Source organism: Liolophura sinensis, chromosome 1, assembly GCF_032854445.1.
Source record: "Liolophura sinensis isolate JHLJ2023 chromosome 1, CUHK_Ljap_v2, whole genome shotgun sequence".
In the NCBI taxonomy this organism is placed as follows: Eukaryota; Metazoa; Mollusca; class Polyplacophora; order Chitonida; family Chitonidae; genus Liolophura; species Liolophura sinensis.
This window is the reverse complement of record NC_088295.1, coordinates 89,858,961-90,003,139: the sequence shown is the minus strand read 5'-3', so window position 1 is coordinate 90,003,139 and position 144,179 is coordinate 89,858,961. Positions and strand designations below refer to the sequence as shown.

Sequence of the window (144,179 nt, the reverse complement as noted above, 5' to 3'; positions counted from 1 at the left end):
GCGCACGCGCCCATCACTGTGCGCGCTTTACCTCGAGTACGGCTGGAAGCACACCGACAAACACGCTCTGGAGGGAAGTCTTAACAGCAGGCAACAGAATTGGGAAACGCGAAAACTTAACTTCTCATTTTCATTTCGTCGAAGGTGCTCAAAAGTGCGGCGTAAATACTTAAAACTTCTCACTTTAAGATTTTTTATTTTCTACTTTCGAGATTTCCTCCACGCATTTGCAAGGTCGAAACTCAGAAAAGGTGAGCTACCGCATCCGGTTATTATAATGATCAGCAGTTACCAACCGTAAGGCCCTCACACTGTCAACAACACGTCCATGTAAACAGTAATTTTCAAGAGGTCCACAAGTATGCGATGATCAGTGGGCCTACTTACCCACATAAAGTCATGCACCGGGTAATCACTACTTACCAACAAGAAATCTGAGCAATCTGTTTTAGCAGCTTGATCCAAAAGAGAACGCGATAAAAAGTACCGAAGCGATCGCATTGGACAGAGCGACATATTTCCCAAACCACAAGATTGAGTTGGCTATTACAGACGGTAGCAAGGACATCTGACAGAAGGGTGAGCTGGCTATTACAGACGATAGCAAGGGCATTTGACAGAAGGGTGAGCTGGCTATTACCAGAGAATAGCAAGGGCATCTGACAGAAGGGTGAGCTGGCTATTACAGACGATAGCAAGGGCATTTGACAGAAGGGTGAGCTGGCTATTACAGAGGATAGCAAGGGCATCTGACAGAAGGGTGAGCTGGCTATTACAGACGATAGCAAGGGCATTTGACAGAAGGGTGAGCTGGCTATTACAGACGATGGCAAGGGCATTTGACAGAAGAATGAGCTGGCTATTACAAAGGATAGCAAGGGCATTTGACAGAAGGGTGATCTGGCTTATTACAGAGGATAGCAAGGCATCTGACAGAAGGGTTAGCTGGCTTTTACAGAGGATAGCAAGGGCATCTGACAGAAGAATGAGCTGGCTATTACAGACGATAGCAAGGGCATCAAGACTGAAATGGTTTATTACTAGACGATGGCTAGGCATCTCACAGAAGGGCGAACTGGTTATTGCAGACGAGCATATGGAAGAAAAGGGAGATGGCTATTACACACTATACCATGGGCATCTAACAAGAGAGTGAGCTGGCTATTACAGGACGATAGCAAGGGCATGTTGGCGGAAGAGTGAGTTGGTTATTACAGACGATAGCAAGGGCATGTTGACGGGAGAGTGAGTGGTAATTATAGCAAGGGCATCTGACAGAAAGGAGAGCTGCTTATTACAGACGATAGCTAAGGAGTCTAGTAGAAGGAAAGCTGGTTTTACAGACGATAGCAAGGGCATATGGCCGAGGAGTGGTTGGTTATTACAGACATAGCAAGGGCATCTGACTTAAGAGTGGACGGGCTATCACAGACGATAGCAAGGGCATCTGACAGAATCGAGAGCTGGTTATTACAGACAATTGCAAGGGCATTTGACTTAAGAGTGAACGGGTTATTACAGACAATAGCAAGAGCATCTGACTTAAGAGTGAACGGGTTATTACAGACAACAGCAAGGGCATCTGGCAGACGGATGAGTTGGCTTATTACAGACGATAGCAAGGGCATCTGACAGAATGGAGAGCTTGTTATTACAGACAATAGCAAGGGCATCTGACTTAAGAGTGAACGGGTTATTACAGACAACAGCAAGGGCATCTGGCAGACGGATGAGTTGGGCTATTACAGACGATAGCAAGGGCATCTGACAGGAGATAGAGCTGGTTGATTCACAGGATAGAATGAGTATGTAACATGCAGGGTAATGGTTTGGTCCTTGAGTATCTGGCATGGAGCAGAATGGCTTGGTTTTACACAAGATGAAATGATTATCTGATATGCAGTAAAATGGCCTCGGTTGTGACATATCATAATATCGACATCTGACAGAGAAATTTCAGGTTATTAGAGACAAAAACATATGTAGCTGAGAAGGCTACCGGTAGGGAGTTTACTAGTGACAAAAGTGCCGAATATATTATTTACAGAGAAAGAATCATAAGCACAGAAGTTATACCTATAATAATGTATTTCTTTCCAGAGGATTAGCAGGTATTCGGAGGGTTACAAGAGCTACACATTAAGTTATGAGTTATGAGTTAGACGTATCATAGTTACCTATTACGTATATACTTACTAAAGCCTAATGGACAGTCGGAACTTGGCATTGTGAGGTTTCTGAAAACATAAAGAGTGGAACTGTAGATAAGCACGCCCCTGTATAAAGTCGGGGTTATAATTCATCTCAAGGTATACAATCTCCACTTGGAACGGTATATATTACTATATTACATCAAATTTGTTTAATAATTTTGCAATTATCAATTGCGTAATTATCAATTATCACTCCGAGCCTATGGAGAGGAACTAATGGATATTACATCACGAGTTTACATTACCACTGAAATCCATTCATTTATCGAACCCCTTGACGCTAGAAATTTAAACCTAAAGCTAGGCCAAATCTCTATTGCAACTGACTTCATGGTGTGAAGAACGGTAATTTAAAAAACGAACGAAAATCAAACGACGGTTAAAAGAGCTGTGATGGATACAGTAATTATGCATTGACTGGTTGCTAAAGGACTAGTACACACACGTCTGTATGTCCATGTCATTGCTAAAGCAGTGGTACACAAATGTCTTCAAGGCCAAATGTCGCGGATAGACGTGACTTTTATAGGATTGGTACAAAAACGTCTTTAAGATTCCATGTCACAAACGCATGTGATTGCTAAAGCAATGGTACACAAATGTCTTCAAGGCAATGGCATACAAAGGATCTATGTCAGAAACGAAAGTGGTGGCAAACGCAATGGAACACAGCCGTTTGCGCGATTTCGTATAATATACGAATGTAATAATTAAAGAAATGGTACACAAACAGGAATTTAGGTCAGAGGGATTTGTTGTTGAAAACAAAAGTTCTTACACGGCTATGAGAGTTTATGTCCTAAGCTCATCCGATGACTGAAGAAAAGGCATTTCAGAGTTTCAGTCTCAAACGGCTGTGCGGGGAAAACATTGGTACACAGAGGGTTTTGGAGTTTATAGATACGAGGAATGACAACGAAAAAACGAGGAAATATATGAGAGGGTATGGAAATGTCAAGGTTGATGTGAGAACATATAAGCCATGAATGACATAGAAATGCAAGAAATGCTAACGGCAAGGGGATATTTAACACTTGGGGTAAACTGGATTTATATGGACCCTCGGGTAATTTGGACACCCTGGCTATTTCAGCCTAAAATGTTTGTCAGTCCTGCCATCTTTATTGTGGTGATGTAGTTATACCTTCAACACCTTCAACGCATTGTAACCATCTTACCATAAAGTCTAATCTCCGCACGACTTGTCCCCAGAGCATTTGATCCCTCACAATAGTACACGCCGTAATCATTCGCTTGGACGTTGAGGATTTTCAGTGAGTACCAAACATCATTGAGTTGCAATGATGTGCCGTGGGTGAGCAGCTGATTGATATCATGCTTGGCATCGTCTATCAGGGAAACAGGACCTGTGTCTGTGACCATGAACCACCTCAGGTTCGGCTCTGGCATCCCTAAAAGACAACAATGCAATTTAACATCTCAGCATTCACTATCATCTTTCAAACCAAGGACCGGTCAGGTATCTGTCATCTTGAAAGAGAAGCCCTGTGATCATCTTTTGGTAGAAGAGCAGAAACAGCCCTAAACGGCACAGCCATATATTTTTATTTATTTATTTGATTGATTGATGTTTTACGCTGTACTGAAGAATAATTTACTTATACGGCAGCGGCCAGCATTATGGTGAAAGGAAACCGCGCAGAGCCCGGAGGAAACCCACAACCATCCGCAGGCTGCTGGAAGACCTTCCCACGTACGGCCGGAGAGGAAGTCTGCATATCTGACGAGCTTGGTAACCCTACAAATCATCGTTGAATCTGGAATTCTTAAGAGACCACGAGATAATTCATGTTTGAGAACCGGAAACATGAGGTCGTCAATTGTACCCCATGCATGCACAAATGAACAATTTTGAGCAAGCGAGATTTGGTGTGAAGTGAGCGGAAACAGCTGAATTCTCGGGTTATGGAAATAACCAACGCCTGATTGGTTAAAATTTCTAGCATGGTAGTGCTTTCGACTTTCCCAGAGTGCTTGCTTTCTCGGTTATGAAACATCACGAGAACACAAAGGGTGTGCTTTTGTAAACTATATGTGGGTTAAATTACCAATGCATATACACAGTTGGCGAAGCTTTTCTTCCATATTCGAAATTGGTAATTTTCATTTGCATGACCTTTAGATGACCTCAGAAACATGGAATTATGGTGACTTAATGTACCTTTTATTTTACATTCTAAAAGAGCATGGAACCGTCTATTCTGGGCCTGTCCCACTGTGTCCTGCACAGCTTCGGCCTCTGGCTTGAAGTTTACTACCAGCTTAGCGTCATGGTGGGCGGGTGGTATCACGTTGTTGTCTGCCAGGCATCTGTAAATCCCTCGATCATCATTCCTGATATTTGTGATGTGTAGAAAATGACCCTAAAATTAAAGGAGGAATGTATACTTATATAATATCATGTGCACTCAAAATATTGTCATTAACTGGATGTGTTCGTGCAATGTCTTTTTCTATAGACTATCGAAAACAAATTTGTACAAAGTCTTCAATTTTGGGTTATTAAAGCTTCTCCTTGCAAAGTTGCTTTAAACAAACTTAATGGATTTTCAACACTACAAATATTTAATTAGTCCCACAATACAGTCTCACTACATTTGTTTAATTTGCACCATTTACACACAGTTCGAAGAGAGATGTATTTCACTGAGTCATATAAAAGATGTTGAAATAACCAAACTGGACAATCAGTCATGGTTTGGGTTACATCCTTAGCTCAAAGAGTAGCCTAGATATGCCAGTGGAAGAGGAATAACGTTAGGGCACGTGTCAGTGGGGCTGCCTTCATTATTGCTGAAACCTTCTAGTTACCTCAAGTCATTACTTACCCTGTGACTGAGCCTGCCATCTGGTAGAGGCTTGCCGTCTGCTCTGATCCAGGTGATGTTGGGGTTTGGATTACCTGTAGCGTTGCACCTGAGAGTAACATCAGATGCCTGATTTCGCTGGACTGTGTTTGAGGTCTGCGACACTTTAATTGTTGGTGGAACTAAAGTTGAAAAATGAAACGAAAGACAGGAGACAATTAACAAGGATGAAAAGGAGAAAATCAGTGGATGACAGGTACTTCATCACTTTACAAATAGTGTTTATACATTGATTGTAGACATCGTCTATATGCTACTTACATACATGCAAAAGAAAATAAGTAAACCTTGTCAATTGACTACAGCGTTTTTGTTCAACTGCAGTTTCGAACTGTCCACCTTCTCTTTAATGACACCAAATGCTAACAGTGTGAAAACATAATCATATACAGTTACAGCGGCGACAATTCATTACAGTTTCTGCTCAGTCTTTTATTTGAAAGTCTGTCTTGATAGAAAATCATCAACACTGTTGAATGAGCATCTTCTAATGTGGGCCAACAATATTTTTAATTTCATATATCGATGAAGCCATGCACAGTGCCGACCTTTGGCACCTCACTGGGTAAGTTTCCCACGTGCGAGGCTGGACCGGTCTCTGCGGACTTCATGTAAGGACCCAGTCACTCCTACACCCACGACTATCTACTGCCAAAAAATCGCCAGCATTCTTCGTTAATTTTGGATAGATTGACAGAGGCATTACTTATGGATAACAATTAATGGATTTATCCATAAGTAATGCCTCTGTCAATCTATACCATCCCAATTCCTAAATGCCTCTGAAAGAAATCTTGGATTGGTCGTATGACAAATGGGTGGGGTCTTGGCAACTTTGGAGAATCTGAAGATATCGCCAGCGAATGCGAGACAGTTCAGGTGATGACAGGTGTTTTCCGCAGGCACAAAACCAGCTGCCTTGAAAGGTTATCAATGATTATCGTACATCAATTTAGATTATAGGCTATCAGCTTAGGTCTGGCCTTGTTGGTAGATTTTCATACGCGCATCGCAAACGATAAGGTATATTTAAACGAGTTGTGTATCAACATCTCAAACGATCTTCAATAATACAAAGCATATTTTGTCACAGAAAGCCTGTGATGTCTTGCGACCACGCTGATAAATAAGAGTGGAAGTCGAGGAATCACTTTGGGTGTGACTGCAGGCAATTCCTTGGGTTTTAATCAGGGTGAATGGCAGCAACTGACAACCATTAAAAGATTGTGGTGAATTGCAAATGTTGTAGGTACTGTGGTCGTAACTACAGTGTGTCTGGGGCCTCTTGCACAAAGCGACCGTAGACTAAGTTGATTGTAACTACCATGGCGACACATGTTAAAAGCATATGTTACCATGGCAGTTACAGTCAACATATCCTACGATCGCTTTGTGCAAGAGGCCCCTATGCTATAGGATTACACGACACGACTAAGTGTCGTCGACCGCTACTTGCCACAAAGACCCTCCATGGCAATAACAGGAAAACTTTCTGTCAAAATATATGAGCTGACCTCTAAAAGGTAGGCACCAGTGGCTACGTCTTGGCTGAGGCAAGTCCCAGAATGAATATCTACTCATACATGAAAAGACAAGACATTTAATTTGGAATAATGGTGTTCAATCATTACCTTGTACGGTCATATTCCCGTACTTGTACGGCCATTCCCTCTGGTTTTTTCCAACAAGAAATACCGTACATTTGTATCTACCGCTATCTTCTTCACGCAGTCGGTTTACCACCAGAGTGTAGGTGATTTTATCATTTCCACGTACATGGCGGATAACTTCATACTTCTGTTTTCCATTGACCACTTCGTTTTTAGCCAAAATTTCCGTGTCGCTGGAAATCCAGTTATCATTAACACCTCCCAATGGTTGGATCCAATTAACCTGTAATGACAATAGTAATACTATGTTAAGAAGACAGCAAAGCTCCGCCTATAACAGTCCCTTCACTGACTCATCCACCGTGCATCCATCAGTACCTTCAGTAGCAACAGTATCAGACTCATTTGCTTTGTCCTGGTCTATGGCATGAAAGCCAAAGTTAAGACGGTTGGACTTTTACAAAGCATGAGTTTCTAACCAGGAAACAGGGATTCCCCGCCATCGAAAGAGAGGCGGTCTTTCCAAATAAATGCATAACACTACTATAATGTTTCTTAGAGCCGATTTCCCTCAGACTCAGAACTTTGCATTCGCTGCCTCTGATGGAAGACTGCGTCAGTCAATAAAATGGTAGAAAATGAGGAATGGGGGTAGATTGTCCTGGAACCCATTTCACTTGTACGAGAGCGGCCGTGTTTATGGATGAACAACACCCTGCAAGATACCTTAAGAACCATCAGGAGCTGAAGCAAAGGTCAAAGAATACAAAACAGAACCTTACTGGCTGAGAAGTCTCCATTACTTTGCCAGTTAGTGCCTTTGTTAGTCACAATTGGATTCGTCGTTACATAATGCATAGTATCACGTCATTACACGACAAGTTTTACGGAAACTGCCGAAGATTTTGTTTTTGAGGACTTTTCACTTGAAGGTGTTAAATACTAATAATCATCGTAAATCATATTTGAGCAGTGGCATTAGCTCTGTTCCATATAAGGTATCCTTCACATCATTTTATTATTTCCACTTGATTTCTCCGGGACTGAAGAAGCAAGTTTTTTATATTGGTATTTGCTTCACTTTAACACAGTACTTCAGCCTAAACAATATGGATAATAGTATCAACAGATAATCATAATCTAGCGCTGTAACATTTAAATAAGGGATGGTAATCTTAGACTGTAACTTGCAGATAAGTGATGATAATCTAGTACTGTAACATGCAGATAAGTGATGATAATCTAGGACTGTAACACACAGATAAGTGATGATATCTAGTACTGTAGCACTCACTCACTCACCAGTAATGTAATGTGCACAGTGCGGCGTATTAATTGTGCTTCACGTCCATATTTATTCAAAAATTTTCAATTTTGTCAATTTTTATCTATTTACATAGTCTTCAATTTCATTTTGAATATCCTGTTGGATCAATTTATGTAGCTTACATGTACTTTTAAGTTTACTGACAGCACAGGTCAGATAACTTAAAGTATTATCCTGTTGTCTGCTGACTGTACAATTCAGGTACCCTATTCTGTTGTCTACTTACTGTACAGTTGAGGTAGCTTACCTTATTATTCTGCTGTCTGCACAATTCGAGTAGCTTACCTTATTATTCTGTAGATTGCTTCCTGATGACTGTACAGTTCAGGTGGCATACTTTATTATTCTGCTGACTGCACAGTTCAGGTAGGTTACCTCATTATTCTGCCTTCTGCAGACTGTACAGTTCAGGTGGGATACTTTATTCACTTGTTGTATGCTGACTGTACAAGTGGTTTACCTTATTATACTGCTGTCCACTGACTGTATAGTTCCAGTAGCCTACCTTATTGTTCTGTTGCCTGCTGACAGTACAGTTCAGGTAGCCTGTGTCACCTTTCCTCTTCACTTCAGGGAAAATGTCTTCCACAATCTGGGGGTTCTGACAACTCACTGAAACACAGTAAACAAATTTTGTATCAGCCAATTGAATGTATATGATCCCAGCCATAAGATTTGTGGTATCTTACTTTAGTAAAACGGCAAGCAATTTATTTTGTCGAATAAAATACAAAAGCCATTTTTAGCTTTATTTATTTATACATCTGGCTGTTGTTGACTGACGAAATTTTAACTTACTCGATGCTGGTCAGATGATGGTACCTACGCCAACATGGGTAATTGAAGAACTTCCTTCTGAGGAATGTTCACACCATTTTGGTTGTAAACTATCGGATATAAAAGTTTGTACACTCTACCATCCTCGACTGGTTTATTATCCATCAGACGTCAGGCGTCACCCTCAGGTGTGACTCTCAGGTCTATTTTCAATCAGTAGTCAGATGTCACTCTCTGGTGTATTGTCAATCAGAAGTCAGGCGTCACCCTCAAATGTATTGTCCATCAGTAGTCGGGGGTCCCTCTCAGGTGTATTGTTCAGCAGCAGTCTGGTGTCCCTCTTAGGTGTATTGTTCATCACTGGTGAGATGTCTCTCCCAGGTCTATCCTTATCAGTACTCAGGTGTCCCTTTTAAGTGTATTGTCCATCAGTAGTCAGATGTCACTCTAAGTTGTATTGTTCATCAGTAGTCAGGTGTCACTCTCAGGTGTATTGTCCCACTCAAGTGTCCCTCTCAGGTACATTGTTCATCAGTAGTCAGGGTAACTCTCAGATGTATTGTCCATCACTAGCCACATGTCACTCTCAGGTGTATTGCCCCTCAGTAGTCAGACGTCACTCGTATATGTATCGTTATTAGTAGTCAGGTGTCACTAGCATGTGTATCGTCATTAGTAGTCAGGTGTCACTCTCAGATGTATTGTCCCACTCAAGTGTCCCTCTCAGGTGCATTGTTCATCAGTAGTCAGGGTAACTCTCAGATGTATTGTTCATTACTAGCCACGTGTCACTCTCAGATGTATTGCTCATCACTAGCCACGTGTCACTCTCAGGTGTATTGTTCGTCAGCAGTCAGGTGTCACTCTCAGGTGTATTGTTCATCAGTAGTCAGGTGTCACTCTCAGGTGTATTGTTTTCAGTTGTCAGGTGTCAGTCGCAGGTGTATCGTCATTAGTAATCAGGTATGACTGTCAAATGTATTGTCCAACAGTAGTCTGGTGTCACTCGCAGGTGTATCGTCATTAGTAGTCAGGTGTCACTCTCAGATGTATTGTCCTACTTAAGTGTCCCTCTCAGGTGCATTGTTCATCAGCAGTCAGGATAACTTACAGATGTATTGTCCATCAGTAGTCAGGTTTCATCCCCAGTGTATTGTTAATCAGTAGTCAGGTGTCACTCACAGGGGTATTGTTCATCAGCAGTCAGGTGTCACTCTCAGGTGTATTGTTCATCAGTAGTCAGGTGTCACTCTCAGGCGTTTCGTCCATCAGTAGTCAGGTGTCACACTGAGGTGTATCGTTTTCAGTAGGCAGGGATCAGTCGCAGGTGTATCGTCATTAGTAGTCAGGTGTGACTCTCAAATGTATTGTCCATCCGTAGTCAGGTGTCACTCCCAGTGTATTGTTCATCATTAGTCAGGTATCACTCACAGATGTATTGTTCATCAGTAGTCAGGTGTCACTCTCAGGTGTATTGTCCGCAAGTATTCACGGGTCACTCTCAGGTGTATCGTCATGAGCAGTCAGGTGTTACTATCAGGTGTATCGTCATGAGTTGTCAGGTGTCACTTGCAGATGTACTGTCCATCAGTAGTCAGGTAAAAGAGTCATGTCCGACATTCGTATTCCATTCGTAGTCGGTAAAGGGCGTTCCAAGTTCGCAAGATCCCTTTCCAAAACAACGCTCCCAAAGACAAAGTATGTAAGCAATTACACAAATAGTAAATAAAGCCGGTAACTCACAAGAGAGAAGCGGTCATCTGTTTTCAATGATGTCGGGCAGAAAGTGGATATTACAGGCATGAATTCCATATCAAAGTTCAATTTCGTAGTCCATAAATGAGTTCCAGGCCAAATAACAATTAAATAAGGTATGTCAGTCGCGCTTTGATTGCAACTGTTCTTAAAGGCATCATGCAAATGTAATGAGCATGGCTGCCTTTACGGCCCCTTGCCCCAGGTTAAGCGGTGTTGGCTACCTCAGTAGTAAAAATAACGAGCGTTATAGACCTTAACCGAACAGTTTGTGATTCAAAAGTAACGGACGATTACCTCTTTCCTGTTAATATAAGAGGTGCCATCAATGATGTTACACATGACATGCTGGTCTGCATGAAAGCTAACTACTCGGCAACCAGCGACATCTATGTTGTTAAATGCCATGTACGCGATAGATATGTACATAAGGATAACAGCTGCGTCTATGTGGTTGATCACAATGCAGATCGCCAGACATTCTGAACGCTCTGTCCATACCTACCAACGAGAGTGTTATACTCATTGAAAAATTTGAAAAAACTTGATGGAGTATCCTTCACAAACTAGTTTTGGAACTAGCAACTTGTGACGCAGATTAAAGCCATCACAATTTACGCAAGATCTGACAAATGTTACAGGCGAGATAGACGCCATATGCAGGACCCATTGGTACATTGCTATCCAAATAAGGATAATTTACAACATAAAAATTGAAATTATCCCTTTTGTCGTAAAGGCTGCGTGAAAGGAGACCTTGTTCGTCTTTGTACAGATATAGATCCAAATAAGACGTACCATTAGGACTATCTGTTGTCTCTTTAAATCCAGTAAAGGCTGACAGATTTCCTTCACCGCTTCACCAATATGCGGGTTATTTAAATAGTTAGTAGTTCATCCATAGTCAATTGTCACCCCCAGGCGTTTTGTCTATCAGTAGTCAGGCGTCACTCTCAGATATATTGTCCATCAGTAGTCGTCACTCTCAGGTGTATTGTCCATTATATTGAAGGCCTCAGGTGTATCGTTATCAGCGGTCAGGCGTCACTCTCACATGTATTGTTCCTCAGTAGTCAGGTGTCACTCTCAGGTATATCGTCATCAGTTGTTAGGTGTCAACTTCAGGTGTATTGTTCTTCAGTAGTCAGGAGCCACTCCAAGGTGTTTTGTCTATCAGGTGTCACTCTCAGATGTAGTGTCCATCAGTAGTCATGCGTCACTTTCCGGTGTATTGTTTATCAGTATTCAGGTGTCACTCCCAGGTGTATTGTTCATTAGTAGTCAGGTGTTACTCTCAGGTGTATTGTCCACAAGTAATCAGATGTCCTGCTGAGGTGTGTTGTTATTAGCAGTCAGGTGTTGCTCTCATGTGTATTGTTCATCAGTAGTCAGGTGTCACTCCCAAGTCTTTTGTCTATCAGCACTCAGGCGTCACACTCAGATGTATTGTCCATCAATAGAAACGCGTCACTCTCAGATATATTGTTCATCACTAGTCAGGGTCATTTCTTGATGTATTGTCCATCAGTGGTCAGTTATCACTCTCAGGTGTCTTGTTCATCAGTAGTCAGGTGTCACTGCTAGGTGATTTGTCCAACAGTAGTCAGGCGTCATTCTCAAGTGTATTGTTCACCACTAGTCAGGTGTCACTATCAGCCTATTGTCTATCAGTAGTTAGGTGTCACTCTCAAGTGTGTTGTCCATCAGTTATCAGATGTATTGTCCATCACTAGTCAGGGTACCTTTCAGATGCATTTTTCATTAGTAGTCAGGTGTCGCTCTCAGGTGTGTTGTCCGCAAGTGATCAGGTGTATTGTCACTACCAGTCAGGTGTCACTCTCAGGTGTATGGTCTATCTGTAATCAGGCGTCACTATAAGGTGTATTGTCCATTAGCAGTCAGGCGTCATTGTCATAGGTATTGTCAATCAGAATTCAGGTGTCACTCTCAGGTGTGTTCTTTATCAGTAGTCAGGGTCACTCCCAGATTTGTTGTCCATTGGTAGGCAGGTGTCACTCACAAATGTATTGTTCATCAGTTGTCCGGTGTCACTCTCAGATGTTTTGTTTGTGAGTAGTGAGGTGTCACACTCAGATTTATTGTTCATCAGTAGTCAGGCGTCCCTTTCAGATGTATTGTCCATCAGCAGTCAGGTGTCATTTCATCAGTAGTCATGTGTCACTCCCAGGTGTATGGTTTACTATTTAGACTTCACGCTCAGGTGTATTCTCCATCAGTAGTCAGTTACTACTCTCAGGCAGTAGGCAGGTGTCACTCTCGGGTGTATTGTTAATTAGTAGTCAGGCGTCACTCTCAGGTGTCTTGTCTGCAAGTAATCATGGGTCACTCTCAGGTGTATCTGCACCAGTAGTCAGGTGTCACTCTCACGTGTATTCTTCATCAGTATTCTGATCTCACTTTGAGGTGTTTTGTCTAACAGTGGTCAAGTGTCACTCTTAGGTATATGGTTTATCGGTACTCAGACGTCGCTCTCAGCTGTATCGTTTATCAGTAGTCAGATCTGACTCTAAGGTATTTTGTCTATCAGTAGCCACGTCCCACTCTCAGGTGAATGGTCTGTCGTTACTCAGGTGTCACTCTCAGCTGTATTGTTCCTCAGTAGTCAGGTATCGCTCTCAGGTGTCATGCTCATTAATAGTCAGGTGTCACTCCCAGGTGTATTGTCTATAGGTAGTCAGGTGTCACTCTCAGATGTATTGGACATCACTAGTCAGGTGTCTTTCTCAAGTGTATCGTTATCAGTACTCAGGTATCACTCTCAGGAGTATTGTTCATAAGTTATCAGGTGTCACTCTCAGGTGTATTGATTAGCAATTGTCAGGTGTCACTCCCAGATGTATTGCCTATCAGTAGTCAGGTGTCACTCTCAGATGTATTGTTCATCAGTAGTCAGGTGTCTCTCTCAGGTGTATCGCTATCAGTATTCAAGGTCACTCTAAAGTGTATTGTTTCTCAGTAGTCAGGTATCACTCTCAGGTGTATTGATCAGCAGTAGTCATTCGTCACCCTTAGGGGTATTGTTCATTAGTAGTCAGGTGTCGCTTTCTGGTGAATTGTTCATCAGTAGTCATGCGTCAGTCTCAGGTGTATCGTCATCAGTAGGTAGGCGTCACTCTCAGGTGTATCGTTATTAGTAGTCAGGTATCACTCTCAGGTGTGATATTCATTAATAGCCTGGTGTCACTCCCAGCTGTATTGTCTATTAATAGTCAGGCGGTATTCTCAGGTAAACGTTATCAGTAGTCAGGTATCACTCTTAGGTGTCATGTTCAATAATAGTCTGGTGTCACTCCCAGGTGTATTGTCTATTAATAGTCAGGCGTCATTCTCAGATGTATTGTTCATTAGTAGTCATGCATCACTCTCAGGTGAATTTTCCATCAGTAGTCAGGTGTCACTCACGGGTGTATTTTCCATCAGTAGTCAGGTGTCAATTTCGGATGTATTGTCCGCCAACCAGTCAGTCTACGTTAGAATTTATGAAGTCCAAATACATAATGTTGTTACGCGTATCTTGCTTATGCCCAATGGTTTGTCCAGGGTGAAAAAAAGTAGGCCCTACATATCATTTTCAATATTTCAATATTTTCAATAATAAGAGAGTAATCAAGAATTCTACACTTATACTACCACGGTCGGGCTGACAAAACATGACATGCCAGTTTTTGGAATAACTGGTAAATGCATTACGACCACAACATCCATATACCTCTGACTATTGTGTTGTATTCTGCATTAAAACATGCTAGGGCTGCGTTTGAATTGCGATAAAGGATGTAAGCATGATCTAGTAGTCATGTCTAGGGGGCTACATGAAATGTGTCTTTGTTCCGGGTGACTAAGGTCAGGAAAGTTTTTATGAAAGTATTAACAGATTTTCCCCAGCCCTGTACGTGTAAACAGATTGAAGGCTATATAAATGCATGCTATGGTAGGCTGATGTTAGGCTGAGTCGATTCTGTTGTATAGAGGTTAATCTTGGGATACATGCATATTGTCAGCTAGCACGATTCAGTGATATGATAACCAGAATGTGGCACTCGATAGGCAATCAACTACTCTACAATACATGTGTAGAGGTCTCAACGTTGCGAAATCCGTCGATGAATGTCAGAGATACTGGACAACCTACTTATGTATTAAAGTGCAAACAATACTCGAATCATAACGCTAAGGAAAAAGTTTCTGACTTTCCATATAGACATTCATAGTACGGGTTTGTTTATAATGAATCATAGCAGTGTAATTAGTTAAAATGAAACGAACCGTACTCGAATTTACTCCACTGATTAGTCATATGACGGCGATGGTATTTGAAGAAAATCCCAGCCATACGCCTGCCGGCTTTGGAAAAAAAAGGCTTTAACGGAATGGGTCAGCTGGTGAATTCATGCTGAGGACCTAATTAATTACCATGATAATGTTTAGATAAATTCAAGCATGGTGGAGAATGAAAATTTTCATCCAAACAAAACAGAAAAGAAAATTTATCATTCATAGTGGACTTTCTCTCTTTTTAGAACAAAGACTGAAGGGATTAGTTACCGTTTCGATTACTATACTAGAGTAATGTACTATAGATATACTGTATACCTACTAATAGTAGATATACTGTAGACCTACTGATAGTAGATATACTGCAAACCTACTGATAGTAGATATACTGTAGACCTACTGATAGTAGATATACTGTAGACCTACTGATAGTAGATATACTGTAGACCTACTGATAGTAGATATACTGTAGACCTATGGCATGCTCCCTGTAAAACAATCCAATGTTTAGATTATTTGCTACATCTGTGGACATTGGTCAAGATAACATTACCCTATTTTTGGGAGAATCTCTTTTTTTTTCGTTAAAGCAAGATGTTCTTGACAGGATGCCCTGAAGTGTCATGTCCGAGATTCGTTCATGACCCGTAAACCATAAAGGGGTGTTACACGTCAATAACCGCCAGACGATAATCGCAAGGCCCACTTTGACTTCGACACCTCTGAGTTCCATGGACGTCTTGTCGACTCCTTAAACCCCATGTTGTAGACAGCACTGTGAACAGCTTATATTTTACTTAGTGGAATCTCTTGCAAAATGTCAAGAGAGTCACATCTTCTAAACGATACAGACCAGTTGCGCGAAGCTTTCTTAACGCTTCGTTCCCCGTGCCTGTGCGGTACAATGGCTTCGCTCACACAAACCTGGACATTGGAGAGCTTGCACAAGGCCTGGCTCCAACCTTTCGTTAAAGCCTGTTCGTTCATGGCTTTTGTTTTTAATCTACAAGAACGAATTCTCCATCCCCCACCACACCCCATAGAATAATTCAACATCCTAAAATAATTTTACCTGAGGTTATCAGGATGGAAATCAGCACGTAGGTATAGATTGGTGTCGCCATGTTGTTATGTGCCCGCGGCCAGAGTACACGTTCCCCAGTGAGCAAAGGTAAATATACCCTGCAAAGTATGTCAGGTTTTGTTGAATCCTGCCTGAAGCCTTTATAAATCCGTCGTACAATGTTTATTTGAATCTCTACACATGCACAGTAATTTAGGTCAGTCCTCTGTTAAGGGTGTGTTTTCATGTCAGGGGAAAATTTCCAAATCCAAATGAAGAGATATATATTGTAGAGCAATAGTGCGCCATAATGCTTATGGTTGTGCAATCCTGTGGTCGCCTAACCTTTACCAGTACCGGATGACCTCTGTAGGCATGACGCTCCATCCAGTCATGTTACTATATATATTGCAACCATACCAACCAGTACTACGCTTAAAAACAGGTACTGATCGCTAAGGAGATCAGAAAATTTAATCGCAGGTTCGCGGTAGGCGGTGGGCGGTTCAAAGGGATCAGTCATTACTTTGTTAACCCTATACATTCAAATATCTCTTATCCTTTGAAATATAAAATAACCAATTTACACCTCTTTCGATACTCTTTCACCTGACACCAAAGTTACTACCATCCGACTCAAGGGGGATGCTACAACCGTTATATATAATCAGTACAGTGTGCTACACAGTATACACGTGTCATGGCATTCCATGGCCAGGTAAGAATTCCAGATTATATGTTAAATGGTAGAATTAACAAGCATCCCAATGCCAGGTAAGAATTCCAGATTATATGTTAAATGGTGGAATTAACAAGCATCCCACGGCCAGGTAAGAATTCCAGCTTACATGTTAAATGGTAGAATTAAAAAGCATCCCACAGCCAGGCAAGAATTCCAGATTATATGTTAAATGGTGAAATTCCCAAACATCCCATGGCCAGGTAAGAATTCCAGATTATATGTTAACTGGTAGAATTACCAAGCATCCCACGGCCAGGTAAGAATTCCAGAATATATGTTAACTGGTAGAGTTACCAAGCATCAGACGGCCAGGTAAGAATTCCAGATTTTATATGTTAATTGGTAGAGTTACCAAGCATCCCACAGCCAGGAAAGAATTCCAGATTATATGTTAATTGGTACAGTTACCAAGCATCCCACGGCCAGGAAAAAATTCCAGATTATATGTTAATTGGTAAAATTACCAAACATCACATGGCCAGGTAAGAATTCCAGATTATATGTTAACTGGTAGAATTAACAAGCATCCCACAGCCAGGTAAGAATTCCAGGTTATATGTTTATTCATAGAATTACCAAACATCCCATGGCCAGGTAAGAATTCCAGATTATATATTAACTGGTAGAATTACCAAGCATCCCACTGCCAGATATGAATTCCAGATTATATGTTAACTGGTACAGTTACCAAGCATCCCACAGCCAGGTAAGAATTCCAGATTATATGTTAATTAGTACAGTTACCGAGCATTCAACGGCCACAAAAGAATTCAAGATTATGTGTTAATTCGTAGAATTACGCAACATCTCACGGCCAGGTAAGAATTCCATATTATATGTTAATTGGTACAGTAACCAAGCATCTCACGGCCAGGTTAGAATTCCAGATGATATGTTAATTGGTACAGTTATCAAGCATCCCACGGCCAGGTAAGAATCCCAGATTATATGTTAACTGGTAGAATTACCAAACATCCCAATGCCAGGTAAGAATTCCAGATTATATATTAACTGGTAAAATTACCAATCATCCCATGGCCAGGTAAGAATTTCAAATTATATATTAATTGGTACAGTTACCAAGCATACCACGGCCAGGTATGAATTCCAGATAATAAGGTAATTTGTACAGTTACCAAGCATCCCACGGCCAGGTATGACTTCCAGATGATATGTTAATTGGTACAGTTACCAAGCATACCACTGCCAGGTAAGAATTCCAGATTATATTTTAATTGGTACAGTTACCAAGCATCCCATGGCCAGGTAAGAACACCAGATTATATGTTAACTGGTAGAATTACCAAACATCACATGGCCAGGTAAGAATTCCAGATTATATGTTATCTGGTAGAATTAACAAGCATCCCACTGCCAGGTAAGAATTCCAGATTATATGTTTATTCATAGAATTACCAAACATCCCATGGCCATTTAAGAATTCCAGATTATATATTAACTGGTAGAATTAAGAAGCATCCCACGGCCAGGTAAGAATTCCAGATTATATGTTAATTGGTACAGTTACCAAACATCCCACAGCCATGAAAGAATTCCAGATTATATATTAACTGGTAGAATTAACAAGCATCCCACAGCCAGGTATGAATTCCAAATCATATGTTAATTGGTACAGGTAGCAAGTATCCCACGGCCAGGTAAGAATTCCAGATTATATGTTAACTGGCAGAATTGCCAAACATCCGAAGGCCAGGTAAGAATTCCAGATTATATGTTAACTGGTGGAATTACCAAACATCCCACGGCCAGGTAAGAATTCCAGATTATATGTTATCTGGTAGAATTACCAAAACATCCCTATGCCAGATAAGAATTCCAGATTATATGTTAACTGGTAGAATTACCAAACAACCCACGGCCAGGTAAGAATTCCAGATGATATGTTAACTGGTAGAATTACCAAACATCCCATGGACAGGTAAGAATTCCGGATTATATGTTAACTGGTAGAATTACCAATCATCCCAATGCCAGATAAGAATTCCAGATTATATGTTAACTGGTAGAGTTACCAAACATCCCAATGCCAGGTAGGAATTCCAGATTATATGTTAACTGGTGGAATTACCAAACATCCCACGGCCAGGTAAGAATTGCAGATCATATGTTAACTAGTAGAATTACCAAACATCCCAAGGCCAGTTAAGAATTCCGGATTATATGTTAACTGGTAGAATTACCAAACATCCCAATGCCTGGAAAGAATTCCAGATTATATGTTAACTGGTAGAATTACCAAACATCCCAATGCCAGGTAAGAATTTCAGATTATATGTTAACTGGTAGAGTTACCAAACATCCCAAGGCCAGTTAAGAATTCCGGATTATATGTTAACTGGGAAAATTACCAATCATATCATGGCCAGGTAAGAATTTCAAATTATATGTTAATTGGTACAGTTACCAAGGATCCCACGGTCAGGTATGAATTCCAGATTATAAGGTAATTTGTACAGTTACCAAACATCCCACGGCCAGGTATGACTTCCAGATGATATGTTAATTGGTGCAGTTACCAAGCATACCACTGCCAGGTAAGAATTCCATATTGTATTTTAATTGGTACAGTTACCAAGCATCCCAATGCCAGGTACGAATTACAGATTTTATGTTAACTGGCAGAATTACCAAACATCCGAAGGCCAGGTAAGAATTCCAGATTATGTGTTAACTGGTAGAGTTACAAAGCATCCCACAGCCAGGTAAGAATTCCAAATCATATGTTAATTGGTACAGGTAGCAAGTATCCCACGGCCAGGTAAGAATTCCAGATTATATGGTAACTGGCAGAATTACCAAACATCCCACGGCCAGGTAAGAATTCCAGATTATATGTTAACTGGTAGAATTACCAAAACATCCCAGAGCCAGGTAAGAATTCCAGATTATATGTTAATTGGTAGAATTACCAAACATCCCACGGCCAGGTAAGAATTCCAGATTATATGTTAACTAGTAGAATTACCAAACATCCCATGGACAGGTAAGAAATCCAGATTATATGTAAACTGGTAGAATTACCAAACATCCCACAGCCAGGTAAGAATTCCAGATTGTATGTTAACTGGTAGAATTACCAAACATCCGAATGCCAGGTAAGAATTCCAGATTATATGTTAACTGGTAGAATTACCAAACATCCCATGGTTAGGTAAGAATTGCAGATTATATGTTAACTGGTGGAATTAACAAACATCCCAATGCCAGATAAGAATTCCAGATTATATGTTAACTGGTAGAATTACCAAGCATCCCACAGCCAGGTAAGAATTCCAGGTTATTTGTTTATTCATAGAATTACCAAACACCCCACGGCCAGTGAAGAATTCCAGATTATATGATAACTGATAGAATTACCAATCATCCCAATGCCAGGTAAGAATTCCGGAGTATATGTTAACCGGTAGAGTTACCAAACATCACATGGCCAGGTAAGAATTCCAGATTATATGTTAACTGGTAGAATTACCAAACATCCGAAGGCCAGGTAAGAATTCCAGAGTATATGTTAACTGGTAGAATTACCAAACATCCCAATGCCAGGTAAGAATTCCAGATTATATGTTAACTGGTAGAGTTACAAAACATCCCACAGCCAGGTAAGAATTCCACATTATATGTTAACTGGTAGAATTACCAAACATCCCAATGCCAAGTAAGAATTCCAGATTATATGTTAACTGGTAGAATTACCAATCATCCTATTGCCAGGTAAGAATTCCAGATTATATGTTAACTGGTACAGTTACCAAACATCCCACGGCCATGTAAGAATTCCAGATTATATATTAACTGGTAGAATTACCAAACATCCCACAGCCAGTTAAGAATTCCAGATTATATGTTAATTGGTACAGTTACCAAGCATCCCACGGCCAGGTAAGAATTCCAGAATATATGTTAATTGGTAAAATTACCAAACATCCCATGGCCAGGTAAGAATTCCAGAATATACGTTAACTGGTAGAGTTACCAAGCATCCAACGGGCAGGTAAAAATTCCAGATTATATGTTAACTGATAGAATTACCAATCATCCCAATGCCAGGTAAGAATTCCAGATTATATGTTAACTAGTAGAATTACCAAACACCCCAATGCCAGGTAAGATTTCCAGATTATATTGTTACGACCCAAACTGCCTGTATTATAAAGAGATGGCTTGTTCGAAATACACGACAGTTTAACCGCACAAAAAAGTAACCAAAACCAGCAGATTTTATTTTACAACAATTTATTAGCTTAACAAGAACAGATAATAAGACTTATACAAATATTAAGGTACTTAAATTTAACAAGAAAGGATAGCAGTATCTATACAAATACTAAGGTACTTGCGGTGTCAAGTCCAAACGGACGCATATATTCCACAATATATATATACCACACAGGCATAAATGCTCAGAGGCAAATTCACAAGATGGAAAATCCACAGTATAACTGAGTGTATGACGAAATATACACAAAATTCCACAGACAGGGTCCGTGTACTAATAAGCACTGTGTACACAAGACCACAAATTAAATGTACAAGTTCAGACTGAAAAAGTGCTCGGTGGAGATAGGACATAACAAAGCCAGAGGCTATAGAGACACCAAAATTCAGCACAAAAGGCCTACTAAAATAATACACAACGAAAGCATCCAAACTCTCAATAATTCTCCTTTCTCCGATCTCTGTTCTCTCCCTCTCTCGTAGGTCTTATATAGCCTGGTGGAATTGTCCAGAATAAGAAAATTCCTGAACACTTGATGTAAACAAACAGGCACCGAACTGAGCGCATTCTGGAATATTCTAAGGTAGAGGCAGACAGCACTCCCTGGACTTAGCATATGTAAACAGTGGCAAGCTATATTTAGAAACCGACGACAGTCGTGCACATAACAATATGTTAACTGGTAGAATTACCAAACATCCCACAGCCAGGTAAGAATTCCAGAGTGTGTGTTAACTGGTAGAATTACCAAACATCCCAATGCCAGGTAAGAATTCCAGATTATATGTTAACTGATAGAATTACCAAACATCCCAATGCCAGGTAAGAATTCCAGGTTTATGTTAACTGGTAGAATTACCAAACATCCCAATGCCAGGTAAGAATTGCAGATTTCCTAAGAAATCGGAACTTTAAAGTTAGACTTGGACGAACTTCATCTAAAAGACACACTCAACAAAATGGTACACCTTAAAGGAGCGTACTAAGCCCGACTTTATTTAACATTCTGATAAACGGTTTAGCAAATACAATAGACAGTAACCATCCGATAATAGAGCAGGCACTATTTGCTGACGATGCAGCAATATGGAAAACAGGCAAATCTATAAAGAAAATAAAAAATGCTATACAGAAAACACTAAACGCCATCTCGAACTGGGCCAACCACTGGGGATTTAAATTCTCAGCCACTAAAACAACGGGTATTGTCTTCACAAACAGAAGAAAAGTGAATGTTGAACTTTTCTTAGGTAAAAAGAAAATTGAATTCAAAGACAAAGTGAAATACCTAGGTATGATTCTTGATAGCAGATTAACACGGAAAGATCATAATGATGATCTCACAATTAGATGCCAACGCGATCTCAGTGTAATGAGACGCATTTTAGGCACCAAATGGGTAGCCAACACAACCACATTCATAAAAATGTACCAGTGTCTAATTCGCTCAAAAATAGACTATGGTGCAATAGTCTATCAATCCGCGTGCAAAACTCTACTACAGCGAATTGATAGTATCCAATATTCTGCCTTAAAAGTAGCAACAGGAGCTTTCAAAGGCACTTCGCTTTGCAGTCTCCGTGTAAAAATATTTGATAAACCCCTTCACCTTGAAGAGAACAACTTACCTTCAAATGTGCAGGAAAAATAAGGTAATACACATCCATGTTACAATCTAATCCTCCCATATTCTGAATATGAATATCTGGGGAAAAATGGACAAAACACTGAGCCCCAATAGGACATGAAATCAACAGACTACTTTGCAAATATGACGTTGCCTTGCCAAAACAATAAGAAAACGCATATCAACAACAACCCCCGAGGTTACTGCAAACTCCTCAAATAGACACTGCACTCCACGACCAAATTTCAAAACTGGAAAACCCAGTATATATCAAAGCTCAAGCCTTAGAACACTTCCACAAACACTACAACAGTCATTTAAAAATATGTACTGACGGATCCAAAAATGTGCAGGGTCACACTGGATCATCATTTGCAATACCAGACCTAAACATAGTTAAAAACTATAAACTACCCAACCACCTCTCCGTCTATACTAGTGAATTAGTTGCAATTACAATGGCACTACAATGGATTCTTGAGAACAAACCAAACCGAGTAACCATACTAAGTGACTCCCTCAGCTGATTAATTTCCAGCCAAAACCCCAAATCTGAGACAGACCAGACATCCTACAAGAAATAATCTCGCTAACTAACAAAATACAGAAACAAAAAACCGAAGTGACTCTAGCATGGGTTCCAGCGCACGTTAATATTCGAGGAAATGAAATTGCAGATCAGGCAGCAAAATTGAGCCTACAGAAATATCAACAAGATATAAACGTCCCCCTGAGCCAAACTGAAATATATACATTGATCAATACCCATATTAACAAACAGTGGAAAGAGGAATGGGATAAAGAATCCCGCGGATGGTGGCATATTTTAGACGGAACGATTACAAAATTATATTCGTTCCAAGTATTGAATAGCCAAGATGATAAAAACATATCTAGCCTGAGACTAGGGAAAACAGGGCTCAAAGTACATCTAGCAACTATAATCCAAAATTCTTCACAAACTTGCCCAGCATTTCAAAAGGGTGATGAAACCATAGAGTACTGTTTGCTACAATGTATTAAAAACAGTAAAGAACGAAGACGATTGGCAGAATACCTGAAAATCTACCAATGTGAACTAGACCTTCAGACTATCCTTAACCTCAAACCACACCTGAGAGCACAAATATTCTCCTTACTAAAAGAATACATCAAATCGACGAGTTACGAAAGCCGAATCTAATAAAACACTATTGACCAACAACGGCGATACCTTGATTCTGAGGGTAGTTTCTGCTCTGGTCAACAATACATCACTTTCTCTGATTAAAAACAGCGCATTTCCCGAAATTACCAAACACATATACTAACAACGGCGATACCTTAATTGTGAGGGCCGTTTATTCCACATATACATAATTCCTTCCTACAACTTTATCCCCGACTATATCGGCGATACCTTGATCTTGCGGGCCGATAAAACGTCTATGAAACCGATCAGCAAAAACACAGCACACGAAAACAATGTAACCACAAAAGTTGATGACTGTAGTGATCAATAATTTTTCTCCATTTACTAATCTGCCCTCTTGTTTGTTGTTATGTATCTATTCTTATTAATTGATATTTATTTTCTGTTTATTTACAAATGTGTATATATTATACGAGGGCAGACCCTCTATCAATTTTTGATTGGTAGCTATACCACTAATTTGCTCCTAAGTACCTGTTTGATCAAATATCTTCTTGCTTAAGATATACATTATCTCATAAACAAAACCCCTTCGCTAATCAAAAATACAACTATCTTGTATATTTGTTCTCTCAATTTGTTTTCACAGGAACAAAAAACAAGGATGAAAATCTTAATTATCGGCAGCAGTTACGTTCATAGGCTGGAGAATAGTATCCTTCGAAATTCGATCCCAAACTCTAGAATCAACTTTAGAACAGGCCAGGACTTTCGGTTCTTTGGCATTGGGGGAGCTAGAGTTGGAACACTTAGATACTCTGGAAGATTGGAAAGTCTCCTTCAGGAGACAACCAATTGGCCACCATCTGGAGACTTAGGGGACTGATCCGACCACAAAAGCAAATTCTAACCAACGAGGGAATGCACCTAAACACTCTAGGCCAGGAACTGTTCTACCGGTCTATGAAACGTGCTGTCTGCGCCGCCATGGGAGGCCACGAATAAAATTGGAAACAGAAAAGGAAATCAAGTAAAGAAGAAGACAGGGAAAACAATAGGAAGACCCAAGGGACCAAAGAAAATTAACACCAAGGAAACGAAGACCAGAAACATGAAAGACATTACAACAACAGGACTATCTCTTGCTTCAACTAAGTGGATGAGACCTGACATCCTTGCTCCTTAATTATACTTGTCGCACCTGTTACAGGCACAGGTTTCCAGTACGCTGATTTTTCCTGGACGGCGTCCGGTGTAAGTGGCGGGAGCTCCTGAACTCCACGTCACAGAGGAGGAAGCAAGAGAACAAAACTGTTAACCAATAAATAAAAGCACTACTGTTGTTTTCTCTGTCTAATTTTCTGTATAGGCAACTCAATGTAATTCTTTAATGTAGATCTATGTATTTCTAATGTAAAGATAACGTTCATCTCTGTAAATAGCTTAATATTTATCCCCTTTCTGTTAAATGACCATGGCAGCATTTGAATCTATACAATAAGCTATACACATGCTACCACAAAAAGGTTTAATCCCACTAACTGACTCATGTACATATGTAAATAGTATAACAACGCACGGCCAATATCTATCCAAAATATTCATGTGTTAAAAAAAAATAAAACACTGATTTGATGGGCCACGATATCAGCCAGGAAATTGACCCTAAAACCAGTATTTAAACCAAAATCCAGCAACCACTAATAGAAATAGTGGTCATGCTCGGTTGATTTTTTGATAAGTACAAGCTACCTGTTGAGGTATGGTATGGTACCATGCAACAAGCTTAGTAAGCTTGCACAACGAGGTAAACTGCATTATGTTAGTGACATCCATGTGGAGATCCCGCTACTCAGGGGAGATAACTTAAAGCGTACACAGGTGAACACCACCTGTCCACACTTTTCAATTTACTTACATGTTAAAGTTTGATCTCACAGCACAGTCCTTTAATCTGCGAGCCCCGAACGTTCCGAACCTGACAATCCTATTCCCGTGAGACAATGCTAGTCAAATTTCTGACTGCGATTAAATGACGAAATTTTTCACAAAAGTGACAAACATGTGTTTGAGGTCAAACCCGCGAAGTGGGAGACCGATCAGTCAGGTCTGTTCACTACTTTTGCCTAGTGCACATCTGCCTCTATTTCCTAATGAAGACACGAATTTATATCTAGAATGAAACTATGAAGTTTATGCTAGAAAATGACACAACTCAACATGCAGGGGAAAAAAACAATGAAAGGTAGACCAAAGGAGCAAAAGAAAATACATCCAAAAATAGCAGAGGTTTACATTCGCCACCCGGATGCACTGTGGTGTGTAGGCGTTTATGAGCTTCGTCCTTTCGGACATTTGCACCAGTAACAGCTGTTATGTGACTAGTTGCTTCAGCACGTTTGCCTGTCCCTGTATAAATTGTCTCCTGTCACGATTGCGGCCCAGTTGGTTAGCACGCTAGTGCAGCGTAATGACCTAGGAGTCTCTCACCAATGTGCTCGCTGTGAGTTCAAGTCCAGCTCATGCTGGCTTCATCTCCGGCCGTACGTGGGAAGGTCTGACAGCAACCTGCGGATGGTCGTGGATTTCCCCTGGGCTTTTCGCGGTTTCCACCCACCATAGTGCTGTCCGCTGTTGTGTCTGTGAAATATTCTTGAGAACGGCGTAAAGCACCAATCAAAATAAATAAATAAATAAATAAATAATTCATGTCACTTTTGATTGAGTAATAAATTCATACAGCAGATATGTCTTCACTAACAGGTTAATGATAACGGTGCTGTCAATTAATATTTCTCTATGGCAGGTTTGATGAACATAAATATATGCCAAATAATGTACGAATGGAATACATTTCTATAATCTCTGATATGAATTATTTTTATAAACCATAAAAAAGGCATTTAGTCATACTGTTTAAAATCCTAAATCATTGCCAGTGTTCAAGTCTGCTCTTTAATATATCCGGGGGCCTCCGTGGCTCAGTTGCTTAGCGCCCTAGTGAAGCGTAATGACCCAGGAGCCTCTCACCAATAAGGTCGCTGTGAGTTCAAGTACAGCTTCTGTTGGCTTCCTCTTCGGTTGTACGTGGGAAGGTGGTTTCCCCCAGGCTCTTTTCGGTTTCATCCTACCATAATGCTGGAAATGCTCTGAAAATCTTATTCTTACGTTGAATATTACACGATCGTAAAGGTTGTTTCTTATATGAGGTTAACAGCGGGTAATTGAAAGCACAAAAAGTTACACCATGCTATCATGGATGCTTTGAAACGTCCACTCTTTACTTCCTTGGGCCCAGCTGTTCGAAAGCGTATTAGCTAATACTTCTATTAAGTATTTAATATAATGTTACACAATTTTTCTTAGCCTAAGTGCAAATTGAAGACATGGTTTCAACTTAAATTTGGTATGAAATCTGCAACCAGTTTTGAACAACCGGGCTCAGATGTTGATACTTTGTCGGCAAATCAGTTTCTCTCTCAGAAGTACAGTTGTGTATACTACTACATAAATTAGCCTATTTTGCAGATAGCCACACTAGGCTCTCCAATAATTCACAGAAATCCAACCATAACAACGGTAATTTCGGAAGTAATTAATTCTTAAAGACAAATCTCTGAGGTGTCTTTCTACGCTCATTAGAGTAGAGGAAATGCCAGCCAGAAGTTTCAAGGAAAGCTACAGATAATTCATAAACTTACATTTTGTATCAAAGATTGCAGTGAATTTTAAGGTCTACAAGGAATTTATCTTTCAATTCAACTTTAATTAAATCCTGGTTCAGAACAGCGGCCCGGTTTAAACAGACAAATAGCCTGTTGCACCAACTGTTAATGTCATAGCTAGCCACTCTCATGCAGTTCCATCACTGTCAGTTTGACAATAAAGCGTCGTTGAACATGTTGACACAATTGTCTGTATTCTTACGGCTGACAGGCTGACCCCTCGACTAAGACATTGGCGCAACTATCCTCTCACACTGTGATCAACTGTCCGGTTGTCTCGAGCATACAGGTTTGATGATTTCTAGTTTAACCTTGCCAGTAAGACGGTAATGTATACTGTAGCCGACTTTCACCAAAGTTTTCCTTTCTCCATGTGGGCCTATATATCGTGTTACATTTGTTTTTCTATGTGTGTCATAAGGCTTGAACTCACATGGTTCATAAGCCCTTTATATTTGCAAGTTGGTCTTAGACAATCTCTTTTTTTGAATCGCCTTGCGCAGTCAGGTTCGCTGTCGAAAGGCTACAGGGTTTAATATCAGACAACAAGGTGCTTCCCTCATCTCGAGGTCACCTGGCCTAAGTGTAACAAACTGTTAATTTACATATCTCTTCTGATTGGTCAGGGATTAATACCGAATATATGTTTCGGACAAACAAACCTGTGTCTTTCTTTAGATCATTTTATGCGTCAAGATTTCTGCATTTCTGCGGATTAATAACGTGATTTATTTCCTCAAAGTGGATAGTATATAAACGAGGCTCAGAGAGGTTAGAGATACCGTCAGTGATCTGTGACTTGCTCATCTACTTCTTGGCAACCTCAATTCCCGGACTGATTAAAGCCATGATGATTCTTCAAGTTATTCTGTGGATGACAATCAGTGTCATTCTTTCGTGTGAGTAGAATTTTCTTTTCAGAACTATAGCACATACCTGACCCGACCACACTCTGTAAGAGTCAACTGCGATAAAGTTTGCCTTTTGCATGATCACAGCCAGAAGGCCAGTAGCCATCCAGTTTGTGTGTTGCCAATATGGACCTTATGAAGAAAACTGCAAACAACTTCATAACTTCAGCTTCAGGTCGAATAAATTTATATCCATAAACGCTGGTCAGAGAGAGAGTCAAAATACACGATGATTTATTTGATCACAGACATGCAAGGTCGTTCTTTCTTCACTCTGAGTTTAAAGATGTCTAGTTGGGGACAAACTAGGTTAACTTGCACTCTTGTGTTAAGCTGAGAGCCAAGACAGGAATGTTTAACATTGCCGACTTTAAAACCTTAAGTAAAGCCTGCGGAATAGAGAGTAAAACCTGAGCATCGGCGATAGTGTGATAGCTGACAAATGGTTACACGTATTTTCCCAGCTGAGTTTTGAGAACGTATCACTGACTTACCAACACAACGCCCATCGCAGTGCGCTAGTTGTGGTTGTGATTTTGGTTATCCCGTAATTGTGGTTGGAGCTTTGGTTGTAAAGTAATTGTGGTTGGAATTTAAGTTTTCCGGTAGGTGTGGTTGAGATTATAATCGTTAAAGTTGGTGGGGGGTTGAAAATGTCCTTTTCTAACATCAGAGCACAATTGTCTAAAAGTGTATTAGCTAGTAGTGGTATTAAGTCATATTGTTATAAATAAAGGATTTAAGCCAAATTCAGCAGCGAATACAGTTGTCCAAAGTCAAAATATAACAGCAGCAGATTATACAGGTTGTTTACAGGTTGTTTTGGGGAAAAGTATAACATTTAGTTGTCCGTTATTCGTAAGTTGGGGTTTTAGTTGTCACTTAGTTGTGGTCAAGGTTTTAGTTGTCCGTTAGTTGCGAGTTGGGCTTTTTGTTGTCCACTACTTGTGAAATGGAGTATTAGTTTGTCCGTTAGTTGTGGGTGGGGTTTCAGTTGTCAGAATTGTTTGAAAGTGCATTGCCTAATACTGGTATTATGGTACACATTAATATACAGGTATCCAGTTGTTTTGGGGACATAACTAAAAAGGATAACATTCAGTTCTCCGTTACTCGTAAGATGGGGTTTTACTCATCCATTAGATGTGAGCATTGATACGTCACATTGATTTTAGATGTGTAATTTTAGATGTCCTTTATTCGTAAGTTGGGGTTTTAGTTGCACGTTAGTTGTGGGTTTAGGGTTTACTTGTCCGTTACTTGTGGGCTGGAGTTTTAGTAGTCCGTTAGTTGTGACAGGGATTTTAGTTATTCGTTAGTTGTGGTTTTGGGTTTTAGTTGTCTGTTAGTCGTAGGTGGGGTTTAAGTTGTCCGTTAGTTGTTGGTGTGGGTTTTAGTTGTCCATTAGTTGTGGACTGGGCTTTTAGCTGGTCCGTTAGCTGTATAATTAGTTTGGAGGTTGGGGTTTCAGTTGTCTAGTATATTGACGGGTTGATGACACGAATATAATACACTTATGAGACGATGGCAATTGTCGGTGGCAGTTTTCTAAATTACTTCATCAATCCACTACAGATTGATTTATTTATTTATTTTGTTATTTGATTGGTGTTTTACGCCGTATTCAATAATATTTCACTTCTATGCGGGCGGTCGGCATTACGGTGGGAGGAAACCGGAAAGAGCCTGGGGCAACATATAGAATGATGTGTATAAAAAGGCGTGTACATTACCTGATCATATACATACATATATATATATATATATATATATATATATATATATATATATATATATATATATATATATATATATATATATATATATATATATATATATATATATTCCACCATGTTGTGACGTGTGACGTGTTGTAGTCATGTACATGTTTAATCTCTTTCTGTTTTCTTTAGGTTCGTCAAAGCCCGTGGGGCTGAGGATGACGTCAAGAGGGTCTCGCACGGTGGGTTCAACACTGACGATTGATTGCTTGGTGAGAGCGCCCTCTACCGCTACAATAACGTTATCAAAGAACTCCAGGACTTTGCAAAACGTAAGTAGGAAATGGTATCCATCTTTGTGATTCCATTTTGGGTGTTGTGTGCGCACGATCATCTTTATGCGCGTGGTTTTCAGTTGGTATGCTAAACACTTTGGCATTCACCTTGAGATACCATCATAGAGTTTGTGCATGTGTATGAACAACAGCTCCTGATATACTCTCCATGTACACAGCCTATAGGATGACACTGTGTCAGCTTGTAAAGGCCTCTTAAAGAAGTCATCCTTGGGTATGGTCGGCCCTTATGGACTTACATATTCTAGGTACATCACCTAAAGTATAGCGTGTGCCCGTAAAGTGGTGACTAACATGGTATAATGGTATAATGTGCCTCCATGCTCTCTGTTTTAGGTTGGTAAAGTGCATGCATACCCTTTTTGCACAAATGTGGGGATGTGTTTAATTTCCTTGCACGTTCAGATTTCTACACATAGCAAAGTGTACGTGTGTCCGGAAACTTTTATCTAAGCTATACCTGATATTACTTGTGTGCGTAATTGCTTCTGTAAACAGTACACTGTATTGTACCTGCATATATCTTGTTTTCTTCTACCCATGTTGTTATCCTTGAGCGTATCTATGTACATGTGTGCGCGTGACGGGATCAAGGCAGACGGAAACTAACTGTTAATCACTTTATAGAAAAAGAAATGAATGGGTGAAGCTAGATGACTCAAAAGGAATCAACATTTTAACAGTAGCAATACATCTTGCCCAAACACTGAATTTGGGTTAACACCTGAGTGCATAGGCTTGTTCAAATTATAAAGATATTTGGCTCTTTCCAATTCAGAAAACAACAGGTTCAACAATTAAGTCCACGACAAGGAATCCGTAGGGGCCTACATTGCATCCAAACGTATTATTTATGTAAAGGGGCATTTGTATCATATAATGAAACCATAAAGATGTCAACTCTTTAAAAACACCTTCATATGTGATTTGCTATGTTAACAGACTGACCGAGTGTCGCTGACACAGATGGAAGGTACAAATGGTGGCGTTCATTATCTCATCACGATTACCTCCCTTGTCCCGTCTGACTCCGGCCTGTACACTTGTGAAGTTCGCAATGGTGGATCAGTGAGCAGATCCTCGACGGGAATCTCTATAAGAGGTAACATCTGACAGTTTGACAGAAAAGTAAAAAAAAAATAAGACGGCAAACGTTCTGATGTTTTATGTCAAGCGTCATATCGAATTAATATGTTTTTCAACCACCACAATGGCTTTTAGGGGCCTCTGTACTTAACGTGCTAGCCAACCACAATGACACGGCAGCCTCTTACCAAAGCGGTCGCTGTGAGTTGACGTTATACGAGCGCATTCATTTTCCTTACTATTTATGTAGTAATTTTGTCAACTTAAACCTCAAAAACATATATCCCCTAACTTTCGTGCGGTAGCATGGCATACCACCACATGCAGCTAGGACTTTTTTCTACAACATATGGAAAAACTAACATTGCATGACCACGATTTTTTGAACTGTGTTTTCCAAAAAAAAAAGTTTTCGATTATATATAAAACAGACAAAATTCTTAATCATTTTCACTCGGTGCAAGATAGCAGTGCAGATATTTATACTGTATTATCAACTTAAACTGTCTGTGTAGTTGTATTATACAATCAGTGGTCCTTCACTCTTCAGTTTGGAGGCAAATTTTGGACAGAGTTGCGCCAGTTCCGCATGTTTAACCTTGAAGGTCAACTTATACACCAATTCTCTCCGGTTCTATGTTGGAAGATCTTCCGGGTTTCGGGTTTATCCCCGGTTCTGTCCGGTTTCCTCTCACAGTCTAACCGCCGACGTATCAATGAAAAATTCTTCAGTACGGCGTAAAACATCTAAAAAAATCAATAAATAAATAAACAAATAAATAATACTCGTTTATTTTAGGATCTAGTAGATCTACACAAAGCGGGAAATAAAAATAAATGAATTTATTACACTGTACAACAAAAAAATTTTGACATACTTCTGGATGAACCTACTACACTGTAGAGTATACATAGTGTGACGTTCACCTAAATAAATATATTCCACCTTACAGTATACATAGTGTGGCGTATACGTACATAAAGTTGCTCCACCTTACAGTATACATAGTGTGGCGTACACGTACATAAACATGCTCCACCTTACAGCATACATAATGTAACGTTCAACTCGATAAACATACTCCACCTTACAGTATATATAGTGTGACGTTTATCTAGATGAACATACTCCACCTAATAGCATACATGGTGTGACGTATACCTGGATAAACACACTCCACCTTACAGTATAAATAGTTGTGACGATCACTAGAGCATAGATAGTGTGACGTACACCTGGACAAGCATACTCAACCTTACAGCATACATGGTGTGACGTACATCTGGATATATACACGACCTTACAGCATACATTGTGTGACGTACACCTGGATGAACATACTCCACCTTACAGCATACATAGTGTGACGTACACCTGGATGAACACACTCCACCTTAGAGCATAAATAGTGTGGCGTACACCTGGATGAACACGCTCCATCTTACAGCATACGTAGTGTGACGTACAGCTAGATTAACATACCCCACCTTAAACCATAGAAAGTGTGACGTACTCATGGGTATGCCTTCTCCACCATACAACACACATATAACGTTACACAATTTTTCTTAGCTTAATGCGATTCTCTGGCCGTGGAACTAGCCTTTGTGCTTTCAGTTTTTGTAAGGCGAGTAAATAGACCCTTAAGCCTTAAGCTTGTAATACAGGGAGGTGTACAACCGGTTGATGTACACAATCGACTAAAGGAGTTAGTGGGGAGTGGGCCTAATATCTTAAAGGAACTAATCAAAGTCTCTAGAGATGTCTGGAATGTTACAGTGGCTACGCAAACTGTGCAGGAACAGCTGTTGGCTAGCGGCTTCACATTCAAAGGGGTAGATTGTCCAATATATGATGTGGAGGAGCATCTGGTTAGATCTCGAGTGTCCGATCGAGGTGCCCGATGACACTATTCGAGGTTTGATGTCCCGGTATGGCACGGTCCATCACGTCAGCCGGGAACATTACCTTTTTGATAGGTCACTTGAGAATGGTATGCGCCGTATTTACATGAGTGTTGTGACCGAGATCATTCCACAATCATTTTCGGTTGGGAATTTAAGAATTCCTATGTGGTACAGAGGTCAGGTCCGTGCCTGTCACATCTGTGATAGCACAGAACATTTCAAGGCCGACTGTCCTTTAAAGGATAAATGCCTCAAGTGTAAACAGGCAGGCCACTTTCAAAAGGACTGCCCGTTGAGCGATGAAAATGACAATGGCGATAATGACGATAACGATTGCAATGATAATGATGATGATGATAAAGATAGTAATGATTATGAAGTTGAAGGTGACAATAAAGATGAGAATGAAGGTCGAGGAGATGATGATGGTAATTATAGTGAGGGACATGGGGATGATATGGAAATTGGGGTTTCTGGCGAGTCTGTTCCTTCCAGTCAACAAAATAAGGGGACTTTGGATAACTCTGCTGCTGACAACGAGGAAGCTGGAGAGTGGCAAGTTGTCACCAACTCCATGTCCTCCCGGAAAAAGATCCGAAACCAGTGCATTGATGCCACAAATAAGGTCAGGAAGTTAAGCGAATCGCCAGTAGTAGGTGGGCCCCTTTTGCGAGGCATCTCAGACGTCAAATAGCTCGGAGAGAGTTGTCAGTATGAGCCAAATCTCGAATACCTCCTCACCTCCTAGATCGTCAGAAATTTCGAATACTACGCCATCCTGCATTAAGGGGACGCAATCCAATGGCGTGACGCCCTCCAAAGGTGCAGTTGGTAAGAGCCCATCCTTATGAGGTAGCGCGTTCAGCCCTGACCCGTCTACAATGTCACAGTTAGACACTAGAGATATAGCAGCTTGTCTTGATCCTCAGGGAAGCTCTCAGCAATCTGATATGTCTAGGGCTGGTGGAGAATCCAACATGGAGGAATCTCTTTCGGAACTGGATGCACCCGAAGACTTGCCTGCCGATACCAATGACAGGGGTGAGGTCTTGGTACCTGTCTCAACATCCCTGGGGTCGTATTATCGCACATTGCGACGCGATTCTAAAGTTGACAAGGTTAAAAAGCAGAGGAAGTTGATAAGGTTGTCACAGGAGGATTTTGCTGAGCTTAGGGCAGCGATGTATAAAAAGTCCAGAAAAAGAAAAAGAACAAATAAATATTAATAATGGCTACTACAAAAATCTTACGGTGGAACCGTAGAGGATTGAGGTTAGCTCAAGACCTCAATCCTATATAGCTTTTAACTTGCAGGAAACTCTGATGACTGATCCTAGTTATCAATGTTGAGGTTATGTATCTCATCACGCTGTTGCCACGTCTACGAATGGAAAGGCATCAGGCGGTTCTTCTCTTTTGATTAGGCAGGGTGTAATACACAATAGACTGGCACTGAACACCGACTTGCAGGCGTTGGCGGTGTGTATCACACTGGGTATAGTATTAACAATCTGTTCTATTTATATACCACCTTCTTCCACTCTTCACCAACAAGAGCTGCAAAATTTATATGATCAATTACCTAAACCGTGTCTTCTTTTGTGTACCCACAAATACCCACAGTGTTCTCTGGGGTGACTCTGAACGTAACCAGAAGGGCTCTGCATTGGAGGATTTTATATCTAATAACTCTATATGCGTATTAAATGATAGCACACATACTTACCTTCATCCTGCAAAGGGAATTTATTCGGTCCTTAATTTGGCTCTGGCTGATGCAGGGCTACGGCCGGAATTCAGCTGGAGCGTCCATGATGATCTGTGCGGAAGCGACCACTTCCGCACCATACTTACCCTTGAGGAGCCGGTATCTTCCTCCCTTCCCCGCTTTAATTATGATAAAGCAGACTGGCCCCGCATTGCTGTTCTGTGTGGTGAAACAATTACTAGCGACCTTTTTCTTGATGCAGTTGATCCTATCCAGTTATTCTCCGCTAATCGATGTAGCCTCCAATTGTATCCCGAAATCATGTGCGGTTCCCCGTATTAAGAAACTGTGGTTCACGGAGGACTGTAAACGAGCTAGGCGTTTCAGGAAACGTGCTGAGCACGTGTACCGATGTAGACCATCTCCCAGTAATGTACACGGTGTTAGGCGTACTCGAGCTTAAGCCCGTAGGACTATCAAACAGTCCAAACGTGACTCTTGGAAACGTTATGTTTCTAAGATTTATCATCGTACTCCTATGTCAAAAGTCTGGAATATGATCCAACGCATCAAAGGCAAGGGATCCAATGTCACTGTCAATCATCTTAAAGACAGGAATAATTCTTTGACAGAAAAACTTGACATAGCCAATAGATTGGGCGCTTCTTTTGCGCACCATTCGTCTTCAGATAATTACTTGCCTCAGTTCCAGCGTAACAAGGAACGGACCGAGGTAAGTCTTCTTGATTTTACATCCTCAAATGAAGAATCCTACAATGCTACATTTTCTCTACATGAACTATCCGCATCCCTGAGCAAGGCCCATGACTCAACTCCAGGGCCAGATGATATCCACTATCAGCTTTTATGACACCTTCCAGAATCTTCCTTGAGGGTGATTCTTGGAATTTTTAATACCATTTGGATTTCCAGGAATTTTCCTGCCTCATGGCAAAACGTTATTATTATCACCATCCCAAGGCCCGGAAAGGATTCTACCGATCCAAATAACTATCGTCCTATTTCCTTAACCAGTTGTGTATCCAAGACTATGGAGAGGATGATTAACGATCGCTTAGTCTGGTTTTTGGAGACTAATGAGTTGATAAGCGACATTCAATGTGGATTTCGAAAGAATCGCAGTACTGTTGATCATCTTGTTCGTCTAGAATCCTTTATTAAGAACGGTATCGTTAATCGTGGCCATGTCGTATCTCTTTTTTTTTGATCTGGAAAAGGCATATGACACTACTTGGAAATATGGCATTATGAAAGATATGCATGGATTTGGACTTAGAGGTCGGCTTCCTGACTTTATTCGTAAATTCTTAGACCATCGTCACTTCCAAGTTTGGGTTGGGGCTACCCTATCTGACTACTTTGAACAAGATCAGAGGGTTCCTCAACGCAGCATTTTATCAGTTACTCTCTTTAGCATTAAGACTAATAGCCTTGCCAGAATTTTATTTCCTAGTATGAATGCGTCCCTTCTTGTGGACGATCTTGGTATCTCTTGTTGAGGCAAAGGTATGCACACTATTGAGAGACAGCTGCAGCTTTGCCTTAACAAAATCCATGCCTGCGCACTGGAGAACGGATTTAAGTTCTCCAAGTCGAAGACTAACTGTGTACACTTTTAACGGAAGTACTTCCCCCATGAAGACCCCAAGGTATTTTAGATGGGTCCCCCATCAAGGTTGTGCCGGAGGCAAAATTCCTCGGGGTGATCTTCAATAAGCACCTTACATTTAAATCTCACATTATTATCTTAGAGCCAAATGCCTAAAGGCGCTTGATATTTTGAAGGTTGTCTCTAGTGCTCGATGAGGAGGGGGTCATGAAACCCTACTTCAGCTCTATCGAGCACTGATTCGTTCTAAGCTAGACTATGCCTACAGTGTTTATGGAGGTGCGCCACGCTCCAAATTGAAGAAACTCAATACTGTACATCACCAGGCCCTACGGTTGTGCTTAGGTGCTTTCCGTACCTCTCCTTGGAGAGTCTCTATGTTGCGGCAAACGAACCTCCCCTGGAGCTTCGAAGAACTAAACTATCCTTACAGTATATCACCATACTTAGAGCCAATCCATCCAACCTAGCCTTTGATTGTGTCTTCCATCCGGAATTTGAAGACTTATATGCCCAGAAGCCATCCATTGTTCCTCCACTGGGTGTCCGCATCCAGGAACACGTGCAAGCAGCTGGACGGGCTGGATACTATCGCCCCCATACGCATCCAGGAAAATCCACCGTGGTTATGTCCTGAGCCTCAGGTTGATACCTCACTCTCCTCCCTGAAGAAATCTTCCACCAACCCTTTAGTATACCAACAGGAGTTTAGTAATATGTGTTCAAAGTATCCATTTTATCACTGTATATTCACTGACAGTTCCAAGAATGATGATGGCGTGGCTTCTGCCGCTGTCCATTTCAACTCGGTTTCCAAATTTCTGTTCTGTATTTACTGTGGAAGCCAAGGCAATTTTGTGCGCACTTCGGTCCATCCCACAGCTCGGAGGTAGCAGATTTCTCATCTGCTCTGACTCCCTTTCCTACCTCGAGGCAATTCGGGCTAGTTCGCCTGTAGATCCAGACATTCTGTCTATCAGGGAGATGTTTAAACGACTTAATGAAGATTTTATAATTGTTTTTTGTTGGGTGCCCGGGCATATGAGTATCCCAGGGAATACTGCTGCAGATAAAGCCGCTTAGGTGGCTCTGCATTCCGTTACTACCCAAAAATGACATTCCATATTCGGACTTGCGTTCACTTATTTGCTCCTGTATCAAGCGCTTGTTTCAGGCTCAATGGGATGACCAGACAACCAACAAACTGCATGATATTCGTCAGTTTGTTGGTCCAGCACCTTCCCTTTCTCGGCATCGTCTCCGGTCTTCCATAATGAGGTGGTTTCGTATCGGCCACACATGTGCTACGCATGAGTATTTGTTGAAAGGAGAAAGTGCACCTCATTACTTTGCTTGTGATCAACGGTTCACAGTCAAGCGCATATTGTTTGAGTGTAGCGACAGTCACGTACCTCTTGTTGAACCTACTGCACTGTACATCATGCATAGTGTAACGTACATCTGGATAAACATACTCCACCCTACAGGATACATAAGATGACGTTTACCTGGAATTACATAGTACACCTTACTGCATACAAAGTGTGACGTACACCTGAATAAACGTACTACACTGTACAGTATATATTGTGTGACGTACACCTGCATAAACATACTCCACCTTATGGCACACAGAGTCTGACGTACATCTGGATGAACATACTCCACTCTGCAACATGTAAAGTGAGACGTACATCTGGATAAGCTTAGTCCACCCTACAGCACACATGGTGTAACGTACACCTGGATGAATATACCTTACCTTACACCATACATAGTGTAACGTACACCCGTATGAACTTCCCACACTGTACAGCATACACAGTGTGACGTACTCCTGTATAAACATCCTCTACTGCACAGCATACATAGTGTGACATACACCGGGATGGACATACTCCACCTTACACCATACATAGTTTGACGTACACCTGGATGAACATACTCTAAATCAGTTCATTCATTTTGTGACGTACACCTGGATGAACATACCTTACCTTACACCATACATAGTTTGACGTACACCTGTATGATCATCCTCTACCGCACAGCATACATAGTGTAACGTACACCTGGATGAACATACTACACCCTATAGCACACATAGTGCGACGAACATCTGTATGAACATACTCCACCTTACAACATACATAGTGTGACATACACCTGGATAAAAATACTTCAAATTACAGCATACGTAGTGTGACGTATACCGGGATAAACACACTCCACCTTACAGCATGCCTAGTGTGACGTAAACCTTGATAAACACACTCCACCTTAAGGCTTACATAGTGTGACTTACACCTGGATGAACCTCCTACACTGTAATGTATACATAGTGTAACGTACACCTGTATGAACCTCCCACACTTTACAGCATACACAGTGTGACGTACACCGGTATAAACATCCTCTACTGCACAGCATACATAGTGTGACGTACACCTGGATGAACATACTCCACCTTAGAGCATACATAATGTGACGTACACACTGATCAACATACTCCACTTTACAGCATACATAGTGTGACGTACACCTGGATGAGCCTCCTACACTGCACAGCATTCATAGTGTGATGTACACCTGGATTAACATACTTCACCTTACAGCATATGTAGTGTGACGTACACCTGGATGGACATACTCCACCTTACAGCATACATAGTTTGACGTACACCTCGATAAACATACTCCACCTTACAACATAAATAGTGTGACGTACAGCTGGATGAACATACCCCACCTTACAACATACATAGTGTGACGTACATCTGGATAAAAATACTTCACCTCACAGCATACATAGTGTGACGTACAGCTAGATGAACATACTGCACCTTACAGCATGCCTAGTGTGACGTACACCTTGATAAACACACTCCACCTTAAGGCATACATAGTGTGACTTACACCTGGATCAACCTCCTAAACTGTAAAGCATACACAGTGTAACGTACACCTGTATAAACCTCCCACACTGTACAGCATACACAGTGTCATTTACTCCTGTATAAACATCCTCTACTGCACAGTATACATAGTGTGACGTACACCTGCATAAACATACACCACCTTACAGCACACATAGTGTGACGTACACCTACATGAGCCTCCTACACTGCACAGCATACATAGTGTGACGTACACCTGGATGGAAATACTCCACCTTACAGCATAAGTAGTGTGACGTACACCGGGATGGACATACTCCACCTTACTATTGACGTACACCTGGATAAACATACTCCACCTTACAGTATACAGAGTCTGTCGTACACCGGGATGGACATACTCCACCTTACTATTGACGTGCACCTGGATAAACATACTCCACCTTACAGTATACAGAGTATGTCGTACACCGGAATGGACATACTCCACCTTACAGCATACAAAGTTTGACGTACACCTGGATGGCCATACTCCAAATCACTCCATTCATTGTGTGACGTACACCTGGTTGCCATACCTTACCTTACACCATACATAGTCTGAGGTACGTTTGTATGATCATCCTCTACCGCACAGCATACATAGGATGACGTACACCTGGATAAACATACTTCACTTTACAGCATACGTAGTGTAACGTACACCTGGATAAATATACTCCACCTTACAACATAAATGGTGTGACGTACAGCTTGATGAACATACTCCACCTTACAACATAAATAGTGTGACGTACAGCTGGATGAACATACTCCACCTTACAACATAAATAGTGTGACGTACAGCTGGATGAACATACTCCACCTTACAACATACATAGTGTGACGTACAGCTTGATGAACATACTCCACCTTACAACATAAATAGCGTGACGTACAGCTTGATGAACATACTCCACCTTACAACATAAATAGTGTGACGTACAGCTGGATGAACATACTCCACCTTACAACATACATAGTGTGACGTACAACTTGATGAACATACTCCACCTTACAACATAAATAGTGTGACGTACAGCTGGATGAACATACTCCACCTTACAACATAAATAGTGTGACGTACAGCTTGATGAACATACTCCACCTTACAACATAAATAGTGTGACGTACAGCTGGATGAACATACTCCACCTTACAACATACATAGTGTGACGTAAACCGGGATGAACATACTCCACCTTAAAGCATACATAGTGTGACTTACACCTGGATGAACCTCTTACACTGTACAGCATACATAATTTGACGTACACTGGATGAACATCCTCTACTGCACAGCATACATAGTGTGACGTACACCTGGATGAACATACTACACTGTACAGTAGGTATTGTGCTACGTACACCTGGATAAACATACTCCACCTTACACCATGCATAGTGAGACGTACACCTGTATGAACATCCTACACTGCACAGCATACATAGTGTGACGTACACCTCGATGAACATACTCCACCTTACAGTATACAGAGTCTGACGTACACACGGATCAACATACTCCACCTTTCAGCATACATAGTGTGACGTACACCTCGATGAACATACTCCACCTTACAGTATACAGAGTCTGACGTACACACGGATCAACATACTCCACCTTTCAGCATACATAGTGAGACGTACACCTGTATGAACCTCCCACACTGTACAGCATACACAGTGTGACGTACACCTCGATGAACATACTCCACCTTACAGTATACAGAGTCTGACGTACACACGGATCAACATACTCCACCTTTCAGCATACATAGTGTGACGTACACCTGGATGAGCCTCCACTCTGTACAGCATACATAGTGTGACGTACACCTGGATGAGCCTCCACTCTGTACAGCATACATAGTGTGACGTACACACGGATCAACATACTCCACTTTTCAGCATACATAGTGTGACGTACACCTGGATGAACATACTGCACCGCTTTTGTACAACCGCGCCCGGAAGTTGGTACTTCGGAGGGAAATGTGTTTCCTTCTCAGAAGCACAGTTGTGTATACTACTACATAAATTAGCTTATTTTGCAGGTAGCTCTACTAGGCTCTCTAATAATTCATTTAAACCCAACCATGCCGACGATAAATTCAGAAGTATTTAATTCTTAAAGACAATTCTCTGCAATGTCTTTTCACGCGCCTTAGAGTAGAGGAAATGACATACAACAGTTTTAACAAAAGGTGCAGAGAGTTCATTAACTTTTTAAATAAACTTACCTTTTTTAACAAAGATTGCAGTGGATTTTAAAGTCTGCAAGTGTTATGTGCACGACTGCCGTCAGTTTCTAAATTTAGCTTGCCACTGTTTACATACGCTGAGTTCGGCGCCTGCTGTCTGCCTCTACCTTAGAATATTCCAGAATGCGCTCAGTTCGGTGCCTGTTTGTTTACATCAAGTGTTCAGGAATTTTCTTATTCTGGACAATTCCACCAGGCTATATAAGACCTATGAAAGCAGGTCAAAAAGGGAGAGAACAGAGAACGGAGAAAGGAGAATTATTGAGAGCTTGGATGCTTTTGCTGTGTATTACTTTAGTAGGCCATTTGTACTGAATTTTGGTGTCTCTATAGCCTCTGGCTTTGTTATATCCTATCTCGACCGAGCACTCGTTCAGTCTGAACTTGTGTGTTTAGTTTGTGCTCTTGTATACACAGTGCTTATTAGTACACAGACCCTGTCTGTGGAATTTTGTGTATATTTCGTCATACACTCAGTTATACTGTGGATTTTCCCTCTTGTGAATTTGCCTCTGAGCATTTATGCCTGTGTGGTATATATATTGTGGAATATATGCGTCCGTTTAGACTTGACACCGTAAGTACTTTAGTATTTGTATAGATACTGCTATCCTTTCTTGCTAAATTTGAGTACTTTAGTACCGGTATTTGTATAAGTCTTATTATCTGTTCTTGTTAAGCTAATAAATTGTTGTAAAATAAAATCTGCTGGTTTTGGTTACTTTTTTGTGCGGCTAAACTGTCGTGTATTTCGAACAAGCCATCTCTTTATAATACAGACAGTTTGGGTCGTAACACAAGGAATTTATCTTTCAATGTAACTTTAATTAAATCCTGGTCTAGAACAGCGGCCCGGATTAGGCAGACAAACAGCTTGTTGCACCTGTTAATTTCATAGCTAGCCACTCTCACGCAATTCCATCTCTGTCAGTTTGACAACAAAGTGTCTTTAAACATGTTGACACAATTGTCTGTATTCTTACGGCTGACAGGCTGACCCCTCGACCAAGACATTGGCGCAACTATCCTCTCACACTGTGATCAACTGTCCGGTTGTCTCGAGCATACAGGTTTGATGATTTCTAGTTTAACCTTGCCAGTAAGACGGTAATGTATACTGTAGCCGACTTTCACCAAAGTTTTCCTTTCTCCATGTGGGCCTATATATCGTGTTACATTTGTTTTTCTATGTGTGTCATAAGGCCTGAACTCACATGGTTCATAAGCCCTTTATATTTGCAGGTTTGTCTTAGACAATCTCTTTTTTTGAATCGCCTTGGGCAGTCAGGTTCGCTGTCGAAAGGCTACAGGGTTTAATATCAGACAACAAGGTGCTTCCCTCATCTCGAGGTCACCTGGCCTAAGTGTAACAAACTGTTAATTTACATATCTCTTCTGATTGGTCAGGATTAATACCGAATATGTTTCGGACAAAAAAACCTGTGTCTTTCTTTAGATCATTGTATGCGTCAAGATTTCTGCATTTCCGCGGTTTAATAACGTGATTTATTTCCTCGAAGTGAATAGTATATAAACGAGCCCCAGAGAGGTTAAAGATACCGACAGCGATCTGTGACGTGCTCATCTACTTCTTGGCAACCTCAATTCCCGGACTGATTAAAGTCATGATGATTTTTTCTTCAAGTTATTCTGTGGATGACAATCAGTGTCATTCTTTCGTGTGAGTAGAGTTTTCTTTTCAGAACTAAAACATATACTAGACCCAACCAGAAGGCCAGTGGACATCAAGTTTGAATGTTGCCAATATGCACCTTGTGAAGAAAACTGCAAACAACTTCATAACTTCAGCTTCAGGTTGAATAAATTTATATCCATAAATGCTCGTCAGAGAGAGTCAAAATACACGATGATTTATTGGGTCGCAAACATGCAAGGTCGTTCTTTCTTCACTCTGAATTTAAAGATGTCTAGTTGGGATACAAACTGGGTTAACTTGCACTCTTGTGTTAAGCTGAGAGCCAAGACAGGAATGTTTAATATTGCCGACTTTAAAACCTTACATATATAATATAATACACTCCTGAAAAAAAGAAACGCAAAATGAAATTCAAAAATGATACTTACAATTTTGTACACGTATGTCAACTCAAACAGTTTTGTAGGGTTGCACATTGTTACTGGAATGTTTCAGAAGATCATCCTTGACCAAACGCAACCAAAAATGATTTTTAACGGTTTTATCAATTACGATTGTTATGATGTGCGTTGATGTCGTGCAGCACGAAGTTCAGGCACAATGATTGTTTGTCACGTGCAAAACATGAGTACAGCATGTGACTATAAAAGACCCAGACGAATCTCACAATTTTATCCAATATCTTTGCAAGTACTGTACACGAAAATGGGACGTCTCAACACTGCCGATCGAAATCAGGCAATTGGACGATTGCAAGCTGGCGAATCAAAGACTGAGGTGGCAAGGATCTTCAACGTTCATCCCAGCACAATAACTCGGTTGTTGGATCGGTTTCGTCAAACAAATTTGACAAATGGCCGTCCAAGATCAAGAAGACCTAAAGTCACCACACCTGCCCAAGATCGGTACATCCGGGTAACCCACCTACGTGACCGCCATCGTACCGCCAGGGACACAGCACATGAACAGTTTGGAGCCCGAAGAGTGTCCGATCAGACAATCAGGAACCGTCTCCGAGAAGTAGGGATACGTGCCAAACGTCCAAAAGTTGCCCTCTCCTTGACACGACGTCGACGAGTGAGATGGTGTACCACGGTGCTGCCATGGAACCTGGCAAACTGGAGGCGAATATGGTTTAGCGATGAATCCCGTTATCTCCTCAGGCGACGTGATGGTAGAGACCGTGTCTACAGACGACGTCATGAACGTTTTGCTCCTCACTGCATCAGACAGGTGGACAGATTCGGAGGAGGGAGTGTTATGGTGTGGGGAGCGATCTCACACACCCTCAGATCGGAGCTTGTGCTTGTCCAAGGCAATCTGACGGCCAATCGATACATCGACCAGATTCTCCGCCCGGCACGTCCTTCGCCTTGTTGACCTTCAACGGCAGCTCTTCCAACAGGACAACACCAGGCCCCACACAGCACGTGCCACCGTGGACTACCTGGCCAATAACAACATCAATTCCATTCCCTGGCCCTCCAAGTCCCCGGATCTAAACCCAATCGAACACCTTTAAGATCAGATCGATAGACGGGTGCATCGACGTCGTATTCCACCACAGAATCTTCAACAGTTGTTCCACATGCTGCAGGAGGAATGGCAGAAGGATTCCACAACAAAACATCCAACGACTGATTCGATCTGTACCAAGGAGTGTCGGGCAGTGGTAGCAGGTGGAGGTGGTCATACGAGGTCCTGACTTCAACACCACCTTGTGGACAGCAGTAATGACGGTGATGACTGTCATTCTCATGAAATATGGACAACATAGCAGTGCATTGCTCCACAAAATTTCATACATGTATCTATGTTTTCCGCTGATCTACACGTCCTTGAATAACATCAAATTTACATTGATATTTGGGTTTTGCGTTTCTTTTTTTGAAGAGGGTAAAAGACTACGGAATAGAGAGTAAAACCAGAGCATCAGCGATAGTGTGATAGCTGGCAAATTGTTACAGGTACTTTCCTGTTACTGAGTTTTGAAACCGTATCACGGACAAGGCGGGCTCTCCAACACAATTGGCCACCGCAGTGAGCTAGTTGTGGTTGTGATTTTGGTTGCCCCGTAATTGTTGTTGGAGCTTTCGTTGTGAAGTAATTGTGTTGGAATTTAACTTCTCCGGTAGGTGTGGTTCAGATTTCTTACGACCCAAACTGTCTGTATTATAAAGAGATGGCAGATGGCTTGTTCGAAATACACGACAGTTTAGCTGCACAAAAAAGTAACCAAAACCAGCAGATTTTATTTTACAACAATTTATTAGGTTAACAAGAACAGATAACAAGACTTTTACAAATACTAAAGTACTTAAGTTTAGCAAGAAGGATAGCAGTATCTATACAAATACTAAAGTACTTACATGTACAACGGTGTCCAAGTCCAAACGGACGCATATACTCCACAATGCTTAAAAATTGCACAGAGGCAATACTCACAAGAGGGAAAATCCACAGTATAACTGAGTGTATGACGAAATATACACAAAATTCCACAGACAGGGTCTGTGCACTAATAAGCACTGTGTACCACAAGAGCATAAATTAAATATACAAATTCAGACTGAACAAGTGTTCGGTGGAGATAGGATATAACAAAGCCAGAGGCTATAAAGACACCAAAATTCAGCATAAAAGGCCTACTGAAGTACCACACAGCGAAAGCATCCAAAACTCTCAATAATTCTCCTTTCTCCTCCTTTGATCTGCTTTTATAGGTCTTATATAGACTGTGGAATTTTCTAGAATAAGAAAATTCTTGAACACTTGTAAACAAGCAGGCCCCGAACTGAGCGTATTCTGGAACATTCTAAGGTAGAGGCAGACAGCAGGCCCCGAACTCAGCATGTGTAAAATGTGGCAAGCTAAATTTAGAAGCTGACAGCAGTTGTTCACTATAACAGATTATAATCGTCAAAGTAGGTGGGGTTGAAAATGTCCTTTTTTGTCGTGTTGTGACGTGTTGTATGTTTTTGACCTGTTTCTGTTTTCTTTAGGTTCGTCACAGTCTGTGGGCTGAGGATGACGTCAAGAGGGCCTCGCACGGTGGGTTCAACACTGACGATTGATTGCTTGGTGAGAGCGCCCTCTACCGCTACAATAACGTTATCAAAGAACTCCAGGACTTTGCAAAACGTAAGTAGGAAATGGTATCCATCTTTGTGATTCCATTTTGGGTGTTGTGTGCGCACGGTCATCTTTATGCGCGTGGTTTTCAGTCGGTATGCTAAACACTTTGGCATTCACCTTGAGATACATCATAGAGTTTGTGCATGTGCATGAACAACAGCTCCTAAAATATACTCTCCATGTACACAGCCTATAGGATGACACTGTGTCAGCTTGTAAAGGCCTCTTAAAGAAGTCATCCTTGGGTATGGTCCGGCCTTATGGACTTACATATTCTAGATACAATCACCTAGGCTAAAGTATAGCGTGTGCCCGTAAAGTGGTGACTAACATGGTATAATGTGCGTGCATCCTCTCTGTTTTAGGTTGGTAAAGTGTATGCATACCCTTTTTGCTCAAATGTGGGGATGTGTTTAATTTCTTGCACGTTCAGATTTCTACACATAGCATAGTGTACGTGTGTCCAGAAACTTTTATCTAAGCTACACCTGATATTACTTGTGTGCGTAATTGCTTCTGTAAACAGTACAGTGTATTGTACCTGCAAGTATCTTTTTCTTCTTCTTCCCATGATTTGCAAGTTGGTCTTAGACAATCTCTTTTTGAATAGCCTTGATCGTAGCGATGTACACGTGTGCGCGTGACGGGATCAAGGCAGACGGAAACTAGCTTGTTAATCACCTTATAGAAAAAGAAATGAATGGGTGAAGCTAGATGACTCAAAAGGAAATAACATTTTAACAGTAGCAATACATCTTGCCCCAAACGCTGAATTTGGGTTAAACACCTGAGTGCATAGGCTTGTTCAAATTATAAAGATATTTTTCTCTTTTCGATTCAGAAAACAACAGGTTCAACCAATTACGTCCACGACAAGGAATTCGTAGGGACCTACAGTGCATCCAATCGTATTACTTATGTAAAGAGGCATTTGTGTCATATAATGAAATAAAATAATAAAGATGTCAACTCTTTGAAAACACCTTCATATGTGATTTGCTATGTTAACAGACTGAGCGAGTGTCGCTGACACAGATGGAAGGTACAAATGGTGGCGTCCATTATCTCATCACGATTACCTCCCTTGTCCCGTCCGACTCCGGCCTGTACACTTGTGAAGGTTCGAATGGTGGATCAGTGAGCAGATCCTCGACGGGAATCTCTATAAGAGGTAACATCTGACAGTTTGACAGAGAAGAAAAAAAAAATAAGACGGCAAACGTTCTGATGTTTTATGTCAAGCGTCATATCGAATTAATAAGTTTTTCAACCACCACAATGGCTTTTACGGGCCTCTGTAGGCTTACTTAACGTGCTAGCCAACCACAATGACACGGCAGCCTCTTACCAAAGCGGTCGCTGTGAGTTGACGTTATACGAGCGCATTCATTTTCCTTACTATTTATGTAGTAAATCTGTCAACTTCAACCTCAAAAATATAACTTTCGCGTTGTAGCATGGCATACCACCACATGCAGCTAGTACTTTTTTCCACAACATATAGAAAAACTAATATTGCGTGACCACGATTTTTTGGAACTGTGGATGCTGGAAGTGAAGTCATAACAATTTGTTACCTTGCCAACCTCCAGGGAGTTGGGTAGTAACACTGGGGGAAAAGTTTTCGATTATATATAAAACAGACAAAATTCTTAATCATTTTCACTCGGTGCAAAATAGCAGTACAGAGTGTTTATACTGTATTATCAACTTAAACTGTCTGTGTTGTTGTATTAGACAATAAGTGGTCCTTCACTCTTCAGTTTGGAGGCAAATCTTGGACAGAGTTGCGCCAGTTCCGCATGTTTAACCTTGAAGGCCAACTTATACACCAACTCTCTCCGGTTCTATGTTGGAGGATTTTCCGGGTTTCGGGTTTATCCCCGGTTCTGTCCGGTTTCCTCTCACAGTCCAACCGCCGACATATCAATGAAAAATTCTTCAGTACGGCGTAAAACACCTATATAATCAATAGAAAAATGAACAAATAAATAACACTCGTTTAGTTTAGGATCTAGTAGATCTACACAAAGCGGGAAATAAAAATAAATGAATTTATTACACAATACAACATAAAAATTTTGACATACTACTGGATGAACCTACTACACTGTACAGTATACATAGTGTGACGTTCACCTAAATAAATATATTCCACCTTACAGTATACACAGTGTGGCGTACACATGCATAAACATGCTCCACCTTACAGTATACATAGTGTGGCGTATACGTACATAAAGTTGCTCCACCTTACAGTATACATAGTGTGACGTACACGTACATAAACATGCTCCACCTTACAGCATACATGGTGTGACGTTCCCCTGAATAAACATATTTCACTTTACAGTGTGCCTAGTGTGACGTTTAACAGCATAAACATGCTCCACCTTAAAGTATACATAGTGTGAAGTATACCTGGATAAACATACTCCACCTTACAGTATACATAGTGGTGACGTACACCTGCATAAACACACTCCGCCTTACAGCATACATAGTGTGACGTTCACCTGGATGAACATACTCCACCTTGGAGCTTACAAGGTTTGACGTACACCTGCATGAACACACTCAACCTTACATTATATATTGTGTGACGTATACAGGGATGAACATACTCTACCTTACTGCATTCATAGTGGGACGTACACATGCGTAAACATGCTCCACCTTACAGCATACATAGTGTAACCTACACCTTGATAAACATACTCCGCCTTACGATATAAATACAGTGAAGTTCACGTAGACGAAAATACTCCACCTCATAGCATACATAGTGTGACGTGCACGTAAATGAACATACTTCACCTTACAGCATACATAGTGTGACGTACACCTGGATGAACATACTCCACCTTACAGCATACATCGTGTCACGTACACCTGGATGAACATACTCCACCTTACAATTTGCACAGTTTGGCGTACAGATGGATGAAAATACTCCACTTTACAGTATACATCGTGTGACGTACACCAAGATTACATACTCCACCTTAAAGCAAATATAATGTGACGTACACCTGGAAGAACTTTCTGCACCGTACAACACACATATAGTGTTACACCAAAGACGTGTTTTAAACATAAATTTGGTATGAAGTCTTCAACCAGGTTTCAACAACCTGGCCCAGGTATTGGTGCTTTGTGCGCAAATGTGTTTCCTTTTCAGAATTACAGTTGTCTATCCTATTATATAAATCAACCTGATACTCTTATAAACCTACACTGCAGATACCAACACTAGCCTCTCTTATAATTCATAGAAACTCAACCATCCGTACGTAACGTACACCTGGATAAACATACTCCACCTTACAGCACACATAGTGTGCCGTACACCTGGATGAACCTCGACAACTTTACCTCATACATAGCGTCACGTACACCTTGTTAAACCTACTACACTGTACATCATGCATAGTTTGCCGTACATCTGAATGAACATACTCCACCTTACAGCATACCTAGTGTAACGTACACCTGGATGAACATACTCCACCTTATAGCATATATAGTGTGACGTACACCTGTATAAATATACTGCACCTTACAGTTTATACAGTGTGACGTAACCCTGGATGAACACACTCCACCTTACAGTATACATAGTGTGACGTTCACCTATATGAACACACTCAACCTCACAGCATACAAAGTGTGACGTATACCTGGATGAACATATTCCACCTTACAGCATACATTGTGTGACATACAACTGGATAAACATACCCTCACCTTGCAGCGTACATGGTGTGACGTACACTTGGATAAACGTACTACACTGTACAGCGTATATTGTGCGTCGCACACCTGAATGGACATACTCCACCTTACAACATCCAGAGTGTGACGTACACCTGGATGAACATACACCACCTCGAAGCATACACAGTGTCAGGTACACCTGGATGAACATACTCCACCTTACAGCATACATAGTGTGACGTATACCTGGGTGAACACACTACGCCTTACAGAATACATATTGTGACATTCACCTGGATGAACATACTCCACCTTACAGCATACATAGTTTGACGTACACCTTCATGAACATTCTCCGCTTTACAGCATACACAGTGTGACGTACACCTGGATGAACATACTTCCCCTTACAGTACCCATAGTCTGACGTACACCTGGATGAACACGCTCCACCATACAGCATACACAGTGTGACGTACACCGGGATGAACACGCTCCACCATACAGCATACACAGTGTGACGTACACCTGGATGAACATACTTCCCCTTACAGTACCCATAGTCTGACGTACACCTGGATGAACACGCTCCACCATACAGCATACACAGTGTGACATACACCTGGATGAACATACTTCTCCTTAGAGCATCCACAGAGCGACGTACACCTGGATGAACATATTCCTCTTTGTAGCATTCATGGAGTGACGTGTGCCTAGATAATAATACTCCATTGTAGAGCATATATAGTGTGACGTACACCTTTATCAAAATACTACACTGTAAGGCATACATAGTGTTACGTTCACCTTGATGAACACACTCCATCTTGCATCATACATAGAGTGACGTACACATAGATGAAAATACTCCATTCTACAGCATAAAAAGTGTGACGTACTCCTGAATAAAAATGCTCCACTTTATACGATACATAGTGTGACGTACATCTGGATGAAGAAACTCCACACTACAGGATACATAGGATGACGTAAAACTTGATCTACATAGTACACCTTATTGCATACGCAGAGTGACGCACACCTGGATAGACATACTTCACTGTGCAGTATATATTGTGTGACGTACACCTGGATGAACATGCTCCACCTTAAAGCATACACAGTGTGACGTACACCTGGATGAACATACTTCCCCTTAAAGCATCCTTACAGCGAAGTACACCTGGATAAACATACTCCACCTTACAGCATACATGGTGTGACGTACACCTTGATGAACATACTTCACTTTGCAGCATACATGGTGTGACGTACACTTGGATAAACATGCTCCACCTTACAGGAGTCATAGTGTAACGTACCCCTCCATGAACACGCTCCACCATACAGCATACACAGTGCGACGTACATCTGGATGAACATACTCTCCTTAGAGCATCCATAGAACGACGTACGCCTGAATGAAAACACTCCACCTTGTAGCATACATAGAGTGACGTATGCCTAGATGAAAATACTCCATTGTACAACATACAAAGTGTGATTTTCACCTGGATGGAAATACTCCACCTTATACGACACAAAGTGTGACGTACATCTGGATGAACATACTCCACTCTACAGTATACATAAGTTGGGGTATACCTGGATTTACACAGTACACCTTACTTCATACACAGTGTGACGTCCACATGGTTAAGCGTACTACACTGTACAGTATATATTGTGCGACGTACACCTGGATGAACATAGTCCACCTTACAACATACACAATGTATAATACATCTGGAAGAACATTCTCCACCAGACAGCATAAATAGTGTGACGTACACCTGCATGAACCTACCACACTGTACAGTATACATAGTCTGACGTACACCTGTGTGAACCTTCTCCGCCTTACAGCATTCATAGTGTGACGTACACCTGCATGACCCTACCACACTGTACAGTATACATAATGTGACTTACATCTGGATGAACATACTCCACACTGTACAGTATACATAGTCTGACGTACACCTGTGTGAACCTTCTCCACCTTACAGCATACATAGTGTGACAGACACCTGGATGAACGTATTTCACCGTACAGCATACATAGGGTGACGTACACATGGATGAACATACTCCACTTGACGGAACACATCGTGTGTCGTACACCTGGGTGAACAGACTTCACCTTACAGCATATATAGTGTGACGCACATCTGTATGAACATCCTCCACCCTACAAAATACATAGTGTGACGTACACCTGGATGAACAAACATCACCTCACAGCATACATAGTTTGACGTACACCTGGATAAACATATTCCACCTTACAGCATTCATAATTTGACCTACAAATGGATGAACATACTCCAACTTACAGAATACATCGTGTCTCGTACAACTGGATGAATATACTCCACCTCACTTTATTCATAGTGTGAGGTACACCTGTATGAACCTCCCACACTGTACAGCATACATAATGTGACGTACACCTGTATGAACATCCTCTACTGCACAGCATACATAATGTGATGTATACCTGGATGAACATACTCCACCTTACAGCATACACAATGTGACCTATACCTGATTCAACATACTTCACCTTACACCATACATATTGTGACCTAGACCTGGATTAACCTTTTACAATGTATAGCATACATAGTGTGACGTACACCGGGATAAACAGACTACACTGGCCAGCATACATAGTGTGACGTATACCTGGATGAACATATTCCACCTTACAGCATACAGAGTCTGACGTACACCTGGATGAACATACTTCACTTTACAGCATACACAGTGTAACGTACACCTGGATGAACATACACCACCTTACAGCATACATAGTGTAACGTACACCTGGAAGAACATACACCACCTTACAGCATACATAGTGTAACGTACACCTGGATGAACATAATCTACCTTACAGAATACATCGTGTGTCGTGCACCTGCATGAATATACTCCACCTGACAGCATACATAGTACACCAGCATAGTGACGTACACCTGGATGAACAAACCTACCTTGTGGCATACATAGTTTGACCTACACCTGGATGAACCTCCTACACTATACAGCATACCTAGTGTGACGTACACCTGTATGAACATACTCCACCTTACAATATACATGGTTGACGTACACTTTGATGAACATACTCGACTTTGCAGAGTACATAGTGTGTCGTACACCTGGATAACGATACTCCACCTTAAAGCATACATAGTGTGACGTACACCTGCATCAACATACTCCACCTTGTACGATACATAGTGTAACATACACCTGTAGGAACCCACTTCACCCTTATTTTGAACAACCCGGCCTAGATGTTGGTACTTTGTCGGCAAATGTGTTTCCCTCTCAGAAGTACAGTTGTGTATACTACTACATAAATTAACCTATTTTACAGGTAGATATACTAGGCCCTCTAATAATTCATAGAAACCCAGCCATATCGACGATAAATTCAGAAGTATTTAATTCTTAAAGACAATTCTCTGAAATGTTTTTTCACGCGCCTTATATGCCATGCAACAGTTTCAAGAAGAGGTACAGACAGTTCATTAACTTTTCAATTACCTTTTTATACAACGACTGCAGTTAATTTTAAGGTCTACAAGGAATTTATCTTCCAATTCAACTTTAATTAAATCCTGGTCCAGAACAACGGCCCAGTTTAAGCAGACAAACAGCTTGTTGCACCAACAGTTAATGTCATAGCGAGCCACTCTCATGCAGTTCCATCACTGTCAGTTTGACAATAAAGTGTCGTTGAACATGTTGACACAATTGTCTGCATTCCTACATCTGACAGGCTGACCCCTCGACTAAGACATTGGCGCAACTATCCTCTCTCACTGTGATCAACTGTCCGGTTGTCTCGAGCATACAGGTTTGATGATTTCTAGTTTAACCTTGCCAGTGAGACGGTAATGTATACTGTAGCCGACTTTCACCAAAGTTCTCCTTTCTCCATGTGGGCCTATATATCGTGCTACATTTGTTTTTCTATATGTGTCATAAGGCCTGAACTCATACAATCTCTTATCGAATCCCCTCGGGCAGTCAGGCAGTCGCTATCGAAAGGATACAGGATTTGATACCAGACAACAAGGTGCTTCCCTCATCTCGAGGTCACCTGGCCTAAGTGTAACAAGCTGGGAATTTACATATCTCTTCTGATTGGTCAGGATTAATACCGAATATGTTTCGGACAAAAAAACCTGTGTCTTTCTTTAGATCATTGTATGCGTCAAGATTTCTGCATTTCCGAGGTTTTATAACGTGATTTATTTCCTCAAAGTGGATAGTATATAAACGAGCCCCAGAGAGGTTAGAGATACCGACAGTGATCTGTGATTTGCTCATCTACTTCTTGGCAACCTCAATTCCCGGACTGATTAAAGCCATGATGATTCTTCAAGTTATCCTGTGGATGACAATCAGTGTCATTCTTTCGTGTGAGTAGAGTTTTCTTTTCAGAACTAAAGCACATACCTGACCCGACCACACTCTGTAAGAGTCAACTGCGATAAAGTTTGCCTTTTGCATGATCACAGCCAGAAGGCCAGTAGCCATCCAGTTTGTGTGTTGCCAATATGCACCTTATAAAGAAAATTGCAAACAACTTCATAACTTCAGCTTCAGGTCGAATAAATTTATGTCCATAAATGCTCGTCAGAGAGAGAGTCAAAATACACGATGATTTATTTGATCACAGACATGCAAGGTCGTTCTTTCTTCACTCTGAGTTTAAAGATGTCTAGTTGGGGGACAAACTGGGTTAACTTGCACCCTTGTGTTTAGCTGAGAGCCAAGGGAGGAATGTTTTATATTGCCGACTTTAAAACCTTACATATATAATATAATAAAAGCCTACGGAATAGAGAGTAAAACCAGAGCATCAGCGATAGTGTGATAGCTGGCAAATTATTACAGGTACTTTCCTAACTGAGTTTTGAAACCTTATCACTGACTTAACAGACGGACTCTCTAACACATTGGCCACCGCAGTGCGCTAGTTGTGGTTGTGATTTTGGTTGCCCCGTAATTGTGATTGGAGCTTTGGTTGTGAAGTGATTCTGGTTGGAATTTAAGTTCTCCGGTGGGTGTGGTTATAATCGTCAAAGTAGGTGGGGGTTGAAAATGTCCTTTTCCGACATGAGGGCACAAAAGTGTATTAGCCAATAGTGGTTTAAGTCATATTGTTATAAATAAAGGATTTAAGCCAAATTCAGCAGCGAATACAGTTGTCCAAAGTCAAAATATAACAGCAGCAGATTTAATTCACATTAATATACAGGTATGCAATTGTTTTGGGGAAAAGTATAACATTTAGTCGTCCGTTATTCGTAAGTTGGGGTTTTAGTTGCACGTTAGTTGTGGGTTTGGGTTTTAGTTGCCCGTTACTTGTGGGCTGGAGTTTTAGTAGTCCGTTAGTTGTGACTGGGATTTTAGTTATTCGTTATTTGTGGTTTTGGGATTTAGTTGTCTGTTAGTCGTGGGTGAGGTTTATGTTCTCCGTTAGTTGTGGGTTTAGGTTTTAGTTGTCCATTAATTGTGGGTTTGGGTTTTAGTTGTCCATTAGATGTGGGTTGGGATTTTAGTTGTCCGTTAGTGGTGGGTTAGGGTTTTAGTTGTCCGTTAGTTGTGAGTTGGGCTTTTACTTGTCCATCAGTTGCATAATGGGGTATTAGTTTGACCGTTAGATGTGGGTGGGGTTTTAATTGCACGGTATATCAGTTTGGAGGTTGGGGTTCCAGTTGTCTAGTATAATTACGGGTTGGTGATACGAAGATAATACACTTATGAGACAATGACGATTATCGGTGGCAGTTGTATAAATTAAGGGGGCCTCCGTGGCTAAGTTGTTTAGCTGGATAGCGCAGCGTAATGACCCAGGAGCCTCTAATCAAGGTCGTCGATGTGAGTTGAAATCCAGCTCATGCTGGCTTCTTCTCCGGCTGTACGTGGGAAGGTCTGCCTGCAACCTGCGGATGGTCGTGAGTTTCCGCCGGGCTGTGCCTGGTTTCCTCCCACCATAATGCTGGCCGCCGTCCTGCAAGTCAAATGTTCTTGAGTACGGCCTAAAACACCAATCAAATAAATAAAAAAAATATATAAATTACTTCATTAGTACAATATACAACGTTTTACTTGTTTAGTTATTTGATTGGTGTTTTACACCGCCCTCAGTAATATTTTATTTCTTTTCTAGGAAACCGGACAGAGCCCAGCGGTAACACAGAATAACGTGTAAAAAAAACATGTGTACATTGCCTGATCCTACGCATATATATATATATGTATTAATGACAGAGACTATTCTCTTCAATATATGGTTTACAAACCAATTTCCACACTTTGCCGTGTGTATATTTCCAAACATACGTGTGTATGTTTTTGACCTGTTTCTGTTTTCTTTAGGTTCGTCACAGTCTGTGGGGCTGAGGATGACGTCAAGAGGCCCTCGAACGGTGGGTTCAACACTGACGATTGATTGCTTGGTGAGAGCGCCCTCTACCGCTACAATTACGTTATCAAAGAACTCCAGGACTTTGCAAAACGTAAGTAGGAAATGGTATCCATCTTTGTGATTCCATTTTGGGTGTTGTGTGCGCACGGTCATCTTTATGCGCGTGGTTTTCAGTTGGTATGCTAAACACTTTGGCATTCACCTTGAGATACCATCATAGAGTTTGTGCATGTGCATGAACAACAGCTCCTGATATACTCTCCATGTACACAGCCTATAGGATGACACTGTGTCAGCTTGTAAAGGCCTCTTAAAGAAGTCATCCTTGGGTATGGTCGGCCCTTATGGACTTACATATTCTAGATACATCACCTAGGCTAAAGTATAGCGTGTGCCCGTAAAGTGGTGACTAACATGGTATAATGTGCGTGCATCCTCTCTGTTTTAGGTTGGTAAAGTGCATGCATACCCTTTTTGCCCAAATGTGCGGATGTGTTTAATTTCCTTTCACGTTCAGATTTCTACACATAGCATAGTGTACGTGTGTCCAGAAACTTTTATCTAAGCTATACCTGATATTACTTGTGTGCGTAATTGCTTCTGTAAACAGTACAGTGTATTGTACCTGCACGTATCTTTTGTTTTCTTCTACCCATGATGTTATCCTTGAGCGTAGCCATGTACACGTGTCCGCGTGACGGGATCAAGGCAGACGGAAACTAACTGTTAATCACCTTATAGAAAAAGAAATGAATGAGTGAAGCTAGATGGCTCAAAAGGAAATAACATTTTAACAGTAGCAATACATCTTGCCCAAACACTGAATTTGTGTTAACACCTGAGTGCATAGGCTTGTTCAAATTATAAAGATATTTGGCTCTTTCCAATTCAGAAAACAACAGGTTCAACAATTAAGTCCACGACAAGGAATCCGTAGGGGCCTACAGTGCATCCAAACGTATTACTTATGTATAGAGGCATTTGTGTCATATAATGAAATAAAATAATAAAGATGTCAACTCTCTGAAAACACCTTCATATGTGGTTTGCTATGTTAACAGACTGACCGAGTGTCGCTGACACAGATGGAAGGTACAAATGGTGGCGTTCATTATCTCATCACGATTACCTCCCTTGTCCCGTCCGACTCCGGCCTGTACACTTGTGAAGTTCGAAATGGTGGATCAGTGAGCAGATCCTCGACGGGAATCTCTATAGGAGGTAACATCTGACAGTTTGACAGAAAATTCGCTGGGTAATGCTTCAAATAATAAAAACTAAGACGTCAAACGTTATGATGTTTTATGTAAAGCGTCATATCGAATAATTAAGTTTTTCAACCACCACAATGGCTTTTAGGGGCTTCTGTAATTAATCACAATGACAGGGCAGCCTCTTACCAAGGCGGTCGCTGTGAGTTGACCTTATACGAGCGCATTCATTTTTCTTACTGTTTATGTGGTAAATCTGTCAACTTCAACCTCAAAAATATAACTATCGCGTTGAAGCATGGCATACCACTACATGCATCTAGAACTAACATAATATTACCACGATTTTTCTGAGCTGTGGTTGCTGGAAGTGAAGTCATAACAATTTGTTTCCTTGCCAGCCTTCCGGGGGCTGGGTAATGACACTGGGGAAAAAGTTTTCGATTCCATCCAAAATAGAAAAAAATCCTTTACTCTTCAGGTTGCAGCCAAATCTTGGACACAGTTGCATGAGTTCCCCATGTTTAACCTTGAAGGGCAACTTATGCCCCCATTCTCTCCGGTTCTTTGTTGAAAGATCTTCCAACAACCTGTGGTTCGTAATGGGTTTCTCCCCGGTTTTGCCCCGCAGAATAACCGCCGTCTTATCAATGAAAAATTCTTCAGTACGGTGAAAAACACCAATTAAATCAATAAATAAATGAACAAATAAATAACAGTCGTTTCTTTAGTAGATCTACACAAAGAGAGACGTAAAGTTGAATGAATTTATTACACTGTACAAAACACAAACTTTGACATACTTCTGCATAAAACCTACTACACCATACAGTATACATAGTATGACGTACACCTGTATGAACTTTCTCCACCCTACAGCGTACATACTATGACGTACACCTGGATGAACATATGTCACCTTACAGCATACATAGTGTGACGTACACCTGGATAAACATACTCCACCTTACAGCATACATAGTGTGACGTACACCTGGATGAACTTCCTCCACCTTACAGCATACATAGTGTGACGTACACCTGGATGAAAATATGTCACCTTACAGCGTACATACTATGACGTACACCTGGATGAACATATGTCGCCTTACAGCATACATAGTGTGACGTACACCTGGATGAACTTCCTCCACCTCACAGCATACATAGTTTGACGTGCACGTAAATGAACATACTTCACTTTACAGCATACATAGTGTGACGTACACCTGGATGAACAAATGTCGCCTTACAGCGTACATAGTGTGACGTACACCTGGATAAACATACTCCACCTTACAGCATACATCGTGTGACGTACACCTGGATGAACATATGTCACCTTACAGCGTACATACTATGGCGTACACCTGAATGAACATATGTCACCTTACAGCGTACATAGTGTGACGTACACCTGGATAAACATACTCCACTTTACAGCATACATAGTATGACGTACACCTGGATGAAATTCCTCCACCTTACAGCATACATAGTGTGGCGCACACCTGGATGAACATATGTCACCTTACAGCGTACATACTATGACGTACACCTGGATAAACATATGTCACTTTACAGCGTACATAGTGTGGCGTACACCTGGATGAACATATGTCACCTTACAGCGTACATACTATGACGTACACCTGGATAAACATATGTCACCTTACAGCGTACATACTGTGACGTACACCTGGATAAACATACTCCACCTTACAGCATACATAGCGTGACGTACACCTGGATGAACATATGTCTCCTTACAGCGTACATGGTTTGACGTACACCTGGATAAACATATGTCACCTTACAGCGTACATACTGTGACGTACACCTGGATAAACATACTCCACCTTACAGCATACATAGCGTGACTTACACCTGGATGAACATATGTCACCTTACAGCGTACATACTATGACGTACACCTGGATGAACTTATGTCATCTTACAGCGTACATAGTGTGACGTACACCTGGATAAACATACTCCACCTTATAGCATACATAGCGTGACGTACACCTGGATGAACATATGTCACCTTACAGCGTACATAGTGTGACGTGCACCTGGATAAACATATGTCACCTTACAGCGTACATAGTGTGGCGTACACCTGGATGAACATATGTCACCTTACAGCGTACATACTATGACGTACACCTGGATAAACATATGTCACCTTACAGCGTACATAGTGTGACGTACACCTGGATAAACATACTCCACCTTACAGCATACATAGCGTGACGTACACCTGGATGAACATATGTCTCCTTACAGCGTACATAGTGTGACGTACACCTGGATAAACATTCTTCACCTTACAGCATACATAGTGTGACTTACACCTGGATGAACATATGTCACCTTACAGCGTACATACTATGACGTACACCTGGATGAACATATGTCATCTTACAGCGTACATAGTGTGACGTACACCTGGATAAACATACTCCACCTTACAGCATACATCGTGTGACGTACACCTGGATGAACATATGTCACCTTACAGCGTACATAGTGTGACGTACACCTGGATAAACATACTCCACTTTACAGCATACATAGTATGACGTACACCTGGATGAACTTCCTCCACCTTACAGCATACATAGTGTGGCGCACACCTGGATGAACATATGTCACCTTACAGCGTACATACTATGACGTACACCTGGATAAACATATGTCACTTTACAGCGTACATAGTGTGGCGTACACCTGGATGAACATATGTCACCTTACAGCGTACATACTATGACGTACACCTGGATAAACATATGTCACCTTACAGCGTACATACTGTGACGTACACCTGGATAAACATACTCCACCTTACAGCATACATAGCGTGACGTACACCTGGATGAACATATGTCTCCTTACAGCGTACATGGTTTGATGTACACCTGGATAAACATACTCCACCTTACAGCATACATAGTGTGACGTACACCTGGATGAACATATGTCACCTTACAGCGTACATAGTGTGACGTGCACCTGGATAAACATACTCCACCTTACAGCATACATAGTGTGACGTACACCTGGATGAACTTCCTCCACCTTACAGCATACATAGTGTGACGTACACCTGGATGAACTTCCTCCACCTTACAGCATACATAGTGTGACGTACACCTGGATGATCTTATTACATTGTACAGTATACAAAGTGGGAGGTACACCTGGATGAACTTACCACATTGTACAGTATACAAAGTGAGACGTATACCTGGATGAACTTACCACACTGTACAGTATACAAAGTGAGACGAACACCTGGATGAACCTACTACACTGTACAGCATGAGATGTACGACCCACACCTAGATGAAATTACAACACTGTACAGCCTACAAAGTGGGACGTACACCTGGTTTAACCTACTACATTGTACAGCATAAGATGTGGGACCCATACCTAGATGAAATTACCACACTGTACAGTATACAAAGTGGGACGTACACCTGGATGAACTTACCACATTGTACGGCATAAGATGTGGAACCCACACCTAGATAAAATTACCACACTGTACAGTATACAACGTTAAATGTACACCCAGATGAACTTACCACACTGTACAGTATACAAAGTGGGAGGTACACCTGGATGATCTTACTACATTGTACAGTATTCAAAGTGGGAGGTACACCTGGATGATCTTACTACATTGTACAGTATACAAAGTGGGAGGTACACCTGGATGATCTTACTGCATTGTACAGTATACAAAGTGGGAGGTACACCTTGATGATCTTACTACATTGTACAGTAAACAAAGTGGCACGTGCGCCTGGATGAACTTACCACACTGTACAGCATAAGAAATGGGAGACATATCTGGATGAACCTACTACACTGTACAGCATAAAAAGTGGGACGTACACCTGGATGAACTTACTACTCTGTACACATACGTAGTGGGATGTACACCTGTTCTTCAAAATTCTACAGTCCTTTATACCGGATGGCATTTTTTGATTTGCGTTACGCATTTTCATTTTATTTCTTGTGATTGGTGTTTAACGCCAATCCTAAACAAAGCTTTGTATATGATGGCGGTCCTGTTGATGGATGGAAGAAACCGAAGTTTTATAGCCTTCATACAATTATGTAGTGTACTCATATATACATATATACTTTTTTGTTAACATGCTAACCATCTCCATGTTACGTCTTCCTTCACAGGTGGCAGGGTCTTGAGTTCGTCCAGCTCGTCATGGTCTTCCTCTTTTCGGCGGAGACTGCGGGATATGCTTAGAAACAGATTCCGAGGTCTTTTCCCATAAGATATAGAGTTCTTACCGTGTTAACTGACAAAATCGATATGCATTTTATACCAAGGGTTTTATACCTCAGCGATTTACTGTAGAACAACCTCGAGATTATAATGATTAAGCCTGAATCTGCTTACAATTTAGTTTAAGGTTTTGCTGAAGCCTCTTCATGAAATTTTGGAACGAGATTTAGAGATACATTAGATTAGAACATTTTATTTTCACACATCATTCAGTAAGAGCTACAATTCCATTTCGAATCCTGCGTAGAATTGAGATAATTCTGGTCTAAGCCAATTAGCTTGACTGATTTATGCCATGCAGCAAACGAACTGTGTTGATTAGTTGATATATCATGCTCTCTATTAAAGTACACATTTTGTCAATACTTGCTTTTTGTTAGATTTACAGTCTACACAGTTAGTTTCACATCGGCAAACAAGATAAGGTTCAGGGGCCCGTTTACTAAGAGGGCAAAACTTACAACAAAGATATCTGTCACCACGATACAATCTGTGCAGGAAGCCATTGTCTTTCATTGGCTAGGACGCACGTGGTGCACTTTCAAATCTGGTCCTTGACAGAGAATTTCTACATTTCCCCGATTTACGACCTTCGTGTGGCCGTTTGCGTAGTCTTACTGCTCGTGACACCATGGTGATAATAAGCTATCTACGACGCTCGTGGGGCCGTTTGCGCAATCTTACTGCTCGTGGCACCAAGCGATCTACGACGCCCGTGTGGCCGTTTGCCCAGTCTTACTGCTCGTGCCACCATGGTGACAATAAGCGATCTACGACCCTCTTGTGACCTTTTGCCCAGTCTTACTGCTCGTGGTAATAAGCTATCTACAACGCTTGTGTGGCCGTTTACCCAGTTTTACTGCTCGTGGCACCATGGTGACAATAAGCGATCTACGACCCTCTTGTGACCTTTTGCCCAGTCTTTCTGCTCGTAGTAACAAGCGATCTACGACGGCTGTGTGGCCGTTTGCCCAGTTTTACTGCTCATGGCACCATGGTGACAATAAGCGATCTACGACGCTCTTGTGGGTGTTTGCTCAGTCTTACTGCTCCTAGCACTATGGTGACAATAAGCGATCTACGACGCTCTTGTGGCCGTTTGCGCAATCTTACTGCTCGTGGCACCAAGGTGACAAAAAGCGATCTACGTCACTCACGTGGCCGTTTGTGCAGTCTTACTGCTCGTGACACCATGGTGACAATAAGCGATCTACGAGGCTCGTGTGGCCGTTTGCCCAGTCTTACTGCTCGTGGCACCATGGTGACAATAAGCGATCTACGAGGCTCGTGTGGCCGTTCGCCCAATCTTACTGCTCGTGGCACCAAGCGATCTACGAAGCTCGTGTGGCCGTTTGCCCAGTCTTACTGCTCATGGCACCATGGTGACAATAAGCGATCTACGACCCTCGTGTGGCCGTTTGCGCAGTCTTAATGCTCGTGACTTCATGGTGACAATAAGCGATCTAACGACGCTCGTGTGGCCGTTTGCCCCGTCTTACCGCTCGTGGCACCAAGCGATCTACGACGCTCGTGTGGCCGTTTGCGCAGTCTCACGTGCGTTGAAGACCAAATGTGTTCCGCCAATATGGTTGCATATCTCTACGTCACACGTGGGAAAGTTGAGCAGTAATTTGTCAAATGCCAGTGGTTTGCGTCGGGGACGGTTTTGACCTCACATGAAACTGATCACCTTCCTTTAAGCGAACAGTTCTTGAGTATGGCCTAAATAAATAAATAAATAAACATTTTGTAGAGTTAATGTAGGTACATGTAGTTACATTTGATGCATTTGAAACCTCTTTGTGATACGGGCCACTGCATAAACTGAATTTATTTATTTGATTTGTGTTTTACGCCGTATCCTAGTAGATTTCACTTATACATAAGCGACCACCATTACGATGGGAGGAAAACTGGCAGAGCCCGAGGGAAACCCACGACCGCTGCATGGGGCAAAGTTATGTGGTTTAGTAATGATGTCTCCAATCTTCTGCAATGTGCTAACATCTAATGTTTTCGTGATAAGAAATGGCCGGGGCTGGACTACATATTCAGTGATCCCTCTCCTCGGGTGAACTTTGTGGACTTCTTCGTTATGTCATGTATTTTTTCGCCGTAATCTGTTTATGCCTTCAGATAAACTGTTTTATAGGTTCAGTTACATATAAAATTCACAAAAATTTGATTTGAGGTGAAACTGTTCGTCATACAATTATACCAAAATATGGCCGTTAAAGCCGAATATATAAGTGAGGTGATGTAGGAATCTGCTGACAACATCGTATCATTCCCTCGGCAATGTAGTGGCATTTACCTGGGCACTCTGCTTACTAGGGAGAAGTCTAGCGGTTAGAGTAGCTTGCTTTTCAATCGCTAGGAAACGTGAGGTAAGAGCTCAAACCTGCCGTTAGGCTGGGGATTTATACATACCACTGCTCTCATGGCATATATGGCCGTTTACCTAACCTAACGCTCGCTGAAGACCACTTGTCTTCCACCAACATGATATTTGATTATCAGTTTGTCAAATCTGAGATTGTTCGTTTGTAACTTGCCTTAGGCATTCTGGTTCATCCACCCGTGATACTGAAAGTCATCCTGTATTAAAGTAAAAAAAAAATCATGAGTTTAACGTTTACACAAAAACCATACATATAAGTAGATATTAGGGAGAACTTTATCAGATACTTCAAATCAGTAGTAGATCCGATGGTTTGGTGTTTAACGCTCTACTCAGAAATATTTCACATTAAGGCAGTTTAGTTTTTGAATGGAAGAAATGCGTAAACACAGTTACTAATAACCAGACACGAGGCCAACGTATTGCGTCAGTTGACCAGTGAGCATTTTAACACCTGGACTGTGAGGCCTCACTCCCAGCTCCAAACTCTTCACTCAGTGGTTATCCCAACCCTCACGCTTGGACAGTGGACAACGTTGTTCAATGTGCTGACGCTTTGTGTAATTTTTCGGTGACGGAAAGAAAATTTTTGCTTCAGGTTCATCCGGACTAAACACAGTGGGAATGTGTTGTTATGCATGGTCCACGGACCATGACAAAGCATCACTCATCCGCAGAAAGTAAATTAACGATAGTACTTCGTATTAACACTAATTTATCTGTTATGCGCTATAGATTAGACAGTTGTAAGACCTGTTATAGTCACGATGACCCCTGGACAGGACAAAAACACGCGCATGTCGGATCCACTCTTCGTCTTGTTTATATAAGATTTTTTCTGTATTTCTAGTGAGTCTGAATGATATCTCTGAGAACATCTCATCCTTTTAAAAAAAAATCCAGTATTTCCTATTTTGTGATTTTCTCAGTATTTCCTTATTGTTTCAGTGGGATTAAAAACATAAGTTCCTTTTAGCCGGGTTGGGGGGGGGGGGGGTACATGTGGAGGGCGACACACTCGGCATATGGCTGACGTGTGATTCCTGCTTCATACTGTTTTTGTGGGTGAGAGGCTGCTATTCTGTCATAGACTAGCCTTCGTGGAACACAGAAGTATCTACATAGGCTTCTGTTGACCTCGTAGGCAACTCCCTGCACAGAGATGTTCCTTCCAATCATCGCCTTGTTTGTGAGCTGTGTCATTTCATCCTGTGAGTATTACATAAACAAGCCATAAGGCTTAACCTTCTCCTAAATTCAGACCAGTAGAAGGGATACATTGTTATTAGGTAATGGTTGTCTTGCATTGTACATTTGATCTAATACTGCTAATCACTGACAGAAACAATATAATGTTGCAAGGCTGATTCTATGCAGTCTTTCTCAACTGCAGTGATTAGTTTCCTGTATGCAGTCTTGTACGAAGCCCCCGTTTTAAGCAGATGAGACACTTTCTAACAGGTTTGAATTGTTTTGATGGTTATTTCGTAAAACCTCCACGTCACAGCCAAAATATATATGCAGATTCGTAATCATGTCTGATTGTTTTAAATGGTTGTTAGCCAAGATCTACTTTTGTGATATTTTCACTGTCCAGACAAATTTGCATCAAATCAAAACCAGTCGATAGATTCAGTTGTATTAGAGAAGTATCTTTTTTACCTTGCATTAAAACCTAATATGGCCACTTAGTCACGTGACTGAATCAGCACGAAAGCTACAGGACAACACTTCCATCCCTAAAACATACAAAATCTTGGCGTCGAACCAGCGTCAATCAAAATGGATATTCCAAAGATCAGAAGGCTAATTCCAAAAACAACGTTCACCACAAACCACCTTAGAAAGTGTATAGAGCGTGAAAGTAAGATGGAGTCAAGCAAAGAAAAGCAGTCAACAGTTTTCAGTGATGTTGGAAAGATGCAGGGAGCGCTCTAGGCAAATTATTGAAATCGGTATTTAAATCATATGCTGTGCTAGATAATAAGTTGTCGATAGTCAAAACATGTATCTATGGGTGGAAACAGACATAAGTATAGGGGCCTACCAGTCGTCAAGCGGGATAAACGTTCCAGGTGAACAATCGCAAGGCAAGATCACAAAATGTCACTTGCGCTTTGATTGTAACTTTGTAACTGTTCATATATCCAACGGAGGCGGGGGGAAGGTGGAGGGTGTTAATATACGAGAATTATACAGCCTCTAACCCCCGGATTAAGCGGAATTAGACACGGTTATGAAGCAGAATGCCAGAGTTTCTGTACACTCTGTCCATATTTACGAACAAGAAAGCTATAATCATTGTAAAATTTAGGAACTTGGAGTGGAAGAGCACCCTGTGCAGTAGTAAACATGTGACGTTGGTTGAAATTGCCACAGGCCGTCATAGGTCGTCGTCAGATATTCCCAATCTAGTAAGCATTCCGAGCTTCTTAATAAGAACTAGTACAACACTCAGACTGGAAATACAGTTCAGCGTCTCTGACGGGTAAATTCTGCATAACCTGATGCAGCCCAGGGAAGCATAGAAATTACCATATTCACATGTATGAAAATAACCTTCATCGTCACTTCGGTCATATAATAACAGTGTCTCTTTGTTGGCATCTCTGTATATTACCGACATATGTCACTTATACAGCCTCACTAGACCGCCATGCTGGAGACACCACGTATTTATGGTGTCAGTCATATTTTCATGACATTGAGTCGACCAGTACCAGTCCTATCTTTCTGGGCCAATTGCCAAACCAATGAGAAACCAACATGGCCGCTTTTAAAGTCTTTTGGAAAAACTGTGCTCGGTGTTGAACCCCGAAACTCTGCCCTAAAATGCCAGCACTTTCAAAACTTCGAATTCGATTTCGGATTCGGATTCCTTTGTTGAAATATTTTGCAGATATCAATAAAAACCTAAGGCTGTTTCAGCTAAACAACTTTTTGTGCAAAAATCGCTGTTTTTGCTAGTTTTAGACACTAAACTTGTGTATACAGATTCCAGCTTGTTGAAGCTTGCATATTTAGTGACAAAAATAGATCATGTTGGAGTCATTTTCGATGTAATTGTATGCATAAATTCCACTAAAAAGTGATTTAGAGGTCGAGAAGTTTGAAGATGGAATGGTGCGTGGCGACTTGAAAAGGTAAACGACTAACAATCACTGGAACAAGAGGCACATTGCCACTAATACATCCGCAATGCCAAGCGGTCGACTGCGCTCGTGGAGCTGTGGATGCAATCATACAACCCTTGGTAGTCATTAACTTAGACGCAGTAAGCCCCCCTCCCCCCCCCCCCCACCTTTCACCATTAGAATGCTTGAAACACCCCATGGCTTTTTTTCCCATGGAAATATATTTTCGGTTTATCCATCTGGTACTGACAGGGGTTAGGCTGGCATGGTTGGTAAGGTAGAAGATTCATATGTCGGTAGGCTGATGTCTTAGCCCACGGTACACATAGTATTAACCACATCTAGGCCTATCTGGCCAGGCTAGCGCCGTAGCCCAAAAAATATACTTGTTATGCCTTGGCCGATGAATAAATAATTTCGTCATTTGTAAAGTAACTTTAAAGCCCATATTAAAAAGTTACTAAGCACGCAACACATATCTCACAGTAAGCAAATGCACCCTCGTCGATAGTCGTAAACTGTTAAGCTATGAGAAACTGTAAATAATGTGTTTATTGTGGGAGTAATTAAAAACAACTGGCCATATTTGTGAAATCATTATCTAGTTCAAGAAGAAACGATTACTATAGGAGAAATTACACGAGTGGAAATGGTGATATACATCAACAGATACATGTAATTACAGCTAAAATTTCTTGTCATTTAGCGTTAATTTATAAGACTATTTCGTCCATACAACGACGCGGACGTATTAGGTTTGACTTTGCTTTCATTGTTTATGTATTTGGCAATACCGATTTTCCTCACGATATCCACATTTAGCTACTGTACCATTTTTGACAAAAATTCCAATTTTCGGCCATGTTTTGTATTATGTAATATCATTACAGGTTCTTCACAGAGCATCAGTGTTCGTCTGAAGACACATGGTCCTCAAACACTGGGGTCCACCCTCGTGATTGACTGCCTGGTGACAGCGCCCAGTACCGCCTCCGTTAAGCTGTCCAAAGACTCCAAACCTTTTTCTGGATTAAGTGTCTTCCTAACAGTTATACTCAAGTGTACTATATGGGCACCCGGGGGTATGGTTTTGGCCTTAAAATTCGGAAAATGATCAAATAAATAAATAATACTGGATAAATTTGACAATTTTCGATAGGTTCCGCAAGACTGGACTTTATAGACTCATCACTGGTGTCTTAGGCCTACCTCAGTCAGCTACCTTACATTAATGCCTTATTTTAGGTTATTTCTAAGTTGTCAATGTGATATGAACGAGAGTTCATTCAGAACAAAATTAATACGTATACAGGAGCCCATTAAACGACGAAATAAAATCAAGAAAAGCAATAGTAATATAAATATAGTCAAGTAGCAAGAATATCTTGTTTTAAGTTGTTTTATGGAAATTCTGATAGAATGTACAGTTTGACTGATGATGACTGAAATGTTGGCCAAATTGATTTGTTTTTCCAACACTACAGGGTTTATTGACGAAGGAGAGCGACATAGCCGGAGGTGTACACTATTTCATCATAATTACCTCCCTTCACATGTCAGACTCTGGGCTGTACACGTGCGAGGTCTGTATTGGTGGATCACGCAGTCGCTCTTCTAAACGGGACTTCCCACGAGGTACATTTAATACATTGTCCAGATTACCCTTTTCGCTTAAGTCAACTTTAAGCTGAACAAGACACAAATCTGATGTTACTTCTAAACCAAGATCTGTTGCCGATATAAGATTCGTAAACTTACAACAAAGGTTGATTGATGCTGTGGAGCATGGGTTAACAAAATGTGTGGAAACGTTTTTAGGAGTTTTAAAGTTATGATCATCAGTAACGGCAGATTTTATCCCTGGGAACATTAAATTCATCTCGTCAGTATTTTACAGAGAGTTCCTCCAGCTCATCCGGATTTCCAAGCTCATCCAACTCGTCTGGAATGGAATTCCTCAATGTTTCCGAATATGAATTTTTCAACTCATCTGGTGGTTCCATAGTCCGTGTGTCCGTGTTATGTGAACAACTGCCGTCAGCTTCTAAATTTAGCTTGCCACTGTTTACATATGCTGAGTTCAGGGCCTGCTGTCTGCCGCTGCCTTAGAATGTTCCAGAATACCCTCAGTTCGGGGCCTGTTTGTTTACCACAAGTGTTCAAGAGTTTTCTTATTCTAGAAAATTCCACCAGTTTATCTATGAAATCTAAGACCTATGAAAGCAGGTCAAAAGAGGAGAAAGGAGAATTATTGAGAGTTTTGGATGCTTTCGCTGTGTGTTACATTCAGTAGGCCTTTTGTGCTGAATTTTGGTGTCTTTATAGCCTCTGGCTTTGTTATATCCTATCTCCACCGAGCACTTGTTCAATCTGAACGTGTACATTTAATTTGTGCTCTTGTGTACACAGTGCTTATTAGTACACGGACCCTGTCTGTGGAATTTTGTGTATATTTCGTCATACACTCAGTTATACTGTGGATTTTCCCTCTTATTTGTGCATTTATGCCTGTATGGATTTCAGCATTGTGGAATATATGCGTCCGATTGGACTTGACAATGTTGTACATGTAAGTACTTTAGTATTTGTATAGATATTGCTATCCTTTCTTGTTAAACTTAATTTTTTAGTATTTGTAAAAGTCTTGTTATCTGTTCTTGTTAAACCTAAAAAATTGTTGTAAAATAAAATCTGCTGGTTTTGGTTACTTTTTTGTGCGGCTAAACTGTCGTGTATTTCGACCAAGCCATCTCTTTATAATACAGACAGTTTGGGTCATAAAAGTCCGGCAATTTCAAGCCCATTGTGTCAGCATCCAGTTCTTCCAGCTCGAGCGGTTCAGGCACGTTCCGGACGGGTACATCAGCATCTGGCTCTTTTAACTCTTCCAGCATTTCCTGTTCGTCAGGCTTCTCAAAATCTTCAAGCTCCACGTCTGCTAGTAGCAACTCCATCATTACAAACATATGAAAAAAGCTGACAAATAAGTTCCTTGAGAATTTAGGCCGTTTTTTTTTTCAATAATACGTGTGTGTAGGTGAGTATTTTGGCCGTTTTCTATTAATAATCCATGTGTATATATCGATGAGGACTTTGTCCGTTTCATTTTTCAATAACACGTGTACACGTGAGAATTTTCACTGTTTTGTTTTTTCAATAATGCATGTGTGCAATTGAGAATATTGGCCGTTTTCCCCCATATACATGTGTCAAGGAAGTTCGGTGCATACACATTAGGCAAAAACAATAAATACGTAATATTAGCGCATAAATGATCAGTTCAAGTGTTACGTAATTCATGAAATTTCTGTGTCAGTGTGTAACGTCTCAGAGGTATTTTTATTGTTGGCCGTTAGTAAATGTTATATTATCAGATTTAATGCAGTCTGAAGGATATCTTTGCCGAATTTTCCTAAAATATGAAAGGAAATGTTGTCTGCATGACATTGCCATGGGAAATGTTTTTATTTCTACGTTAATCATAGTGTGAAATATCAGAAATACCGATGTAAACTTCACTTGACGCAGTCAATATAAATTACTGTTTCGTCAGATCCAAAATAAACTCAACGCAGTCACCTAAAGTTGACAACAGTTCGTCGGAAGTACATACAAATTGTATGTGTGTAATATAACTTGTCAGTGTGCAAGTCATCAATTCGTTGTTCAGCATAATTGTCGGTGTGCAATACACTGTAACCTGTACACTGTATAATGATACCTGCCAAGTGGATTGTGACACGTGCGTGTGTAAATTAAACTGTCAGTGTGTAATATGACCCATAAGTATATGATGTAAACCGGTGGTTTGTGGTACCACCGTGTGAAAAGTAACCAGTCAGTGTGCAATGCAAATGGTCAGTGTGCAATGTAACCTGTTGGTGTGTAAAGTAACCTATCTATGTGCAGTTTAACCTGTCAGTCTGCAATGTAACCTGTCAGTCTGCAATGTAACCTATATCAGTGTGTAATGTAACCTGTCAGTCTGCAATGTAACCTGTCAGTCTGCAATGTAACCTATATCAGTGTGTAATGTAACCTGTCAGTCTGCAATGTAACCTGGCCGTGTGTAATGTAACATATCAATGTATACCTCTCCGGTCGTACGTGGGAAGGTCTGTCCGCAAACAGGGGATGGTCGTGGGTTTCTCCCGGGCTGTGCCCAGTTTCCACCCACCATAATGTTGGCCACCGTCGTATAAGTGAAATATTCTTGAGTACGGCGTAAAACACCAATCAAATAAATAAATAAATAAATGTACAATGTAACCTATCTGTGTGCAATGTAACCCATCAGTGTGTAATGTGACCTATCAGTGTGCAATGTAAACGGTCAGTGCGCAGTGTAACCTGTCGGTGTGTAAAGCAACCTGTCAGTGTGCAATGTGACCTATCAGTGTGTAATGTAACCAGTCACTGTGCAGTGTAAACTGTCAGTGTGCAATGTAACCTATATCAGTGTGTAATGTAACCTGTCAGTGTGCAATGTGAAGTATCAGTGTGTAATGTGACCTGTCGGTGTGCAATGTGACATAAAAGTGTGTAATTAGATCTGTCAGTGTGTAAGTGTATGATGTAAACAGGTGGTGTGTGGTACCACCGCGTGAAAAGTAACCAGTCAGTGTGCAAAGTAACCTGTCAGTGTGCAACGTAACCTATCTGTGTGCAATGTAACCTGACAGTGTGTAATGTAACCTATCAGTGTGCAATGTAACCTATCAGTCTGCAATGTAACCTATCAGTGTGTAATGTAAGCTGGCCGTGTGTAATGTAACGTATCAGTGTCCAATGTAACCTGTTAGTGTGCAATGTGACCTGACAGTGTGCAATGTAACCTATCAGTCTGCAATGTAACCTATATCAGTGTGTAATGTAAACTATCTGTGTTCAATGTAACCTGACAGTGTGCAATGTAACCTATATGTGTGCAATGTAACCTATATGTGTGCAATGTACCTGTAAGTGTGTAATGTAACATATCAGTGTGCAATGTAATCTATATTTGTGCAATGTAACCTGACACTGTGCAGTGTAACCTGAGAATTTGTGAAGCGCAGATGTTACATCGGTTTTCCCCAGCCATAATGCTAAATCCGGGATAGACACGCTCGATCAACGACCAAGGGGACGGTTTTATGCATGTAGGAGAAGTAAGCTAGCGGGTTACTGCAGGATATGAGTATAGCAGAGAAAAACAAACACAACTGAGCACCGTATTAAGTTTTGTGTGGGATCCGTTGACATATGCAAGCATGCTCTAAACATATGATATTCGGAATGGGAGAGTGTTTTAAGCTCACGACATGCTCAGTTATCTCATCCATCTGTGAGTCTCACAGATAAAACAGGGCCAAAAGGAAACAAGCCATTCGCTATGCCTCTGTCAATGAATGTTTGAAAGACAGCGCCTCCAATGAAATGGCAGAATCATTGATTCGTTCATTCGAGAGGGCTGCTCGAATTCTGCTGGGGGCAGAGTTCAACTGGCCATATTTGGCAAATAACAGCAATCATTGCAGGCGTCATTGTCATGTGTTGATCTGTGAGGGCTAGCACGTACTAGAGACAGCACATCGGCGGGTCCCGGCAAGTCTGATATCTTGGAGAACCGAGGCTTGGTGTGAAGGAATGGATGGGGAGAAGGTGGACGCCGTGTTCCTGGCTCTTGGGAAGTGGGGTCGATGGCAAATCCTTCAGGCTATCTGGCTCGCACTTACCTACATACCCCTGGCTTTTCAGTACACAAGCATTGTGTTTGTGGGTAAGTACTACCTTCCATGTCAGTTCAGACCTACAGGGTGAATGTACCACCAGCTGAATACATACATGTGCACGCCCCAATTAATTACAGAACAGTTATAGACAGGCTTAATTTGCATCATTCTCAATGTCCTCTGAAACGTTTCCAAATATAGGTCAACTATTTAGTTTGTCCCGTTTTAATGCCGTTCTTATCATTTTCAGACGAACTAACGGCGATCGTTTTGAACGCACTGCTTCGCCTTTCTGCTACACACCTACATGGAACAAGTGAAGCATGTTTGCTCCGCCCTGTATATATGTTTATATTGCAAGCCACTTTCTAAATCCACACTTCACTATGCTGAAGCATACACTATGTTATTCAACAACGAATAACATTGCACGTCGAGCCAATTTTGAAAACAGCTGCGTGGCTTTCGAGCACAAGAGAGCTACAGGTTATATTGTATGCGCGTCTCGCTGAACAGTATTTGTAAGAGAGTATCACCGCGTTGCGTTCGTGTGAGAACCTTCATGTTGCATGTATATTCCCCTGCAATATTCGCTAGAAATTTCTCTCCATTGATATTCGCCAGAAGTCTCTCACCCCATGACAATCGCTAGAATTTTAATCCGTGTGTTATTACCTAGAAATCTCTCTCTCTCCCCCATGATATTCACGAGAAACCTTTCTCCCGTGATATTCGGTAGAGGTCTGTCCCCGCGTTATATTACTAGAAGTTTCTCTTGTGATATTCTCTAGCAGTCTCCTTGTAATATTTAATTAAAGTCTCTCTCCACGAGATATCAAGTAGAAATCTTTCTCCCGCTCGAAATCTTTTTCCCCACAGCGTTCTCGTGAAGTCTGTCCCTTCTTCATATTCACGTAACCCCCCCCCCCCCCCCCCAGCATGATTTTTGTGAAGTTTAGCTGCATGTTATTCTCGGACAGTCTGTCACATGTTGGTTTGTGTCTCGCGGCATAGTACTCGCAACCCGAGACCTCATGCATGATGGAATAACGATGTCCGATGAATACGACAGGAAAGCCTTGAAATAGCAGCTCTAACAACCCCATTCATGTTTACGTAAACACACCCTATATTATTTACCAAAATACCTTCACCCTGTGCTCGTGTGTAGCACAACCGGCTCAAACCAGTTGGGCTGTATTTCTTTTAACTGACATGTTTTGGCTTACATATTTACTTACTCGACAATCTATTTCATGCTGGTAAAGCCGCCAGTAGTTACAGATCAGCAATCCATTTCAGTACAAGTATAAAGTTACTGTAGGTAGGTATATATAATATATGTTCGGCTTACAATTTGATGCATACTGATCGCAACTCCTCTCTGAGTCAAGTAAATAAAGAAATAAAAGATCTCCACAGCTAAGCGATGACAGGGTAGTCACAATGTTGACCCTCCTACTGGGTAGTTTTCATTTCAGGAGTCCTGGGACTCAGTTTTGGAGATTACACAGTTATCTCCAAAGGCCATGTTAACTGCATAGGCTTACATTTCTATTTCTGAAGTAGGATGGTGTCATTTGTCATTTAAATATCTTAAGCCATAAAACTATGAGATCGTAGCTCAAATCCGTTGGCATGCACCAGAAACTACATGCCTTGGGCTACAATTTGGGGCAAGTCTTAGATTTGTAGCTTTCGTAGTTCTCGAGTTACAGGCCATTGGAGTGGGTGAGTGAGTGCTTGGGGTTTAACGTCGTACTCAACAATTTTTCAGTCATATGACGACGAAGGAATCCTTAGGGTGCATGTATGTGTAATGTGCCTCCTTGTTGCAGGACGGATTTCCACCGCTCTTTTATTTAGTGCTGCTTCACTGAAACGACTTACCGAAAGCAAGTAAGCCGCCCCGCCCGAGCCATTATACTGTTACAGGTCACCCAGTCGATGCACTATGCCCTTCATGTTGAACGCCAAGCGAGGAAGTTCCTCTTTTAAAGTCTTAGGTGTGACTTGATCAAGGATTGATCCTGGATCTACCGGTCCCGAAGCGGACGCTCTACCAACTGTGCTATCCGGGCCGGTACAGGGCATTGGAATTACGTGACTGAAAAATGTTTTTGACCACATCTAAGAAAGTTACAAAGATATGCGAAGTCCGAAAGCAGATTAGGAATCAGCGTTGCCAAATACACCAGAATTCGTGAAAACATTATCAAAATTGGACACTTTTGATGACGACATAAATTAGACCAATGGCGAGCTTCCAAAGGTTTCATTGCATGTTCAAGATTTTTTTCACACTTGTTCTAACTGGGATCACTCTACAAGTATATCAAATTTCCAAAGAATCCGTTCGTTTGTTCTTGAGAAGAAGATTTTTAAAGGTTTTGATCAAAATGCAAGATAGTCGCCTTGTCACGTGACCAAAGTTAACCAAAAACAGCAAAAAATTTGCCTCGTTACCTTGTTCCTAAAATCACCAAGTTTCAACAACATCGAATACAAACTTTTCTTTTTTACAGCTCTTAAAGCTTTTAGAAAGCTTTCCAAGAAGAAAAACGGAAGAAAAATTCGAACGATTTCAATAGGTATCCAGACACAAAGTCCTTGGCCACCAAATTATTCATTGTTTGATTAATACGTTGAAAGATTACATGTATCATGCCAGTTTTTCCAAATAAGTTGTAAGCTTACCATGTAGACAACCTGTATTCTTTAAATTTAAGGAATGGACAGACTCTGTTCGTTTGGGGGGGGGGGGGGCTCCGTGGCTGAGTGGTTCACGTGCTATGGGAGCACAAGGATCAAGGAGTCCCTCAACAATGCGACTTTCACGAGTCCTATTCATGCTGACTTCCTCTCCAGACGTATTTATGAAGGTATTTCAGTGACCTGTAGGTTGTTGTGGATATACCCCGTGCTCTGCCCGGCGAATGAATAGATATAAGTGAAATATTGTTCTTAAAAAAAACTATGAAATAAATAAATAAATAATAAATTATGCCAAGGTTTAAACAAATCATTCTCGCCGTGCAAAAATTACTATTATACAAAAGTGTAGGCCTGCGGAGAGGTTGTAGCTGGCAGACGCTGAAGTACCTGTATACAGAGTTGATAAATAGTATCACGGAATTTCCCCTAAGTCCTGATAAAGTATACTGACATCCAAAAGAAATGTTATCAACGACTGGTCAAAAACAAGCACATGTTGCCTATGTCAGAGGTATATATTGCAGGAGTGGTGTTTCAGCATGATGTAAAGCAAAAGACAATTCATGACAGTATAAATCTTTTCGCGAATAGTGAGTGACACGAGATATTTGTATCGTTTGACGTCAGTATATATTTTTGTGTCAGCTATGATACCACGTCTTAATCCTACAAATACCTGTACTTCTGATTGCTTTACTACCTCCTGCTTAGCTTTCCTCCCGTTATCACACGTCTGTTCACTGTACTTTGACCTCTCGCTAAGAGGGTTTTAAGATCAAAGGTTTTACGAACAAATGACAAGATTACTAGTCGTGTCAAGGCTACATTCCTCATAGTGTCTAATCGTACGTGTACATATAACAAGGTAAAGATATTACCACGAATGGCGAACAGGATGAGAGAGAAATACTGCAAAACTCAACAGCGTGTCGTTTAGGATACACGGAATAGTAAATATTAATATTTAAAACATTTGTTTAAAAAACAAACTTGCCTTCTAATCGCGAGGTCAGCCAGTTCACTGTTTTAATTCAAGCCTCGGAGAGGGAATCCTCAAGATTCGGGGATTTGGTGACAAGTGGTCGACAGGGGTCGTAATGTACGTGGCCTTAAATGGAATTCGCTGGAGGTCAATTCCCTTCCACCAATACGGCATGGGTTAAAATCTTTTTGTCAGACGTTGGAAAGTTCGTCAGGTTCTAAGGCCGGAAATTTATTTTAAAATGTCCGGTTTCTTCACTTCTCAAGCTGACTGATGTCGTGTCAGTGAGAAAAAGCTTGCATTTGGCGTGAAATAAAATAAATATCGAGGAATTTCTGTTTTTATTGTTTGGTTGAATGCAGCTGTCAGGGCTCAGGGCATTACCCTTGCACGTATTTCATGTCCTCTGACAAGACTTTGTCAGTAAATATATCTGTCCATGGCCAAGCGATCTATGGACTGTCTCGGTGCAGACCACTGCCACTGTGGTCGCGTGTTTGAATCCAGCATTGCTTGGTTGGGATGTGGCTATATGTAGGGGTAGGATTATTTACTGCGGGCTTTGTCCGGTTTAATTCATTCAAAAACCCAAGTCACACAAATAAAAATATTCTTGAGCACGGCGTCAAACATGAGTCAGTGGATCGTTTCGCTTTCGTTTGAAAAAAAAGACATTTATTTACTCAGTTATTTTGGTCTAGTTTTACACTGTACACAAAAATATTTCACTTATACGACGGCGGCCAGCACTATGGTGAGAGGAAAGCCAGCATGATCTGGACTTGAACTCATAGTAGTCGCACTGGTGATGGGTCATTGTTTTGAGGTAGCAAGTTAACCACAAGGACGCCCCCGCCCCCCCATTACCACCACCATCTGCCCTCCGTCTTTTCTCCCCATCCCCAACACCCCGAATTAAAAAAAACAGACTAAAGTGTTAAGAAAATAAAAAGATAAGCACCGTGCAGTATGTATGACTACTCCTGTTGTCTGATGACTGTAACAACCAGAGCACTAGACGCTGCAGCCTCTGGAGGGCAAATGCTCAGAAGTGTTCCACATTCCACTGAGCACTTTCCTTTCACTTATTACGTCTATGTAATTTTGCATTTTTAAACCTCTCTGCTGTGTTTGTTCTCACAAGGTTACGAACCGAGTCACAGGTGTGGGTTGACAAACAGCTCAGACGGCCTGTTCCTGTCGGGTAACAAGACCGATGGGGATGCAGTGTTTAAGCAATGTGACCACTGGGATACGAACTCCAACTCTACTACGTCCTGTCCGGGACGATATCAGTATGCGGAACCACGGTACATATCCATTGTGTCTGAGGTAAGAGAAAGTCCATGGCTCCTCAAGTACAACATTTCCATAAATTTCTGTAAAACTTAACTTTTGAAACATTTGGATATACCTGTCGCTATGTCGGTATTTTTGTTACAGAAACGATTTGTTGGTCAAGGAGCTTGGCGGAGAAAGAGTTCCTTCTCTGGCAGTTGTTCTATAAATTTATACATGACGGCGTGCTTACGGTGTTTCAGTATCCCGAGAATAAGATCGATTCAAAACCAGGCATTATCGTATGTACAGGGGTAATTCCAAGATTCCACTGCTTCGATTGTTTTGTGTTGATATGATGGGCCTAAAATAACAAATTGTAGTTGTGTACTTGAACTGTTTTTTCTTCCAGTGGGATCTGGTATGTGAGTCGTCATACTTGGTTCAAATGTCACAGACCATCCTGAGCTTCGGTTTTGTTCCGGGTAACTTGTTGCTTCCCGTGGCTGATAGGTTTGGTCGCAAGAGGGCGCTAGTTGTCTGCCACTGGATTATGCTGGTTGCCGCTACAGCTATCGCCTTTTCACCTAACATCATCGTTTTCATTGCTCTTAAGTTCACCATTGGATTCCTTTTTCCGGTAAGATTATTAAACTTAGCCAACCTTGTTTAACAGACGGCATTTTTGGGAAAATTGTAGAATTTGTATTTGTGATGTACATATTTCGCTACAGGAATATAGGCATGTACTCTTTAAAGGCATTTTGGTTCAACACATTTTAAGAAAAGCTGATTTCCTCAAGTTGGCCTAGAAAATGGAAAATTGTGTACCTTCTCAGGTTGCATGGTTTATAACAACTTGTGAAATACAGACCTGAATGTACTTAGTCCCGAAAATTGAGAGATCTTACCAGAAAATTCAGTAAAAAAGTTATTTTCCAGGGTAGAGTAAATTGTAGTCAAAAAACAGCTTTGTGCCATCTTATGGGACAGGATTTCTCAACATTACGTCATCGAGCATTAACTGAGTTCCAGTTGAAAACATCACAGGTCTATGTGGAGAATATGATAAACCAGAAAGAGAACGTTGAGGCGCTAATTAGTAAATGTTACTTGGTTAAAATTGGTTTGCTGACTTTCCAGCATTTATCAACCAGCTGATGAAATTTCAAGCGCGAGCGAGCAAAAAAAGGTCCAAAATTCTCTTCGTAAGGCTGAGGTTGAACCAACACTCCGGCTTTTCTGCCAATCTTGGTCCCGACGTTTTCCATGTCCGGTGTCCTAAAAGAACGTAAAAACGTTCTGTCTGAAATTTATTTATTTATTTGGTTGTTGTTCAACGCATTGCTCAAAAGTTCTCACTTTTCACGATGACGGTCATTTGTTTTTAATTGTATAAATGAAGGAAACTGAAATACGTGGGGAAAACCATCGGCCTTTGGCAAGTTACTGAGGAAAATTCCCACGTGTAACGTACAGATATGCATCCCATACTGGTGAAAGACAACGTCTTCAACGAAGGTTAGACAATACGCAACTGCCACACGAACGTCGACCTCTTATTATCACCATCGTCTGACAAGCAGTAAGAACTGGGGTTTCAGCTAAATGCATATCCAGCGAAAGACTGCTATATATCAAAACATGTTTTTCATTTCTGTTTTGTATCTCTTGACTCTGTCTGGTCCTCAGCTATTATTCTAAAATGAAGTGATGTGTTAAGTCTCCACATCATAACATGATGTTATGTAGCATTTCAATTTACAGACAAATGGTTATTGGGGACAGAAAACAGTATCTGCGAAATAGTTTGATACAACTGACACCAGTGGCATGAAAAAATGTCATACTGTGCGACAACCTACTTGGCACAATGGTTGACACTAAAGCATAATATATTCAGAAACCCTTCAAGCCTCAAACGAGCTAGAAGTTTACTTTAAGCAAGCTAGGTCATTTTTAAGGGCATCTTTTGAGTGTCTTACGCGTTACGTTTCACAATATTCCCTTGGATTTTTACCTATCCCTGATCAAGTTCTGACCTCGTGTTTTATGTGGCCTACAAAAGTCCCCGTGTAAACAGATTCACCTCTGGCCAAGCTGTTTTTGGTTGATCATTTCTGGGCTAATAAACTGCAGTTGGACCAGGCGGGACGAGCAGAACTTCCATCGGCTGGTAAACTATAACAACATTCAGTGTTAACACAGATCCCATGAAACCAGTCACACAATGTTGAACGGAACATACCTTGTTGCCAAAGGCTTTGCACGATTGCTCCTCTGAGATAAGACCACTGACTAAACTTAAAGAGTTTAACAATCTATAAATGCCGATGTATGCTGCTCAGATTTACATAACTTGTGACGGACACTTGATATCCCTTGGTGACTGTTTATACGCTGTATCAAACTGATAATTCTAGTGCAGTATTAAGTAAGGCTGATATGGAGATACCAATCCCATATAAAACTACGTATACATGATGTAGGTATACCATTTTTCCAGTGAAACGCTGATGTGTCTTACGGTATTTCCGTAAGACACCCCTTTCTAGTTTGGCTGCGGCGTTATAACAGGGAGATTTTCAGTTACCTGACTAGGTACACTCAAACCTCAATTCATAGACTAGCTAGCCTTCGGTATATTGCCCTTGTGGGAACTATAGTATCAAGTCAAATCTGGTGAAATAAATTTAAAGAAGCAAGCATCATGGATCGAAATGCTTCACAACGTTCGTTGTCGAACCCCTTGGATGAAAGCAAGAAATTAACATAAGGCTTCACGATTCTAGTGTTGACAAATAATATCAGTATAACACGATAACTATGCCGAATCATGCTCCAGTTAACAGTCGCATTGTTCACATCATGTTTGACGGACAGATATCACTGTATATAGCATCCTGAATGCCCTTTGGCCTTCCGATTTGATCTTTGTGCACCGCTTATTATCACCATCGTCTGACAAGCAGTAAGAACTGGGGTTTCAGCTAAATGCATATCCAGCGAAAGATTGCTATATATCAAAACATGTTTTTCATTTCTGTTTTATATCTCTTGACTCTGTCTGGTCCTCAGAATACCTGGCTCCAGAAATGGATTATGTATTCAAAAACCTTTTAAAAGTAAAAAATTCAATCTTTCTGGTGATAGATATATTTAAATAGATTTCCTTTATGTATGCACACTATCTGAATACAATCAGCTCATGAATGTAAGTTTGTCCAGTGTTTGTGGAGGATGATCGTGATGACCTTAAAGTGTTAGTACTGTACTGAATATCTTCAGCTATATTCATGTTAACATTTCAGTCCATATATATGTACAGATAGAAAAACAGGATTGGTATGATCATCTCACGGATAGAGCTAAAAATAAATACTAAGCTATTATTCTAAAAAGAAGTGATGTGTTAAGTCTCCACATCATAACATGATGTTATGTAGCATTTTAATTTACAGACAAATGGTTATTGGGGACAGAAAACAGTATCTGCGAAATAGTTTGATACAACTGACACCAATGGCATGAAAAAAATGTCATACTGTGCGACGACCTACTTGGCACAATGGTTGACACTAAAGCATAATATATTCAGAAACCCTTCAAGCCTCAAACGAGCTAGAAGTTTACATTAAGCAAGCTGGATCCATCCTATTGAGGAAATGCTAGGAAATAAACCAACGAAACCTGTGACAAAACACCACAGGGACGTTGATTGTCGGCAGAAAGCGAGAGTGCCTGGATTCCCTACGTCGAAGACTCCGCCATTTACTGATTATTGGTTTCGTGTCAGTTTTAAAACACACAAACATTCTTAAATGTTCTGTTTTTCATGAACACATAAACTGTAACAGAGGGGCCTCCATGGCTTAGTTGGTTAGCGCGATAGGGCAGCGTAATGACTAAGGAGCCTCTCACCAATGCGGTCCCGTGAGTTCAAGTCCAGCTCATGCTGGCTTCCTCTCCTGCCGAACGTACGGCGTAAAACACCAATCAAGTAAATAAATACAGAAATTGTAACAATCAGACCCGCAGCCCAGCGGCTAAATATCACTTGTGTCGTTTTAGTAAGTCCTTGGAAGATGCAATTAAAAGATACAGAAGTGAGACGTTCGTGACATTTACTTATATATGAATTTATATATTATATATGAATAGAACTAAAATGCCATTTGTTTTTAATTTCACAATAAACTGATCAAACTCCCTCGAGATGAAGGTTTTGGATATACTATCACGATATTAAGTTATTTGTGTCACTCTCCGCGAGTGGATGGATCTGATTGTATTCGGATAGTGTGCATACATAAAGGAAATCTATTTAAATATATCTATCACCGGAAAGATTGATTTTTTCCTGACGAAATGACATTCGATGAGAAAATGAGTCGGAACTTCTTTGTAACAAGAGTATACAGCAATCAGAGTAGAATAATAGTACAGGATATTGCCATTATGAATGGCTTCGGATTTGCTGTCAAGTGCTTTCATGTTTCCTTTGTCACGGATTGAATATGATCTGAGTGCTTCCCAATTTTCATTCGTTTAAACATTTAAATAAAATAAGCAAATTCTCAGGAGAATATAGGACGAATTAAAGTAACACAATTTGTATAATTCTGATGATAGAGCTGTCCATTTACATCTAACTTAATAATATGCTTAATCCACCCCTATAATACTAAATTACCGAGGATTTACACTAGCGTGGCTTCAGTACCTAGCCCTCAACCTGTGAAGTCATTTGCTTAAATCCAACCCTTTCTAGTTTGGCTGCGGCGTTATAACAGAGAGATTTTCAGTTACCTGACTAGGTACACTCAAACCTCAGTTCATAGACTAGCTAGCCTTCGGTATATTGCCCTTGTGGGAACTATAATATCAAGTCAAATCTGGTGAAATAAATTTAAAGGAGCAAGCATCATGGATCGAAATGCTTCACAACGTTCATTGTCGAACCCCTTGGATGAAAGCAAGAAATTAACATAAGGCTTCACGATTCTAGTGTTGACAAATAATATCAGTATAACACGATAACTATGCCGAATCATGCTTCAGTTAACAGTCGCATTGTTCACATCATGTTTGACGGACAGATATCCACTGCAAGCAGATCTCACTGTATATAGCATCCTGAATGCCCTTTGGCCTTCCGATTTGATCTTTGTGTACCGCTTATGATCACCATCGTCTGACAAGCAGTAAGAACTGGGGTTTCAGCTAAATGCATATCCAGCGAAAGACTGCTATATATCAAAACATGTTTTTCATTTCTGTTTTATATCTCTTGACTCTGTCTGGTCCTCAGAATACCTGGCTCCAGAAATGGATTATGTATTCAAAAAGCTTTTACAAGTAAAAAATCAATCTTTCTGGTGATAGATATATTTAAATAGATTTCCTTTATGTATGCACATTATCTGAATACAATTAGCCCAGGAATGTAAGTTTGTCCAGTGTTTGTGGAGGATGATCGTGATGACCTTAAAGTGTTAGTACTGTACTGAATATCTTCAGCTATATTCATGTTAACATTTCAGTCCATATATATGTACAGATAGAAAAACAGGATTGGTATGATCATCTCACGGATAGAGCTAAAAATAAATACTAAGCTATTATTCTAAAAAGAAGTGATGTGTTAAGTCTCCACACACCATAGCAAGATGATGTTATGTAGCATTTTAATTTACAGACAAATGGTTATTGGGGACAGAAAACAGTATCTGCGAAATAGTTTGATACAACTGACACCAATGGCATGAAAAAAATGTCATACTGTGCGACGACCTACTTGGCACAATGGTTGACACTAAGCATAATATATTCAGAAACCCTTCAAGCCTTAAACGAGCTAGAAGTTTACATTAAGCAAGCTAGGTCATTTTTAAGGGCATCTTTTGAGTATCTTACGCGTTACGTTTCACAATATTCCCTTGGATTTTTGCCTATCCCTGATCAAGTTCTGACCTCGTGTTTTATGTGGCCTACAAAAGTCCCCGTGTAAACAGATTCACCTCTGGCCAAGCTGTTTTTGGTTGATCATTTCTGGGCTAATAAACTGCAGTTGGACCAGGCGGGACGAGCAGAACTTCCATCGGCTGGTAAACTATAACTACATTCAGTGTTAACACAGATCCTATGAAACCAGTCACACAATGTTGAACGGAACATACCTTGTTGCCAAAGGCTTTGCACGATTGCTCCTCTGAGATAAGACCACTGACTAAACTTAAAGAGTTTAACAATCTATAAATTCCGATGTATGCTGCTCAGATTTACATAACTTGTGACACTTGATATCCCTTGGTGACTGTTTATACGCTGTATCAAACTGATAATTCTAGTGCAGTATTAAGTAAGGCTGATATGGAGATACCAATCTCATATACAACTACGTGTACATGATGTAGGCATACCATTCTTCCAGTGAAACGCTGATGTGTCTTACGGTATTTGCGTTCGTTGCATGCCCGCTGCTACACATTTGTACAACTGAAATGAAGCTGTGCGTTAATTACACCAAAAGAGGGCATTTAGTGGTACTGGAGCCTCCGTGACCGAGGTGGTTTTTGTGCCAGCGCGGCGCAATGACCCAGGAACCTCCCTCTAATTTAGTGGCTGTGAGTTCAAATCCTTCTCATGCTGGCTTCCTCTCCGGCAGTACATGAGAAGGTTTGCTAGAAGCCTGTGGGTGGTTGTGAGTTTCCCTCGGACTCAGCCCGTTTTACTTCCACAATAATGCAGGCAGCCGTCATATAAGTGAAATGTTCATGAGTACAGCGTGAAATAAATTAATAAATTGAAGGGATGTTTAATCCAGTGTTCAAGAACTTTTTTCTTACTTATACAACGGTGGCTAGGCTTATGGGGATGCAGGGAACAGGAGGACCGGGAGTAAACCTTCGATCTTCCCGAGATACCTGACGAAAAAAGTGCATTGCATGGAAAGATGCTATGCTATAGCATCACAGGGAAAGGCATTTGCTTTCATGTAGTGCCATCAAGATAGTGCTCTTGAGTGGAACACTTTCTGATAATAGCAAATGATGGGCCATTGGTTGAATTTGTTCATACCACTGAATAGCAGATTTGCAGTCTATACCAAATGGAAAAGGTATTATGCTCTTGCTTCAGTCTGGAAACATATGCTTAGATTGTAACATGTTGTGAGCTTAAGCACTTCCCCGCTGTCACCTATATGAAAACATTGTATCCATGCAAAGTCGCATAGAAAGGAGCCAGTAAAGTAGGTCAGGACGTATGTGTAGCCTGTCCCTTAGGTATAACATTTACATTGCTGAAGCTGAAAGGTTATCACCGCAACGTCAGTGATAAATACACAGTTTTTTCTAGTAGAGCAGTCTTGTCTTTTTATTGGCTTAGATTGTTCTTCAATAAATTTTTTGAAAGAAATCAAGAGCAATGGCAAGGATAAACACAAGGCTACATGTAAGTGAGAGGTTATTGATACTGTTGTAAAGTGAACAGATGTATTTATGTTTGTCACAGGGCGTCAACATTATTATGTGTGTTATGCTGCTGGAGTTATTCCCCATGGACGTAAGGGCCAAGGTCGCCATGGTGTCAAAGTTCGTCTGGGCTGCCGGCATCATGCTCCTCACTATCGTGGCATACATCTTCCGGGCGTCTAGCTGGCGATACCTACAGCTCTGTCTGGCTTCCTTCTCCCTCCTCGTTATCGTGCATACGTTGTAAGTGGATGTCTTGTTTGAAAATCAACATTTAGGTTACATCCCGATTCAAAATAGCTTCCTGGTCACAAATGCTGTGTATGCCTTTTAAAAGTCTGCTCTGACTTTGTCTTTTGTAAAAGGTTTATAATAAAAGCCATACTGACTGTTAATATAACATCTGATACGCCACTCAAAGCGGACGATGAAGTTAATTGCGCGCTTTGAAGTTTATGGTAACAGATATAATGTACTAGTCTGCCCTACCAAATTTACTTTCACGTTAAAAGCTGATGATATTAAGATTTTCCCATTGTACATGTACAAGTTCTTGGCCGGGACAGTCTAAGTTACTACTGTCTACAAGTTATTCTGTCATTTACATAAACTGAATGAAACCCTAACTGACTCCTCTGCTCTGGTTTTCACACACTGTCTTTTATATTATATAATACCTGTATTGAATGTAATCGCCCGAACCTATTTGGCATGTAACTTGTGAATGTTGTATTTGAAATTTAAGCTTGTTTCATGTTTTTTCGTGAATTAGCATCACCGAGGAATCAGTTCGCTGGCTTTTTGTGATGAGCCGGAAGAGAGAAGCTGTCGCCGTTTTAAAAAGAGCATCTAAGTGTAACAACGTTTCTTTCAAAGAAAAGCTGATTCCGCTTCTGGGTGGGTTTGACTTCGGGTCGATCACTATACCGAACTCGAAGCAGGATTTAACCTTGGCAGATAAGAGCTACACCAAGGCTAATGCTAACGGATTCATCATCTCCTCCGCTGACAACACCTGCACGCATGATGTCAAAACGGATGAGGCACATGAGGACTCAGTTCCTCTTGATGACGTCACGGTGCAGTCCAGTTCCACGCCCGGTGAGGTGGAGGAGGCTCAGACTATGCTTTCTGGAGAAGAAGACGAGAAACCCAAACTAACTGATTTGTTCAGGCACAAAACTTTACGGAAATACATTATTATCAGCACCTACATTATGTAAGTATTCATCTTCTGTGATTGCTGTCTGATATTAGCTAAGGCTTTTTGTGACGAATGACAACGGAGTATTACAGCATCATCATTGCCAAAGCCATCGTTGAAGTGAACATAATGTCTGCCACTATATATACATAGAAAAAAAAGGACATAGGACATAGTTATCGCAGAAAAATATGTAAAAAAAAATCTATAAAGTTTTGAAAGCCTAGAAGACGAAGTTCAGCATTGAGGATAATTCACTCCGACTAGCCATGTTGTAGAACTTGGTCAATCACTAGCGCCGTCACGTGATAATTGGCTTTCACGTCAAAAAACATATTAGCTCGGTTGTCAGTGTGCTTTCTTATACTGGATAGACAGATATTGATGCAATAAATTGGATTTTGCGTTTAGTTTAAGTGTTAAATGACTGCATTTTGAACCACACATTTATGAGCACGAAAATGCTTGGCTGCCAATGTCAGAATGCGTATATGTTGGGCAGGAGACTGCACCTAACTTGGCAGGGTGAGCTAGCAAGAAACCCGCCCCTTGAGAGTCATTTGCTTGAAGAAAAATATTTTGGCTTTACATTATTGTTCCTAAGCAAAGTAAGCTTTATTAGAAAAATATCCTCATGAAAGAGTGTTATAAATGAGAAGGTCCTGTTACGTTTGGTAAATTCCCAAATGTCGGTACAGCCAGCTAGACCAAATGCTTATACCCATGCAGAACGAGGACATACAGGACTGCTGAAACACGACGCTTGTGTCCACGGACATAACCCTGACCGAGCGCCAAACTGAAAGAAACATCGGCCCCTTGAACACGGAATAGAGCTGATACACATTGGTTGGGTATCAGGCGTTTTTGAAAAGCGGTGTATAATTTTTAAATATTTTTAGAACGTTTCTGGAATACTACAGTATTAATTAATTCAGATTTAGTGGCAGACTTTATGCTTATTTTAATATCGTAGCCATCAGAAACAGAAATGCTTATTAGCAATAACACCTTCCTCACCAACACCATTGTCATCACTGTCTCCAATTAATCACCGACACCATTGTCGTCAGCATAATCATCACTATTATCTCCATTTAATCACCGACACCATTGTCGTCAAAATAATCATCACTATTATCTCCATTTAATCACCGACACCATTGTCGCCAACATAATCATGTCTATCATCTCTATTTATTCACTACCATGATTTTTCACCATCTTTGTCATAATAATAGGCCAGTCGTTTTACTTTGTGCCAGAATGAGGCTTTATTTTTCGTGACGAAATTGACCTTTATGTTACAACTTAGTCGTAGTATTTCACCCTTTTTGATCGCCATGGCGGTGGGCATTGCCCTGTGTTAAATTCCGTCCCCGTGCAATGTGGACCCTTTCCTCAATAGAACTGTGGACATTCTCTTCAGTTATATTGTTGCCCTGGCATACTTTTCTGTGTCACCGTGTCAGTATCGTCTAAGTACTCTCCAATATTTTACTTTGGTAACATCATACCATCACCTTGTTTACCCTCGACAGGACCTGGGACGTACTTGTAAAACACACCAAACCTCCAATATCAATCTCCTGCTTTGTCTCTTTAACCAGGACCGTCAACATTCTTGTATTTTACATACTTTACACATTGTTAGTCTCTTTTTTTTCTCTCCAGGAACATGGGCATTCTCCTGTGTTACACTTTGATATCTATATAAGTATCTATTGCGGAAGGAAATTAAAAGTGAGAGCCCAGCTATATCACAACACATTAGACGAGGGTCCATGGGTCGCCTAAGAAGCCATTTGGGGTCTGAAGCGTATATAGTATAGAGGCATGCTGACAATGAAAGTTTTAAAATGTTACATTAGGGGTGTGTCCAAGTGCTACGAGGAGTTATCAACCATTCAAATTAACTGGTGCCCCGATACGTAGAGCTTCTGAAAGAGTACAGAGCCCAGAACTGACAAAATGTCAAAAGAGAAGCAGTCAGAGGGCAGAGTTTATAGGTTGTGATTCCAAGTGTAACATTAGGGCCATGATTTTTATATGACAGCCGTGGAGATGAGCGTCTTTGGCGCATTTTTTGTCACTATGTAAAAAGCTTCATACAAGAGACCATTTTGTAAATGAAAAAAAAATAATTCTTAATATAATGTTGAAAGCTTCCTTACTTCCAGTTATTTGTGAAAACCAAATAGAATCGAGCTCCAAATTGCATATTACACTTTGGTTATAATGATCTGAGTTTCCTCACCAGTCCCATGAACATCCTCGTCATGGACATCCTCGCATATTTTGCATTGTGGTCACTCTGTACATCTGTATGTTTCCTCACCAGCACGGTGGACATTCTCCTGTACTACGGCTTGCTGCTGATGTCCTCCTCGCTAGCTGGGGACAGGTTTATGAACGTGTTACTAAGTGGTGCCGTGGAGATTCCTGCCTACATCCTCTGTCTGTTTGTACTGGACAGGTGCGTTTTCATTCATGTAACACACCAAAGCACATCCTCAGCATGGCATCAAGACATTTATCAGACAATGGGTATTTCAAGCTCTAGAAGACATGTAGCATGTTAATTACATCCATGCCAGGATTTCCTAATTATAATGAAACATTTTAATTGTTCACATGTAATCCAAAGAAATGCAGATAATGAGAAGCCCACAGATTGCATTTCATTCGTCGTTTAGATACTCTACAGTTTATCCATTAGGCATGGCATCAGTCGTTTGACTGAATGAATGTCATGTTTATTACTTCATTTTTTTTAATGCGAGAGAGTCAGGTGGAATATCAGAGACTTATCCTGGAGATATTGGGGATAACCTCGCACACCTGCATGTCGGGATTTTCTTTATTAGGTTTGGTCGAAAGAGCTGCCTTCTTGGATTCCATGTATTATCCGGAGGCATGTTGAGTATGGCTTTGATCATCAACATTTCAAAAGGTGGGTCGTCCAACAAAAAATCCCAACAGCCATTTCACCTATCCAACAAAAAAGCAAAAGCTCATCAAGGTGTGTTAACTCTCGTCTCAGATATCCAACAGAACTGGAAGACGACTCAGCTTTCACTGCTTGGAGCGTCAAAATCATAGGGCACTCCATTCATAAACTAAATCACTCACGTTGAAATAAAAAATATTCCTTGAGTATGTAGCTTTTGCGAGCCCGGAGAAATCCTACCGTCATTCGAATTAAACACAAAGAGGGCGGGTCAATTTGCCTCATTAATATCCAGAAGGGCCAGAAGCATATGCGCAGCGTTCGGAAAGTTCCGGTCAAAACAAACATGTCGAGTGAGGTATGTGTTAGTGACAGAAACAGTGACAGCGTGATCCTGCTGCCTTTCCTACTCAGTCGGTATTGCTACATCAAATTATTACACCGACGATATACATATTGTAAAATAAAGAATGCTACTTATGGAGCAGTTGTCCACGAAGTAAGCTGCAGGTTCGTGTCAAGTTCAACAAGCGCTAACTAAGCGACACCTTGGTGCTTCGGGAGACCCTTTTATCAACACACCAACGTTGTATCGTACATTTAGGCTGTTAGGATGTAATTTAGGTTCAAAGACATTGTAACATTTCATACAAACACCAACATTATTGACACCGGATATTTCTTTCTGTTCTAAAAGATATTTTATGTCCTCGATATTTTTAAACCTTGAGTAAATTTTACCTAATTAACTATGGTCATACTCCATTTGCATCAATTTGTCAAGTTACCTGAATGTATTAGGGAAAAATCGATATTCCAGAGAGTTCATATAAGAAGATGTTGTACTGTATGAATGTACCGAATATTGTGACTTGGTTACAGGTGAGTGATCTCCTCTGTTTTGTATTGCAGTAGCGGTTTAAGTTGTAATTAGTGTGCTAGGAATAATACTCGATCAGATTCATAATACTCAGTAACAATCTTTGCAACAAGATTTTTCCTGGTTTTCCGTAATTGTAGTATTCAATACGCTGAAGGTTTGATTGAGAATTTTAAGTTTTAACTCCGTAATTAAACCACACCCTTCTGCGGAACTGACCGAGTGATTATGTTACTTGCCTTTCAGTCGTGAAACTGGAGCGTTTCTGAGTAACTTGTCAAAGGTCGGCGGTTTCCCAGGATACCCCGGTTTCCTTCAGCCATACAAATTGCCACCATCGTATTTAAGTGAAATACTCTTAAGTGAAACTTTAAGCAATAATCTTCCTATCCGGCTGTAAATGGGAAGGACCTTCAGCAACCTGCGGATGGTCATGGGTTTCACCCGGGGCTCTTCCCGGTTTCCTCCCACCTTAATGTTGGCCGCCGTCGTATAAGTAAAATACTCTTAATTACGGCGTAAAATACCAATCAAATAAATAAACAAACAATAATCCATCAAACTATCTGTTCGTTTGTGTAAAAGGGTGCTCTGTGCAGAAAGGCTTCAGTGGCCGAGTGGTTTACATTAACACAGCAGAATCTCATAAATGCAGTCGCTGTGCATGAGTTCAAGTCCAGCTTTTGCAGGCTTCCTCTCCAGCAATCTGCAGATGATCGCGGGTTTCCCGTGGACACTGCCCGGTTTCCTCCCACCTTCTCCCCGTCGTACAAGAGAGATATCCTTGAGTACGGCGTGAAACACCAGACAAATACATAAGTAAAACAAAAAGGTTCTCTTTGGATCAGTGTTGTAAACCGTCGATCTGGCAGCCAACGACTGGCCATTAACCAATGAAGTCGCGTGTTTCCCCGTGGCAAAGATCGATTTCTCCCATTCATAAACCTGATCACCGTCGTGTTGCAATAAGCCAGATAGTTATTTCGAGCGGTGCCTCAGTACGCATGTGCGTAACGTGTCATAGGTGGGATATACAACATTACGGTCTTCGGCGGCAGCCAAGAATTCAATTCCAACCCTATTTCATAAAATGTACTTTTCTAATTCTTCGACTTGAAACTGTCCTTGAAGCCATGTAAAGTATCAGACGTCACAAGGAGTGGAATGTAAGACACGAATTTTGCTGAACTGTGTGTAACTACCGAGGGTCATAAAGCTTTGTTTGTCCCGCAGCGATGAAATCTCTATCACACGCACTGAAAACAGGCATCCAGCTTACTAATATATTGCTTAGAGCGGCATACCCCAACTGAATAAGAGAATGAATGTATGAATTTAGAAATTGTAACTGTACGCTTTTCTCTAAAATACTGACCCTGTGATCTGTTTTCCCGGGCAGGTCCGCCCCTGCTGGTTACCGCTCTCTCCACCCTGGGCAAATTTGGAAGCTGTGGCACCCTCATCGTCAGTTTCATGCACAACTCTGAGATCATTCCCACCAACCTGAGGTAATCACACACAGGCGGCATCTTTAGAGGCGCATTCCAAAGAATGGCTGTAAATACAGCTGCTTGGATTCTCGCACCCTCCCCTATCCCACACTCCAGAAATGTTTCGATATTACAAAGCAGTCTCATGCGTTGCTTTTCAAATGACAAAAGGTCATCTTTCTTAAGACATTGACAGTACACGCTAACCTTGTAACACCTTTGTTCTAAAGATCTTCAGCTACTGTATGATTTCCCGTCAGTCAATGCGTGAAAGCCCTCAGCCTCTAGGCTTTTGTCTACTCTTTGAGGCGCTCATGGTGCAGTTTTGTCTACTCTTTGAGGCGCTCATGGTGCAGTTTTGTCTACTCTTTGAGGCGCTCATGGTGCGGTTTTGTCTACTCTTTGAGGCGCTCATGGTGCAGTTTTGTCTACTCTTTGAGGCGCTCATGGTGCAGTTTTGTCTACTCTTTGAGGCGCTCATGGTGCAGTTTTGTCTACTCTTTGAGGCGCTCATGGTGCGGTTTTGTCTACTCTTTGAGGCGCTCATGGTGCAGTTTTGTCTACTCTTTGAGGCGCTCATGGTGCGGTTTTGTCTACTCTTTGAGGCGCTCATGGTGCGGTTTTGTCTACTCTTTGAGGCGCTCATGGTGCGGTTTTGACAGTTACGGTTCTGTGGGTGGAATTTGTTATATTAGTTAATTTCTTCACATGTAATGTTCATTTAATGGCTAATGTCAACATATCTCCATATTTCTAATGCTCCATGCATGGCATACATTCTGGTCACATTTGCTCTTTCCTTCAGGGGTTTAGGCATGGGGTTCAGTAATGGCGTTGCCGCGATTGGAGGCTTATTGGCGCCATTTTCCAGCTACGTGGTAAGGCAATTGTTTCTTAATCGTTAAGTAGTCGTGTGTGTCTTAATACTTATGCAAGGTTTCAATACAAGCAGTTGACCAATAAGTTGACCTCGTTCTATCGTCATTTTCGATCAGCGTATACATCTGCAAATCCATTGATTGGTGTTTTACACCATACTCAAGAATATTTCACTTATACGCGGGCGGCCTGCATTATGGTGGGAGAAATCCGGGCAGAGCCCTGGGAAAACCTACAACCATCCGTAGGTTGCTGACTGACACTCCCACTTAGGACCGAAGAGGCAATCAGTTTGAACTGGACTTAAACTCACAGCGACCGCATGGGTGAGAGGCTCTGAGTTATTGCGCCGTGCAAGCGTGCTAACCCCCTCGGCCACGGTGGCTTCTCATGGCGTTATGCCCTTTACTCTCATAAAACTGCCGTGAAAGAATGGTACACAATATTGTGGTAGAAATGTACGCCCACATACTTGTGTGTACTAGTAGTACACAAATTTTGTAATTTGTGTAACGCATGTACAATGACATGGATCAGTGGTGCAAACGTGTAGTTTGTGTAACACATGTACAATGATGTGTATCAGTGATAAAAATTGACGTGCAAACTTGTATGTAGTTTAAGTATGTTTTTACGTTACCATTAATGGAAAAATGTATCTGAGTTGTGCTTTGATTGTAACTATCCAACGTGGCCTCTCGTCGCTGGTTAAGCGGTAAAGTACAAATTATATAATTAGCAGAACGCCAGAGATTCCTGACACTCGGCCCACATTTACATACAGACTACTCATGTCAAATAAGAACCTTGCAGTAAATTCAGGCGTTTAATATAATATTCTTTACAATTGTATTCCAAATAATGAGAATGCTTTTAGAATGCTTTTGTTAATCATCACGTTACGAGTTAATAGCTCTATGGTCATTCATGCTTTGAAACTGTGATAACTTTTCTGGTTGCCTGTTTTATCCAAGTCATCATTTCCGACAAATAGGTGAGTAAAGGGGTTGATCCGTGTAGGTTGTTAGAACCGGATGGGATACTGTACGTTATAACCCAGAGCAAGCCATCACATCATCATTGTGCTATTGTTGTAGGTCCAGTTTGGCATCTGGATCCCGGGCACCGTCTTTGTCGTCTGCTGCGCCAGCGTCTGTGTTCTCCTCTCACAGCTTCCAGAAACCCGAGGACGACAACTGCCGCAAACCCTCGCGGATCTAGACCGTTGGACTACCAAAAAGCGGCGTCAGTGCGATGAAAAGATAAGCACCAAGGCAACCAGGCACTCGCTATTTAAAAGACTGATGTTGTAAAGAGTCAGGATCTGGGCAGTGCGGTCTTAAAACATGCAGTCAACTGGCAAAATCCAGTTCTAGCAGACCAAGCCATCAAACGGTACAGCACGTCGATAATACACAGTTCTAGGCAAGTGTTTAGCCCATGTTGACTATGTTCGTCTTTTTATATTTGGACGGCGCTCGCTTACTCGATCACAAACCTCCTCCGGCCTGTCCAGTTACTCCTGTACACTGCGTTAGGGCATCTGACCACCAGACCAGATAAAATCCCGAGCTGGCCATGTAACAAAGTTCCCAAAATGACCGCTGCCTGTCTGTTGTGATCTATGATTGGGTCGTTATCCAGGCTCCCTGACCTCGCGACTACGAACGCTGGAAATGTGTGGCCCGGGAACCCGGATACTATATATGATGGGCGGCCATTTTCCGAAGTTCAACTTGATGATGTACGAATGGATATTTACCTTGGGATGACAGACAGCACGGGATTTCATCAGTCTGGCGGTCTGAAACCTTAAGCATTGCAAAGGATTAACAGAACGGGTCAAATAGGTTAGTAATCGACAATTTCCGAAATTTACGATGCATCCTTCAGGGGTCAATGGGACCCACCCATGAATATGCGAACGCCTACCAAATATAAAAAAGCGAAAATACTCGTCTGTTCATCCAGGGCTAATAAGAGTTCAGGTTCCAGGATCACGAAGCTGTCTTAAACTTAATTTAAACCTAGCTTTAATTTCAAAATAGTTTACTGGGCTAAAATTGTGAGTGAGTGAGTGCTTGGGGTTTAACGTCGTACTCAACAATTTTTCATATGACGACGAAGGAATCCTTAGGGTGCATGTGCGTGTAATGTGCCTCCTTGTTGCAGGACGGATTTCCACCGCTCTTTTATTTAGTGCAGCTTCACTGAGACGACTTACCGAAGGCAAGTAAGCCGCCCCGTCCGAGCCATTATACTGATACGGGTCAACCAGTCGTTGCACTATCCTCTTCATGCTGAACGCCAAGCGAGGAAGTTACAACTTCCTCTTTTAAAGTCTTAGGTGTGACTCGATCAAGGATTGATCCTGCATCTACCGGTCCCGAAGCGGACGTTCTACCAACTGTGCTATCTGGGCGGGTCGGCTAAAATTGTGTCCTACCTCACGAATTTTTTTTCTTAATACTATGAGCCGTCTTGGACATCCATGAAAATCTTTGAAAATTAGCGTTTAATTTCACAGATGCCAAAGTTAAGAATGATATAAGTCTAAGACAGATTCGTGATCAAGGGGTCCGGCGAAACCAACAAAAGGACAACGCATAGTGACAATATTTATGAGTTATGATAAGCCATGACGTTTTACCATTTTTGCTATTTTATACAACTTTATGTCTGTTTGGATAGATCTACATGTATCTGTTTAGTTTAGGATGGCTAGACCAAAAATGTGGCTTTATGTCATCAAAAAAATTGTTTTGCCACTGATCATAATGTTGTCACTTTGAGATTCAGGCAAGGAATGTACTCTGAATGAAACTGTGTACAGAAATGTAACCTGAAGTGACCTCATCTTTTGAAAGCTGTTCACTGGTAAGCTGCTCAGTGTATTAAATTCATAACTAAATATGTAAAATATGCCATTTGTGTTAAATTCCTTGTCCCGATTATACCGATTTACACAAATTTACACTCACGTCATAGCTCCGTCAATCCACGCGTATTTATATATAATAGACCAGGCAGTCACACCATTTGTTGTTTATGGACACAACTATAAGCTTCAAGCTTGAGATAAAACTGGGTATTGCTATACACCAATACAATGTTTCTTTAAACGCTGTATTCGTGTTATGAATTTAAATATGCGATATTTTTCACACCGTATACCCTTGTAGTTGCCATTCATTAAATCATATACGATATGACAGCTAGCTGTACTGTCAAGTAGGTAATGTACATGACCGTAACAGACAAACCGTCTTCTTATCTCGTACAACAAGTACGGCAGTATCACGCACCAAACTTTGTCAATCTGTCAACGATTCAGTTTTGGCTCTTCACATTTTCTGCTGCTCACTGACACATTCAAAGCATCTTTTTTAGCATATGGTGTATTATTTGTTACACATTATTATTGGGGCGCACACGATGTTTTTACTTGAAGTGTCTGTATTCGATTCACACGGATATCATTATATCATAGACAGATCACGTGACTCGATACACCATATGCAGTAGTTTAAAGACTTATTTCTGTAAAACTCTCCAGACAGAAATGTAAAACAAACAATTTCTGATACCAGTGAGTCCAAAATAAAACCCCATTACCATCAGAAATGAAAATATCTAAAACACAAAGCAATTAAGATCCAAATATTATTTTGTGACACTTTCTCATAATAATGACGCAAAATTTATATACAAGTCCTCAGTTACTAATGTGTTCGTAAGGCGTATTTTACGTGCGGTAGAGAATAGAAATATTGAAGATCTATTTCCGGTTGCTTAGTTTCTGCGAAGTAGTATATTGTGGAGAAGACATTGGACGGCGCTTCTGTCAACGTTTACGTCAAATTTATTGGCAAACATTTGTGGTCTCTGTACTAACCATTTGAGGTCCGGGCTGGTCAGGATACACACACCACGGACATACACACCTTGGCACGGCGGATACATCGTGTCTTTCCATAGAACAACCCTGGAGATATGCTCTCCAGCTTTTTGGTTCACGTAAACGGGGTATCCGCCCGGGGCGCCAGACATGGCATTGACTGTGGCGAAGAAAGTCTCTTCAGGGGCGAATGTATCCGCGAGCCAGTGACGAAGTCGCTGAACTCGACTGTCTGACAGCACGAACTGGACAAACTTTCTGGAAAAAGCACCGTAAGCAGATCCCTTGTACAGTGTCACGTTCAGCCCAAGCTTGTCTAGCTTTTGACCGTCAAACCTGAATCCCTTCTCGATATCTGGAATCACCCGGCTAAGGTACCTCCAGCGAAGCCCCCGAACATACTTGCCAACTTCTATATCGTTTGTCCCATTCATCAGCGTCAGCATTTCCACGATCTCCCTGTTGGATCTCAGAGGGAACTCTTGTCCAGCCAGATTGAGGTAATACTTCCACGGCACAGATGTATGCAGGAGGTCTCGCATACACTGAAGATCCGCCTCCATCTGAGAGCGCGTCGCATAGTAAAACGGTTCAAGATGCGATGCAATAAAGACGTTAGGGAAACACTGGCTCAAATTATGCATAGCTTCGTGTACTTCAGGTGAGGATTTCTTATCTATGTATATACAGTAGACGTTCTGTGGAGCGTAGATAGCTCTCAACAGCATTTCCACCTGTTCCGGGTCCTTATGCATGCGGATACTGTAGGCAATGGAAAAGTCTTCTTCGGTTTTTGAGAAGGCCGTGATTGGATAGTCCAGTATGGTTCTCATCACTGTACAATTTGCCTCTAACCATAATAAATCGCAAGTGTTGTGGTCAGAAGCTTTAGAGTGGTTTGCCGTAGAAATAGGGCTCCATGATGGAATATAGCTGCGAGTATTGCTAAAAACGTCGCTACAGTTGACCAGAGATTTTTGTAGACATTGTTTAGAATCAATCAGCTTTCTGTCGCTGTAACTTTTACCGGAATATAAAAATATTAAGTTGGCTTTCAAACTGTCCGCGCTCTGTAATGAGAACAACGCCCAAATCCATAGTAAGTTTGATGCGACGTAGCAAACCCAGACAATAACACACAGTGCCAATGCTTTGAGCCTCGTCCTGCCTCGCACTTGACGGCAAATGCCCATGTTCATCTTTCATTGTGTCATCGCTGATGTAATCAAACCATTAGATATCACAATTTCCCCAATGCCCCTAAGGCAACGGCTACATAATAGGCCAGGAAGCATGTCATAGAAAACCACGAGAAATACTCTAATTCCTCGTTGGCCCGCTGTTCTTATCTGCCTCATTTCCCCCAATTACACGAAAACACATCATTCGCGAGGGGGACACGCCATAAATGTACCTACGATAGATTACCCTCCAATACGAGAACAAGGTGACAACAATCGCATTAAGTCACATCTGTTTCCGCTACATTTCCGCTTCACAATGCAAGCATTTTCTAGTTGACCACCCTAAATCGATCTGCTATAGACACTCCAAAATACTTCGATTTCAAATACAGAAAGAGCCAGCGTGTGACGGTATGATTGAAGTTGATGTCGATTACATATGACGTTAACAGACTACTTGAATAGTCTTAAGGCGGTGAACGGCGAATCGATCAATAAGTCGCTGGCGCTTTAGTGTCCATTGTAGTATTGTTAAACAGTTAACCCGCTTATGCCCTTGTCCCGCCGGTTTGGGAGTTAGGTTAAATATACACCTCCTTAACACAGACACTTTTCTTAAGTATTGATTAATTGAGCATAATATTAACCTATTAAATATATACATTTTACACCATGTACCTCTTCTTTATAACACGTGCATTCAACTCTGAGGGATGTATAAACTGTTTACTGGTTGGTACATCACCCACATAAGAACTTTAGTACATGTGCTTGTAAAAAATTTGAAACAATAGTCACCTTATCCATATAGCCTCTTACCTCTTTCAGAAACAACTGTCATCACTAATAATGATGATATGGACCCGTCCAGGGCATGATTAGAGCATGATCGACTAGTAACTGCTATCGTCAGTTGACCTTGATGAACTATACAGCGTCGCCAATGCGGCATTATTTTCACAACATAGTAACTTTAGATTTCGCCCTCAGAGCATCGTCGGGATAACATTCTTCATCAATGGCGGTATCATCGCGTATCCGTCGGCTATCGACGAGAAGTTTATCTATATTCTTTGCACAAAAGGTTCGTGTGCTATCAAAACACTTGAAGACCGCCATCACAATGTCATCCACTTTTAAGTACATCTTATTTGTATATCCTATTCAGACATCACTCTTCAATAGCATAACGACTAATATATACTTCACCCGACCTTAAAGCAACCTTTAATGAAAAATCTATCTTACAAGAGTGGGGAACCCAGAAATTACCTGTCCAAGTATGTATACTGTCTACGAACGACAAACAGCACTAACCACCCTGCGAGTCGTAGAGAGCGGAGAAACCAGAAATAACCTGTCCAAGTATGTATACTGTCTACGAACGACAAACAGCACTAACCACCCTGCGAGTCGTAGAGAGCGGAGAAACCAGAAATAACCTGTCCAAGTATGTATACTGTCTACGAACGACAAACAGCACTAACTGCCCTGCGAGACGTAGAGAGCGGAGAACCCAGAAATCACTTGTCCAAGTATGTATGATGTCTACGAACGACAAACAGCACTAACCACCATGCGAGTCGTAGAGAGCGGAGAACCCAGAAATCACTTGTCCAAGTATGTATACTGTCTACGAACGACAGGCAGCACTAACCACTCTGCGAGTCGTAGAGAGCGGAGAACCCAGAAATCACTTGTCCAAGTATGTATACTGTCTACGAACGACAGGCAGCACTAACCACTCTGCGAGTCGTAGAGAGCGGAGGACCCAGAAATCACTTGTCCAAGTACGTGTACTGTCTACGAATGACAAACAGCGCTAACCACCATGCGAGTGAGAGAAAGCGGGGAACCTAGAAGTTACCTGTTCAAGTATGTATACTGTCTACTAACGACAAACAGCACTAACTGCCCTGCGAGTCAGAGGCAGCGGGGAACCTAGAAATTACCTGTCCAAGTATGTATACTGTCTACGAAAGACAAACAGCACTAACCGCCCTGCGCGTCAGAGAGAGTGGGGAACCCAGAAATCACCTGTCCAAGTATGTATACTGTATACGAAAGACAGGCAGTACTAACCGCCCTGCGCGTCAGAGAGAGCGGGGAACCCAGAAATCACCTGCCCAAGTATGTATGATGTCTACGAACGACAGGCAGTACTAACCGCCCTGCGCGTCAAAGAGAGCGGGGAACCCAGAAATCACCTGTCCAAGTATGTATACTGTCTACGAACGACAAACAACACTAACCGCCCTGCGCGTCAGAGAGAGTGGGGAACCCAGAAATCACCTGTCCAAGTATGTATACTGTCTACGAACGACAGACAACACTAACCGCCCTGCGCGTCAGAGAGAGCGGGGAACCCAGAAATCACCTGTCCAAGTATGTATACTGTCTACGAACGACAGGCAGTACTAACTGCCCTTCGAATCAGAGAGAGCGGGGAACCCAGAAATAACCTGTCCAAGTATGTATGATGTCTACGAACGACAGGCAGTACTAACCGCCCTTCGAATCAGAGAGAGCGGGGAACCCAGAAATAACCTGTCCAAGTATGTATGTTGTCTACGAAAGAAAGACAACGCTAACCGCCCTGTGCGTCAGAGAGAGCAGGAAGCCCAGTACAAAGAGCCAGTGGGCCTGTGGAAATGACCATCACTCTACCCAGCCATCGAGAGTACAAAGGGCTAATGAACCTGTGGTAATGCCCATCAATATGCCAAGGCATCGAGAACCCAGCACAAAGGGCTAGTGGACCTGTGGAAATGACCATCACTCTACCCAGCCATCGAGAGTACAAAGGGCTAATGAACCTGTGGTAATGCCCATCAGTATGCCCAGCCATCAAGAACCCAGCACAAAGGGCTAGTGGACCTGTGGTAATGCCCATCAGTATGCCAAGACATCGAGAACCCAGCACAAAGGGCTAATGAACCTGTGGTAATGCCCATCAGTATGCCAAGACATCGAGAACCCAGCACAAAGGGCTAATGGACCTGTGGTAATGCCCATCATTCTACCCAGCCATCGAGAGTACAAAGGGCTAATGAACCTGTGGTAATGCCCATCAGTATGCCAAGGCATCGAGAACCCAGCATAAAGGGCTAATGGACCTGTGGTAATGACCATCACTCTACCCAGCCATCGAGAGTACAAAGGGCTAATGAACCTGTGGTAATGCCCATCAGTATGCCAAGGCATCGAGAACCCAGCATAAAGGGCTAATGGACCTGTGGTAATGACCATCACTCTACCCAGCCATCGAGAGTACAAAGGGCTAATGAACCTGTGGTAATGCCCATCAGTATGCCCAGCCATCAAGAACCCAGCACAAAGGGCTAGTGGACCTGTGGTAATGCCCATCATTCTACCCAGCCATCGAGAGTACAAAGGGCTAATGAACCTGTGGTAATGCCCATCAGTATGCCAAGGCATCGAGAACCCAGCATAAAGGGCTAATGGACCTGTGGTAATGACCATCACTCTACCCAGCCATCGAGAGTACAAAGGGCTAATGAACCTGTGGTAATGCCCATCAGTATGCCCAGCCATCAAGAACCCAGCACAAAGGGCTAGTGGACCTGTGGTAATGACCATCACTCTACCCAGCCATCGAGAGCCCAGAACAAAGGGCTTGTGGGCCTATGGTCATGACCATTAGTCAGCCCAGCCATCGAGAGCCCAGCACAAAGGCGGGGAAGACCGATGGCCATGGCCATTAGTCCACAAGCCCTTTGTATTGGGCCCTCGATGGCTGGGCAGACTGATGGGCATTACCATAGCTCCACTAGCCCTTGGATGGATGGGCGGATTGCTACAGGTCCACTTGCCCTTTTTACTCGGCTCTCGCTGCCTGAGCAGACTGAAGGGCTTGACCTTAGGTTCATTAGCCCTTTGTACTGAGCTCTCGATGGCTGGACAGATTGATGGTCATTACCACAGGTCCATTAGCCCTTTGTGCTGGGTTCTCGATGGCTGGGCTGACTAATGGTCATGACCATAGGCCCACAAGCCCTTTGTTCTGGGCTCTCGATGGCTGGGTAGAGTGATGGTCATTACCACAGGTCCACTAGCCCTTTGTACTCTCGATGGCTGGGTAGAGCACAAAGGGCTAGTGGACAAAGGCCATGGCCATCAGTCTGCCCAGTAAGGGAGAACCCAGTACAAAGAGCTAGTGCACCTGTGGTAATGACCATCAGTCTACCCAGCCATCGAGAGCCCAGCAAAGAGGGCTAGTGCACCTGTGTTAATGCCCATCAGTCTGCCCAGCCAGCGACAGCCCAGTACAAAGGGCTAGTGCACCTGTGTTAAGGACCTTCAGTCTGATAAGCCAGCGAGAGTCCAGCACAAAGGTCTTGTGGACCTGTGGTTATGCCTGTGGTAATGACCATCAGTCTGATTAGCCATCGAGGGCCCAGCACAAAGGGCTAGTGGACCTGTGGTAATGCCCATCATTCTACCCAGCCATCGAGAGTACAAAGGGCTAATGAACCTGTGGTAATGCCCATCAGTATGCCAAGGCATCGAGAACCCAGCATAAAGGGCTAATGGACCTGTGGTAATGACCATCACTCTACCCAGCCATCGAGAGTACAAAGGGCTAATGAACCTGTGGTAATGCCCATCAGTATGCCCAGCCATCAAGAACCCAGCACAAAGGGCTAGTGGACCTGTGGTAATGACCATCACTCTACCCAGCCATCGAGAGCCCAGAACAAAGGGCTTGTGGGCCTATGGTCATGACCATTAGTCAGCCCAGCCATCGAGAGCCCAGCACAAAGGCGGGGAAGACCGATGGCCATGGCCATTAGTCCACAAGCCCTTTGTATTGGGCCCTCGATGGCTGGGCAGACTGATGGGCATTACCATAGCTCCACTAGCCCTTGGATGGATGGGCGGATTGCTACAGGTCCACTTGCCCTTTTTACTCGGCTCTCGCTGCCTGAGCAGACTGAAGGGCTTGACCTTAGGTTCATTAGCCCTTTGTACTGAGCTCTCGATGGCTGGACAGATTGATGGTCATTACCACAGGTCCATTAGCCCTTTGTGCTGGGTTCTCGATGGCTGGGCTGACTAATGGTCATGACCATAGGCCCACAAGCCCTTTGTTCTGGGCTCTCGATGGCTGGGTAGAGTGATGGTCATTACCACAGGTCCACTAGCCCTTTGTACTCTCGATGGCTGGGTAGAGCACAAAGGGCTAGTGGACAAAGGCCATGGCCATCAGTCTGCCCAGTAAGGGAGAACCCAGTACAAAGAGCTAGTGCATCTGTGGTAATGACCATCAGTCTACCCAGCCATCGAGAGCCCAGCAAAGAGGGCTAGTGCACCTGTGTTAATGCCCATCAGTCTGCCCAGCCAGCGACAGCCCAGTACAAAGGGCTAGTGCACCTGTGTTAAGGACCTTCAGTCTGATAAGCCAGCGAGACTCCAGCACAAAGGTCTTGTGGACCTGTGGTTATGCCTGTGGTAATGACCATCAGTCTGATTAGCCATCGAGGGCCCAGTACAAAGGGCTAGTGGACCTGTGGTAATGACCATCAGTATGCCCAGCCATCGAGAGTCCAGCACGAAGGGCAAGTGGACCTGTGATAATGCTCATCAGTCTGCCCAGCCATCGAGAGTCCAGCACAAAGGGCAAGTGGACCTGTGGTAATGCTCATCAGTCTGCCCAGCCATCGAGAGTCCAGCACAAAGGGCAAGTGGACCTGTGGTAATGCTCATCACTCTACCCAGCCATCGAGAGTACAAAGGGCTAATGAACCTGTGGTAGTGCTCATCAGTATGCCCAGTCATCGAGAGTCCAGCACAAAGGGCTAGTAGGCCTGTGCTAATGACCATCAGTCCGCCCAGCCATCGAAAGCCCAGTACAAAGGGCTGGTGGACGGATGGTAATGACCCTTAGTCCGAACAACTAGCGAGGCCTCTGTTCAAAGGGCTAGTTGACCTATGGCAATGCCCATCAGTCCACCCAGCCAGTCAGGATCCGGTATAAAGGCTAGCGGACCTGTGGTAATGACCATCAGTTCGCACAGCCAGCGAGAAGCCGGTAGAAATGAACATCAGTCCGTTACAAACGGCTAGTTGGCCTGTGGTAATGACGACAACTTCGCCTAGTGATGTCTGGTGCATGCATCACATGGTTTTTTTTTTAGTTATCTATTTTACATGATTGGGCTTTAAGGTCGTAATCAAGAATTTTACTCTGAAAATGATGGCCTACGACCGAAACCTAATTTATTTATTTATTTTTTACTAATCCATTTTGTCACCAAGGAGAAATAAGCTTGTTAACGTATAATCCAATTTGTCTCACTACACGTTATCGAAAACATTTCGAAACATAGCCCACTTTTCGTTAACTTGGGGGTTCTTTTCTCTGCATTATAGCATTAGGAAACATTCTTTATGAAGTACGTAAAACATATATGTTCTTATTTTGCTTTGTTATTCATAATATACTTTTTTGCCAATATTGTTCAACGATTTAAAACCGGCATACTTTTATCCCATCTAAAAATTATTTTTTCTTTTGTTTCTTTATCTTGCTATCCAATGATAGTTTTGATTCAGTTTTCGTATTGATCCCAAAAATGCTGAACAGTTGAGCACTCTAAAAATAAGTGCTCTGTTGTTTCTTTATTTTGCTTTACCGCAAGTATCATACGGTTTTCGTCCTCTTTTATGTAGATATGTATTGGTTGGAATTATTCTATGTTAATTCTTATGTTGGAAGTCTTCCAGTTTTGTATGCGGAGAACAGTGAAAAGCGGCAATGAAAACACCACGGCAATCTGTATTCTAAGTTCAGTTCTAAGTTTCATGGATAGAATAAAACGGACAGAGCCTCCGTGGAGAAAAGCCATCTGCCAGGCATCAGATAAATATCCCTCAAACCCGTAGCCGATAGCTGGAATCGATCAAGCGACCCCCGTCCTCATGGTCAAAGTAACTTTGACGGGAGCCATTAAGAGCCCCCGATACAATCAAGATATCTGCTCCAAGTTTGGTTACAGGAGTTATTCCCCCTTTACTGATCATTCCTGTCTTAATAAGTAAGAAAGCTAAGAGAATACTGAATTTGGGAATATGACTTACTTATAACGCTCTCCCGCGCTTCCTCATACACCTGACCGCAAACGTCCACACAAAGTATTCTTGACTATACCCGCGCGCTGATAAACCTCTATCAAACAAATAAATACATCCGCTGGCCCAAAACTGAAATTTTTAGGAACCTTGCACTATACCTGGAAACCCAATTGACTGGGCACACAGTACGAACTCCCAGCAACGAATATTACCGTACATTCACGTATTAAACTTAATAGGGTCGCACCGAATTACCCTCCTTGAGGTCACTCTCCCGCTTGAAAGGTGTGTTTATAGGAGCAGGCTGTGGTGATGTGGGACCCCCAGTAAAATTGCTTGTGGCAAGTTCCTGAGTTAAAGGCCTAACTTTAGGACTTTGTAAACTTATTCGGAGAGCCCTGGATAAATGTCATGTATTTTTCAGTTTGGGAGTAATTTAAAAATTCTGGTCAAAACACAATATAGACAGCGTCGCTGATTCAGCCAAATATATATACTTTTATACAAATATATATATATATATACAGACTGCATTTAAGATCTCGCCACATTTCGACGACTCTCAAAGACTGGTATCATCTGTTTTTACATTCTGCTGCCTAGAAAATATTTGTCACTCTCATGATATCACCTACAAACTGCATGCTTTGATAGACGAGGTCCCATTTCTCGTAGTTTTACGTCTCAAAAACTAATCTCACGTTACATCATAGTCGCTGCTGCTTAACAAGGGAGGTAATTCACAGCGGACCTATTGGTGTATCGCACATTCATTGATGCCAACCCTTACTCTTGGACCAGAATAAATGTCCTAATAAACAGTTCGGTATCTTTCAGAGCTGTTCGTCGAATAATATCAAATATCCGAAAGTATTTTGAAGAAAGATATGCCACTAACTTGTAAACAGATCTAAAGTGCATCTGCAGACAATATATGTATTTTATCTATTTGATTAGTATATTTAACATTTATTTTCACATATATACCAGCACTAAGGATTATAGAGAGAAAACATAATCTGATGGAAACCACAGCCCTCCGTCTGTTACTAGTCAAACTTCTAGACGTAAAGCTGCAGCCTAACTTTCCAGAACTCAATTCAAATAGGTTACCTCCTTGGCCATGACGTAGAGAACTGCCTGAAGAAAACAGTTACTGCTCTGTCACGGTTAAATATCCACGAAAAGCAATGAACAAGCAAAACAAGTTTCTTTAACGGGGCAGTTCTGTGTATTTCACAGAAAACAATCAAACAAACGAACAAAACAATCCGTGCCAAATTCTGGACGAGTAATAACAGGCTGCAATTCTGTATGACGATATTCATAATCTCAAATGAACAGTAAAACATAAACAGTCTAGCACTTCTGCCGCTACAGAGCGTATATATGTAGCTTAAAATATATACATGTACATAAATACCTCACCAAGGTATACTTAACTCACAGATATACACATCAACAGTGTTTCATATAGAGGATATTCACAGAAAATAAAGTAATACAAGAATACAAAGATGCTCGTAGCACTTACTCTCGAAATAGAATAACAAAATATGCATGCATAGATAAGATGATTTAATTAACGATTGAGTAAACTAATTAATAGGCGAGAATAAAGATTCTGAAAAAGCTAACGATATGCATGGTATTAATGGACAATAGCTTCGGGAAGTCGACATATTGCAGTCAACGGATCCATATCTGGGTAATTATCACTTTCTATCATAACGTGCAATCACACGTTCTTGGGGAAGTTACAGCGCCTAGTAATTATAGCCATTCTTTGACAAAGAACAAAAAAACCTTAGGCTGCACCATGCAATGGAATAATTAAGATTTTTCCTTGAATATTTTAAGAACTTTTGGACCAACTTAATGGAATCACTAAACTATACATAATGGCTGGAAAACTAGACACGATTGTGAGAAGAATGGCTCAGTTTTCTTTTTGGGCCAGTATTCCTGTACACTTGCTGAACTTTGCTCTTCAACTATAATATGAACGTTTAAACAAAATTTAAACATTTAAACTAAATTTACCCTGTAAAGCTTACACGTGAAACAAGGATCGAAGAAACATCCAGCACTAAAGGCTAACAGCTGAGATTGTTTTATAAAAATATTAGTATTTGTTATAAGAGTATACTTCCAAACGTTTATTGGGGTTATTGTTGCAAGTTCTGATGGGGAATTTGATTAACATAATGGGCATCTGTTGGGGGGTGGTCAGGCAATACTTGTGGAGCCAGTCCTCGCTCTTCATACAAGGGGAGCCGCTCTTGCTGTAGGTAGACATCTTGTACAGGCAACTGTTGTACTGATATCAAGTAAGGGTTCATGGGTGAGATTAGCTTGGTCAGTTTGTCCGCTGAGGTCTCTGGCACGTCGACCTGAAAGTGCTGCTTAGTCATGTGGCTTTTTCGTGAATTTGAATGCCTAAACCGCTTATCACAAAAATCGCATGCGTATGGGAAGGCATTTTCATGAATTCGCTTATGGCGCTTTAAGTTCCGATGATCACTAAAGCGAGCATTGCATTCACTGCACTCAAAAGGCTTCTCGCCAACGTGTATTCTTCGGTGAGATTTCATACTGCCTAGATGGTTAAAAGCTCTACCGCAAATGTCGCACAAAAAATCTCGCTTTTGCATGCAGCTCTTTTTATGGCTATATAAACCGCCTTTCTGAGCAAATGTCTTGCCGCACAGTTCACAACTGAAACACTTGACTTGGCTATGAATCAGCCGGTGTTCGTCTAAATCATGAAGCTTGCTGGACGCGAAATTGCAGTCTTCGAAATGACAGCGGAAAGGTTTGGGTGAGTGGTGCTTCTGTTCATTATGATCCACAAAATGCTTTTGAGACTTGGTGGTAAATTCGCAGTACTCACAGCGCAGAGTCCCATGACTGCGGACATGTCTGGTGAAATCACACAGACGTACGTAGCTCCTGCTGCACACGTGACATTTGTGTATTCCACCGTAAGCATGACCTTCGCAGTGTTTCTTCAAAGACGGTTCTCGAAAAAATCCCCTTGGACACAATGGGCAATTGTATGCCTTTACCCTTGCATCTTCCGTGGAACTCTTTCCTTTCTCCGTTTTTTTCTTCTTCGTTCGTCGCATAACGGAAGTGTCAACCCCCACGGCCTTCTTGAAGCTTGGGCTATTTTTGTGAATCTTTCGGGGAGTTGTCCTCTTGCGTTTCTGAACCGTCTTTAGTTGAGAAGTCTTGACCGTCAACGCTGTAGCTGATACTCCGTGCTTTTTTAGCAATAAAGCTAGATTAGCGCCGAACTGAATGGAATTCCCAGCGGATTCGCTGCTAAACGGAGCCTGTGATCGCACGTACACGCGGCGGTTTGAGTTGTCAATTTGTACAGAGCCCTCTTCCGACGGGGAAGAATACGTTCGCCTGGAGGCAGGACGCTTTCTTAACTTCATTCCACATCTCGACTTGCTTACTGTTCCTTGAGAGTTTTTGGACTGGGAATCACTGTCAACATTCTTCTTGACCATCAATAAATTATCTGCTCTCTCACCTGAACATAATTCACTTGCTTCACTCACTGAGCCAGATCGCCCAGTTTCACCTACGGATTGCATTGTTCTGCACTGATTATTACCATCCGCGATGTTAGTTCCAGGGTTTTGGTTTTGTTTTGTAATTAAAATATCTTCAGGTGATTTACATCGTACACCACTTATTTCGGGCAAAACATGTCCCTCTAATGTCTTCCTCTGAACGTCCACGTCAACTTGTATGCCAGGCTTCGATGTGCCAATGTTTTCCCTAATTAAGTGACCAGTTCTCACAGAAGATTCAGTGCCAAAAATTGATTCATTTACGTTGCTTCTGAGATCTTCGCCCATGACCTCCAAACTCGGCACCACTAAAGGTTGAGAAAGCTGGCAGTGCTCCTGGGAAGTCTCTAGCGTTCCGCCGCTTTGAGACATCCCAGTCTGCAGATGTGCTGAGGATGGTGTAAGGGGTGAGTTGGGCGCTTCCTTAGTATCTTGAAGTGTACTTTGGTCAAGAGTTGGTTCAGCTGGAATAGGTTCGGCATTTGCACTTAATGTTGCAAAGAAGCTGAGATAATCATCCAGACCTGACGTATCCACGTCATCCGAGTTGGAGACCTGAACTGTGTCTGCGGACTGAGGATTTTCTATAGCCTCTGCTAAGTCGCACGACACCCCACTGCTCCCAGACGTAGCACTGTGATCTCCATCGCTGCTGACAAGGGTTCCTCCTTCTTCGTCACCGCTGATGCTTGTGACGACATTTTGCTCTGGTTCGTTGTTGACAATGTGACAATCTCTCTCCTCTGTTGGTAATCCTTGTTTATCAGATGACGAATCACTAGAATAGTTTTCTACCTCGGATTTAGGGTCCCCATGAAGAACAGCTTCCTTTACAGGAGCACACATATTTTTACCATAAGAATCGTCAGAGAACTGTTCAAAAAAACTGTCCAGATCCTTGAGTCCAAGTGTTTGCGCGCACATCTGAATATCTTTGACACGATTCATTTCAAATTTTAACAATCCACTGTACATGTATTCAAAGAGCGGATAGAATCCTTCATATGTAACATCATCCATTGAAAGTTTGGAGATATTGTTTTTTCTGACTTCAACCAGTTGTTGTAGAAGGCTGTGACTAGAGGCACCCAAAACGCAGGCATGCGCCGGGAATTCAACCCCTTCCACAGTTAGCACACAATCGCAGAGGCTGTCGTCGTGGCGCTGCTTGCTGAAGAAATCCAGCAGTTTGTCCCCATGGCCCGGGAAAACCTCACAGAACATGGGGGAAGTGTCGCCCACCTCGCCACCTGCACAGAGCAAGAAAAACATGAAAAATATACTAGACATGTATATAAACAGCTAGTGATAAATGCATGCATGTATATACCGGTACTTAATACTTAAACGACAGGACCAGTATTCCACAGAAAATAATCATACGTCTCTGTCGTCTGTAACTTTTTTTACATAAATCCATGGGAACTTTATCACGCTGAATTGTGACGTATCCATACTGCAGGGTGTCTGAAGGATATCGTGAAAAACTTTGTGTCATTTACAGGCCTACAAACGCGATCGGATACCTAACCATTTAGAGAGAGATTCTTGAAGGGTAGGCCTATACCCACTACCGATAGTTACCTATAGCAAATGTACGTTGTAGCTGCAAACGTGTAATTGTCACAAGCCATTTTCCTCCGTTTCTGTGCTGAAAGTTGTATTTAATTTTTAATTACCCATATGTGCTCACATATTATGTATTTTCAAAGCCGGGTGCGGCCTTGCTCTATCCTACACATTACCGGTATCACAAAAAACAGGAAAGGCGATATTTGAACGACAAACCGAGATTTAGTCGAGATTCATTCGAGATTAAGAAGACAAAGCGACTTTATGACGAGATTCAATCGTTATTCAGGCGATTTACATATTCGTGTAAATCTCGCTTTGGCGACTAAATCTCGTTCCCTTGTTCGCCTCTCGCCTGTTCATTCATAATGGGATCATTTCAGTTCTTTCTAGAACTAGGATTATATTATCCAAAAAATGGGCTGATATGAAAACTTTATCTGAAATATTTGGTGAAAACGAAATAGGTTTAAAATTGAGGTTAAAGTTGTCGTTTTCAAAGTTATTTTTGAAGCAATGCCATTTTAAATCTTTTTACAACAGTTCTCTCAAGTTCTGACTATCAAATAAGCTAAGCCTGTAGGCCTGTAGTTTGTAGACCAGGTATCAATTTCTAAACATTGGCCTAAAGCAAGGCCTTTTAGTTAGTTACCTTTTAGTTTCATAGAAAATAAAAGAAGCAGCTCGGGAAGTGGGGCCGCGGATAGGGTGAGGGTGGACGGGGGTGGGGTGTGGTGCATGTATAGGCCTATATATGTCTACATGAAATGTTGAAATGGATTTCCTAATGTCAGGGGCCAATAGATATAGCTCTATCGACATGAAAACACCATTTTCATACTACCATACTTTTCATCTTGCTTAATTATGATGGGAGGTTGAGCCTATATACATTAATATATCGTCATCTGTTATCTCAAATGTATATTAGATCCTGCGTCATCATTCTAAACGCAGCATAATCACACCGTATGAGGAGCGGGCCGTATAGGCCTCGTAATGACGGTACCTTAGCCCCTGTAATTTATTCAATGTCTCCACTAGCGATAGGACAGGCGCTGTCAGGTACAGGCAGTTTAACCCTCAAAGGCCTAAAAATGTGCCATTTTCAAGACACTCAGAAAATGTTTAATATACGTGATCTATATTCTATGTAACGTTACGCTCATCTAAAACAATTTCTCAGTACACATAGATCATTAAATGGGCGGAGTAGCCTTTGTTTTTGTTATGAGGGAAACAGTTTCATGACGGGTATGCGAGCACACTTACCTCCCCCCGCCATTTTGCTCAGTTTTGTTGGAGGTAGATGATTGGTTGGAGCTTGCACGTGATAATGACCAATTCCGGTTTTCTTCTCGCGCAGTCAGTGTTTGTTCGGGAAATCGCCAGTCTTTGTTATCTAATCGCGTTCACTCCGATTGCATTGTGACACGTAAGTATTATAAGCGTGTGTGGTTGTCTTATCAGGTGTGACACCCTTGCACTGTGTCTCAAGGTTACCTGTGAAATAGCTACCGTAGTGCTATTGACGTTTCAGGCTTTGTTGTCTAATTCTGTATCGGCCATTTTGCAACTGGACTGTTTTTTCCATAACAGTTGATCGGTATCATTTTAATATCTCGTGCTTTACAACCTTTTTATTTCGAAATTTGTCGATATTGTATAGAAGACAAGTGTTCTGTCTTTGATATAATAGAGTAAGGAAGTCGGGATAGTAATCGTAGGAAATTTTAAGGCCAGTGCACTGGTTGACTAAAAATTATGTCATCTATGCTGTATGCATAGGTTTATATCATGGAAGTGAAAAGAACAAGAAAACAAAAAATGAAAACAAATGCTTGACAAGGGTTTAAAATAGGGAAGGTGTGAATGTATGACACATTTAAATGAACATCTGTTCAGTACATCTCCGCAAGTGTATTGGTAAAGCACTGACTAACTTCTGTTTTAACTTGTAGCAGCTGTAGAGCTGTGGGTTTGTCAGTCTTACCTTCATTTGTTCATGAATCACAGTTATTACCACTTTGAAAATGAGCTCAAGCTTATTTTCTGTTGTCTCTAGTTGTTGGTGTTGATATCAGCATTGCTCAGCTTATCATTGGCATCAGTAATCAGGCTATAAGTATCATGCTAAATTAGTTATGTTGTGAATCATATTTTAAGAACAGACCAAAAAATCATCTTTTACTGTCTTGACAACACACCTATAGATCATCCAAGAAGATATATTTACAAATTGGTTGTATTCAGTATACAATAGGATCCTTTCCAATAAATAAAACAATACCAGTATATGAAAAAAATAATTACTGTGATTAGGAATTAAAGGGAGGGAATACATTTTGTCAGTATTTTAATCTGAAGTATAAACAATACCGTTATTATGAAACTCTGCTTGAAATATTTGAAAATCATGTTGAGGTGGATGTCATTCATTTATGCCTTACAGCTGAAAGGATTTGTTTGTTCTTTGTGACAATTCTTAGAACTACTTTTTCTTATGTTATTGGTACATGTACCTGTGTGGTCACAAAGATATGTTCACCTGTCAGCTTTAATGGGTCTGTCTGTTGATAGGACAGTGCAGTCATCAAGGCTTTCTGTAGTGTATCTCCGACAGTGATGGTGGAGTAATGGTAGTATATTTTTTAAGATTGATACATGTGGATATAAATTTTCTGTATGTATATTTATCATTATATTTGGACAGTTATGTATTTTTGTTGTGATAGTTTCACAGTTGTCTTCCTATGATACCCTTCAGTGTTCAGAAAGTGGACTAATCCAACCTTTGCTCAGCATCAAGGTTCTAAATTTAGCCCATCAGTGTTCTTGTTAAGGGTTTGCTGGTCTAGATTTCTGCAGTTACCAAGGCTAGAACAGCTGATCTTGTTGTGACTCTGTGGGACAGTTCATAAGGTGGTAAGGAAAATGCTAACACATATTTCTCTACTGGATGTAGTCCTGTTATATGAGGGAAACGTGCAGATCAGATATCAGATGTCAATTTCCATGTTTGTGTATGTTGACGCAGTCATTCAGGCTAATGGCACACACATACATATGTATCTCTTTGTTCAAGTTTTTCATGTGTTCCGTATATATGTGTCCCTTAGTAGGGGGCTGGTACATGTACATGTACATGCCTGTGTGGTGTAAATGTATTTACACCTAGCTAATAATTGACTCTCAGCATATGTTGTAGAGTCTTTGAACTTCAACAGTCGACATTACTTGTGAGTTGTCTGTTGTGTCTAGGTACGTGGGTGAAATTATTCCATACAGTCACAGATATTGTGTGTTTACATTAAGTGTATGATGTATTCCGATAAATACCAGTGCAGTCAAATTAAGGGGGCTGAGCAGTTGTCAATATGTATGTATTTACTGCGTGGCTCATCTGGGTTGTGCAGCATTTTGTAGTGGGGAATTAGTTAAATTTCATAATAGGTGTGGAAGTCCTTCTGTAACATACATGTCATTTTTCTCGTGTGTAGCGTGGGCACAAATGTATACTTATCCTATACCTGCAAAAACTTGAAGAATGGAAAAATAAATAACAATTTACTCTATTTCTTTGAAAGCTTTAATATTTTACATACTGTAGGATTAAATAATTTGTTAAGATTAGATTATTACAGTTTTTATTTACGTTGAGAGAACAGCTAAGATTGATAGTATGTTTATGATATAATTCATAAGATCAAAAATCTTCATTTTTTGTCTTTTTCGCATGTCTTAGTCATCCATTAGAGAAGTTGCTAGACACGAAAGTGTACATGTACACTTGGCCGAGCCATATTTCTGTATGTGCATGATGTACTATGTCATCATATTGACTGATAAATTCCATTTGATCTGTTTGTCATTTTGTTTACTAGTTACATGAATGTTGATTATTTTTATACATATACATCTTTGATAGCACAGTAATAGTATAGATGATGTGCACATGTTCATGATTGATTGCACAGTAATAGTATAGATGATGTATACATGTACATGATTGATTGCACAGTAATAGTATAGATGATGTATACATGATTGATTGCACAGTAATAGTATAGATGATGTACATGTAAACATGATTGATCGCACAGTAATAGTATAGATGATGTATACATGATTGATTGCACAGTAATAGTATAGATGATGTACATGTATACATAATTGATTGCACAGTAATAGTATAGATGATGTATACATGATTGATTGCACAGTAATAGTATAGATGATGTACATGTATACATGATTGATTGCACAGTAATAGTATAGATGATGTATACATGATTGATTGCACAGTAATAGTATAGATGATGTACATGTATACATGATTGATTGCACAGTAATAGTATAGATGATGTATACATGATTGACTTCCACTGGCTCACATAAAAGCATTTGGTCTCTGTTCCCACATGTACAGCTACATGTATCATGCCATTACATGTACATATTTACGTGTACATTAAAGATGTGGAGGGCCGTGGCCAAGGGGTTTTACCGTCAGCATACCAGGATACCAAAGCCATCACTGTGAGTTCAAGTCCAGCTGATGTTGGCTTTATGTCCGTTCACACATGGGAAGGTCTTAACAGCAACCTGCCGATGGTCGTGGGTTTCCGCCAGACTCTGCCTGGTTTCCTGCCCATCATAGTGCTGGCCGCCGTGATATATGTGAAATATTCTTGAGTATTCATAAAATGCCAATCAAATAAATAAATAATGTGTCTAGTATATGTACATCTACAGTACATGTATGTTCTTACACATGTTTAGTGCTTTGCTTTGCTTTGTTCAGCATTTCATCCAGAAAATCCCATCCAACACTGTGCACAGTAAACAACCAGGTTGTGCTCAAATTGTTTTCTGCTGATCTTGACTTAGTACAACATGTACATGTATATACCTGTGCATGTGTTATCTGATTTATTGTTTAGAATGGATACTGTTCAGTATACTGCAGTGATTTTGAATTCAAAGTGATATTGAAATACTGTTATTTAATCAGATATATATATATATATATATATATATATATATATATATATATTAGAACAAGTGCAAATGTTTAGTTATGGACTGATCACATGGATCAGGGACATCCCAATGTACAAAATAGGGATGTACAGACAGTGCACTACCCTTTTCCTTAATCTTTTATTGAGATGTAATGTGCAATACACATGTAGGTCAGTTTATAGGAAGTACCTATGCTGTACATGTACTCAATATTTGACCTGTATATCACAGCTATGTACCTTTCTTTCTATTGTTCCCTGTCACTCTCTAGTTTGTCCGTGAGTGACACAATGACCCCGTCTCTATTCAGCTCATCAGATGTTCTCTGCCTGACCCTACTCACTGTACAGCTACATGAGCAGCTGTGTCCTGTGTAAACTGATGACATACCCTATCTGTAACTTAGCTGATACATGCATTTTCGTTGTCATTGTGTAAGTCCAGCATGAGTGAGTGATATACAGAACTATTAAACATACATGTACATGTACACACAAGTACAAAGTGAAAACACACTGTGTGAAATTAAACTGAATGACCTAACCAGCTGCATGTATCATGGATGATGCGTGTACTAGTACAGCATGTCCATAAAGATGCATGTATTAGCTCTGGTTTAAGTGCATGTAATTGTGCTAAGTTAGAGGCTACATGCACTATTCATTGTGGGTTATTATGGCTGAACCTCAGAATCTTGAGAGTCCCTTTGTCTGGGGATATACAGTGGTTTACTGATGCCCCGAGTTTCCTCCATCCAAAAATATGACTTAAGTTTCTGAGACATGTAAGCAGAAATATATTTGTGGCTCAAGTATTTGTTGCTGCGTTCTTGTTAATTGTGTTTGACATGAACATACGTACAAGCTGAGCTGTTACATGTACCTTGTGTAAAATTAGGTTGACAACAAGACTACATTTATACATTATTGTTAAGGATGTTGTTATGGGGCAATGTTATTAAAAATTGGTCTTATTTATATTAAAATTTATAAGAGTTTTACATAGTTTTATTTTTGTTTTTTCACACAGTGGCATTGTGACGAACATTTGTGAGGTAAGGTGGTCTGTGGATTAGTAACTTGTTCGATATCAAAGTTCCAACAAAATCCTCGGAGAGCTTACATGAAGGGATGGCTGAGCTGCTATCGGTACATATACATGTGCCGATAACAAAAGTGTCTGTCAACCATAAGGATGCAAGGAAAGACGGTTTAACTCGGGATAACCAGCTGACCAATGGACACGTCTCCAACAAACTCCCAACAGCCAATGGAAGGTCAGGAAGCGATCCTCTGCTGGCCCCAAGCCGATTTTCACATGTGTCAAAGCGCAAGGCTGTGGACATTGAGTTCAAGGATATGGTGTATCAGGTGAAAAATGGCAAAGGTAAGCTTTCCATAATTTGTTATACAAAGAAGTTATATACTAGGCTACTGAGAGAAAGAAAATATGTTTGATCGAAAAAATTTTTGTTTTTTTTTTTATATTTTAAGAAACTAAGTAGGATTATTAGAAAAGTGCACTTATACATGTAGGCTTGGCTCTACATAGCCCATATCCGAGTTCCTTGGGGTGTATTTTTGCTTACACATAGCACTTCAAGTTTTTGTTTAATATATGCAGTCTGGTGATAAAAATTTGTAAGCTTTTGGCAAGTACAGTTATGTGCTCTTTGCTGCAGATAATGCAGATGTAAATGTCAGGGAACAGCATGTAAGATATTGATAGACCACTGGAGACACACTACATAATGTGACAATACCAGACACCTAGCCAGCAGTTGGGAGATCTGCCATGCCTCTGTGAAGCCACACTGCAGTGTGCTCTGCCTCTAAAAAAACACTTTATTTGATTTGCTGTGTTTTTCTGCAAAACAGTACTGTAAATACTTTCATCAGCTTGTCACATCATATTCACTGAACAACGCTTCCGATTGCAGGACGACTTTTTTTTCCCTCCAAATATTGTCGAGTAACTATAAAGTTGAAAAACTTTGCCAGCATCCTAATTCTTACCCCGAAAGGAGGTTTCCAAGATTCTAACATTCAGCCAACTGCGCATATATAATTTGCAACGGTGGATCAACAAGCTCTCATTGACAAGTTTGCACAACAATTAAATTTAAGCATTAGACCATTGCCAACAGCATGCCAAGTTCGGGTCGGCTCGAGGGGAAGTGTCAGTCCACCGACAGAAGACTAGCCGCACAGAGCAAGTCTATTCAATTTTTTTTTACGAACCGGATGAACGCAACTGTCAAAGCCACAACAACGACAACATACTCATACTCATGAGTCAATCTTGTAGGATAAGAAAAACATTATGCAAAGCTCTCCTTAAGCAGACCAGCCAAAAAGCTATATGTATTCAAGAAAATGAATTTAATGTTTTTGTAATTTAAAAAAAAAATTTCATTCTAATGGTATAAATTTTCCAAGTAACTTGATTGATTGACTGAAGTGACATCCGTAACAGAACTTTGTTGTGTTTCAAATGCCTTACCCAATACTATCAGTCATAATTCCTGAACAAATAACATTCATGTTCATGGTGCTATTTGTATTTAATGTATTGGAAATCACAAAAATTAAAATAAATCAAAAAGATATACGAAATAAAAAACATAAGTAAAACAATTTCTTATTGCATAGGCCTTAAGGTAATAAACTTTCTGTTAAGGAGCACTTTAAAAAAGTTCTTTACCTTTAAGAAATGAATGTAGTGCGATACTTATGCAGTATCTGTAAGCAAATGTGTGAAAATATCCATTTTTTATTAACAGTGGAGCAGCTCCATGAGTGACATGGTATTGATATTGACATTTATTTAAACAAGACATAAACTAGATCTAAACTGGTCTTGAATTGCAACATAGCCATCTCCAGCGATGACAAGTTCTTGGCGGCTATAGAGACAGTGGACGCCCAGCTGTCATGACTAGGACACTCATCCCCCATACCTTTCATAAATCCTGACTAGGGGCCTGAATACTGTACATGTATCAGTGAAACCTTGGCCATAATTTCCAGGTGGGCAGAGTAGGGGTGGATGGCACAGTGGAAAAAGTAATATGGCTGTTAAACGTGTTCTGTTATCGCACAGTTACACATATGTAGAAAACTCGTTTGTTATATAGAAGTTGAATAATACCAGGTATCAGGCTTGGTACATGTTGGTGTTGTAAAGTGAAATGAATACACTCAGGCCACTCACCTGGCATTTGTCATCAGTCTGAGAATCACTTGCATGCATATGCTCTACAAATGGATACATACATAAATCGATCAGGTAAATGTGAGTGTGAAGATCACTGTATCATAGATGGATATTTTAATACTCCCTTGGTGTTTATAGGCTCTTGTCTGTTTTCATTATCCTGGTTGAAGAACCATAAATTATGCATAGCTTGTGTTAAACCAGACTGCAAAGGTTGATGTACAATGTGAAAGTCTTCTGTAAAGGACAATTGTGTACATTGCAGTGACGGCTAGACTGATCACTGTAAAACCTTCACAAGGACAAGGAGAACTGGACATGCAGTTTACACACAGAATTTCACATAAAACACATCCAGACCATGATTATAGTTCGTTGTGTTTTTTTTATATTGTGTGGGCAGACAAGAGAAAATGTCACATATGAGAAATATAAGGCTTTACTTCTGCTGAACATCAGCTACATATATTTGCTACACTCCACAGGGTATCAATTTTGATAAAAGGTCATTTTAATAGGAATACTGAAACAGTGAAAAAAGAAGAATTTGTCATTGAGTTATCTACATATGTATGTATGCTATACTACATGTGCTTGTACGTATTTCTTCAGTTTACAAACTACTTATAAATGCATGGTTGTGGGTTTACCTGGGTGGTGTCCAGTTTGCTCCCACCATAATGCTTGCCTCTGTCCCATATGAGTAAAGTATTCTAGAGTACAGTATAAAACACTAATCAAACAAATCAGTAAAGTCATTAGGGGGGATATACTCAAGATTTTTGATGAAAAAATGATCACCACAAATCCAATTGAATTTTGACTTGGTTTAGAATAGTCCAAATAATGAGCTTTCACAAAATATCAGAATTGCCTGTGCATGTTTTACTATTAAAAATTAGTAGTAAAGTCCATGTTGGTACTGTAGGTCTGATATGTTCTGAAAATAATAATTTGAGGTACCACATTCTTGGCAAATAGAGAAAAAGTTGTTTGTTTAAGGTATGCATTTTTTTGGGAAATATGAGGTATTAAAAGGTAGCCCCTTTTAAACTGTATGTGCATGTGCATGCAATATTTTAATGGCATACACACATATTCACAAAGAGAAATCATCAGCTGGAGCATGCAGCTTTCTTGGGATGGTTTCCGTGGATTTTTTCGTGAGCGACTCAGTTGTTAAGAACGTGTCATTGTTGATGTAGGGGTATAAACTGCATGTATTTTAATATTTAGTTGAAATACATTTTTAGTTTACTATCTAGGCTGCTCATTTGTCTTTCTTGACACAGGCTTATCCTAAAGGAAAGCAAACATCCTAGAGGTAAACCATCAAGAGTCAGTGCCTGGCTTGTTTTGAAGTCAAATTTCTGCCAAGTGCCAGGCCAGGTATAAAGTGCTGGCTGTGCAGAAATTTCTTCCAACAGAACTTTTCATTGATGATGTCTTGCATGGTACTCGAATGTTTTATATGATGGTGGCCACTGTTATGGTTGGAGGGAACCTCACAGAACGTAGGGGAAACTCACGCCCATCTGGAGGTCGCCATTGGGAATTTATTGATTTTTGCTTTTTTTATTGCCTTCAGATATAAGGGCAATCTACAGATTGTACATTTGATTTTGAACTGCCAACACATGCCTTGCTGGGACTTGACACAAGTTTGAATTGTCCAGCATTGGTTCAACTTGTTCATTTCAAATTGGCCACATGGAGGTACATGTAGGTTGATACTGAGTGCTACATTAGTAGTGTACCAGCCTAGCTTGGGCTAATGTTTACAGAACAAGCCAGTATTATGAGACTTACCCTGGTGAACTCTGTATGCTTAGCATTTTGAATGCAGAGATTTGGATGAACTAGATGTATGTAATCTGGCAAGAGCCACTCCTCTGGGTGATTTGTTCTTTTATGATGCTGCCATGATTTTTGAGTTAGGCTGGGATTGGTCACTTGCCTTCATGTAAATACAGTACATGTACGTAACATCACCTGACATTGCAGATATGGGGTCCTTAATACAGGATACATTCAATTACAGATCCAGAGATAACTGTGCCCAATAGGGTATGATTTATAAGATTGATACACAGTCCATGTGTGTGTACAGATACATGGATGTCTTCAGATACATGGATGTAAGAAGAAGGGTATCAGCAGGACTGTCTGTGTGCAGGGTAGTAGACTCAGGGCATGCACACCAACTTTAGTTTCCAGGCAGGATGCTGTGAATGTAGGTTACATTCTTCTGTACTGATCATTAATACTGACTGACTTGTCTTGGACTCCCTGACTTGCATTGGCACAGTACAAACAGCCCAAAGGATTACCAATGCTCTGGCCTACTTCTCTCCAGGGTTGAACTAGGTGAATTCATCAATCTCTAGGGCTGCTAGTGCTTTCTGCTACTTAGACTGGAAGTCATACTAGTAAATACAGCTGGTCCTAGGCTTGTTCACTGGATTAGTTCAACTTTGCCCTCGCTTATTGAATGCCGTATGAATGTGTGTTCTGACCTGATAATCTGATGTGTGGCCAAGGCATGGTAGATTCTCTGGGATTTACATTTGATACTTGTGTCTTCCCTGGAGTCTACCTGGTTCGCTCCTAAAGTGGGTATTATCTATTATGACAGCCCATGCTGGCTTTGTCTCCAGCATCCTGCAGACAGTTGTGGGTTTACTCAGGCACTGCCCAGTTTCGTCCCACTATAATGCTGGCCACCATCGTATAAGTGAAATACTCTTTAATACGACGTAAAACACCAATCAAATAAATAAATTGATACTGTGATTTTGCAGTAGAGTACTTTATTTATTCTGTAGGATATACATGGACACTATTACCCTTGTCCAGTTAACACCTGTTTATCTTCATTTTGTTCTGTTATCATTCTGACTGCAGGAATAACCAGAGGCTCATCATCTAAACCTGTACTTCTGAACGTCTTTTGTGTGAAGATTACCTCTGGCAGCAAACATGTATGCTCTCCTGCATGTATTAAAGGATAGCAGCAGTATTTTAAAGCTGTAAAATGCACCATACTTATATTGGATTGTCCATATATTCTGAGACAGTAGACAGGGTTGCCACTGGTAGGGACAACTGGAAAAGTTCTGGGGGAAAAAAATAAGCATTGAAAGCTTTGAAATGATTATGCTTTACAGATTATGGCTAAATGCCATAAATGAAATAACAATGTGCTCATGCCCTAAAAAAGACGGCCATTGGTCTGGAATTAATAGTATTCTTGAAATTGTCTCAGTCTGGAAAAAGGTCTTGATATTCAAATTCAGGTAAGAGCCAGGGTTGACACCACTTTTGGACTGCAGCCATTGTTTAGAAAGGACTTTTCGAACGTCAGCGTGAATCCTGTATGGTTTACCCAAGGTTTTGCCTGTGGTTTGGATACTCCCCCAGCCCAATCTAAAGAGAGGTTTTGAAGTAGCCAAATGAGGTTAGAGTAAACCCAGCAGGCCTGCAGGTTGCACTGTACTAAATAAATGTAGGCCTATTAGTGTCATTTATTCCTCGTGAGGATGAGCTAAAATAATAATTTATTCTAGAATGTTATGACAAGCTGTAATTTTGGGGAATTGACAAGGACATGCAAATACTTGCAGTCCTGTATGTAACTACAAGAATCCCTGTACCGGTGGATGTCAATGTATGTAGGCCTGTACATGTACATGTATGCATATACATGTCTTTCGATTTTCTGAACCCCCTCTTCACACAACCAGCTTTACACTTTCCAGGTGTATTGCTGGGGACCCAAAATAATGAGGTCTTTTTTTCAAGAAATGTGCACCTCGGTAGGCTTACTCAGTGCTCCCTCTCTTGGAAAAGTAGGGAGTACCTGCATTACCTGTAGCACTGCTTGACCCCTGGGTTACTGCCCAGTAGTTCATCTCCCCAATCGGGTGAATTAACATTACATGAAGTTTTTTATGGTTCGGTTTTTATGGTGAAGAAGTTACCTGGTAAATTGTGGAATGAGCTGTTAATTACGTTTGCTATATGTGATGAACATTTGGATATAATCCTGAGAAAAAGGGTTGACAGATTGTACCTGTATTTTATGTGTCCTTGACATATTTATGCTGTTGAGATACAACTATACAATGTAAGGACCAAAACATGTATTATGATATGTCGCCTTGATCTGTTTGTCACATACGGCAGTGGTGCCAATAATGAAGATTTTTCATGCTCACACTAACTGAACAAATAGAAATGGTAACGACTTGGTTGCAAAAAAAAAAAAAAAAACTTGGGGAAGGGGTCTTCAATCTTACAGTGTCTGATAATATGACATTCTGGGGCAATGCATTCTCTTTAAAGGCATGCCTTAGTGAGGTAGGGCCTGGTCCTCCATTACAGACAGAATAACTGATAGGCCCTTTGTGAGTGGAGAAGACCAGTGCATTGAACTAGAAGACAATTGGTCATTAGTTAGAAGAAAAATAAAAATATGTGAAGAGCAGTAACTGTTGTCCTATTAAAACTCAAATATGTGTAAATTTAAGCTGAAATGCAGAAACTAGAATGCAGTACTTGTTATTTCTGTAACCTCTGACATTAGTTGACTTAGTACAGTTAAATAACACGTGACAACGTACATGTGCTGCTGTGCCTGCTTTAGCCACATGCATATTTTAAAAATATGTGAATTGGAAGTAAATGCGCTGTCTGCTTGAGATTTCCACTAAAACCACCTGTTTCTTATCACACAATATACATATGTGCAGCTACATGTGTCTACATCATTATCTGTTAGTTTGTGTTCTTTTGTCAAGTGCCAAAAGCCAGGCCACAGAGATAAGGCCATAGTTTTGGACTGATGTGGTAAGTGTTACAGTAATTATCAGCTTAGACCACTTTATATCAGGCTTCAGGGAGGGGTCAAGAGTTCAGATGTGTTTATGTGTCAGTGTGGTTGTCCCCAGAAGGCCTCTATGAGAAAACTGCCTTGGATATCAGCCCCTCTTTACTGGTGCATCCCTACCCAGGTCAGACTAACCCTTATGCAGAGTATTGAAGTCTGTTATTCTTTGTTAGATATGACAAACAGACTGTTGCATTTTTCATTCTGTCATAACTCACACTTGTGTGTACACAGACAATATTTCACTTGACACACAGCTTACAGTCACTGGTGTGTACAGTATTTCCCCTGACACTCAGCTTACAGGCTATTCTGTTCTACACCAGAGGTACTTTATCATTGTGGTGAAACTTGCTTGGCTGAGTAACTTAACCGTGTAGTCAACTGCCCCAAACAGACTGATGTTGCACAACTGTAAACATATTGAAAGGTGGATAATATGCAAGAAAGGCTTGGTTGTACCTGTACACATGCATATGGAGTTGATCGTTGTGCTCTGCAGTAGTCGCTCACATAGACAGCAAAGATCAATACGTGCACTTTCCAGTGTGTGTGTGTAGGTTATGGTGTTAAACAATGCACACTGTCTTTTGGCTTAAACAATATGCGTTGTGGTCCTTACTATACATGTAGCCGTACGTGAACATGTGCTTATACTGCACAGGTACCTGTGGTCATTCTTTGCAACCTTGTTGATATGACGTTTCTGGAGTTTAGGGAGGAGGACTGGTGGAAGTGGCGTGGATGAGAAAAGTTCAGCATGCTGCCTGAGAGTTGGATATTTTTCTACACTTGGGTTACCGCACCCTGCGCATGGTGCTTGTCTGACACTGTAGATGTAATTTATGTATTTGTTACCTAGGTGATAAACAAGGTAGCTGTCATGTGAGAGCAGATATATCAGTGCACCGGTACATGTACATAGTGTGATCCATTATTAACATTGGGTGGTGTATTCCTCAAAACAATCACAACTCATTCATAAAGGGCACATTGTTTTACGGTCTGTTTTTACACATATACATGTACGTTATACAAGTAACATGAGTACATATATTCAGTTATATTATATAATACATGAACACAAATGAAATAAGCGTTGAAGAAATTCCTTGGCACATGTACATGTGTTTGAAAATGTTAATTAAAGTTTTATGGTTTATTGTTGACTTTATAGTTATACATCGTAATCATGGATGAGTAAACGGGGATATCCACAGCACTTGCTGTTTGCTGACACAGACACACATGTTCGTGTAAACAGTATTTACCTTCATGGAGGCTTGTACATGTATTTATGACATTAAAATGATTGAGATACTTGAAGTAGGTAAAGATTTCATCCCTATATTCATATGCATGTGATAATGTTCAGAACTTGTTAGTCTTTTCTGGTCACACCAGGTGTGCATTGTTTTAAAAGGATTTCTGTTGTTTTCTCTGTATGAAGCTACATGTAGGTTCATGTAATGGATTCAGTGATTCAAATGGATTTAAAAATGTACAAAAAGCAATAAAAATGTCACAGAATCATGGACAGCAGAACTTGTCACATTACTTGTTTTTTGGTTGTTTTTGTTCAATTGTCATCCCAATATCCTTTGCTTATGTACTGTCTCTGTGGTAGTGTAGACTACGTGTACTTGCATTTAACTTGTGGTTTCTGTCTGCCTTTACTTCAGACTCAAAGACGATATTAAAATGCATCTCAGGAAAGTTCTGTTCAGGTCAACTGTCAGCTATCATGGGTCCATCAGGTGCGGGCAAGTCCTCCTTGATGAACATTTTGGCAGGTTACAGGTGAGTACAAGTAGATTCTATTTGATGTACACATAGTAGTTACGTCAACTACAAAGTCATTTGATTACTCCATTTTGCGGTTCAAGTCTTAGTCTCATGGGTTGCTTAAATCACTAGAGTCTCATGTTTTGTCCAGATTAATCCGTGCACCGGAGCACAATTTGTTACATCAAAAGTACATTTATTGTATCCACTATATGCTTGAAGTGCAGACTGTGTATGTACATATGTTATAATTGTTAAAAGAGGCATGACAAAACAACCCCCTCATTGAAACACCTATAAATTTACCTGACTTAATGTACAGGTACCGTTTTTATTTTGTTTTTGGTTGTTGTTTTTTTTTGGTTTCTGCATCAGACATGACGTGTAAATGTATACGTGTGCCTTTAGATGTATAAAAACAGATGTGGAGCTTTATCTTGTTTGAAATAGTGTTCAATTATTGTTTCAGAACAAAAAACATATCTGGTCAAATTCTGGTGAAGGGACGTCAGCGAAACTTGAGCCTGTTCAGGAAGATGTCATGTTATATCATGCAGGATGACCACCTCCTACCTCACCTCACAGTGGAAGAGTCCATGATGTGCTCTGCAAACCTAAAACTGGATGAGTCCATGACCATCACAGAGAAGAAGCAGCTGGTAAACAGGGGAGGGTTAGATGTACATGCGCAAGTAGAGTGTTCATGTACTGCGGTTTTATCTGGTACATGTAGGGCTGTATGAACATGTGTGGATCGCTCATAAACATGTAGGATATAAATCTGTGTGCCTACAGGTGTTTTTAGCATTATGAACATTTACTCTGTAAATAGACACTATCTGTAACTTATGTGTACATGCAGCTATTATGTATATCAAACCACACACATGCTGGTCTAATAACTGTTAATACCTTTCATAATGGCTGTGTAAGGCCCTGGTTTCATCAAGTCTGGTCTGATCAATCTATATGATCAATGATGAATCCTTTGATTTCTTTCTTTATTTGATGTGTTTTTTATGCCATACTCAAGAGTATTTCACTTATATGACATTGGCCAGGATTTAGGATAGAAGGAAACTGGGCACAGCCCGGATGAAACCCATAATCATCCGCAGGTTGCTGACAGACCTTCCCACGTACGAGTCCTTTGAAACCAAATATTAGTGTTAATGCCGCTTTGTATTCATTTCGATTACAAGAAACTAAATATTTATGATATAGAGATGGACGCTAACTCATGTTTATAGGATATTCATTAGTCTGTTATCATTACTTACTTGAAGGCAGATGAAAATTTTAGTCATGCATGTCGATGATATCATCGTAGTATGCTGTATACATTAGAATTGGAACCTACATGTACATTACACTGTGTTGATGAATTAGTTAGAAGTGGTTTCTATTTGCCAACAGGTGGATGAGATTCTAGACACACTGAGTCTGAATGAGACAAAGAAAACCCGGACAAACTGTCTTTCGGGAGGACAGAGGAAGCGACTGTCAATTGCTCTAGAGCTTGTTAATAATCCACCTATCATGTTCTTTGATGAGCCAACCAGGTAACTGTTATCACTTTTTTTTTCTTAATATTTTGACAGTCATTGTCTTTGATGAGCCAACCAGGTAAGATTATTATCCAACTCATTAACAGCCAATATTTAAATAGCCTATACATAAAATGTGGCCGCATATGACAGTTGGCCACATAATGCAGGTTGTGAAGACCAAGCCAAATCACAACTGAATTAAGTTTCAGAAAATCTACACATGTAGGCCTACATAATAATCTTGTACATTATTGTTAAAGCACTAATCTGGTCAGATACATAAATTTCATAGAAATATAATAATTGTAGTAAAATAATAACTCAATAATTTCAAGATTTGTCGGGTAGACCTATCGATTTCACGCATTTAACAGCCGATTACAGAAAGAGTTTCAGGTGAGGGCACGCATGACAGGAGAACTTTCTTCCCGTCATTGTCAAGCCCTAAAAAGCCATGTGCTAGTTTGGCCTACGTAGCTATAAATGACTATTCTAACAAAGTTTTGGACTGTAAATGGCAGACTGCTGAGAAGTTCAATCATATTTGCCATTACCGGTGAAACAACAACAACATGTACAAGTGAAGGAAGATCAATTTCTCCATGTGTTCGATACAGGCAATATTTTGGCCACGCCAAATGAAAACACAGCACCATTTGCCTCCAAAGATAATGGCCAAGCAAGCGAGATAATTTGTCAAAGAAACCATTCATGGTAGGAACCACAGGAGGTCAGATTATATCTGTCGGCTGTTTATGGCATTCATAGCGCGGACCTCAGCATGGAGCTAATCCACTGCCACAGTGCAGGGGTGTCCAGACAATACCCAGCTAGGCCTGATTAAAGAACAATAGACTTCACGGCTATTGACCAATAATGTTCACACTTCACTTGTCTTCACAAAGTGGCAGGTTGTAACTGTTAATCACTACAAAACTATTGAAGTCGGGTGGTCATCATTTTGAAGTTTTTGAATGTCTGATGCGGCAATCATCATTACTGTTGAAAGTCTCGGCCGCTCAGGACAGGCTGATCTAGAATTTGGTGGCAAGATATATTGGCCGATGGACACGTTGGACAGGTGTCGGCATATTGGAGGTCGTTTAACCTGGAAAATTGTTTGGTCGCAGCAGAGAGTGACCGCTTATTACAGGTGGCTGTAGGTACAGGTTTGACTGTATTTGACTGGCCTACAATGTGGTCACATGGTTTTTGGTCATGACAGGCTTTCCTACATGCAGGGTTCATACAGGTCATGGAAATCCTGGAAAGCCATGAAAATTAGCAAATCTGTTTTCCAGGCCTGGAATGTCATAAATTTCACTGGAGGTCATGGAAAATCGTGGAAAATCGGATTGAATGTGTTGTGTGATTATAAATTATGAGTAATGTGTTGGTGGAGAAGGCTTAAATAAAATTACGATACTATACTGTACAGAAATGCTGTTTGTCAATGTTGGTCATGTCAAATACCCGCTCATCGTTGCTAGTACGACTTCGGCAAGTCTCGGAATTGCCCGAGAAAAAGTCAGCGGTCACAACGACCAATCAGACAGCTCTGTTCTGCATCCATGACAACTGAATGACCTACTTCAGCATTTATCTCCCATGGACCCTTGCACTGAATATGCTGATCAGTGCTAGAAACTAGGTCAAATCCCTGATATAGCACACCACAAGATGTGTCGCTCTACGACTTGAGTAGAACCTCTGCCATGGGTGGAATTATTCACATGAGAGATGTAGTTCACTACTAAAGAATGAATAAAGTTCAGTATAGTCTGTAAATTAGTCGGTCCAGGTCCAGGTTAAAATATAAGGTAGTACGTTCTTTCTTTCGCCTATTAACTGTACTCCAGAACATCAGAGTTCTTTTAGGAACTAAGCCTGACAGAGTTAACGTTTAGTCACACTTGCGCATGACCAGACGAAATCCCGCCATTTTACTTAAACGTTTTAGGCTTTTTGACATCGTGACTTTGTTTGTGGAAAAGAATGCCCAGAAAATGCAAATTTCGCGACGCGTGGTTGACCCAGTCAGAGTACTCAAAATGGAGAGAACGGGGTCGGTCTCTCGCTGAAGAGGGGTGTGTTCTTTGTAAGAAAACCATTGACATATCCAGCTTTGAAGAGCCATGTAAAATCGAAAAAAAACACAGTTACTGTGAATGTTTCCTGAAGAACCTATTAATTTCCCATCCAATCTGTCCCATGAGGTCCTTGAAAATCAGTTCAATGTCATAGAAAAAGTCACGGAAAGTCATGGAATTTCAGAGGTTGAAAAGGGTCTGATCCCTGTACTTGTGTAACAGTAAATGTTGAGAATTTTGTGTGCGGAGTGAAATTTATATTAACTTTCAAAAAAATTGTATGAATGAATGAATGAAGCCTTTATTAAAAGAAAGTAGCTCTGTCTAATTTTTACAATTTGCTCTTCCCAGAGGCCCTCTATAACAATACATGAATAATAAACAAGTAGAGACAGTATATACAATTCCACTTTTTAAAAACATCAAAACAGTCAATAATACATCGTTACATATATCAGCTTATATAAATTTACTGGTTGAAATAATTTTTAAATAATATGGCTTACAAGCAGAAGGTGATGGTGCTGTTTTGATTAGACATTTTAAACTGTTCCATGCATGACAGCTCACAAATATAAAACTGTTTATATGATAGTTATGCTTCTCACTATGAAGGCTGTTAACAGTTGATCTAAGAAACTTTTTGTGCTCTGCTGTGTTTTTAACCAGCAATTCTTTTAAATATAGTGGTGACTTGTCATGCAATGATTTAAAAATAAGAAAAATCATACCATATCTGATACAATCAGAAATTGGCATCAAGTGTAACTCTAGGAGAATAGGAGCTGTATAAATATATGTACTTCTAAAGATGTAATTTGGTGGGATGGAAGCATTATCATTGGCATTTAAATGCTCTTTGTGACAACGGAAAGGTCTTTTGGGCTAAAAATCAATCATTACAAACCCAAACATGTTTTGTATTTTAGTATAGCCTAAATAATTACATTTTCACAAGATATTAACCTCTGCTGTGCAAAAATCATATACTTGGCTCCTAAAAATTACATAGCTCCTAAAATTTACGTAGCAGGTTGCATCATAAGTTTTCAAACTTTGCAATCATTTTTACTCTATGAAAAGTCAGGTACACGTGTGATATTCTTACTCTATAAAGAGTCAGGTACAAGTGTGATATTCTTACTCTATAAAGAGTCAGGTACAAGTGTGATATTCTTACTCTATAAAGAGTCGGGTACAAGTGTGATATTTTCTGAAAGGCTCAAATTTGAGCTGTTTAGAAAATTTTATTTCATTAGCAAATATGGAGTTTTTGCCAAAAATCTCTCGTGTAGCGTCTATAATGTTGTTGTTGATGATGTATATACTGTATAGTTTCTGATGTATGTCCAAAGTGACCACAAAGGAGCATTTTTGGAGGCCAGAATGTACACTTTCCAGTAGGATATCATCCTACCTTCCAAACAACTCTGAAAGCACCTTTATAAAATCAATAAAACTCTCAGAATCTGAAAAAATGAGCAACTTAGTCCTGGACGAACTTCAGGTCATTAGGGGTATGGCTTCTGACAAATAAGTTCATATTTGCATAAAATGCAAATATTTGCAGTTTAAATTTGAAATATTACTTCTTTTTTTTCAGTGGGTTGGATAGTGCATCTAGCTTTCAGTGTGTTAGCCTGTTGAAGTCGCTGGCCAGAGGTGGACGGACTATTATCTGTACTATACACCAGCCTAGCGCTAAGCTCTTTGAAATGTTTGACCAGGTGGGTACAGGAAGATTTGTCATCTGAAATTAATATTCTGTAGGAATTACATGATCATGCTTTTGTGACCTCTATTTAAGAAACACCAGACTCCTCACTAAAGTTTAGAGTAACGGTCTATTTTCTTGTCAATAGTGTATGTATGGGTAAAGGGTGTAATGCATGTATGTTTTTATCTGTTGATCAGTTCATCTGCTGTCTCCTAACTGATACGGCATCAGTCTCACTTACAGTGCTCTTGCCATCTCATTGGGGTTCTTATCATGTATGTAATCAATATTGTATATCGGCAAGCATATATATATATATAGGGTTTGGGTTATCATTTTCTTCCCCATGTGAGCTGTAAACGGTTGGTGTCTAATAGATGGCCTTTATGTTGAGCCACATCCGGTAATATGTGGGTTTTCACATATTTTATTTGCGTTAGATCCCAAACTGTAAATAGTATGCTCCCCGAGAGTGGGAGGTATATATTCTGTAGTGCTGTCAGCAGTTATACACTCATTATGCCCTGATACAGTCCCTGTCCCATGTGTTTGGTGGTAGGGGCTTCACAATAACCAGTCTGTCCACACAAAGCATTTGTGGTTTACCCTGTGTTTGGGGCTATACTGGGGATGTGAGTCAGAACAGCATGCTGTGTGGACTTTGATCCCTCAGGGCTGCACTCCGCTGTCCTCACCCACGCCCGTCATGTGACAGATGCTCATCTCAGTATTCATTTTGTTTTCAAATACAGTCACTTCACTTAAAAAATAAACACATTTTAATCCAGTAGGACAATGTCAAGAATGTTCACAAACAATTTAATCACTTTTAACATTATAATTTCAGACTGAGTTCCCTGAATTATTTTATCTTTCTCTGCCACATTTGCTCACCTTTTATGTCACTTTTAAAAGGTTTGGTCCAAATCATATCAATATGTTTATAGTAACATTAAGATGTTACAAATATGTGTATTTCTGACCATTTTATTTGGGTTTTGTAAGACAGTACATGGGACCGTAATGAATTTGTTGAGTGCATGAGTTGGACACTTGTTCACACTATCTCAGATGGACATTAGCAGTCGTCAAATTCTTTGTTTGTTACATAAATTTGGATTAGATTGGGTCGATTGGTGTGATTTAAATAAATGAAACAAATATTGTTAAGCCATTTACGATGTATAGCCAAATTGCGGAAATGTGTACTAAACAGGAGAAATGTAGGAGTTATGGCGTGCATATGAAGGCAAGGAGATAATAAATTGGATCCAGGAATGCCTTATTTGAAGTTTTTGAAAAGTTTTGCCCACTGCTGTGAGGTAAAACTGTCCAAAGTAGCCAGGGATCTGGAGGCCACAGCTTTTGGGTATGCTTAGAAATGTATTTTCAGCCAATTTAAATTATTTCTATAGATAATATAAAATGTATAGCTGACATTTAGCAGGAACAGTCCTACAAATTCTTGAACTGGAACAATATAAATCCGAGTACATGTATTTATCACTAACACGCCCCCCCATTGGACTGATTTTCTAAAACTTTGAAATAGTTAAGATATTTCTGAGTGCTTGCTATAAATTGAATGTGACATCTTAAATCTGATGGACAAATTTTATATTATGTTTTAGAAAGAAAAATGTTTGCCCATTTGGCTTTTTGGAGGAGTCGTCCTGATGGGCACAATGAGACCCTGTATACATCCCTGACTAGTGATGGTTATTTGGAATATTCAGATAATTTTCATTTTGTTGTATTTTAAGTCTGACGATACTGTGCAGGGTGCTTTATTAGTAATCACTCTTCTGTTTATCTCTGTTCTAATTACATTTGCATTTCATCCATTTTTGATGAAGTGTAGGTGTTCTGTCAAAACAGATACTTGTGGTCAATCTAAACATGCCCGAATGTTCAGGCATTGTATGACTCTACATAGTGTTTACAGAAGGGCAGGGATAGGATGCTGACGATTCAAGGTTTGCAGCTGTACATGGTGTCAGAGGGCCAGTGTATCGACAGAGGCACTATACCCACCCTCTTACCTTATCTGACCTTGTCTGTTTACTTTCTTGCAGCTGTACATGTTGTCAGATGGCCAGTGTATCTACAGAGGCACTATACCCACCCTCTTACCTTACTTCAAGGACCATGGACTGGTGTGTCCTAACTACCATAACCCTGCAGACTTTGGTAAGACAAGGAAATAATTTGAATCAAAAGTAATGATAAATGATCATGGGAATAGGCGAATCTTTGGCGCGGAAGATAATAGAAGATTATGCAACTTTTGACTCCCCGTGTACAGCAGGCACACACTTCTTTCATGACGCATTTTTCATTTTGAAACTTCTTCACAAATATTCAGCTCCAGTGTACTTAGAGATGTAAACAAAAATAGTTGTCCAAAAGTTTTGACATGATAATGTGGTTCAGTACTGTAATTTTTCAACCTTTTTCGAATGTTTTCCAAGTGTTCATTCAAACATATTCTGTGATTTTATTCTGTGCAGTACTGTAATTTTTCAACCTTTTTTGAATATTTGCAAAGTGTTTATTAAAGCATATTCTGTCATTATTCTGTGCAGACAAAATTATACTTTTTTTGAGGCCCTCATTTGGCAAACTAAACAAAAAGTTTTCTCTCCAAAGTCAAATTATTAAGTTGCATAAACCTAACTAAAAGTTGCTCTGTGTTTTATATGAATAAAGGTTGAGGAATTAGGGTCAAACTTTTTTTACCTTCAGGAAGAGAAGAGCATACACGTGAAACTCACTTTTGAATTTGCTTTTTTGGCATAGCGTATAGTGTTTGCCACAACTTGTGGCCCTGATGTACACTTAACATGTTCTTCAATGATCTATATGTAGTTGGTAGGAAATTCCTCTTATGTCTCTCTCTTTATTGTCTTGGTGTTGCTGGGGTTGAGAGTTCAGATTTGAAAAATACATATATTCATGGCCAACTACATGTGTTTGAGTGACCTGCCCATGGTTATCTCCCCTGTTTTCAGTGATGGAGGTAGCAGTGGGGGAGTATGGAGAAGACAAGCATTTGAAGCTGGTGATGGCCGTGAAGAATAACAGGTGTGAGGTGCTCCAGCAGGAGTACACAGAGCAGCAGGAGCTACTGAACGCCAAACTGCTGATGAATGGGCACAGTAATGGACTCAAGCCCACTGCTGAGAAAGTGGCCACAACCAATGAGAACAGTACGGAGGCGGATGCTCTGGTCACCAATGGCAACTGTAACGGGCACTGCAATGGCACTAATGGACATATCCCTGCCAAGGCGTCTTTCATGAAACAGAATGGAGGAGTGTGTTGTACCACACCCAACAAGCCAGACGTAAGTGATAAAGTGTCAACCAGATGTGCTTTAATGAGTGAAAATATATTCCTTAGGGTGAAATGTGCTATTATTCATTCACCAGAATTTGCAAGTCTAGGTAATGTCAGTGAAAACTCAAATATAGCAAACAATTCAATTACATGTATAAAGCTGCTTTAGAATTCAAATTAAAATTCATGCGAAAGAGAAAAATAATTTGTTATTCATCGAGCGACCCATTTTGATCTTTGTATTACATTTAGCTGATTGGTGAGCTGAAGGCATTCTTAATTTATTTATTTGATTGGTGTTTTATGCTGTACTCAAGAGTATTTCACTCATATTACGGCTGATGGGAGGAAACCGGAAAGGCTTTCTTAAGTATTCATAATGATTATTATGATTGTGTGTTAGCAGGACTACATGAACGAGTATGATTGCCACACCTTTGCCACCAGCTACCTGACACAGTTCAGAGTACTCTTCATACGGACTTTCATGTCAATCATGAGAGATACAGTGAGTCTCTTGTTTTTTTTGTGTTTCATTGAGTTATGGCGGTAAAATAGCATCAGGTATTTTATTACTTTCTATATATTTCCATTTATTATCACTGAAAAAGCTAAAGGGATACAATAAGTCTCCTATTTTGCTTAATGTGTTCAATATCTGTGTTTTATATCTGCATCTCTGAATCACTTGTGTGTAAACCCACATAACTGTGCTTGCAGACACTGACGAGACTGCGCCTGATTTCTCACTTGAGTGTGGGGATATTGATTGGCCTGTTGTACCTGGGAATAGGCAATGAGGCCAGTAAGGCGTTCAACAATGCTGGCTGTCTCTTCTTCTGTATGTTGTTCCTGATGTTCACAGCGCTCATGCCCACAGTCCTTACATGTGAGTCTTAATGTCTTCCCTTACTTCTAACTTGTGGCTATCCTCAACAGTCTCATTACATGTGAGTCTTAAACTCTTCCCTTACTTCTAACTTGTGGCTATCCACAGTGGTCTCATTACATGTGAGTCTTAAACTCTTCCCTTACTTCTAACTTGTGGCTATCCTCAACAGTCTCATTACATGTGAGTCTTAAACTCTTCCCTTACTTCTAACTTGTGGCTATCCACAGCGGTCTCATTACATGTGAGTCTTAAACTCTTCCCTTACTTCTAACTTGTGGCTATCCACAGCGGTCTCATTACATGTGAGTCTTAAACTCTTCCCTTACTTCTAACTTGTGGCTATCCACAGCGGTCTCATTACATGTGAGTCTTAAACTCTTCCCTTACTTTTAACTTGTGGCTATCCTCAACAGTCTCATTACATGTGAGTCTTAATGTCTCCCCTTACTTCTAACTTGTGGCTATCCTCAACAGTCTCATTACATGTGAGTCTTAATGTCTCCCCTTACTTCTAACTTGTGGCTATCCTCAACAGTCTCATTACATGTGAGTCTTAATGTCTCCCCTTACTTTTAACTTGTGGCTATCCTTAACAGTCTCATTACATGTGAATCTTATGTCTCCCCTTACTTCTGACTTGTGGCTATCCTCAACAGTCTCATTACCTGTGACTCCTAACGTCTTCCCTTACTTCTAACTTGTGGCTATCCTCAACAGTCTCATTATATGTGAGTCTTAAACTCTTCCCTTACTTCTAACTTGTGGCTATCCTCAACAGTCTCATTACATGTGAGTCTTAAACTCTTCCCTTACTTCTAACTTGTGGCTATCCTCAACAGTCTCATTACATGTGAGTCTTAAACTCTTCCCTTACTTCTAACTTGTGGCTATCCTCAACAGTCTCATTACATGTGAGTCTTAAACTCTTCCCTTACTTCTAACTTAACTTGTGGCTATCCTCAACAGTCTCAGTACATGTGAGTCTTAATGTCTACCCTTACTTCTAACTTGTGGCTATCCTCAACAGTCTCATTACATGTGAGTCTTAAACTCTTCCCTTACTTCTAACTTGTGGCTGTCCTCAACAGTCTCATTACATATGAGTCTTAATATCTCCCCTTACTTCTAACTTGTGGCTATCCTCAACAGTCTCATTACATGTGAGTCTTAAACTCTTCCCTTACTTCTAACTTGTGGCTGTCCTCAACAGTCTCATTACATATGAGTCTTAATATCTCCCCTTACTTCTAACTTGTGACTGTATCCTCAACAGTCTCATTACATGTGAGTCTTAAACTCTTCCCTTACTTCTAACTTGTGGCTGTCCTCAACAGTCTCATTACATATGAGTCTTAATATCTCCCCTTACTTCTAACTTGTGACTGTATCCTCAACAGTCTCATTACATGTGAGTCTTAAACCTTCCCCTTACTTCTAACTTGTGGCTATCCACAGCGGTCTCATTACATGTGAGTCTTAAACTCTTCCCTTACTTCTAACTTGTGGCTATCCACAGCGGTCTCATTACATGTGAGTCTTAAACTCTCCCCTTACTTCTAACTTGTGGCTGTATCCTCAACAGTCTCATTACATGTGAGTCTTAAACTCTTCCCTTACTTCTAACTTGTGACTATAAACAACAGTCTCATTACATGTTGGTCTTAAATACTGTCCACCTGACACTCCTTACTTGTGACCTTTCACAACAGTTTCCTTACTTGCAAGTCCTAAACATTTTCCTCAAATCATACTGTATGTGGCAGTCTACAACTTTTTCCTTACATCTCACTTGTTTTTCTCCATAAGGCTTTCTTCACATCTTACATTTGACTCTCCACAACTCTCCCTTTCATCTTATGTTTGACTCTCCACAACTCTTTCGTTACATCTTACATTTGACTCTCCACAACACTTTCTCTACATTTTACATTTGACTTTCCACAACTCTTTACTTACATCTTACATTTGACCCTCCTTTCCTTACATCTTACATTTGACTCTCCATAACATGCAAGTCCAAAACACTTCACTCAAATCCTATACATAAATCTTCACAACCTTTTCCACCACATCTCTTTCCTTACATCTTGCGTGTGACTCCACATCTCTTTCCTTACATCTTGCGTGTGATTCTCCACAATTCTTTCCTTACATGCAAGTCAAAAACACTTTCCTCAAATCTTTACATGTAACTCTCCACAACCTTTTCTTCCACAATTCTTTCCTTACATCTTATATGTGATGCTTTCCTCACATGCGGGTCAAAAACACATTTGCCAAATCTTATTTATGATTCTTCACAATGCATTCCTTACATGTGAGGAGAACAAACACTCCCCTCAAATCTTACATTTGACTCCCCACAACTCTTTGCTTACATGCAAATCCAAAACACTTTCCTGAAATCTTAGTTGAGACTTTCAACAACGCTTTCCTCCACAACTCATGCCTTACATATGATATGTGATTCAACCTGCCGTGGATTAATGAACTGAGTTGATTTTAGCGTAATGACTTATCTACATATACCTTTGTTTTCCAGTCCCAATGGAGATGGCAGTGTTTGTTAGAGAGCACCTCAACTACTGGTACAGTCTTAAGGCTTACTATATGGCCAAAACCATGGCTGATATGCCTTTCCAGGTAAGCATTTTCTCCTCACCGCCTTAAAAGGGGCCTTTAAGAGGCCTTAAAGGAGAATCCCAACGCTTTTATTTTTATACTAGATGTTCCCTGGACACAATATTTTTGCTATGTTAGTATGTAAACTGCATTTTCTAAAATATTATTTTAACTAGTTCCACTTAAAAACGACCCATTCAAGTTAGACCATCTGCCTATCTTGTCGGCCTAGGAGCCCTGTTCGGGTGACATCATGCCGTGAAGACCTGCCAGAATTATATGTTGAAAAGCCCTGCAAGGCATTGACAAATCAACGCATTAGGCCCATGCACTGTGTGCTTTTCCTGAAGTTATCATATGACTGATTCAATAATTACCCCTACATGTAAACCTCTTAATTAGCACCCTGAAAATCACATAAATAAAACAGTTTTACAACTATTTTGAAAGACACCAGAGTTTTATTAGATCCTGGAAAAACATGTACAGCATGACGACTGGGCGATATAAGTTTTTCGCTCACATACCGGTCACCATAGATGACACAAATGCGCTCTTGTCTGGTTTGTATGACACAGATTGGACATCCACTGAATTATTGTAATACCTGTGGAGAACCTGGCACAGTTTCACAATCCACAGATTATAATTTGTATAGCCAAATCAAGTGATAGGCCTACTGGCATGCGACGTGGTAATCCGTGCAGCCTGGCCAGCTGATTGGGATTTGCGGTGACGAGAATGCTCTTTTGCTCGACACAGGTGAAAGTAACAATCAGGCTAATCTTTTATCTTTTAAAACAGTATCCAAAATCTTGAAATTAGTTGTAAAAGTATGGCAATTGTCTCCTGTGGTCTTTGTTGTACATGTAAGGAAGCCTCACATGCCTGCAGGGAATGTACCGCCCCGACCTCACATGGTCAACGGTGGCTTGATCGTAGTGGAGTAGATTTCCTGATGTTTGATCACCAAATTCTATCATTTTTCTTCAGTTTTCAATGTTTTAAATGATCGAAAGGGATTCAGAAAACATAATATTATTTACATGTAGCTTGGAAATTTCTGCGCTGGAGTTCTACCTTAATGTTTGACAAAATCCATCGCCTTCATGTACATGCCTTTCCAGGTTAACACTTTGAGTTACTGTTCCTTCCACAACATGTATGGCTGTTTCATCTGTCTACACTATAACCACATGAAAAATTCATAGTACGTTTATATATACAGTATATCATCTTGAAGCCATTTAGAGTCAATTATTGGGTGATATTTTCAGATTATATTCCCCCTGGTGTATGGCAGCATAGTGTACTGGATGACCTCACAGCCAAATGACTTTGTCCGATTTGTGATGTTCCTAACCCTGGCAACACAGACCTCCCTGGTAGCTCAGTCCTTGGGGCTCCTTATAGGGGCAGCCACTTCCCTACAGGTGAGTGCTCAGCAGACATACCCCCTAACTTTGCCCTGGTAGGTACCTCACCTTGTAGGGGCAACCATTTCCCTACAGGTCAGTGCTCAGCAGGTGCCCCCTGAAGGCAGCGTATTTTCAGGTAACCCATTACAGTTTAAGTATATTAAAATGCTTTATTCATCAATGAGGGTGTGGTTTGGATTCTATTATAATGTTGTTAAATTCAACAGAAGTGTTTTTTAACGGCAATCAAATGTCATGAAATATTACTTTAGTGCTGAAACTTAAATTTTTCCTGTAATGTATTTTCCATCCATCCAACCAATCCTCAAAACACCGTTCTAAAATCAACAAGCAAGCAAAATGTGCAGTTTAGTCATGGGAGAAATTTTGAGTCATTTACTGTAAATTCTAAAATAACTGTGCATGCTTTAACTTTATTCTGTTCTGATTTCAGGTGGCTGTATTTTTGGGACCCGTCACTGCCATACCCATCCTGCTGTTCAGCGGCTTCTTTGTAAACTTTGACACCATCCCTCCTTACCTACAGTGGCTCTCCTATATTTCCTACATCAGGTCAGAATACCCAGTTGTTCACAGTTAGCTTTCTTTGTGACCAGGTGCTAAAGTTTGTGCCAAAGCTGTTTTTATTAAATTCCTTTTACGATCTGAAAATAGTAGGTAAGCTGATTCTGATAAGTGTGGATCTCAAATTCCAGTAAGAACTTGTTTTCATTGACATTATCATGTAGAAACTGATTGTTTCCATTTGGTTAAAAAAATTATAGTGACAGTAGTTCCGGCATTCAGTTGTAAACAAAATTTTGGCTTACGAATACATTGTCAATAGATTTCACAGTACTGTACCATTTTTTAATCATTCTACCTCTGCCCTCTTGTTATGCAGATATTCCTTTGAGGGAGTACTGCAGGCAATCTATGGATTTGAGCGAGGAGCCCTGGAATGCGAGAACAACAACTGTGTCTTTAACAAAGCGACAGACGTGCTTCGTGAGATGGACGTAGAGGGAGCCCGGTTCTACATAGACTTCATAGTGCTCTGTGTTTTCTTTGTGATTCTGCGTGTTAGCTGCTACCTTGTTCTGAGGTGGCGCGTCAAGTCACAGCGATGATCTCCCCTGGTAGCAGTTCTCTCCCCTTGTGATATTTGCTACAGGGACAAGCATCCCAGCTTGGAAGGACATATACAACATCGTGTTCAGCTTGTGCACTACATTGTGTATCTTACCAGACACAACTTACAACTAACAGCTTTCCCGCAATGTTCAGTACAGCTTACTTCGGATTGATCTTGATTCAAGAATTTCTACCTCGTGGGTGTGTTGCATGTAACACAGCAACAGGTTTGCGTAGCCATGTCCTCTACTCTGTGTGAACTAGATTATCTGGTATGTCTTTCATTTTCATAATTTTGTAAGACATAATACATGTAGTAGTATTTATATTTCCCTGATATAATACGGAGTCTATTTGATTCGGTAGACCTCTTTATGGCACCATGTTTAGAGTGAAAACTGTTGTGTACAGTATCAGTTATTTTGTGTAAACTTTAATTAGATCAGCTCATAAATGCCTGACTTGCCAAGCATTTACATGTATTATACTTTCTGATCTATTACATTGATGAAGGTCTTCAATGTTTAGAGGGTACAAAAAGGTCATATGATATCTGCTCACATGGGTGGGTTGGGTATTCACGTACACAATTTCATAACCAGAATTGTGCATGTTGCTTCAGCGTGTGTAAGGTACATGTAGAGCGGTTGATAATGATAACATATTGTTGTTTATTCCACGCACATGATTGTCAGGAAGTTAACCTTAGCGATGTTTTCATGTCTGTAAACATTGTAGGTCAGACTCCCTTCCTGTAGGGTCAGTAAAGTTTAGTGTGCAGGCATGCCAGTTAGATGTATCAAGTATTTTGTATAAGTGGTAGTCATTGTACTTTTGAATAACATATACTTTATAACAGTCTTGATTTCATTGCACATTCATCTCAATTATCAACAGTTTTGTAGATTTAATTTTAAGCACAACCAATGCAAATTAATGTGTTTTTTGAAAAATCACATCACAGTTTAAAGGCTTGTGGTTGAAATATCGGTATTTGATCTGTACTGGATCAAAGAATTGGAAGAAAAGTCTGCAGGCTTGCTCAAACAGTCTTTGTACAGATTCTGTTGGTGTGGGTTCTTTGCTGGACACCAGGGGATTGCAAATGTTGCTGTGTTTTGGATGGATAAGTGTACAGTATATTTATAAAGTGGAGAAGATTGGAAATTGTGAAACTGTGATAAGGGATTTGCCTGAGATGATTCTCAGTTGACAGCTTGTACCAAATTGAAAGTTGAAACAGGAAAATGCATTGCTTTGTGCCATGTGTATAAAGATGAACACTAGGCTATACATTCTCTTGTCGTTTTATTATGAAGAATTTGAAAAGTAAGTTAAGTGCGCTGTAAGCATATATCCCTGAGGCTGGGCTGTGGTCTGTGGTTGGAAAAATGTCCAGTATCAGAAATGTGATGGAGTTACGAGTAATTGTCTGCTTTATTGTGCTGACCGTGTGTATCAATAAGAGACAGGATTGGCAGGTTATTACCTGGAGATTTGTAGACTCTCTTTCTCCTTCTCCTTTGGAAACTAATGGAAGTGCCATGTTATAACCAGCTGTGATAAGATAAACAAGGACTGCTGGTTAAAGGATGGCTGGTGAATGCAGCCCTATCCACTTCCATGGCTCTCGGTCAATTGAGAGATGTTACAGTTTGTGGGCACATACATTGTTTATGTATTTTATGAGAAAAGTTTTGTATCAATGGAAGATGATCTGATTGGAGAAAAGATTGTAAGAAACGGTACTTTAAGATTTTTTTTAAATGTTGAATTTAACATGCTTGTTGTGACCTTGAACAATATAAGATTTAAGTTAAGAATTGATAAGTCCTTGTTGATTGTACCATATAAATACAATTAATGTACATGTAATATTGAAGATATAATTGTGTCTTTTGACATTGTCTCTGAAATTTGTACAGGGTAGGAGTTAGGACCTAGGTAGGTGTTAGACCTTCCATTGTGTGCTGCATACAGATTTAAGGGAAGCAACTTTAAATGACACATGAAGAATGTTAATGATTAGATAATATATCTAAAATGTTGTTTGAATTGCACTTGTACTCTGAGTGTAAAATTGTGTTGGGTAAAATAGGTGTACATCTAGGATATCAATGTGCTTGTAAGTATGTTCTACATACACATACACTTTGCTCCAATAAGTCATGTAGCAGCTAGGAATCATTATTTGGCAGGATGCAGGTTGTGTAACTCCAGTGTTTGTAATACATGCACATGCAGTCAATATGACACATTCAATGAAAAGAAAAGTTGTGTCCAGTGACAGCGCAACAAGTTCCCTCGATCAGAAGAAAAATTGATCATGTAGACCCACCTTTGTAAAGCCAGTGTTTGGTGTTAGGTTTGTTACAAGTGTAACCTACATGTGTAGAATCTAACAGGAAATTGTAAATCTGTGGGGGCACAGTATGTAAAACTGTGGAAATACAGCATGTAAATCTGTGGAGGTACAGTATGAAAATTTGTGGAGGTACAAAATGTACATATCTGGATCTGTTCTGACCAATTTATCTATTAATGCCCTCATGACTGCTCCAACATGACCAAGCCACAGGTTCGGTGTTCGATGACGTTAGTATAGAGTTGAGTTTTGAGAGATTTTGACAAGGTTTCTTTTAGATGAGATTGATCTTTCATTGTTTTTCATTGTTTTTATGTATTTTGATTCATAGATCGTCTTCTCTTTTGTATTTAACACATGTGCAAAGTTATTTGTTCAAATTTTCATGGAGGAAAATCTTGTTGCTGATTTCAGTTGCAGTTTTGTAAGCTTTGTTTTTTTGGGGAGGGGGGTTGTTAATGATTATTTTTGTTTTCATGTTTTGCACTTGAGCGTATGGTGGGATGAGTTTATCACATTGGGTGGTTTTGTAAGGGCTGGAAAGTGTTCTTTCTTGAGTTATTGGCGGCTTGTCAATGTTGTTTGAACGTCATACTGACATTTTTTTTTCTTTAAAGTTTTCTCCCTTTGCTGTGTTAAGCTTACAGTCAATAGGCACATTATGTGACTCAGCTGCCAGAGGCATTCCCTGTTAACATAGGCTGTGTAAACAGGTAGATGAATGCCCCAGTATAAATGGTTGCATGCCTTATCTGTTTAACCACACAAACACTTGTTGTAGTTTTAGTCTTGATACAGCAAACTTTATGAGGCTTCTACCTGAAGACCATCCAATCAAAGATGTAACCATCATCCCTGTGTGATCAATAAAGTTTTAAATCCATCTTTCTTGTTTCTTAATTAAATCATTTTTTTTTTAAACAGGAAGATTCCATCTTCTGTTAGGTTGAGGCCATTATTCCTCACAGTTTCTCAGATTTGAGAAAGCCCTGATGTGTACCAAACCATCACAGATAGTAATACATGTACTTGTGACATCTTGTGAGAAGAGTAACCAGTACGAGAAGATTAGTTTAAGTAAACAGCAGCCACCTGACTGAGCCAACAGGTCAACCTCATTAACCTGCCCAGAAGTACTGGACCAAGGATAATTTGAGCAGAATCGTTGCCTTGAGTTCAGTTCCTAATTGGGTTAATACCCATATGTTTTAAAGTCGACAAGTTTGAGACACATGCTAAAGGTATAGTGCAAAAATGCTGTAACCAGAAGGGGCGTCATTGGGGTGCCTT

General features: G+C 40.7%; 6 protein-coding genes across 9 annotated transcripts in view; 3 read left to right on the top strand and 3 right to left on the bottom strand.

Moving 5' to 3' along the window:
* LOC135462057 (lachesin-like) overlaps positions 1-16,257 on the bottom strand; it is an 18,501-nt gene extending 2,244 nt beyond the window's left edge. Inside the window, exons 1-7 of the mRNA XM_064739405.1 lie at positions 15,939-16,257; positions 8,544-8,650; positions 6,733-6,994; positions 5,063-5,223; positions 4,396-4,597; positions 3,392-3,625; positions 2,197-2,237 (exon numbers count right to left, since the gene is read on the bottom strand). Of these exons, the coding sequence (XP_064595475.1) occupies positions 2,203-2,237; positions 3,392-3,625; positions 4,396-4,597; positions 5,063-5,223; positions 6,733-6,994; positions 8,544-8,650; positions 15,939-15,990 (1,053 nt within the window). The 5' untranslated portion in view covers positions 15,991-16,257 and the 3' untranslated portion in view covers positions 2,197-2,202. The remainder of the gene's footprint in view (positions 1-2,196; positions 2,238-3,391; positions 3,626-4,395; positions 4,598-5,062; positions 5,224-6,732; positions 6,995-8,543; positions 8,651-15,938) is intronic.
* Positions 16,258-27,939: 11,682 nt separating this feature from the next.
* On the top strand, positions 27,940-62,757 carry LOC135481958 (vascular cell adhesion protein 1-like). Its single transcript, XM_064761753.1, has 8 exons — positions 27,940-28,291; positions 30,217-30,356; positions 31,323-31,482; positions 46,572-46,710; positions 47,716-47,875; positions 56,830-56,969; positions 57,940-58,099; positions 62,299-62,757. Exons 4-8 carry the CDS (start codon positions 46,597-46,599, stop codon positions 62,397-62,399), a joined length of 675 nt encoding a protein of 224 aa, XP_064617823.1. The 5' UTR covers positions 27,940-28,291; positions 30,217-30,356; positions 31,323-31,482; positions 46,572-46,596; the 3' UTR covers positions 62,400-62,757.
* A 7,680-nt stretch (positions 62,758-70,437) lies between these two features.
* Positions 70,438-96,432, top strand: LOC135462054 (solute carrier family 22 member 3-like). Of its 3 annotated transcripts, XM_064739400.1 has the most exons (11): positions 70,438-70,514; positions 72,976-73,706; positions 78,501-78,688; positions 79,047-79,274; positions 86,150-86,352; positions 86,882-87,328; positions 89,655-89,789; positions 90,181-90,266; positions 92,543-92,651; positions 93,439-93,511; positions 94,610-96,432. In XM_064739400.1, exons 2-11 carry the CDS (start codon positions 73,574-73,576, stop codon positions 94,823-94,825), a joined length of 1,818 nt encoding a protein of 605 aa, XP_064595470.1. In that variant the 5' UTR covers positions 70,438-70,514; positions 72,976-73,573; the 3' UTR covers positions 94,826-96,432. The 3 variants fall into 3 exon arrangements, with proteins under 3 accessions (XP_064595470.1, XP_064595469.1, XP_064595471.1); XM_064739399.1 differs by lacking the exon at positions 70,438-70,514 and having other exon boundaries at positions 72,864-73,706; XM_064739401.1 differs by lacking the exons at positions 70,438-70,514; positions 93,439-93,511 and having other exon boundaries at positions 72,864-73,706.
* An 872-nt stretch (positions 96,433-97,304) lies between these two features.
* LOC135465437 (beta-1,3-galactosyl-O-glycosyl-glycoprotein beta-1,6-N-acetylglucosaminyltransferase 3-like) lies at positions 97,305-98,243 on the bottom strand. The gene has a single exon (XM_064742680.1). It carries the CDS (start codon positions 98,241-98,243, stop codon positions 97,305-97,307), a length of 939 nt encoding a protein of 312 aa, XP_064598750.1.
* Positions 98,244-106,826: 8,583 nt separating this feature from the next.
* LOC135480702 (zinc finger protein 652-like) lies at positions 106,827-112,133 on the bottom strand. The gene is made up of 2 exons (XM_064760611.1): positions 112,121-112,133; positions 106,827-110,526 (listed from the first exon to the last, which is right to left on the bottom strand). Exons 1-2 carry the CDS (start codon positions 112,131-112,133, stop codon positions 107,858-107,860), a joined length of 2,682 nt encoding a protein of 893 aa, XP_064616681.1. The 3' UTR covers positions 106,827-107,857.
* A 64-nt stretch (positions 112,134-112,197) lies between these two features.
* LOC135462050 (ATP-binding cassette sub-family G member 4-like) lies at positions 112,198-142,720 on the top strand. 2 transcript variants are annotated; one of them, XM_064739390.1, is made up of 14 exons: positions 112,198-112,283; positions 116,903-117,259; positions 125,660-125,777; positions 126,232-126,421; positions 127,179-127,324; positions 131,006-131,129; positions 133,195-133,309; positions 134,131-134,465; positions 134,865-134,966; positions 135,179-135,347; positions 137,893-137,993; positions 139,250-139,405; positions 139,845-139,963; positions 140,295-142,720. In XM_064739390.1, the coding sequence occupies exons 2-14, from the start codon at positions 117,004-117,006 to the stop codon at positions 140,518-140,520; spliced, it is 2,157 nt and encodes a 718-aa protein (XP_064595460.1). In that variant the 5' UTR covers positions 112,198-112,283; positions 116,903-117,003; the 3' UTR covers positions 140,521-142,720. The 2 variants fall into 2 exon arrangements, with proteins under 2 accessions (XP_064595460.1, XP_064595461.1); XM_064739391.1 differs by lacking the exon at positions 112,198-112,283 and adding an exon at positions 113,488-113,773.
* The last annotated feature ends 1,459 nt before the right edge of the window (positions 142,721-144,179 follow it).

Coding starts and splice junctions, on each gene's coding strand:
- LOC135481958 (XM_064761753.1), top strand. CDS start 46,597: ATGACGTCAAGAGGGCCTCGCACGGTGGGTTCAACACTGACGATTGAT. Junction 56,970..57,939: donor ACTCCAGGACTTTGCAAAAC/GTAAGTAGGAAA, acceptor CTATGTTAACAG/ACTGACCGAGTGTCGCTGAC. Junction 58,100..62,298: donor GACGGGAATCTCTATAGGAG/GTAACATCTGAC, acceptor CTTCCTTCACAG/GTGGCAGGGTCTTGAGTTCG.
- LOC135465437 (XM_064742680.1), bottom strand. CDS start 98,243: ATGAGAACCATACTGGACTATCCAATCACGGCCTTCTCAAAAACCGAA.
- LOC135462054 (XM_064739400.1), top strand. CDS start 73,574: ATGGATGGGGAGAAGGTGGACGCCGTGTTCCTGGCTCTTGGGAAGTGG. Junction 78,689..79,046: donor ACATATCCATTGTGTCTGAG/GTAAGAGAAAGT, acceptor TTTTTCTTCCAG/TGGGATCTGGTATGTGAGTC. Junction 86,353..86,881: donor CTCGTTATCGTGCATACGTT/GTAAGTGGATGT, acceptor TTCGTGAATTAG/CATCACCGAGGAATCAGTTC.
- LOC135462050 (XM_064739390.1), top strand. CDS start 117,004: ATGGCTGAGCTGCTATCGGTACATATACATGTGCCGATAACAAAAGTG. Junction 131,130..133,194: donor TCTTTGAAATGTTTGACCAG/GTGGGTACAGGA, acceptor ACTTTCTTGCAG/CTGTACATGTTGTCAGATGG. Junction 139,406..139,844: donor GGGCAGCCACTTCCCTACAG/GTGAGTGCTCAG, acceptor TTCTGATTTCAG/GTGGCTGTATTTTTGGGACC.